The sequence below is a fragment of the Sus scrofa genome, chromosome 12 (assembly GCF_054392235.1).
Source record: "Sus scrofa isolate SSC_HxYL_T2T_F1_AM1 chromosome 12, Sscrofa_HxYL_maternal_Yorkshire_Landrace_v2.0, whole genome shotgun sequence".
Taxonomy (NCBI): domain Eukaryota; kingdom Metazoa; phylum Chordata; class Mammalia; order Artiodactyla; family Suidae; genus Sus; species Sus scrofa.
This window is the reverse complement of record NC_139394.1, coordinates 47,050,806-47,157,956: the sequence shown is the minus strand read 5'-3', so window position 1 is coordinate 47,157,956 and position 107,151 is coordinate 47,050,806. Positions and strand designations below refer to the sequence as shown.

Below are 107,151 nucleotides of genomic sequence, written 5' to 3'. Positions count from 1 at the left end.
TCTACAATTATAGTATCACACAGTTGTACTGCCTTGAAAATCCCCTATGCTCTGTGTATCCTCCACCCCAACCCCTGGCGTTCACTGATTTTTTATGATATCTCTTTAGTTTTGCCTTTTCCGGACTGTCATCATTGGAATCATAAAGGATCTAGTTTTTGCAGGTTGGCTTCTTTCACTAATCACAATTAAGGTTTGGGGCTTGATCGCTCATTTCTTTTTATTGCTGTAAAATATTCCATTGCATAGATTTACCATAGCTTATTCATTCACCTTTTGATAGACACGTTGGTTGCTTCTGTTTTATTTATTTTTTAGTTATGAATAAAACTGTTCTTTTCTTTTTGATTATAAATATAGTATTGTCCCTCAGGTCCTTAAAATTCTTACTAATGTAGTTTATAATGATTGAATATACTTTCAATTGGCTTTTAAGTTAAAATGATTGTCTATGGATGGTAGGACATTGGATGATTTAAAACATTTCTTCTGAAGTTCCCATTGTGGCACAGCAGAAATGAATCCAACTGGGAGCCATGAGGTTGTGGGTTCAATCCCTGGCCTTGCTCAGTGGGTTAAGGATCTGGCATTGCTGTGAGCTGTGGGGTAGGCTTGCAGCTGTAGCTCTGATTGGACACCTAGCCTGGGAACCTCCATATGCCACGGGTGCGGCCCTAAAAAGCAAAACAAACAGACAAACAAAATTTATTCTTTCACATTCTCTGCATTTTCTAAATTCACCTCAATGAGTGTGCCCTTTCTTTTACGGATAGAGAAAGCAACACACTTTTTTTTTTTTTAAATTTTAATTTGCTCGTGTACCTAGATAAGGGCTCCACTCCTGAGTTCCAACTGCCTGAATATTTAGGAGACGTGGACATTTAACAGCAAACCTCATTACTGGTAGTTAGCCACCTCCCTCTATAAAATAGTATGCATGTGGCTTCCAAAACACATGCCATTTTGAGGGACATTGGTGCTTCTTAGAGATGAAAAAGGTTCTGGTTCCAGTTTTCCAGGTTCCAGCATAATTTAAAAAATGTCCTCCCAAAGTTATCAAAACTCTGGTTTATTTAGAGTTGGGTGGCTCTACATCAGACCCCCTTTGGAGGTAATACAAATTCTTGGGCCCTGCCTGCCTCTGATGACTGTCACCAGGTCCTGAGCTTGTTGCCAGACTATGTTGGCCACGAAACGTCCTCCCACTCCCCCCAGGCAGCTGAGCAGATTAAGCTCTTGAATGGGTGTCGCTGAGCGTTCCCATCTGAACGTCTCTTTAAATGTGAAGGATGGCAATAAACAAACACGAAGAGCTTGCAGCTGTACTTCACTTTAAAGGCTCCAAGATCCTTCCCCATAGATCCTTCTCACTGTCGAAGAGAAGGAGGGATGGTGGCGTTCAGTTCTGAAAGGCACGATGAAGACACGGGATGAGTCAGAGGTGAGGGCGGAGCTTAAACTTTAACCAGATGCTGAAACCCACTCACCTGATGACCTGCCACACGTGCTGCCGAGTCGCTGGGCTCTCGCAGTGGTTCCTCTCTGTCTCCTCCTGTTCAAAAGGACCCCTAGGCTTCCCCTCATGCCTCACTCCCACCCCACTCCCCATTTTTGTTACTTCTTTGTCTGCTTCCTTTATCCAGTGTTGTAGCTCCCTCCATCTATAGTTGGTTCCTGAGTCCAGCTTTGTGTTCTGCTTTGTTCTATGTTTAAGGATTTTTATTTTTTCCATTAGATTTGGTTTACAGTGTTCTGTCAATTTCTCCTGTACTGCAAAGTGACCCAGTCACACATATGTATACATTCTTTTTTCTTACATCATCTTCCATCATGCTTCATCATAAGGGACTAGATATAGTTCCCTGGGCTATACAGCAGGATCTCATTGCTTATCCACACCAAAGGCAATAGTTTGCATCTATTCTGCTTTGCTCTTTTAAAGGTGGCGGCGCAGAAGAGCATCACAGAAGTTGGCCGGGAGCTGGCAGAGCTGGTGGACCAGCTTGTAGATACTGTCAGGAGCCTTCAGAGCCAGAGCTGCCTCCCAGAATCCGAACCAGACAAGGACCTGAGGACCCTGGCTTCGGTAGGCTCATCTGGGAGAAGAAAGAATGGCCCAGGGGGCGGGGCCAAGGACAGCCCGCTGGCATGGCTAGGGAGCAACAGAAATGTTTGCAGGTGAAGGACGCAGTGAGTCCCAAACGTTTGCCATGTTCTTCATGGGAACGTGGATGGTTGGGGATGTGGAATGCTTGAGGAGAGCTAGGGGAATGCCAGGAGGGCCAAGTCCCATCCTTATCTTGCCACCTTAACCAGCTCTAAGGTCTCCAGTGACCTCCATGCAAATCCCCCGGACATTCCAGCTCTTATCCTCATTGGCCTTTCAATAGACTGTGACATAGTCCACCACAGCTGCTTTCTTTAAAAAAATTTTTGTTTATGTTTTTGCGTAATTGTAAAAGGTTATACTCCATCTATAGTTATTACAAAATACTGGCTATACTCTTCATGTTGTACAAGGATGGGGAACAGCCTTTCTCACTCTCGGTGGCTTGTACCTTCCACTCCCCTCTCCCCACTGGTAACCACTAGTTCGTTCTCTATATCTGTGAGCCTGCTTCTTTTCGCAACTCCATTCTTTTCTTTATCCCCACAATTTTTTTTTTTTAGGGCCACACTCGCGGCAGATGGAAGTTCCCAGGCTAGGGGTCAAATCGGAGCTGCAGCTGCTGGCCTGCGTCACAGCCACGGCAATGCCAGATCCACGTCTGCAACCTACACCACGGCTCATGGCCACGCCAGACCCTTAACCCACTGAGCGAGGCCAGGGATTAGACCTGCAACCTCCTGGTTCCTAGTCAGATTGTTTCCACTGCACCACAACGGGCGCTCTGGGAATGCTTTTCTTTTACGCTCTTACGTAGGTAATGCCTGCTCCATATTTGGACCTCAGCTAAATTATCAATTCTTAGGAGATGCCTTCACTGATTCCTTGAACAAGTCAAATCCCCCATTAGAGGCTCTTATGTATGTGATTCCATGGACCTTTCATCTGTCACAGTTGTGACTTGATAATGAATGATTGGTGTCATAATTTATTTTATTCTTATTTTTATTTTTTGGTCTTTTTGTCTTTTAGGGCCGCACTGGTGGCATATGGAGGTTCCCAGGCTAGGGGCTGAATTGGAGCTGTAGCCGCCAGCCTACACCACAGCCACAGCAACGCCAGATCTGAGCTGCATCTTGGACCTACACCACAGTTCATGGCAACACCAGATCCTCAACCCACTGTGCGAGGCCAGCGTTTGAACCCATGTCCTCCTGGATGCTAGTCGGGTTCGTTAACCACTGAGCCATGATGGGAACTCTGGTGTCATAATTTATTAATGTCTTTCATCCTTCCTCCCTTGCATGGGACTTTAAGCTTTATGAGGGTAGAGACCTTGATGGCACTTATTTTTTCGTTCGCCCTTGTTTTCCCAAGCCCAGCACAGTGCTTGGCACATAGTAAGTGCTCAGCAAATACCCACGATATTTGAATGAGTGAATAAACGGGTCCTTAGGGATACAAGGTGTTGTGGTAGAGGTCTGAGAGTCTGACTGTCAGTTGTGACTTTGCAGCTCACTCGTGGTATGACCTTGGGCAAGTCATTTCATCTTTTTGAGTCTCAGGTTTCTTTCTTCCTCCTCCCCTCCCCTCCTTCCTCCCCTCCTTCCTCCCCTCCCTCCTCCCTCCTTTCTTTCTTTCCTTCCTTCCTTCTTTCTCACAGCATACACAAGTCCCCAGGCCAGGGACTGAACCTGTGTCACAGCAGCAACCCAAACCACAGCAGTGACAATACTGGATCCTTAGCCTGCTGAGCCACCAGGGAACTCCCAAGTCTCAGGTTTCTACCTATAAAACAAAAACAATGATCCATGGCCAGCACCTCATTAGTTTGATGCAGAGATTTTTAAAAATCTTGTTTAAAAAAGTACTTGAGCAACATGGGAATGAGGGATGATCAAATTCACTTTGGCAATTTAGTTAACTTCCATGAACTTCTTTTGTAAAGTGGAGACAGTGAACCTATCTTGGAAGGCTGTTAGGCAAATTAGAGGGGAGCAGTGGAAAATACTCAAGAGACGATGCCTATGCTTGTTATGATTGGTGAAAAGAATGGGAAACGGGGAGCTCCTGTCATGGCCCAGTAGAAACGAATCTGACTAGGAACCAAGAGGTGGCAGGTTCAATCCTTGGCCTTCCCTCAGTGGGTTGCTATGAGCTGTGATGTAGGTCGCAGACGCGGCTCAGATCTGGTATTACTGTGGCTGTGGTGTAGGCCAGCGGCTACAGCTCTGATTCGACCCCTAGCCTGGGAATCTCCTTATGCCTCAGGGAAATGGATTTTGCAAAGTTGAGAAAGAAAGTCTCATGCGCAAGGCGGGAAGGTGGTGAGCAGGTGAGGGGCTGTGCTGGGGAATCATAGAACCTGAAGTTAAAGAAAAAGCAGGGAGGAGTTCCCACTGGGGCTCAGCCGGTTAAGAACCTAACATGATGTCGGTGAGGATGTGGGTTCGATCTCCAGCTTCACTCAGTGGATTAAGTACCCAGTGTTGCTGCAAGCTGTGGTGTAAGTCACAGGTGTGGCTCAGATCCAGTGCAGCTGCGGCTGTGGCCTGGGAACTTCCATAAGCTACAGGTGTGGCCATTAAAAAAAAAAGAAAGAAAGAAAAGAAAGAAAGAAAGAAAGAAACTCAGGGAGTGCATCGTGTTGGAGGCCCCAGAGATCGGGGCCTGGTTGCAGGCAACATGTCTGTGTTGGCCCTTGGGAAGAGTTATCATATAATGACAGCAGCAGTCCAGGGAAGATTATTTTGGCCTCTGAGGCTTATCTTAGTGGCCATCTGTACTACTTATTTTGTAAAGCCCCTGTAAGACAGGTCTAGGACTTCCTTTGGGCTCAGTAGGTTGAAGATCTGGTATTGTCACTGCAGCTTGGGTCGCTGCTATGGCATGGGTTTGATTCCAGGCCATGGGTGCTACCAAACAAACAAACAAACAAAAGGATGAAAAAGTCGCACCTAAAAAGTTTAAACTTTTTTGGGATATGAATGGAGAAATTCATATCTGTTGTAGAAGATACTAGAAAATACATAGCAGTTTAAGAAAACAAATAAAAATTGTCTATAGCCCACCACCCAGAAATAGCCATTCTTTAATATCTTGGCTCCAGTATGTATTTTTCCAGGTTGTTTTTCAAGGCACGTATTTTGAGAACCTAATTAGATTTGGAAAAACCCAAACTTACTTAGGAAGTAAGTAGAAACTTAGAGATAGATGGCAGAACTGGAATATATTTGAAGCATTCCTTGGGAGGTTGTTTTCCACAGCCACAGCAACACGGAATCCGAGCCGTGTCCGTGACCTACACCACACTCACGGCAACACCGGATCCTTAACCCACTGAGCGAGGCCAGGGATCGAACCCTCGTCCTCATGGATGCTAGTCGGGATCACTAACCTCTGAGCCATGATGGAAACTCCAGTTTTGTCTTGTTTTTCATGACTCATCAATAGGCCTTGTCCGATGGCGTAGACCTTTCCTTGGCGTCTCCAAAACTGGTGACTTCCAACACACCTGAGGCAAAAATGAGAGACATTCTCCATGACCTTAAAAAGATCCAGGGAAAGTTACAAGAAAATTTCACCTGGAAAGGGGCCCTCGAAGAACAAAAGCAGGGTGAGTTGCTTTTATTTTGTGGAGAAGGCTTAACTGTGGAAGCTGAGCAAGTGTTCCAGGGCTTTATTATTTGGGGACAGGAACCCAGAGGCCAGCTGCGTCGTCCCTGTGGTGTGAGTGAGGATGGAGTGGCTGAGGTATTTTTGTGGCCAGATGTGTTTTTGGACCTGACTGGACATGAGATGTAACCCAGGCCCTTCGTAGATAGAACCTGGTTTTCTAAGACCTAAAATCCAGAACTTGGACCTGATTTTGCAGCTCACTGTGCGTCTGTGTTACCTCCTGGAGGAGTTTCAGAAATAGATGGCTTTGGAAGTTCCCGTCGTGGCTCAGCGGTTTAGGAATCTGACTAGCACCCATGAGGGTACAGGTTCCATCCCTGGCCTTGCTCAGTGGATTGCCATGAGCTGTGGTGTAGGATGTGGCATTGCTGTGGCTGTGACTCAGGCCAGCAGCTGCAGCTCCGATTGGACCCCTAGCCTGGGAACCTCCATGTGCCATGGGTGCGGCCCTAAAAAGCAAAAAAAAAAAAAAAAAAAAAAAAAAAAGCAAAAAAAAGAAAAGAAAGAGGGAAAGAAAGAAAGAAATAGATGGCTTTTAATTTTTCACTAGTAAATGTCCTTATTAACAAAGCATGAAACTTTGTAAACAGTTTTATTTATTTGGTTTTTTGTCTTTTTAGGGCTGCACCTGCAGCATACGGAGGTTCCCAGGCTAGGGGCTGAATTACGGCTGTGGCTGCTGGCCTACACCACGGCCACAGCAACATGGGATCCCAGCCGAGTCTGCTGCATACACCACAGCCCATGGTAACCCTGGATCCTAAACCCACTAAGCGAGGCCAGGGATGGAACCAGCTTCCTCATGGATATCAGTCAGGTTCGTCACTGCTGAGCCACAGTGGGAACTCCTAAGTAGGCCTTTTTTAATTTTAATTTTTTTTTTTTTTTTTTGTCTTTTTGCTATTTCTTGGGCTGCTCCCGCAGCATATGGAGGTTCCCAGGCTAGGGGTCGAATCAGAACTGTAGCCCCCGGCCTACACCAGAGCCACAGCAATGCGGGATCCGAGCCGCGTCTGCAACCTACACCACAGCTCACGGCAACGCCAGATCGTTAACCCACTGAGCAAGGGCAGGGATCGAACCCGCAACCTCATGGTTCCTAGTCGGATTCGTTAACCACTGCGCCACAACGGGAACTCCTAATTTTAATTTTTAATGGTAAAATATGTATGACAAATTCACCATCCTAACCATTTTTAAGTATGCAATTCTGCAGTGTCAAGTACACTCGTACTGATGTGCAACCAAGTTCCAGAACTTTTTCATCTTGCAGAAGGGAAACTCCAAACCCGTGAAATAGTTACTCCCCATTCCCTCCTCCCCCAGCCCCTAGCAACCACCATTCCACTTTCTGTTTCTGTGAGTCTGAGTATTCCAAATAGCTTATATAAGTGGAGTCTGCAGTATTTATCTTTTTGTGACTGGCTTATTTCACTTAGCACAATGTCCTCAAAGTTCATCCATATTGTTGCATGTGTCAGAATTCCCGTCCTTTTAAAGCTGAGTAATATTCCACTGTCCACGTGTATATATCGCATTTTGTTGATCTGGCCATCAGTGGACATTTAGGGTGCTTCTTCCCCTTGGCTATTGTCAACAGTCCTGCCCTGAACGGGTGGGTAATAAATACCCCTTTGAGACTCTGCTTTCAGTTCTTTTGTATATATGTCCTGAATTGAAATTCCTAGATCAAATCATAATTCTACTTTTAATTTTTTGAGGAATTAAGTATACATATTAAGTATTTTTAAAATTTAACTTAGGAAAGTCAAGTTTGCCTTTTTTCTTTTTTTTTTTTTTTGAGAGCCACACCCATGGCATATGGAGGTTCCCAGGCTAGGGGTTGAATCGGAGCTGTAAGCTGCTGGCCTGCACCACAGCCACAGCCACATCCACCCCAGATCTGAGCCAGGTCTATGACCTACACCACAGCTCACGGCAACGCCGCATCTTTAACCCACTGAGCGAAGCCAGGGATCAAACCTGCATCCTCATGGATGCCAGTCGGATTCGTTTTTCCTGAGCCACAGCGGGAACTTCAATTATTTTGGTTTTGATCATTTGGGCCAGTCCAGGACATTTTTAAAATATAAGAGCTAAACACATCCCTATGTCCTGAAACATCTGTCTCTGAAGTTCTCACACGTTTGCTTTACTCCCCCACTTTGTTAAGTTTTATTGACGTATAGAAGATTTACAAGGCTGAGATCATTTCTGCTGTATCACAAAGGGATTCAGTTCCACGTGTGCACAGAGCCATTCTTTTCCAGATTCTTTTCCCATGTAGATTATCACAGACTATTAGGTCGAGTCCTCTGTGCTGCTGTACAGCAGGCCCCCGTTGCAGAGACAGTAGATGAGTTGTTCTTCAAGTCAGCACTTTAACAGCTGCCGAGCAGTCTGACTACCTCATCACAGTGATTTCCTCTGACCCGTGTAAATACAGCATGAGCGGTCATGGAAATCATGCAGCCTAAATGGCATAGTGTTTCTCCAAGTGGCCCGCAGTGGCCCAGGACTAACGCTAATAAGAATGCAGAAGCCAGGGCCCTTTGCCAGACTCTTGAGTTACCATCCCCGGGAATAAGTCCCAAGCATTGGCAATTTGCAGGGGGTTTCAACGCGCAGCAAAGTTTTGATAAGCATTTTGGTGCAGTGTCCCCAGCAGAGGTGATTATTTATAATACGAATGTAATTATTGGGGAGTACCGTTCGTTGATCCTTGAATAATGTGGAGGTAGGGGCACCAACTCCTGCACTGTGCAGCCAAAAATCCGAGTATAACTTTTCTTTTTTTTTTTTTTTTGCTTTTTAGGGCCACACCATGACATATGGAAGTTCCCAGGCTACGGCTCGAATTAGAGCTGCAGCTGCTGGCCTACACCACAGCCACAGCAACGCCAGATCTGAGCCACATCTGCCTCCTATGCTGCAGCTTTTGGCCTCGATCCTTAACCCACTGAGTGAGGCCAGGGATAGAACCTGCCTTCTCACAGATTCTAGTCATGTTCTTAACCCACAACGGGAACTCTAACTGATCATAATCTTTGATTATCTCCTATTGCCCCCCCTTTTTTTCTTTTGGCGGTGCCTATGGCATGCAGAAGTTCCTGGGCCAGGTATCGAACCCATGCCACACCAGTGACCCAACCTGCTGCCGTGACAATACCAGATCCTTAACCTGCTGAGCCACCAGGGAACTCCTATTTGCCTTTTTTTTTTTTTGATGGGACTTTCCCTGTCTCTCAATTTTTTTGATTCCTTAGTTGACATCACAGAAGCTCTGTCTTCCTCCTCAAGCCTACTCCCTGACCAGAGCCACCTTGTACCCAAGAGGGCCTCCTCGTTTGCTCAATGTAAGTATGTGGTCTGCTTACAACTTGGGTTTGACCTGCTGCAGCAGGGAGCTGCAAGAGCGTCGCTGTGTCCATCTCTCTGCTGCTAGGCTTGCTCCTTGGCTGGTACCCCCAGACCTGGTCCCTCCCCATGGGGAGTGGATTACAAAGATAAAAGGGGGTTAAAGATGGCTGAATTCAGAGTTCCCATCTTGGCACAGCAGTAATGAGTCCGACTACAAGCTATCAGGTTGTGGGTTCGATCCCTGGCCTCTCTCAGTGCATCAAGGATCTGGCGTTGCCGTGAGCTGTGGTGTAGGTCGCAGACATGGCTCAGATCCCGTGTTGCTGTGGCTCTGGCGTAGGCCGGCGGCTACAGCTCTGATTAGACCCTTAGCCTGGGAACCTCCATATGCCACAGGTGCAGCCCTAAAAAAAGACCAAAAAAAAAAAAAAAAGATGCCCGTATTCTAGGCTAATCCAGACCCATGTGCACTCAGAACCTTTGGGCATCTGTGCCAGGGCCACTGCTTACAGCCAACTGCCAATTCCCTAACCTGTTTAACTACCATAATTGTCCCAGTCTGGAGTAATCCTTGAGAGTTGGGATCCTGAAGCCAGACTGCTTGGGTTTGACTTCCAGCTCCTCACTAGCTCTGTGATCCTGGACAAGTATGTAACCTCTCTGAGCCTTGGTCCCCTCATCTGTACGATGCAGATAATGATAGTACTTACTTCCCCCGTAGGATGGTCGTAAACAAAAGTGTGTAAGGGGGAGCCTAGAGAAGGAATGCTATGTGTTAGCGATTATTCACTCCCTCAGTAGGAGACAGTATGAAACAGACAAGATGAGTAAGGCATGGTCCTTCATTAGGAGGCGTATGTGTAACTGGAGAGACACACACAGCCATGGTCTTCAACCACTGTACTACAGGTAGAGGATGCTAAGAATCCCTAGAGAACAGGTAAAACACTAGGGATGTTCAGAGAAGCAAGAGGTGACTTTTGCTGGGTGGGCTTCCCTGAGGGCTTCCTGAAAGAGGGCTAATGGGTAAGTAGAAACGAAGGTGGGAAAAGGGGGTATGGTTGCTAGAATAACATCTGTACAGAAAACTGCACGTTGATATACCAGGGTTTATGTTAGTGTGAGTAAAACTTTATCACACTCGAAGATACAAAGCTGCTTTTTGCTATTTGAGGATCTCTTCGCATGAACCATCAGAGCTGGCTGGTCACATTCTTGTTTCTTTTCCCTCAGGGGCCATCAGTCCAACCTTTGACCTAGGGAGCCTCTCCTGTAGCCTGGAGGTGTCCGAGGATCACCGGAGGGTGACCGTATCTCACTACCCACAGTCCTATCCCTGGAGTCCCGAGAGGTTTGCCTCCTGCCAGGTTTTGGGTTCCCAGGGCTTCTCTTCTGGGCAGCGGTACTGGGAAGTGGACACCCAGCGTTGTAGCCACTGGGCAGTTGGGGTGGCTTCCCGGGGGATGAGGCGTGACCAGATCCTGGGAAGGACCAGCGACTCCTGGTGCGTGGAGTGGAACGGGGCTAGCCAGCTCTCTGCGTGGCACGTAGTCAAGCAAACTGTCCTTGGCTCAGACAGACCTGGTGTGGTAGGCATCTGGCTGGACTTCGAGAAGGAAAAGCTCGCCTTCTATTCCGTGGCTGATCAAGAGAAGCTTCTGTACGAGTATCCAGTCTCTGCCTCCTTTGCTCTGTACCCTGCCTTCTGGCTGTATGGCTTATATCCTGGAAACTCTCTGACTGTAAGGCAGGTAAACCTATAAACGTTCCTTGGGTGTGAAAACATGTTGGTTTCCCAGTCTCTCTGGCTTCAGGCAGGCCGGCAACTTGGCTTAAGAATCCCACTTCAGGGAATTCCTGTTGTGGCTTAGCAGTTTAAGAACCCAATTAGTATCCATGAGGATGCAGGTTCCATCTCTGGCGTCGCTCAGTGGGTTAGGGATCCGGTGTTGCTGCAAGTGGCGGCATAGGTCACAGATACAGCTTGGATCTGGTGCTGCTGTGGCTGTGGTGTAGGCCTGCAGTTGCACTTCCAGCTCGACCCCCTAGCCTGGGAACTTCCATATGCCGCAGGTGTGGCCCTGGGAAAAAAAAAAAAGATTCCCATTTCAGATGTTAAGGAATTCGAAGTAAGTGCTTAACTCAGCAGGCTTAGGTTGTTCAGATCCGCACATTCCAAAGAAAGGAGAGTCTTGACTGGGAGATAACTTCAAAGCCCTTGGAGGAGTTCCTGTCGTGGCACAGTGGTTAACGAATCTGACTAGGAACCATGAGGTTGCCAGTTTGATCCCTGGCCTTGCTCAGTGGGTTAAGGATCTGGCATTGCCGTGAGCTGTGGTGTAGGTTGCAGATGCGGCTCGGATCCCACGTTGCTGTGGCTGGTGGCTGCAGCTCCAATTAGAATGCAAAAAGACAAAAACCAAAACCAAAACCAAAAAAAAAAAAACAAAGCCCTTGTAATATCCTGCCTGATAAGGTGTCTTTCTTTACCTGAGGGTCTTGGGCCAGGCAGTATCAGCTTGACCTCTGGAGGGACTGGAAACTAAGGTCATGATGTGGGTGGTGGGTCTGCCTATGTGACCGACCCCCCAGTCAAAGCCATGGACACAAGTCTTGGCTGGGCCTCCCGGCTGGCAATATTCTGTCTGTGTTGTCACACATTGTGTTGGGAGAATTAAGCCTTATTCTCCTGACTCCACTGGGAGAGGAAATTAGGGGTCTCCTGGCCCCTGCCCTATGTGCCTTTTTCTATTCCTGTTTTGTTGTTGTTTTGTCTTTTTAGGGCCATACCCTCGGCATATGGAAGTTCCCAGGCTAGGGGTCGAATCAGAGCTATAGATGCTGGCCTACGCCACAGCCACAGCCATAGCCACATCAGATCTGAGCCTCGTCTGTGACCTACACCACAGCTCATGGCCACACCGGATCCTTAACCTTCTTTTTTTTAAATTTTTTTTATTTTTTTGTCTTTTTTTTTTGCTATTTGTTGGGCTGCTCCCGAGGCATGGAGGTTCCCAGGCTAGGGGTCTAATCGGAGCTGTAGCCACCGGCCTACGCCAGAGCCACAGCAACTCGGGATCCGAGCCACGTCTGTGACCTACACCACAGCTCATGGCAACGCCGGATCGTTAACCCACTGAGCAAGGGCAGGGACTGAACCCACAACCTCATGGTTCCTAGTCAGATTCGTTAACCACTGCGCCACGACGGGAACTCCGGATCCTTAACCTTCTGAGTGAAGCCGGGGATTGAACGTGCATCCTCATGGATGCTAGTCAGATTCATTTCTGCTGAGCCACGATGGGAACGCCCGTCCTGGCTTTTATAGTAATGGCTTCCTTGCATCTTTTGTTTTAGCACCTAAATATGTGTTCCTAGCTGCAAGCATTTAGTCTTGCCCATTAAAAAAACCTGATACATCTTTTTCGTAATAGCTTTGTTGAGATTTGATTTACATACTGTAAAATTCACTTCAAGTGTACACATCAGTTTTTTCATATATTGACAGAGTTGTGAAACCATCACCACTGTCTAATTTTAGAACATTTTCATCACCCCCAGAAAGACCCCTGATACCCATTAGCAGTTGATATGTCTTTGAAGTCTTCTGATCCGAAGCTTTCCCCTCCCTTTCTTCTTCCGATTCATCTGTAGGCTCCCAGGCTGCCTCCACACTGGTGGGAGAAGTGGAAATTCAGTTCCGTTGGACTGGGCCGGGCAGAAAGTCTGGCCACACAAACCAGCGAGGCAGCCTTTGATCGTGCATGTCACCTCTTTGCCCCTTTTCCATGTAAAAGGGCAGTGACTATTCTTTGCCCTTCCTGATCTTCCCCCAAGGGTTGCCGAGAGAATTAAATAAATAGATGAGGCCATTGGAAGAATGCCAGGGTGATTATAACCACAGCAACCACGAGGGAATATATTTTCCTATCCTACACCTGGGCCTCTAACATCTTTAGACTCTCACCTCATTTCTGCCCATATCCTCAAAAACACGTTCAAGCGGAATTCTTCCCCGCGATCTGCTCACTGGCTCTCTGAGCCTCCACCCACCCTGTGTGAAAAGTCTTAGCAGCTTTCTGTTAAGACACAGGAAGGTGGCAGGGGTTGGGGGGGGGCGGGACCAGTTTAGGGGTTTGCACAGGGTCGATCCGCAGTGCATGGCAGAGGGGGGCAGCAGACCCAGTGTTCCCACTCTCAAGGCCCTAACCTTCATCCCCTCTGAGACCAGGACTTGGCCTTCCCTGTTGATAGGAGACTAAAACCACGAGGTACGACTTCTGATTGTTGGTGGCAGTTCTCCGTGTGAGAGCCTTGGGTTATCTGAGCAGGGACCAGGCCTCGCTCTGTGCCAGATGACCAGCAAAAGGCCCTCTGTTCTCACTGTCTGCATTGTGGAGCCTTTATCTTCTCACCCAGAGTCACCTTCACATTTGTCTTTTAAAGTGGCAAGAATTTAAAGGCCAGGCTTTTAGCCTCTCGAGGTCCTTTGGTTAAATACCATCCTGTCAGGTGCTTTGGATAAATGGGGCCTCTTGTCAGTGCGGGGTTTCTTGGCTGCATGATTTCCCCAAACTGAAGCGAAAGCACAAGAATCATGAAGGTGGGGAAGGAAGGTTATCGATCTTAGCTTCCTCGCTTTATTCTGGAGATTTCTGTCAGCATAGCTCTTTCAGTACACTGTGGAAAATAGCACCCATCTCTCAAACAAAACAGAAAATCCTTGGAGTTCCCGCTGTGGTGAAATGGGATTGGTGGCATCCTGGGAGCAATGGGATGCAGGATCGATCCCCAGCCCGGCACAGTGGGTTAAGAATTTGGCATTGCTGTAGCTGCGAGCTAGGCTCAGATCTGATCCTTGGCCCGGGAACTCCACATGCTGCAGGGTGGTCAAAAAAGAAAAGAGGGAGAAAAAAAAGCAGAAAATCCTCCCAAGGAAAAAAACTGAAGCCAAAATGCTCAGCGAATGAAGGGCCTTAGCCTCGTCTGCACTGTATACGGAAAGAAGCCATCCACCTGTGGACCAAGCCAGAAAGACTCCCCGTCAGGGACCCCAGGGGGCTGCCCACCTTCCCTGGAGATGTTACTCTATGTCGTCCAGGTGGTTGTGCCCATTCTTGGGGTCCAAGCCTTTGGGTTCCTGGAAGCACCAAGGAAGCCACCCCACCTCTTAAGCTGGAGACAACCTGTCCTACAGTTGCACCTGTCTGACCCTTGCTTCTCCTCCAATATGTTACTTTTTTCTGGAACAGTTTAATTTGAAGACTTAACTTCCTAGCTGACTGCAGAAAGAAGCTACAAAATGACGAAGTGCTGGAGTTCCCCTCGTGGCTCAGTGGAAATGAATATGACTTGCATCCATGAGGACGCAGGTTCAATCTGTCTCCCGGGTCAGTGGGTTAAGGATCCAGCATTGCCCTGAGCTGTGGTGTAGATCGAAAATGGAGCATGGATCCTGCGTTGCTGTGGCTGTGGCGTAGGCCAGTGGCTACAGCTCCGATTTGACCCCTAGCCTGGGAATCTCCATATGCCTTGGATTCGGCCCTAAAAAAAGAAAAAAGAGGAGTTCCCGCCGTGGCGCAGTGGTTAACGAATCCGACTAGGAACCATGAGGTTGCGGGTTCAGTCCCTGCCCTTGCTCAGTGGGTTGACGATCCGGCGTTGCTGTGAGCTGTGGTGTAGGTTGCAGACGCGGCTCGGATCCTGCGTTGCTGTGGCTCTGGCGTAGGCCGGTGGCTACAGCTCCGATTAGACCCCTAGCCTGGGAACCTCCACATGCCGCGGAAGCGGCCCAAAGAAAATAGCAAAAAGACAAAAAAAAAAAAAAAGAAAGAAACAGTGCTGCCACTCAGGCTCTCTTGCTCTGGTTGAGGGTGTACTTGGGGCCTTTGACAGGAAAGGGAGCATTTGCCTGGGATATGCTCGGCTCTGTCACCCCCGCTCCTGCTGAGTCCTTAGCTCCCAATTCCTCATTCATAATCACTCAAAATCCTAAGCCCTGGGTCCTTCCAGATGACTGCAGTCTTTTTTAATTATACAGACTTAGATTATATCAGACGCTTTTTAAAATTTTTTATTTATTTATTTTTTGCTTTTTAGGGCCACACCTGTAGCATATGGAAGTTCCCAGGCTAGGGGTCAAATCAGAGCTGCAGCTGCCAGCCTACACCACAGCCATAGCAACATGGGATCTGAGCCATGTATTCAACCTACACCACAGCTCATGGCAACACCGGATCCCTGACTCACTGAGCGAGGCCAGGGATCGAACCCGAATCCTCACAGATACTAGTCAGATTTGTTTCCCCTGAGCCACAACAGGAACTCCTTGATTTTTGTTTTTAAATTTTTTATGGCCACCCCTGAGGCATATGGAAGTGTCTGGGCCAGGGATTGAATCCAAGCCACAGTTTTGACCTATGCCATAGCTGCAGGGAACTGAGCTGCTGCAGTTGGATTCCTAATCCATTGTACCATGGTGGTTTTTTTAAGGACAGGGTTTCCTAAGCTTCAGCCTTTCCTGTGCCATGATTCTTGTTATATGTGCATATCTCCTGTACCATTTTTTACTTCATAGTTTTCCTAAATCAACTCACTTTTCCCCCTTCATGTACATATATTTCAATAAGAAACTTTTTTTTTTAGGGCCGCACCCACAGTACATGGAAGTTCCCAGGCTAGGGGTTGAATCGGAGCTATAGCCACCAGCCTATACCACAACCTCAGCAACTTGGGATCCAAGCCGAGTGTGCAACCTATACAACAGTTCATGGCAACGCTGGATCCTTAACCCACTGAGTGAGGCCAGGGATCGAACACACAACCTCATGGTTCTTCATGGATTTGCTTCTGCTGCGCCACAACAGGAACCCCTTAAAAAGAAACTTTAAAAATTGTATATAAGTGGAAACCAGAATCATGTGTCTTAAATAGAAAGATAACTTTAAATATATGTTTTAAGGAAAACAAAACAGTCTGACTAGCTCGGTGCCATTGTCTAAGTTTCTGAACCTGAGGTGTGTATGCTTTTTCTTTTCCTCTCTCTCTTGCTCGAAAGATTAACAGGTATTAAAGACTTACTGAGGCTTCCCCTGGACTTAATCAGGATGGACAGACAATAGAAAAAGGACACTTTCAGTATACAAGAGTCATTGTTTCTGTTTTCTGGCCTTTTTTTTTTTTTTTTAGGGCTGCACCCACGGCATATGGAAGTTCCCAGGCTAGGGGTCAAATCCGAGCCACAGCCATGCCAGATTCGATCCGTGTCTTTGACCTACACCACAGCTCACAGCAACGCTGGATCCTTAACCCACGGAGGGAGGCCAGGGATGGAACCTGAATCCTCATGGATACTAGTTGGGTTTGTTTCCACTGCTCTGCAGTGGGAACTCCAGAGAGGTTCTGTGGCTTGTCCAATGTGGCACAGCTAGCAAAGCATTGAGAGGAAGTGTAGACCTCAGAGCCTGTGCTCTGCACCATGACAGAAGGGAATTCAGGCCAATGGGTGCAAGAAAGTCTGGGAGGCTTCTTAATGTCAATTATCTCTTAATTGAGGGTATGTAACTGCGAGGACCTTGAGAAAATTAAAAAGAAAACTGGATGCAGCCTCATCAACAGATGAGGCTTTTATCTGGAAAAATATCCTTTCAGTATGGTTAGTTATAATCAAATGCCTTTTAAAAGTAATTGTGCTCTGTGATGTGTCTGCTGGCCAAATCGAGCAAACAGAATCCATGGCCTTAGAGACCAATCCATCTGCCTAGGTAAAGGACATGGGTGTCTGACCAATAAGCCAGGAACAAATGCATTCAAAGGCAAGATAGAAAAAAAAAAAAAAAAGATTTACTCTGTATTAAAGCACCGGGCTTTTCTGCTCCACCAGAGCAGGTTTGGAAGGAACAAGAAGAAAGTCTTCCTGGAAGGAACAGGAGACAAAAATGAAGATGGATGCCACTCTGGCTTTAATTTGAGACCCCAAAGATAGATGAGTCTGAAGAGCAGGAACAATGCCAACCCATCGTATGTGGCCTCCTGCCCAGGACTGTGTCTAACCCACCAGTCAGAGACCAGGAGTTCTGTGGCACAGGAGGTTAAGGATCAGGCATTGTCACTGCTGAGGCTGGGGTCACTGCACTGGCAAGGGTTCGATCCCTGGCCCCGGAACTTCCACATACCATGGATGAAGCCAAAAAAAAAAAAAAAAAAAAAAAAAAATCAGAGACCAGCCTCTTATTCCACCCAATGTCATTCATTTCACATGCACTGTATCTTCTACCCAGTAGGTCTGCCCACTAGCCCCGGGCCGTTCCACTGTCCAGAGACTCAGAGAGAGGCTGTGTTGGAAGCTCCTTCTTTGATAGGAGCTCTTATCTCCTGCCACAGTTCATTGTTCAGACCTCCCAGTGTCACCTCCACAGTTGAGGGGGCATGAAGTTTGCCTGGTGAAGGTGGAGGGCCTTCCCAGCATTCTAGAGGAAAATTCCGTGAGTGCTTTGTCGATACCCATCTGTCCTCTTGGCTTTATCCAACCTACTTAATATACAGTCAACGATCTGTAGTATCCCAGCAGTAAATTCCACTGCCAACAACTCCATTCTCTGCTTCTGCCTTGCTGCAGTGCGTGTCATCGTGAGGCTCTCTCCTCAGGCTCAGGGAGGTTTCCAGAAGTCACTGCTGTCACAGTTTATTTATCCAGAATTTATAGACTGCTGACCATGTACCAGGCATGATTCTAAGCATTTTCCCACTATATTAACTTATTTATTTATTTATTTATTTGCTTTTTAGGGCCACACCTGCATGTGGAGGTTCCCAGGCTAGGGGTTGAATTATAGCTGTAGCTGCCGGCCTACACCATAGCCACAGCTATGCCAGGTCCGAACTGCATCTGGGACCCACACCACAGCTTGCGGCAACACCGGCCTTGCTGAACCTGCATCCTCTTGGATATTAGTTGGAATCTTAACCCACTGAGCCACAACGGGAACTCCTCATTTAATTTTCATAACAATCCCATGAGGTGTTATTCCCACTTGGCAGCTGAGGGTTTTATAACTTACGTAATTTGATGATGCACAGCTGAGGTTTGGACCTAGGCAGGCCAACTTGCGTCCCTGCTTTTAATCACTGAACCATGCCCTCTCCAGGAAAACTTCAGAGTGACCCCTGATGGAAGAATATAAAGCTCAAGGCAAGGTAGGAGGCCAGAGTTTCAGAAGTATAGCTGATGGGAAGCAGAGAGGGGTTGTAAAAAGAAACTTAGATTGCCTGGGACACACATTCTGGCTCATTGGGCTCCCCACCTCCCACACTAGTGAGTACTGCTCTTTTTTTTTTTTTTTTTTTGGTTGTCCTTTTAGGGCCGCACCTTCGGCATATGGAAGTTTCCAGGTTAGGGGTTGAATTGGAACTGTAGTTGCCGGCCTCTATCAGCTGGACTCTTAACCCGTGTCCTCATGGGTACTAGTTGGGTTCATTACTGCTGAGCCACAGTGGGAACTCCAGTATTGATTTTCTTTTGTACCAAACTATTAGTTATTGCTGGCTATAACTGCTTGCTAGATGACGCCTTTCTGCAGCCCTTGAGTCTGGATTTTTTTTTTTTTTTTTGTCTTTTTGCCTTTTCTTGAGCTGCTCCCACGGCATATGGAGGTTCCCAGGCTAGGGGTCTAATCGGAACTGTCACCACTGGCCTACACCAGAGCCACAGCAACACAGAATCCAAGCCACGCCTGGGACCCACACCACAGCTCATGGCAACGCCGGATCCTTAACTCACTGAGCAAGGGCAGGGATCGAACCTGCAACCTCATCGTTCTTAGTCGGATTCGTTAACCCCTGGGCCACAATGGGAAGTCCTGGATTTTTCTTTTTTAAGCAGAAATTTATTGTTTCAATGTTCTGGATATTAGAAGTCTGACGTCAAAGCGTCTGTAAGGTTGGTTCCCTCTGAGGGCTTTGAGAAGGAATCTGTTCCCTGCCTCTCTCGTGGAAGCTTCTGGTCAAAGCCTCCAGTCCCTGTGGGTCCCTGACTTGTAGATGCAGCGCTGCATCTCCACAAACTGTTCTCTCTGCGTCTTCACATGGCATTTCCTCCTAAGAACTGGTCAGACTGGGTCAGGGGCCCACTCTACTCCAGTATCACCTCATCTCAACTACTTATATCTGCAACAACTGTTTCCAAATAAAGTTACATTCTGAGGCATCTGGATTTTTAAGTAAGTTTTATTTACAAAGGAGTTTGAAGTGTTACCTCTGTAGTGTCCCCCTCCCCCAAATAAACTCTTCTTCTTAGCCCCCGCCTTCCACGCATTCCCCATGCCAAAAACTTTACCCAGCACACACGTACAATGTCCGGAAGACCTTGTATCTTCTCACATGCCTGGAGAAGGCATAGAATTAACACTACCATACATTCGCAATTTTTTTTTTGTTAAATTTTTATTTTATTTTATTTTATTTTATTTTTGGCTTTTTGCTATTTCTTTGGGCCGCTCCCGCGGCATATGGAGGTTCCCAGGCTAGGGGTCTAATCGGAGCTGTAGCCGCCAGCCTACGCCAGAGCCATAGCAACGCGGGATCCGAGCTGCATCTGCAACCTACACCACAGCTCACGGCAACGCCAGATCATTAACCCACTGAGCAAGGGCAGGGACCGAACCCGCAAGCTCATGGTTCCTAGTCGGATTCGTTAACCACTGCGCCACGACAGGAATTCCCATTGGCAATTTTTTTATCTTTTTATTTTTTTTAGGACTGTACCCGTGGCATATGGAAGTTCCCAGTCTAGGGGTCAAATTGGAGCTGCAACTGCCGGTCACAGCCACAGCCACAGCCACAGCCACGCTGGATCTTTAACCCCTGATCAGGGCCAGGGACTGAACCTGCGTCCTCATGGATACTAGCAGGATACTGCTGAGCCACAGTGGGAACTCCGCTGGCAATGGTGATCCAGGGCTCTTGGGGTCAAGATTCTCTACAAAGTCTTTTTTGGAGGAAGCAGTGCCTTAAAGAACTTGGCCCTCTGTATAGGGCTTTTGTCCTTTGTGAGCTCATATTTGTGTAACTTATTTTTTTAAGGAAAAGGTTTTTTTTTTTTTTTTTTGTCTTTTTGCCGCTCTGGTGGCATATGGAGGTTCCCAGGCTAGGGGTCGAATCGGAGCTGTAGCCACTGGCCTACGCCAGATCCACAGCAACGCGGGATCCGAGCCTCGTCTGCAACCTACACCACAGCTCACGGCAACGCCGGATCCTTAACCCACTGAGCAGGGGCAGGGACCGAACCCGAAACCTCATGGTTCCTAGTCGGATTCGTTAACCACTGCGCCACGAGGGGAACTCCGGAAAAGGTTTTTTTTTCTTTTTTTTTTTTTTTCTTTTCTTTTTTTGTCACACCCGAGGCATGTGCTAGTTCCCAGCCCAGGGACTGAACTCAAACCGCAGCAGTGACCATGCAGGATTCTTAACCCACCTAGCCACAAGGGAACTCCGAGAAAAAGCTTTCTCACATATGATACATTATTTTATGGGATCCTCCAAACTACTCCCTGAAGTAGAGGGCTAAAGAGGAAACCAGCCCTCTCTGTTTGGTAGAGAGGAAACTGAGGAAACTGTGACTTGCCTAGAGTCCCATGGTCAGGAAGGCAGAGCCCAGGCTCCGTCTCAGCTGACATTTCTTTGGCAAGTCACTGTGTCTCTCTGGACCTTGTGTGTCTTAGCTACAGAGTAATGGCATTAGAATAAGGGCTCTGTAAGGGTCCTTCCAACTTATTATTTTTTTAATGGTTGCTCTGTAAGGGTCCTTCCAACTTATTATTTTTTTAATGGTTGCTCTGTAAGGGTCCTTCCAACTTATTATTTTTTTAATGGTTGCCTGATGCATATAGACGTTCCTGGGCCAGGGATTGAATCCAAGCCTCAGCTGGAAACTTTGCCACAGCTGAAGCAACACTGGATACTTTAACCCACTGTGCTGGGCTGGGGATTGAGCCTGCACCTCCTCAGCAACCTCAGCTGCTGCAGTTGGATTCTTTTCTCTCTTTCTTTCTCTCTCTCTCTCTCTTTTTTTTTTTTTTTTAAGGGCTGCACGCACGGCATATGGAGGGTCCCAGGCTAGGGGTCCAATTACAGCTGTAGCTGTCAGCCTACTCCACAGCGATAGCAGCTCAGGATCCGAGCCCCATCTGCCACCTACACCACAGCTCACCCCAGTGTCGGATCCTTAACCCACTAGGCGAGACCAGGGATTGAACCTTCAACGTCATGGATGCTAGTCGGGTTCAGCCATGACAGGAACTCCCAACAGTCAGATTCTTAACCATTGCACCACAATGGGAACTCCTCAAACACTCTGTAATATTAACATTCTGAGGAATACTTTCCCTGAAAAGATCAGGCCATCAAGCCCTCAGTGAGCAGAGAAGTACGTCTTTCCTGTCTTCCTCCTTTCACCACAGTGAGAGCGTTTTCTGGAAGGGCTTCCACCCCTGTGCTCCTTTGGGATATCATTATAACAAAGATGGTGAAATACTGTTGTAAACATAACAAGGAATTTGCCTCAAAATTTGTGGCTTTCAGCTTTTCAGTGACCTTTAAGATAGTAAGCACAGCTATCAGTAAACCAAGTACTGAGTCTGGCACTATTCCAAATGCTTGGTGTTTATTTATTATCTTAATTATTTTTCACAACAACTTGAGTAGGTAGGTAATATGATCATTATTGCCCTGTTAGAGAAGAAGGGGCAGGCTTGAGAAGTCAAATAACCTCTCTGGATCACATAACTATTAGGTGATGGGCTCTGGAGTCAAGCCTAAGCAGTTTATCAGCAGCTCTTAACTGCTGCACCAGACGACTGGGGTTCTCCTAGCAGAAAAGGGGATTGGTACTGTGTGCATTTTATTTCCTTAAAAAAATCATTTTTCAATATTTAAGATAAAAGGCACATTATGCACAGTGAATTTCCTCATTTATTCTATATATTTCCATATGTATCTATCCATCCATCTATCCATCTATCTCCCACTGTATGCCAAGCACTGCTCAAGCATTAGAGATATGGCAACAAATTCCTCCAGACTGAGAGAGTCAGGAGGAAATTAAGGCAACATCAGAAAAATCAGTAAGGGTTTATTATCCTGTGCCACCAATGTGCCCAGTCCTGCGCTGGGCAAACCTATAACGTATGGAGAAGTATCAGAAGACCCTGTGTAAAAGTAGACCACGAAGAGGGAGGAAATCACTTAGTTTGGTTGCAAAGAAATGAATGTTTACGTAGTGCAGAAACTAATCTCATTATTTAGAATCGTATTTTATAAACATCACAGATAAAAGGCTGCTAGAGTGGTGGGCTCTGGGTAGTGGAAAGGACTCTGTCTAGGGATGTAGTCATCTTTTACGCAAACAAGCGCTTTCTGAGGGCTTTGTCCGATAAGGTGGGGAATGCTGCTGAAAACCAGGTAGACAGGTCGCCACCCGCCTGGAGTTTATATAGTTTGGCGAGAATATGCCCGCCGTGAGTCACACTGCCAAGTTCTAGTTGTGTGACCTTAGTTAGACAAGGAAATTCTCCTGCTCATATTTTGTAAAAGAAATAGGGTCAGTGGGTAACACTCTGCTACTCAAACTCCCCGTCCAAAGCCGATGTTCCCGGAGGAGGATGGGCGAGACTCCCTGGCGATGCCCTGCGGAGAGCCTGACGGCGGGGGCGCGGCTCCCGCTCCGAGAGCGTTCGCGTTCCGAAAGCGCTTGTCCCTCGCGGCTCCCCGTCGGCCCCGCCGCCGCCGCCGCCGCCGCCCGCGGAGCCGGAGGAGGCGGAGCTGGCGCTGTCCCGGCTCGCGAGCGGGGAAGCAGCCGAGGAGGCGGCGCGGCAGGCCGGGGCGGTCGAGGCTCGGGCGGGGCGGCGCCGGCAGCGCGGGGAGAGCGGCGCCGCGGGCTGGGCGCTCCCGGCGAGAGCAGTCCGCTCCATGCGTGCGGGCCGAGCTCGGCCCCTGCGAGCCGCCGACATGAAGAAAGACGTGCGGATCCTGCTGGTGGGAGAACGTGAGTCCGCGCGCTGGGGCTGGTCGCGGCCACCGCAGCCCCTGCCCCTGCCGTCCTCCCTCCGCGCCCCCAGGCCTCCCGGGCCTCCCAGCCCCTCCGGTCTTCCCTGTAGGCTGCCCGCCGGAGGCCGCCGACCTCTCACCTCATCTGGGTCCTCCTCACTCCTCCCCCCGCTATGCCCCCGTCGTCCTCCCCAGCCGTGTCTTCCCGAGCCCCTAGCCGCCCGGCCTCATCCTCCCCGAAGGTCCTGTCCTCCTTTTCCACTAGGAATCCTTTTCTCCCGGGCCTCTGCGTTTCCGAGGCCGCCTCCTTTCAGACCCGTTCGTCTTCCGTGGAGATTCCCATGTCCCTGCCAGGCAGGTGCTGGGAACAGGCAGACTGAGCACTTGGGATGGCGTGAACCGGCTCCCGGGGAAGCTCGGGGGAGGGGTGCCGAACTGTTCGACTTGTGGGCAAGGTCAGGTGTCTCCGCGTGTTTTTGCGCTCGCGGTCTGCCCTCCCTCTAGGCATTGACTGTAAAGTATGGAGCGTTTTTTCTTTAAAAAAAATTATTTTAGCGATATTTGCCCTTTGCATTGGAATAACTCCTGATACGCTCGGTATTTCCTCAAAAATTTACTCTAAACTTCAAGTTACACAGGTGCCCAATGAATGAATACTTATTTGGAGAGGGTCCTTCACTCGAGAGAATTATTGTTACCCTACAGCCTAATTTTCCCCATCTTTTAAAACATTATTCCATAACTGCTTGGTAATTAATTTAAAAATAATAACAGGCACACTCGTAGACCCAAACTGACGCCCAAACATGTGAGACCCTACCTCCTCCCTTCCACCCAGGCACTTAGATTTCACTTTTTGAAGATAATAAAGGGGACACGTCTTCCGTTCGCTGACTTGGGGACAGAACAGCAGGGACTTCTTGATGTCTTTGTGCGAGTTTCATGACTCAATTGGAAGGACTAAAATAAGAAGAGGTGGGCTGGGGAGGGCTGGATTGTTTAAGTACATTCGTTCATGCGTTTCTATTGCTGTTTGGAGGCTTTCTGTTCTAAACCCCATTCCATTCTGGAGTAGCCCCTCCAGGTCACTGTGATGCCCTCCTAAGGAAGAAAGCTAACACGTTTTTACCCTCTCCTGTAGTGTTCTTTGCTGTTCATCGAAATCTTTGATTTCCTGTTGTAGACATCTTCCTTTAGAATCAGAATTTAGAAGTACGCTTAGCCAGATACAGTTGACTTTTTGGTTTGCAATTGTGGATTATAGTTTTCATCTGTACCTACATATATATCTTAATCTGTGTTTAGTATGGACTTCCTTGACAAAGTTCAGGAAAATGATTCGTGTTGATGCATTTGGAGCTACGTAGGGAAAGTGAGTAGATGACCCGCTTCAAAAACTGACCCTTGGAGTTCTGGTCATGGCTCAGCGGTAACCAATCCGACGAGAATCCATGCAGACTCGGGTTCGATCCCTGGCCTTACTCAGTGGGTCAAGGATCTGGCGCTGCCATGAGCTGTGGTGTAGTCACACATGTGGCTTGGAGCCTACGTGGCTGTGGCTAGGCCGGCAGCTGTAGCTCCGATTCAACCCCTGACATGGGAACTTCCATACGCCCCAGGTGTGGCTCTAAAAAGGAAAGAAAGAAAAAAAACTGACCCTTCAAAGAAATTCTTTTAAAAGCAAACATTCTGTGTTTTGGTTTTAGTTTTGAATATAGGGAGCAATTACATAAAATCGTTAGTCTGTAAAACATCAAAATCGAAATGCTATACATATGTAAGATATATTGTCAGCCTTAGGATGTTTACGTTAAAATGTTAACAGTATCACTTATTTAGAAAGACATAAAGACTTAAAAATCTGTTAGAAAAATCACCACCTGGAGTTTGCTTGCGATGCAACGGGTTAAGGATCAGATGCAACCAGTTAAGGATCAGGTGTTGTCACTGCAGCGGCTTGCGTTGCTGCTGTGGCATGGGTTTGATTCCTGGCCCAGAAACTCCATATGCCCTGGGTGTGGCCAAAAAAAAAAAAGAAAGAAAAACTACAACTTATATTATGCAGAAATGAGAGCAAAAAAAATTGAATAAAAGTGTATATGTGAGAGTTTTTTGATAGGGAGAAACTTGACACAAGAGAAAGCCTTAGTGTTTTTTTGTTTGTTTCGATTTTTAGGGCCGAACCCTTGGAATATGGAGGTTTCCAAGCTAGGGGTCGAATCAGAGCTACAGCTGCCAGCCTATGCCACAGCAATGCAGGATCCGAGCTGAGTCTGTAATCTACACCACAGCTCACCACAATGCCGGATCCTTAACTCACTGAGCGAGGCCAGAGATTGAACCCAAATCCTCATGGATCTTAGTCGCGTTTGTTAACCACTGAATCATGATGGGAACTCCAAGAAGCCTTAATTTTTGAGGGAGGCCTTTTTCTTACAAGATGGCACCAGAAATTTTAGGCCAGCTACCATATATACATACTTTTTTCACATTTAAAAATATTTGAAGGAGTTATACTTATTTGAAATATAGAATTTCAATTATATCAAAGCTAATATTCTGGGAGGGGGGAGTATGAAGCATTACTTTTTGAGATTTAGTGTATCTTACAGCTGCTTAGCCTAGCCGTAGCACTTGATTGAAGGTCAACAGTAAGTGTGACCAGGGCTATTTTAACACTTATCTGATACACAGTTTTATTAGGAAAACTACTTTTTAAGGAAGAAGTGGTAATAATTCAGTTGTAGTATTAAGGTGTTTATCCAAGAGAAATGGGAAAAGAAGAAGCATCGTCTCTGGTATTGTTGTAAATATCACAGTATTGTATTACTGTATTGTATCTGTTCTTGTAAAGCCTGTTCTTTCTCCATCACTTCAGTACATTTTATTGCTGTTAGTATCTATCCCTGAACCACACAGCAGAAGCTTCATTCACTGAAGCTCCAAAATGGTTGAGTGGTTTCAGCATTCTGTTGGCTAAACCTATACTGTACTCTGGAAGTGAAGTGGCTCTTTTCTTGGTCCATCTAGAATTTGGATTCTGAGCCCTCCAGGCTTTGATGCTAACTTAACGTCTAGACTGCTTAGATCAGAAAAACTAGGCTGTCTATAAATTTTAAGGTGTTGATTTGCAGAAAAAGCCAAAGTGTAAGTATCTTTTTTCATCTTATCTTAATTATTGAACATATTGAATACTATTCAGGCCAAATTAAGTCAGTTACCAATAAACAAGAAGGTTCTACTCTATAGCACAGGGAACTCTGTTCAATATCCCATGATAAACAAATATGCATGTCCATAATGGAAAAGGGTATGAAAAAGAATATGTGTATTTATAATGGAGTCACTTTGCTATACAACAGAAATTAATACAACATTGCAAATCAACTATACTTCAATAAAATTGAAGAAAATTTACTACTGGGGGAAAAATAAAATTATGTGAAATGGAAAAAAAAAGTCAATTACCATTCTTTAAACAAAGCAGAAATTAAAGTACAACCACATGAAACTTAGTTCTTTAGTGTTTTGTTTTTTTTTTTTTTTGCATTTTAGGGCTACACCATGGCATATGGAGGTTCCCAGGCTAGGGGTCCAAAAAGAGCTGCAGCTGCTGGCCTACACCACCCACAGCCACCGCAATGCAGGATCCAAGCCACCTCTTTGACCTACACCACAGCTCAGGGCAATGCCAGATCCTTGACCCCCTGAGGGTTAAGGATCCCTTAACCAGGGATCAAACCGGAAACCTCATCGTTCCTAGTCAGATTCGTTTCCACTGCATGACGACGGGAACTCCTAGTTCTTTAGGTTTTAAGTTTTCATGGTCAGTTTCGTTGACCAGAATTTTATTTCACTGGTTTTTGCATTAGTATGCCTAATAAATGTCCTTTTTATGATAAAATTAGCATGAGCCTTATTAACCTTTTATCTAAATCATGTAGCTACATTAAAAGTATATAAGTTAGGGAGTTCCCTGGTGGCTTAGTGGTTAAGGACTTGGTGTTGTCACTGCTGTGGCTTGGGTTTGATCCCTGGTGCAGGAACTTCTGCATGCTGTGGGCATGGGGGAAAAAATAGTTTTAGTGAAGTCTTTTTTTTTTTTTTGGTCTTTTTGCTATTTCTTGGGCGGCTCCTGTGGCACATGGAGGTTCCTGGGCTAGGGGTCTAATCGGAGCTGTAGCCGCCGGTCTACGCCAGAGCCACAGCAACGCGGGATCCGAGCCGCGTCTGCGACCTACACCACGGCTTACGGCAACGCCGGATCATTAACCCACTGAGCAAGGGCAGGGACTGAACCTGCAACCTCATGGTTCCTAGTCAGATTCGTTAACCACTGCGCCATGAAAGAAACTCCTGAAGTCTTGTTTTTAAATTGAGATATATTTCTCTTCTGGTCAAATTAATTAAGAGAGCGAGACTGTTATCTTCTTTTTAAGTGAATCCAGTATCTCTTACCTGATTTGTCTGACTGCTTAGCTTATTATCGAAACCACTGCCAAACTAGCTCAAGCTTTGGCCGAAGCTTTTGTAATATCTCTTTAACTAGTGTCCCTGCTTCTAATTTTGTCCATTCTCCATGTAGCAGAGTCATCTTTAAAAAGTATCTCCAATCTCGTGACTCATTTTTAAAATTCTCTAATGATTTCTACTTTCACTTAGAATAAAGGCCATTAAACTTTTTAATGCAGGCCTACAAAGTCCTTCACAATGTGGCACTTACTTCACTCTGTACTTCTCTCTCTTATTCATGGCTTTCTCTACAAGAAAGCCCTGACCTAGGCATTATTCCTATTCCTCTGTCTGTTCACTTTTTTTGTTACTGTTACTTGGATTAGAAAGTAAGCTTCACGAGGACAGGTGATTTGTCATGTTTATTGCCATAGCCCCAGGGCCTCAGTAGGCCTGGTAGAAAATAGGCTCTAAAATAGTTGTTGAAGGAATGAGAATTCAAGCTAGTTTAGTTTATGTAGTCTTTCCTTATTTTCCAAAACACTCCTTTTATTCATAAAAATGTGATCATTTTCCTTTCTTAAAATCCAGTTAGGAGTTCCCATCGTGGTGCATCGGAAATGAATCTGACTAGGAACCACGAGGTTGCGGGTTCGACCCCTGGCCTCGCTCAGTGGGTTAAGGATCCAGCATTGCCGTGAGCTGTGGTGTAGGTCACAGACATGGCTTGGATCTGGTGTTGCCGTGGCTGCGGCGTAGACCAACAGCTGTAGCTCCAATTAGACCCCTAGCCTGGGAACCTCCATGTGTTGTGGGTGCAGCCCTACAAGGACAAAAGACAAAAGAAAAAAAAAATCCAGTTAATTGTTAGAATTTGAAGGGGCCACATTCATCACCTCTCTTGTTCCATGTCTTTACCTTTGTTTTGTCTGAGAAGTTCCTGTATTCTGGCAAAAGTAGACCAGTGACTTATAATGGCAATGCCATGTCCATTTTATGTCTTGGCTGCAAGGATTAGAGTCCTTGCTAAAAGAGGTCAGCTTCTCCTTGAAATGGCAGAAGGCATCGTAGAGGTTTGAAGGAGTTAGAGGAAGATTCTTTTTTTGTTGTTTTTTGTCTTTTTGCCGTTTCTGCTGCCTATGGAGGTTCCCAGGCTAGGGGTCTATTCGGAGCTGTAGCCGCCGGCCTACACCAGAGCCACAGCAACTCGGGATCCAAGCCGCGTCTGTGACCTACACCACAGCTCACGGCAACGCTGGATCCTTAACCCACTGAGCAAGGGCAGGGATTGAACCCGCAACCTCATGGTTCCTAGTCGGATTTGTTAACCACTGCGCCATGATGGGAACTGCTAGAGGAAGATTCTTTAAGAGTCAAAGAGCCTTCAGGAGTAAGCTAGTGTTAATTTCAGAGAAAAGCTTTCCTGGTCCTGTAAAAGACATACTTGCTCTTCAATCTGGTCTTTGTTAGAATGATATTTGGAGGTTCAGCTGCTACAGCTTCAGTTACACTCTGTTGAGTACCTGGGTGATAGGTACTCAACACAGTATGGTACCTACTGTCATCTGGCTGGTAGTACCTGGGTGATTGGCCATAAAAGTCTGTTCTACACAGTCTATTTTAGTCATATAGAGTCTTTTCTACATCATCCTTGTCTATGTACTGAGACCTGTTCTCTGCTGTCTTTTCTGCTCCTCTGGCACCGTTGGGCACCAGTGTTGATGTAGATTGAAGGAGAGGGATAGACCATAGTATTTGTCCTTCGGAAGCCCACGTCGTCTGCATATGATCAAAGAAAATTTCCTTTGGAACAAGGCTCAGCTGTTTCCCCAGATGCTAAAGTTTTCCACTTAAAAACATAACTTCATAGTCACTTTCCTCCTCCTCTGTATTCTAATTACAGTAACTTAGGAAGAGCCAGCAAGGCTTCTTAATAAAGAAGCTGATAAAAATGAGGAGCGGGTCCCTTTGCCACTTGAAGCCTGGGGTGTTTGTTATCATGAAAAATAGCCAATATGACTGGAAGGGTGGTAATTGCAACCAGAGGATGTTATTTCCACTTCACGAATATTAGGAATTTGCTGTCATTTAGAACTAGATGTTCAAAAGATGTGATGAAAAGACAAAGAAATTTTTAGCCTGGATAAATCTAGATAATTTGTCCTATAGTGATGAATTATGTTTTCCATGGATGACCTACTTAGAAGCATGGAGTTTTAGACAGAGCTGTAGTGTGTTGTGTTGAACTGAATGAGAAGGTTTTCTATCTTTGGGGATAGTTGTGGCCATGCTTTTTATTTTTAAAGATCACTTTAATATTTCTCAGACAAAATATAGGGAATAGGGACCATCAGATGGCTGGCTAACAAAGGATAATTTTTAGGTCCTCCATAGTAAATATTTACATTAAATATGTTAATATTATATATATGACTTTAATTATTACAAAATTACATCTTTATACTATAATATAGTATATACTATATATTTATAGTAAATGTAAAATTTCATTGGTGTAATGATTGGAGAAGAGCTTGATATGTTGTTCCTTTATGGAAATAATTTTTTATTTTCTGGAGCAGTTAAAAATAATGTAATGTTGGAGTTCCTGTCACGGCTCAGTGGAAATGAATCTGACTAGCATTCATGAGGATGAAGGTTCGATCCCTGACCTTGCTCAGCGGGTTAAGGATCCAGTGTGGCCGTGAGCTGTGGTGTAGGCTGGCAGCTACAGCTCCGATTTGACCCCTAGCCTGGAAACTTCCATATGCCGTGGGTGCAGCCCTAAAAAGAAAAAAAAAAAAAATCTAGTGTTTATACTCATATCTGCCGTTGTTGGAAGGGGTATTTTTGATTGTAGGCTTATTTAAATAGTTAAAAAAATTTTTTTAATGGCATACCTGTGGCATATGCAAGTTCCCGGGTTGGGCATTGAACTCCACTGCTGTCGAATTCTTAACCCGCTGCACCCAGTGAGTACTCCAATAGTTTTAAAATTTTAATGTTTTAAAATTTTTTCCTTCAAGGCATTCATTTATTTCTCAATTAAAATTAGCTTAGGGAGTTCCCATCATGGCACAGTGGTTAAGGAATCCGACTAGGAACCATGAGGATGCGGATTCTATCCCTGGCCTTGCTCAGTGGGTTAAGGATCTGGTGTTGCCGTGAGCTGTGGTGTAGGTCGCAGATGCAGCTCAGATCCCGAGTTGCTGTGGCTGTGGTGTAGGCCAGCGGCTACAGCTCTGATTAGACCCCTAGCCTGGGAACCTCCATGTGCCGCTGGTGCAGCCCTAGAAAAGAATAAAACAAAAACAAATCAAAGTTATCTTAAAAGTGGCGTGTTTTTTTATTTATTTTTGACCACACCCACAACATACCGAAGTCCCCCAGCCAGGGCTTGAATTGGAGCTGCAGCTGCGGTATATGCCACAGCCATGGCAACATGGGATCCGAGCTGCATCTGTCACATAAGCCACAGCAACGCCAGATCCTTAACGCACTGAATGAAGCCCTGGAGGGAACCAAACTTGCATCCTCACAGAAACAGTGTTGGCTCCTTAACCTGCTGAACCACAATGGGAACTCCAAAAGTGGCCTATTTTAACTGGGTTTTGTTTTTTTGTTTTTTTTGTTTTTTTTTGGTCTTTTTTTGTCTTTTTAGGAACAAAAAGGCATGTTTACTTTAACTTTAATTGTAAATATGCTGCTTCATTATTTCTTTGGTAGTCTCACTCAGGGTTAGGTGGGTAGGCCTTAAAAGAAGCAAGCACTAGTTTAGATTCACCAAAGCATTTTGAAACTAAATCACATCTGTGTAATCCTTCATTAGTTAGAGCAGCTATCATCTCACTGCTTTTCGAAAAGGAAACCCAAAATAATACTAATGAAAACACGCTTGCTCATTTTCTTTCAAATTCACTGTAATCTCTCTTGTGCTCTGATTTTGAACTTGTTTTTTTTTTTTTTTTTTTTGGTCTTTTTGTTGTTGTTGTTGTTGCTATTTCTTGGGCCGCTCCCGCGGCATATGGAGGTTCCCAGGCTAGGGGTCCAATCAGAGCTGTAGCCACAGGCCTACGCCAGAGCCACAGCAACGCGGGATCCGAGCCGCGTCTGCAACCTACACCACAGCTCACGGCAACGCCAGATCGTTAACCCACTGAGCAAGGGCAGGGACCGAACCTGCAACCTCATGGTTCCTAGTCAGATTCGTTAACCACTGCGCCACGACGGGAACTCCTGAACTTGTTTTAAAAAAGGAAATCACTCTTGTATTTTTACGTGGAAGAGATTCATTCATGTTCTTTGATTTTTTTAAAAACAGCTTTTTATTATACAATCACTTCAGAAATTGGATGGCATTTTATTGTAGTGAGTGCTAAACTGCTTCAGATTCTTTAACAGAATGAGGCACGATATGAATGAATAAATAAAAATGTCACTCTGAAAGGTAATATTGATACAAATACATAATTCCCACCCTTTGGTATCTCTGTCTGCTAAGTCTGTATGGTCAGGTATAAGTAGAGCTCTTTATTTATTTTTTTTATTTTTTTTGTCATTTCTTGGGCCGCTCCCGCGGCATATGGAGGTTCCCAGGCTAGGGGTCGAATCAGAGCCGCAGCCACTGACCTACGCCAGAGCCACAGCAACGCAGGATCCGAGCTGCGTCTGCAACCTACACCACGGCTCACGGCAACGCCGGATCCTTAACCCTCTGAGCAAGGGCAGGGACCGAACCCGCAACCTCATGGTTCCTAGTCGGATTCGTTAACCACTGCGCCACGACGGGAACTCCAAGTAGAGCTCTTTAAATGTTGCATTCTTTCCAATGCTTCCTTTCCTCTTGCTGTTTCCTGTCTCTGAGGCTGAGGCCTGCCCTGTGGGAATAGACCTGGTGGCAGGTCTGTGCTTAGGCACTGGAGTCGCTGCAGGGAGCCAGAGCTGCCGGAGGAGCGGAGCTGTGGAGAAATCTGAATTTCCTCAGAATGTTGGTCTTTCTTTTCTGAATATATCACTGGGGATACAAGAGTCCAGGGAAAAGCAGAAAGTGACTATGACCAGGAAAAGGGTTGTTCTAATGTGTTTTACAAAGAGAGAGAAGGCAGAATGGATGATGCATTTTAAGGATTCTGGTGAGGGGGGGACTTTAAAGGTCACATGGAACACCGGTTGAAGACCTGAATCTTGCTGAGGGATCCTGAGTGATGGTGATTAGGGAGAAACAAGTCCTTAGCTTTCTTGGAAACTGGTAGGTCTTTTAATGTTGTCAATTGACTTAATTTTGAACATTTTGTTTAACATTTTGAGTTGAGAATTCAGAGGTAGCTTTCTTCTGAAACTGGTGAGGGTCTTAGAGTGGTAGGTACAAATACAATTTTTTTTTTTAATTAAATTTTTTTTTTTTTTTTTTTTTTTTTTTGCTGTACCTGCAGCACTCAGAAATTCCCAGGCCAAGGATTGAACCTGCACCACAGCAATGACCCAGGTCATAGCACTGACAGCACCACATCCTTAACCTGATGAGCCCTACCAGGGATCTTCACTTTTTTTTCTTTTTTTTTATTCAAATAAAATCGTTAGAAGTAATTCTAAAAAAGGGATTGTGAGAAGTTCCCACTGTGGCTCTGCAGTAACAACCCAACTAGTATCCATGAAGTTTCAGGTTTGATCCCGGGCCTCACTCAGTGGGTTAAGGATCTGGCATTGTGGTGAGCTGTAGTGTGTGGTCGCAGATGCAGCTCAGATCCTGTGTTGCTGTGGCTCTGGTGTAGGCTGGCAGCTGCAGCTCCGATTCAACCCCTAGCCTGGGAACCTCCATATGCTGCAAGTGTGGCCCTAAAAAAAGCAAAGATCAAATAAAAATAAAAGGGATTGTGAGAAGAATCAGGGTATTCAAATAGCCAAATTTCTCAAGGACCAAAAATGGGACTTTTTTCTTTTAGTTACCAAGGAACATCTGAGTTATTTAGTATCTGATTCATTTTTCCCATTCCTAACATAGTAGATTAAGGGTAACAGTGCAGACATATACCGTTGGCTTTTGAACTTCACCAGTTTAAACTGCGTAGGTCCACTTATCTGCAGGTTTTTTCAGTGGTAAATACTTTAGTACCACACAGTCTGCAGCTGGTTGAAATTATAGGTACAGAACTGGGTGATGTAGAAGGCCAACATAAGTTATTCTAGGATTTTCACCTGTGGGGAGGGTCAGCTCTATAAGATATCCAGAGGAATGTCTTGAGAAATGGAAACGTTTCTGGGAACATCTGTGCTGTTGGTAGCTGTGGGGTTTGGGGGACACTAGGGAAAAAGCAGACATCTCCCTGGGGCCAGAAAAGCCCGGAAGGTTCAGAGTCTCAAGTATTGTACAGCATTGGATTGTCTAAAAGTTTTGTGTTACGTTTGTGAGAGTTAAGCTGATATTAAAATAAGTTACGTAAAGTACAAGGCCTGGTGAGCTTGATTGGGCTTCACAGCAGAGGCCTTCTCCTGGCTGGGGATCCGCAGAGATCGCTGCTGTGCGCCATTTGTCTGAAATCGGACATCACTCTTTGAGAGGGACGTTGTTAGGGCTCTCTCCCAAATGCATTCTTCTTGCCTTGCAGCATCTGTTGTCAAGAGTGAAAAATAGGCGGAGGTCCAAGTTCTACGTTTCCTGATCTGGAATAAGAGGATGGTGGCTTGGCTTATTTTAAGATAACTGCAGCTGACTTTTGAATGATGCAGGGGTTAGGAACACTGACCATCCGTGCACTTGAAAACCTGCGTATGATGTTTGGTCAGCCCTCTGTATACTGGGTTCCTCTGTATCCGTGATTTCACATCTCAGATAACACAGGTTGTGTAGTACTGTTGTATTTGCTCTTGTCAAAAAAAATCTGTGTCAAAGTTGATCTGCAAGCCTGTGTTCAAGGGTCAGCTGTGTTTTACCCCCACTGGACATGTTCGTGTGGAATTAAGATGGGCTACTGTGGATGCTGAGATGCTAATGTGAGCTAGCCGAAGGTCTGGAGTTGCTGGAACCCTAAACAGATTCATGATGAAAGGAGTATGTAAGGAAAAAAGTTATGACATGTGAAAAGTAAGTCAGCAAGTTCTAGAAATTCCTGGACCCCATGTTGGCTTGGTAAGTCCCACTTTGTTCTTATAGGTAGATGAATGTTTCTACCAAATCATTTACCCATACACAGTTAAAACAGATCAGAGATAGGATTTTGGGGTCTGCCAATTCTAGGGTACTATGGGGTAAGCTACCTTATGTGCATCTTTTTGTCTGTTATAGGCCTGTTTTCTAGGTGTGTGACATGAGAGTTTAGATAGTTTAGGCATTTCATGGACTATAAGCACTAATAGCATCTAGTCCGCTTTTTGAAAAAATTAGTAGGGAAATTGAGCCCCAGGAGTTACCGTCGTGGCGCAGTGGAAACGAATCCAGCTAGGAACCACGAGGTTGCGGGTTTGATCCCTGGCCTTGTTCAGTGGGTTAAGGATCCGGCGTTGCCGTGAGCTGTGGTGTAGGTTGCAGACGTGGCTTGGATCCCGCATTGCTATGGCTGTGGTGTAGGCTAGCGGCTACAGCTCTGATTAGCGCTCCTAGCCTGGGAACCTCCATATGCCGCGGGTGTGGCCCTAAAAAGCAGAAGAAACAAACAAACAAGAACTTCTTTAATTCAGACTCTTTCTCATCATCATCATCATCATAACTACTACCATTGGTGTATTTAATTTGTGCCAGTATTGTCCCAAGCATTATACATCTGTCATCCTAATTAATCCTCTTACCGTGTCTGTAAAGCTGTTCAGCACTGTATTTTACAGATGAACGAATTGAGGCTCTGTGACTTGCCTAAGGAGACACAGCTAGGAAGTGCCAAACTAAGCTTTCAGTCCAGTTCTGTCTGATTCCAAAGCCTGTATTCTTTTTTCTTTTTTTGGTGAAATAGTCATAGAAAGGTAGAAAGAATAATATAACAAATACCCCCCATCACCCAGCTTAAAGAAAGCATTACCAATCAGTTGAAGTCCCCTCCTCATTGTATTTCCCTCTCTTTCCCTCAAAGGTAACCATTCACTTTCCTGAATTTCAAATTATGTGCTCTTAACCACTAAACTCCATTTACTAAGTACATTCGCTAGGAGCTAGGGGTTCAGCAGTGAACAAGAGACATGTTCCCTGCCCTTGTGGAGTCTCCTTGTGACAGTGAGGTACTTGTTTCTTAGTCTTTCTAGAGATACTCAGTAGCTGTTGGAAAATGTCAGGTTTTTGCCAAGGAGGAGTAGGAGATCCTTCAGGAGACTGACCACTGGTGATATGCTGGAAGGTTGCCTAGATGTCTTTACTGATCATTCATTTTTTTTTTTTTCTCCTAGAGGGCAAAATATGGGTATGTTTTTTGTGCTTTTTGATTTCCTGCTATATTGAGAAAGACTTCTGAGTAAATATTCCCTTCTGTCCTTTTCTCTCTCTCTTTGCTTTTTTTTTTTTTTTTTCCTCTTTTTAGGGCTGTACCCTCAGCATATGGAAGTTCCCAGACTAGGGGTCAAGTTGGAGCTGTAGCTGCCAGTGTACCCTACAGCAACTCTGAGCCTCGTCTGCAGCCTACACCACGGCTCACAGCAGTGCTGGATCCTTAACCCACTGAGCGAGGCCAGGGATCAAACCTGTGTCCTCATGGATACTAGTTGGGTTCATTACTGCTGAGCCACAACAGGAACTCCTCCTTTTTTTTTTTTTTTTTTCTTAATATAGTAATTGAACATAGCCCTTGATCCATACCTCTTTTATGGCAATTTTATCTGTTGTTTTATACAATTTCCGTATTATCCTCACAGAGTATCTAAGACTAAGCTTTGTTCTTAGAAGACAAGTAAATACTTACCAAATGAACTAAGCAGGAGTCTGCACAAGCAAACTGGGTCATGAGAAGCATAAGTGAATGCCCTCTATATGTTCTTGTAGTGTTTTTCCTAGTTGGGACCAGACAGGGGCAACAGTTTCTGAGTAGAACCCTTGGATAGAAGTTCTGTTACACTGTTTCTCAGTTTTTTGAGCCATCACTTCTTTTTTTTTTTTTTTTTTTTTTTGTCTTTTTGCTATTTCTTTGGGCCGCTCCCGAGGCATATGGAGGTTCCCAGGCTAGGGGTTGAATCGGAGCTGTAGCCACCGGCCTACACCAGAGCCACAGCAACACGGGATCTGAGCCGCATCTGCAACCTACACCACAGCTCACGGCAACGCCGGATCGTTAACCCACTGAGCAAGGGCAGGGACCGAACCCGCAACCTCATGGTTCCTAGTCGGATTGGTTAACCACTGCGCCACACGGGAACTCCAACCATCACTTCTTTTTAGAAATACAAAACTACAGAACCGTGGTGCCCCTCTGCATTCTGACAATTTCCGGAAACTAACTGGGTGTCCTCAGTTCCATTCAATTTTGACACTGCCTACCCTGGGTTAACATCAGATCCCACGAGTTAAAGGGCAAAGTCGCCAACAAGATTACCCCTACTTTTTAGACGCCAGCTGCATGTGGGGTCCCCAGACACACCACACTTCTTCCTGGCTGACTACGCATTAGCTTGCTTCTCACAACCCCTCAGATTCAGTAATTCGCTGGAAACACTCAGAACTCCGGAAAGTGCTGTACTTACCCACATGAACAGCCACGTGAAGAGGGACCTAGGCCGAGGTCTGTAAGGGTCCTGTAGAGTCAGGGTGTGCCACCTTTCTGGTACCTCCATATGTCCACCAACCACACTCCCCTGGTTGGTCCTGGTTGCATGTCCGGAGTGTTCCTGTGGGGCTTCATGAGTGGGCACAGTTGATCAGCCGTTGGCCTGTGATGGAACTCTGTCTCTAGCATGCCTCCCTCCACTTCCCCAGAGGTTTGGGGGAGGGACTGGAAGTTCCAACCCCCTAATCACATGGTGGTTTTTTGGGCCACCAACCTCTATTCTGAAGCGGTCTAGGCCCTCCCTCCCCTTTCATGAGTCCCCTCGTTAGGATACACTGAAGTGAGATTGAAAGAGACTAACAAGGGACACTTTCACTCGGGACATTCCAAGGGATTTTGAAGCTCCGTGCCAGGAACTGGAAAGAAAGACCCCATGTATTCTTTATTGTACCACATCTTCCTTTCATACTTGAAATGTTAATTTTTTTTTTTTTTTACAAAGAACAAGTTGAATGAAGTAATTTTAGAATTTTTTTTTTAATTGCCTCAATAGTTATGTGCTATTATTCACAACTCTTCAGTCACTCTCAAGAAAAACTTTGAGGTGTTCCTGTTCTGGCTCAGTGGACATACATCTGACTAGTATCCATGAGGACACAGGTTCGATCCCTGGCCTCACTCAGTGGGTTAAGGATCTGGTGTTGCCGTGAGCTGTGGTGTAGATTGAAGATGGGGCTTGGATCTGGTGTTGCTGTGGCTGTGGGGTAGGCTGGCGGCTACAGCTCTGGTTCGACCCCTAGCCTGGGAACTTCCATATGCCTCAGGTGTGGCCCTAAAAAGCCAAAAATAAAAAGAAAGAAAAAACAAAAACAAAAAAAAGAAAAACGTTGAAAGAGTTCCAGAACCTCCAGGAGGTGGGACTAGTTTCCTAAATACCAGGGCTGAAGCTGTAGCAATACTGTTGTGCTTGGGAAACATGAAATCAAGTCGTATAGTTTGGTCCAGGTGCTGAGCCAGAAGTTCTCCTTTCATATAAAATTAGAAAATTCCACTCAAGTGTTTTCAAATACCTACATGTTGTGTTAATACAGAGTCACACATGTTAAGTATGTACTTTATATTCGTAATGGTTTTGTATGCATTATGTGGCATAGGAGTAGTTCAGAGGAGGAGGGGGAAGGCTGCAGTAGCCCTGGGGTGTCTTTAGGGATGGGGTAGAATTGAGCTGTCCCTGAGAGATGGTAAACACGTGGGAAAGTAGAGAGGGCTTCCTATGTTAGCTGGCGAAAACCCTGTGAGGGGGCAGGAGTCGTCATGGCTTGTTTGTGCTTACACAGAGCAGAATGGCCTATTTGAGGAAATCGTGTAAGTGGGGAATAGTAGGGAGGATGAGAAGAGCTAGGCTTAAATTATGTATGATTTTCGAAGGCCAGTAGAATAGTTTCATTTGATGTGGTGGGTAGTTGAGAGTCAGGGATGGTTTGGGGTTTTTTTTGGTTTGTTTTTTGGTTCTTTTGCTTTTCAGGGCTGCATGCGTGGCATACAGAAGTTCCCAGGCTAGGGGTAGAATCGGAACTACAGTTGCCAGCCTATCCCACAACCATAGCCATGTGGGATCTGAGCCTCATCTGGGACCTACAGCACAGCTCACGACAGTGCCGGATCCCTGTCCCACTGAGCATTGCTGTGGCTGTGGTGTAGGCTGGCAGCTGCAGCTCCAGTTTGACCCCTAGCCTGGGAACTTCCATATACCTCGGGTGCAGCTGTTTAAAAAAAAAAAAGAAGCATTTAACTCCTCAAACTTAAAGTAAATTTAATTTGCCATCTATAAATTAGAACATGCCAATTTTTACTACCAAAACTGACTTTTTTTTTTTTTTTTTTAAAGAGGGAAAGTTAAACCTTTATTTATTGAGAAACACTGATGGGCCAGGCACTCTACTAAGCACTTTCACATATATAATGTTGTTTAATTCTTACTGGAACCTGGAAGAGATGGTATTATTATCTCCCCCAAAGTGACTTTTAAAGTAGTACTTGTTGATCTTTTCTAGTAGCAAAAATTATACGTCTTTATTTGTAAAATCATATTGTACATGCTAATTTATACCTGCGCAAATGTCATTTTTCAAAGTAAGATGGGACTTGGAGCCTCTCAACAATGATAGTAATGGATTATAACCCATAGAATAATGTAGGAAACCATGAGACCATAGCATGAACTAGAAGGGAGTCTACATTATGGTAGAATGTAGAGTAATATAGAAGGATTGATAGCAGATCATCATCTGGCAACCACTGTAGCAGTCCTTGTTTTAGGCAAGAATCTTGAACGGCTGCTAAAACTAGTAGGCAAAAGTTTATTGAGAAACAGGAAATTTACATAGTCTCACAGTATTTCCTCATGAGATGCTTCTTAATTGGAAAGGAAAAAATAACTTTACAGTGGAGAAACCTGTCAGACACCACCTCCTCCAGTTGATGACAGTAACATCACCAGCCATGGAACAAATTGACATCATCTGCCTTCTGCTCTGATGCACTGAGGAGGACACAGTAGCCCTTCTGGTGTATTCTGCCAAAAATGCACACCCTGAAATTAATCATGGGATAACATCATACAAACCCAGTTGAGAGATTTTACAGAATAAGTGGCTTGTAGTCTCCCAAAAGGTGAAGTGCATGGAAGTATAAAGATTGAGGATTAAAGGAGACTAAGGAGACATGACAACCAAATGGGACTTTTGATCCTGGGTAGGAAAGAAAAAAAAAAGATTTTCTTTTCTATAGAGGATAATAGTGGGACAAATGGTGAGATGTGAATAAGGTCTGAGGATTACATAATTGTGTTGTTTTGGTGTTAATTTCCTTTTGACAGTGCACTGCGGTTATGTAAGAGAATGATCTTGTTTCTAGGAAATACATGCTAGAAAGGTTAAGGGTAAAGGGGCATCATATCTGCAACTTAATCTTGATTTTGAAAAATAATGTACACACACATATATATGGAGAGAGAGAGAATAATGCAAATGTGGTACACTGTTAACATGTGGGGAATTTGGTTAAAGTTAGACATGACTCCTTTGTATTAATTTGCAGTATTTCTGTTAAGTCTGAAATATTCTGAAAATAAATTTTTTAAAAATTGTGTCAGAGCTGCTGGCTTAGTCACCAGTGAATCAGTGGATATTTTATTTAACTTGACGTAGTATTGGTGTATGCGGTGTTTGCTGACTTTTGTGGTCACCATTCCTTTTCTGTATTACTAACTTGAGTTGACAATTTTGTGTGTGTGTGCTTTTTAGGGCAACCCCCGTGGCATATGGAGGTTCCCAGGCAAGGGGTCTAATCAGAGCTGCAGCTGCCAGCCTACATCACAACCACAGCAACGCCAGATCTGAGCTGCATCTTTGACCGACACCACAGCTCAATGCCAGATCCTTACCTGCTGAGCAAAGCCAGGGATCAAACCCACAACCTCATAGTTCCTAGTTGGATTTGTTTCCGCTGTGCCACGATGGGAACTCTTAACAACAACAACAACAACAAAAAATTTTTTTTTCCTTTTGTCTTTTTAGGGTCTCACCTGCGGCATATCGAGGTTCCCAGGCTAGGGGTCAAATTGGAGCCGTAGCTGCTGGCCTACACCACAGCCTCGGATCACAGGATCCGAGCCAGGTCTGTGACCTGCACCACAGCTCACAGCAACACCGGATCCTTCAACCACTCAGCGAGGCCAGGATTCGAACCCAAAACCTCATGGTTGCTTGTTGGGTTTGTTAACCACTGAGTCACAGCAGGAACTCCGGCCAGCAAAATTTTTTGAAGTGTGGCATAGAAAGAGAAAGAATACTACCCATCTGTCAGGAGATGGATTATTCCCTTAGGTCTGCTACTAATCCTTTAGTGAGATCATGAGAAAATCAGTGTGTCTGCGTCCCAGGCTCTTCACCTGACATTTTTGTGGGGAGCTGGATAAGCTGACCTCAGTAGCAGTTCTGAGATGATGGCTCTGGAGTCACGGACTCAGGGAGCTGTCGTGTTACTGTCAGCCATTTGAGGAAGGCCCAAGCCTTCCCACACGTGTACATGGAAAAGATTGAAGAAGTCAGGGCTAGAAGACACCTGGTAAGGGTTTGCCGTGCCCTGTGTCAGGAGCGCCCACTTGTCTGCAGCGTCCCCTGCAAGCTGTTTTGACCAGTCCCGTCCTTTCCAGCCAGAGACTTGACTTGTGTTTAGTCATGCTTTCTTTTGGTCATTCAGAAAAGGCATGTGAGTGTCTTTAATGTTTTCTAGTTCTTTTGTATTTAGACTTAACTTTTGAAAACTCTGATTTGCTATTATGGCAGAGATAAATAGACAGGTGGACTGTTTTCCTCTAGAATCACAAAAAGATTCAGTTGATAAGCATTTGAATATCTAACAATAGTAATTATATGATCAGAAAGTGATGGCAATGAAAGGCAAGTTTTAGAGAGAAAATGAAGAATTTAAGTTTGTGCATGAAAAAAAATGCCAAGTTAGAAACTGTAACAGGAGTGTTTCTTTTCTCTCTCTCTCTCTCTTTTCTTTTTGGGCTTTTTAGGGTTGCACCCGTGGCACATGGAAGTTCCCAGGCTAGGGGTCAAAGCCGAGCTACAGCTGCCAGCCTACACCACAGCCACAGCAACTTGGGATCCAAGCCGCGTCTGTGTACCTACTACACCTCAGCTCACAGCAACGCTGGATCCTTAACCTGCTGAGCGAGGCCAGGGATCAAACCTGCATCCTCATGGATCCTAGTTGAGATCGTTGACTGCTGAGCCATGAAGGGACCTAGGACCTCCAGGGAAGTTTCTTTACTCTTACTAACCCTTAAGTATGTTACCCTAAAAAAGAAAGGATGTAAAGATTTACAGAAATAGACACTGATCTTCTCTTGGTGAGGATGTAAATTAGTTTATTCTTTTTTTGGAGGTAATCTAACAGTGTCTGTTAAAAACAAAAAATATCGGAGTTCCTGACATGGGACAGTGGAAACGAATCTGACTAGTATCCATGAGGATGTAAGTTCCATCCCTGACCTCGCTCAGTCAGGGGTCTGGCGTTGCTGTGGCTGTGGTATAGGTTGGCAGCTGTAGCTCCAATTTGACCCCTAGCCTGGGAACTTCCATATGCCACAGGTGTGGCCTTAAAAAGGAAAAAAAAAAATGTATCATGCATGCCAACCCGAGTTCCACTTATTAGGAATTTACCCTATAGAATGCTCATTGTGGTATGAAAATTTGAATACTGTTCACTGTTAGGAGATTACATTAATAAATTATGACATGTCATACAATGAATTCTTAATACAGCCATCAAAAGATAATGTAGGAGGCTTTTTAAATGTTAGTATAAAGTACATTTATTATTGCTGTTTTTAAAATTATGATAAAATATGCAAAACAAGGGGTTTCCTGGTGGCTTAGCAGCTAAGGATCCAGCATTGCCGCTCTCTGGCGTGGGTTCGATCCCTGGTCGGGAGACTACTGCATGCCACAGGTGCACCTAAAAAAATAGGTATATTTTCAAAACAATATTTAACATTTTAGTCTTTTATGAGTGTATGTTTCAGGGGTATTAATATGCTCACAATGTTGTATAACCATTACCACTTTCTATATCTAAAACTTTTTCTTTATCTCCAGCAAAAGCTCTATATATTAAATAATAACTTTCCCTTTACATCTCCCAGGAGATTTAAAATATTGATGTGGAATACTGCCCAAATTCATGATTAAGTAATAAAGGAAGATTGAAAAATAGTACAGATACTCTCATTCTACTCTGGTAAATTATCATAATATGTTTCTCTAAGTGTAGGAAAATCTGGGAGGCTACATATATTAAACTATTAATGGAAGATACTATGATAGATTTTTACTTTTACATATTTTGATAATTTTTGGTTTTAAACAATAAGTATATGTAAGTTTTCTAAGCAGAAGAAAAGATTTAAGTATTATGCTAAGACTTGGTAATTTGGATGCTTCTAATCTTAGCTAATCAATAACAGACTTTCCTATGTGGGTTGCAAAATTTGAGCTTATGCAGACTGTAAATACTTTATTCAAGTAATCCTTTTTTGTTTTCACAGCTAGAGTTGGGAAGACGTCACTGATTATGTCTCTGGTCAGTGAAGAATTCCCAGAAGAGGTAAACATTTTGATTTCTTTCCTCTGTTTATGTGTTTCTTTCTTTTCTTTTCTTTTTTCTTTTTCTTCTTCTTTTTTTTTTTTTATTTTGTCTTTTTAGGGCTGCATCTGTGGCATATGGAACGTCCCAGGCTAGGGGATCGAATTGGAGCTGCCGGCCTACACTACAACAACTCGGGATCTGAGCCACATCTGTGACCTACATCACAGCTCATGGCAACGCCGGATCATTTCACCACTGAGTGAGGCCAGGAATCAAACCTGCGTCCTCATGGATACTGGTCGGGTTCTTACTACTGAGCCACAACAGGAACTCCCCCTTTCCTATATTTAAAATTTTTTTAATTTTATCAAAATTGAGTTAAAATAAATTCTACGATTTTTCGCATGTGTTTCTTTTCTGATAGTTACGACTTTTAAAAAGGCTCACGTTAGTTTTTACAAGACATCTCTGAAATGTAGTATAGGAGAAAGAACCTAGTTCTGAGTGGGGGGCTGAAAAGGGATATCAGCTCGTCTAAGCTGCATCATCCTCTCTTAAAAATTAAATGTTATGCATAAGTCCAGAATATAAAACATAAATATTCCTTTAGTTGAAGTAAGAGTGAAGGTCTCACTCCCCACCTGCCTGCTATCTGGCGCTCCCCAGTCTGTGAGGTGTTAGAACCATTAGGATTCTGACACACATATTTGAAAACCTCTAATATTATCCACCTGATCATTTTCCAAATTAAAAAATCTAATTCGGGAGTTCCCGTCATGGCTCAGCGGAAACGAATCTGACTAGGAACCATGAGGTTGTGGGTTCGATCCCTGGCTTCACTCGGTGGGGTAAGGATCTGGCGTTGCCATGAGCTGTCGTATAAGCCAAAGACATGGCTCAGATCTGGTGTTGCTGTGGTGGCAACAGCTCCGATTCAACCCCTAGCCTGAGAACCTCCATATGCCGTAGGTGCTGCCCTAAAAAGGCAAAAAAAAAAAAAAAAAAAAAATCTAATTTTGGAGTTCCCCTGTGGTGCAGTGGGAATTGGCGGTGTCTTGGGAGTGCTGGGACACAGGTTTGATTCCCCAGCCTGGCACAGTGGGTTAAGGATCTAGTGTTGCCACAGCTGTGGCTTAGGTCGCAACTGCAGCTCAGACCTGCTTCCTGGCCTGGGAACTCCATATGCTGCAGGCAGACCAAGAAAAAGAAAGAAAAAGAAAAAGTATATATATTTTTTTAAATGTGTTTTGAGTTCCTGTTTTGGCTTACTGGATTAGGAACCAGACATAGTATCCCATGAGGATGTGGGTTCTATCCCTGGTCTAAAGCATTGCTGCAGGCTGCCCAGTAGGTTGCAGGTGTGGCTTGGATCCGCTGTGGCTGTGGCTATGGCACAGGCCTGCAGCTGCAGCTCCAGTTTGATCTCTAACCTGGGAACTTCCTTATGCCACAGGTGTAGCCCTAAAAAGAAAAAAAAAAAAAAAAAGAAACGGAAACAAAAAAAATTAAAAAGTGTTTTATCATTATAACTTTAATATAAGTATTCATCTGTGGTAAAGCACAAAAATAAGCATTTACAAGTATAGTAAATACCTGTAAAGGTAAGTATGGGCAAAGGGGCTAATATATGGATAAATTTACATATTGCATTAGTAAGTTTGATAGTATTCAAAGATTCTTCCTTTTTTATATTTGTTTGCAAACGAAGGTTCCTCCTCGGGCAGAAGAAATCACCATCCCAGCTGATGTCACCCCTGAGAGGGTTCCGACACACATCGTAGACTACTCAGGTAGTGCATATCTTCTGTGGGTGGAGCGGTAGAGTTAATTTCACAGCCCTTAAAACGGTACTTAACTGAGCTTTAAAAGATGGTTAAGGAGGGGTGGCCCTTTTTCTCCAGCAGTAAATAATCATTCACCGTTCCTGTCTCATTTATGTCTCCCTGCCACCCCAAACCCCACATAAAGCCTCCACCATGCGGTTCTCTGCCCCTAATTCGCTAAGTTGGGTTCCGTAATAACAGAAAGAAAGGAGGGGTGAAAAATGACCAGATGAGTCGTACCATCCCTGAATACTCTGTTTACGGAGAGAAGCTTTGGGGTAATTTTGTTGTCAGGCATTCAGGTATGCTCTGATACTGTAGAAAGAGTTCTAATGTGAAAATTTGTTGAGTTTGTCAGATTTTTCCTTAAAAAAAAAAAAGGGGTTAAAATTGTTATCTGTATTGCTTTTTAGTAATGTAAAATTTTTCTACTACTACTTACTTTTTTTTTTTTTGGCTTTTTGCTATTTCTTGGGCCACTCCCGCGGCATATGGAGGTTCCCAGGCTAGGGGTCGAATTGGAGCTGTAGCCACCGGCCTACACTAGAGCCACAGCAACGCGGGATCCAAGCCGAGTCTGCAACCTACACCACAGCTCACGGCAACGCCGGATCGTGAACCCACTGAGCAAGGGCAGGGACCGAACCCGCAACCTCATGGTTCCTAGTCGGATTCGTTAACCACTGCGTCACGACGGGAACTCCATACTAGTACTTACTTTTTAATCATTATATTCTTTTGCTTTGTTCTGGGTCTTCGTTTGGGAAAAAAAAGAGTCAGTTGTTACAGATGTACCACTCTAGACGAGAAGTGTTGATAATGGGGGAAGCTATGTAAAGGCAGGAGCTATATGGGAAATCGCTGTACCTTCCACCCAGTTTTGCTTGTACCTAAAACTACTCTAGGAAATAAAGTCTATTTTTAAAAATGGGTATAACTCCATTGGTAATACTTTGTTTTGCTGAATTGGTGTTCCATATATTCTAAAAATGAAATCAGAACTGTGCAGTCTGATACATTTGACTGTTGAACACTTAAAATGTGTCTGGACTAATTTGAAATGTGCTCTAAGTATAAAATATAAGTGGATTTAGAAGAGTTAGTATGCAAAAAGGAATGTACAATATCCTCATAATTTTTTATTGATTATGTGTTGAAATTTTAGTATTTTTGATATTTTGGGTTAAAGTCATTTTAACTGTTCATTTTTACTTTGAGGTGACTACTAGAAAATTAAAAATTACGTATTTGGCTTGTATCATATTTCTCTTGGACAGCACTGTTCTAGAAGCTGGGGGAGTTGAAAGCTTTCTGCTACCCTTGGTCTTAATAATTAGCTTTATATGCGGAATTATCCCTTTTCAGGATGGGTAGCCACATACTTAGATTCTCTTCAGTATTAGAATTGAAGTCTTATAAGAAGATGTTTAAAATATGGCCAATTATTTAGCATAAACTGAAATACCATTGTACTCATTTTGATATTAGTTTGTATGACAGAAATTACATGCATTTTGGGGGGAGGAACATTTAACATGATCTAAATTAATATGTCCATGATTGCTTTGCTCTTCATTCGTTTGCTTCTCCATCCGAGCTGTATATCATGCCTGTCCCCCGCCCCTGGGGCATCATAGGCACATCCACCCATTGAGACAAGTTCTAGCTAGAGGTGTGGACTAGTGAGAAAGTTCTTGACACTTTACTGTCATGCTCTAGTTTTACTTTAGGCCTGGCTAAGATTACTCATATCTGCTATCTACATCCTAAGCTTGTGTTGCTCAGATTCTCACCTGGCTTTTTGACCCTGTGTGTATAGTCTCTTTGTCTGGTCTTCTGACTCTTCAGCACCCCACCTACTAGCTTGGGTTTCTGATTTCTTTTGCCGGACCCTTCTCAATTTGGGATCAGATGCCAGCCCAGATTGATCACACAATGCCTTCTGCTCTTCTGTGCCCGAGTTATCTTTGTGTAGACGTGTCTTTTGGTGCCAGCCCGCTTCCTTATCATAGTTCAACTCTCCCTTCTCTGGCTTGCCCTTGTCTTTGCCACATTGTCTGACACCCCATCATGTAAATGACCTGAGGCATGAGGGGTGTTTTGAGGGATGTTAGATGGGTGTTGAATGGATTTTAGGTTGGCCATTATTTATTATGAAAGTGTTTAAAATATGAAAAAAATTCTGACTGTCATTTGTAGAAGCAGAACAGAGTGATGAACAACTTCATCAAGAAATATCACAGGTGAGTTAAAAAAAATAGTTGGAGGTTTTTTTGTAGGAAAACAGTGATGGTTCTGTGAGTCTACCATTTCATTCTCTCACTTACCAGGAAAGCTTTTTCTGTTTTTTTTTTTAGGACTGTACCCAAGGCATATGGAGGTTCCCAGGGTAGGGGTCCAATCAGAACTGTAGCTGCTGGCCTGCGCCACAGCCACAGCAACGCTAGATCTGAGCTGCTTCTGCGACCTCCACCACAGCTCACGGCAATGCTGGATCCTTAACCCACTGAGGGAGGCCAAGGATTGAACCTATGTCCTCATGGAAATTGCTTGGGTTCAATACCTCTGAGCCACGATAGGACCTCCTTGTTACTGCTGACTTTGAGTTTGTATTTTTGCTCTAAATCCTTAGGAACTTTTTCCTCTTAGAGGCATGCTAAGTATTTTATTTTATTTTTGTCCTTTTTTTTTTTTTTTTGTCTTTGAGGGCCTCACCAGCGGCATATGGAGGTTCCCAGGCTAGGGGTCGAATCCGAGCTGTAGCCATTGGCCTACGCCACAGACACAGCAACTCGGGATCTGAGCTACATCGTTGACCTACACCACAGCTCATGGCAATGCCAGATCCTTAATCCACTGAGCGAGGCCAGGGATCGAGCCTATGTCCTCATGGATGCTAGTTGGGTTTGTTAACCACTGAGACATGACAGGAACTTCAGTATTTTAGTTTTAAGATTTTGTCCTTCCTTTGGCCCTGATATATTAACTAATGGGTAATTAAATGTTACTGTTTACATTTGTATTCTTTTAAAATGCCATCAGTTTGTTAATTTTTCTTATAGGCTAATGTCATCTGCATAGTTTATGCTGTTAACAACAAGCACTCTATTGATAAGGTATGAATTATGACTTTTTTCACCATATTTTGTTGAATTTCAGTAGGGGCACTTTCAAAATTGGTTCTCAGTTTAGAATTTTAGAGGTCCAAGGGTGGAACATTTTTCTTATCATGGCTTAGCTCTTGTTAATTTTCATTTTAGGTAACAAGTCGATGGATTCCCCTCATAAATGAAAGAACGGACAAAGACAGCAGGTATTTTTTTTTTTCCTCAAACTTTGTATATTGAAAAATTTCAAACCTCAAGAAAAGTTGCAAGGAATAGTACAATGAACATCTGTGAACTATTCACTTAGATCCACCAGTTGTTAACAGTTTGCTGTATTTGCTTTATCTCTAGGTCTGTCTGTTTATATACACATACCTTTTTTGGGGAGGAATTCTTTGAGGCAGCATGTATATTTAAAGCAAAGCAGAAATAAGAACACTGATGCACTGATGCTGTAACAAGCCCTCCCCCTTTTTTTTTTTTTTTTGCTTTTTAGGGCTGCACCTGCGCATATGGAGGTTCCCAGGCTAGAGGTCCAATCGGAGCTGTAGCTGCCGGCCACAGCCACAGCAGTGTGGGATCCAAGCCACATCTGCGACCTACACCACAGCTCATGGCAATGCCAGGTCCTTAACCCACTGATCGAAGCCAGGGATCGAACGCACAACCTCATGGTTCCTGGTCAGATTTGTTTCTGCTCCACCACAATGGAAACTCCCTGCCCTCCCTCTTGAAATGTCTTTTTGAGGCTTGATATTACCCTGGTTTTGGTTTTGGTTTTGGTTTTGGTTTTTATAGGGCCGCTTCCATGGCATATGGAAGTTCCCAGGGTAGGGATCAAATCCGAGCTACAGCTGCCAGCCTGCACCACAGCCACAGCAACTTGGGATTCAAGCCGCGTCTGCCACCTACACCACAGCTCACGGCAGCATCGGATCCTTAACCCACCTAGTGAGGCCAGGGATCAAACCCGAGTCCTCATGGATACTAGTCAGATTCGTTTCCACTGCCCTGCAACGGGAATTCCGACATTACCCCGTTATTGGTTGCTCGCTCTGTGGTCTATGTAAGAGCGTAGGACTTGGAGGAAAATGAGTGACCTTGGAAGTCTGACTTGGCCACTTAGGGGCTTTAGGACTTCAACTTCATTGAGCCTTAATTTCTTCATCTGTAAGAGCTGATGAGAATACTTCTTTTGGTTACGTGTGATTATTTTGGGAATCCAGTGAAATAGTGCATGTGTAAGCGCTTTATAAGTTCTCTAAAAATCTTTAGAGATGTTCACTTAGAAATTCACGTGGGAGATTTCTTTGAAATTCTTTGGGAAATATATGTGTGATGGGGAAAAGCAAGAGAACGCACATTTTTTATTCTTCTGAGCAGAATGGTGGTTCTGGGTTTAAATATTTTGAGTTTTAAATTAAAATGGAAACAAAACATTTTCTTGGAGTTCACGTTGTGGCTCAGCAGTAACAAACCTGACTAGTATCCATGAGGGTGCAGGTTTGATGCCTGGCCTTGCTCAGCCAGTTAAGGACCTGGTGTTGCCATGAGCTGGGGTGTAGGCCAGCAGCTACAGCTCCGATTTGATCCCTAGCCTGGGAGCTTCCATATGCCATGGGTGAGGCCCTAAAAAGAGAAAAAAAATTTTTTCTTGCAGTATTGCTTTAATGGAACATGGTATTTGTGAGACATTTGCATCTTCTAAAATTTTTTGAGATGTAATTGACATAAAATATTATGTTGGTTTCAGGTGGACAGCATCATGATTCAGTATTTGTATACACTGTGAAGTGACCACCACAATAAGTCTAGTTAGCACCTGTCACCATACAAAGTTAACTTGTAGGATTTACTCTCTTGGCCATTTGCAAGTATGCTCTGCAGTGTGCTTGACTGTAGTCACCATGCTGTGCTTTACATCCCTGTGGCTTCTTTATTTTATAACTGAAAGTTTGTACCTCTTGACCCCCCCTCACCTATTTCACCCACTCCCCACCATCCCCTTTTCTCTGGTAGCCGTCATTCTGTTCTCTGTTTACATGATTTTGGTTTTGTCTTTAGAGTCTACATATAAGTGAAATCATGCAGTATTTGTTTTTCTCTGTCTGACTTAACCTCCACTTAGCATAATTTGCTCAAGGTCTATCCATGTTGTTGCAAATGGCAAGATTTCATTCTTTTTTATTGCTGAATAATATTCCATTGTATACTTATACCACATCTTCTTTGTTCCTTTATCCATCAGTGCATACTTAGGTTGTTTCCATATCTTGGCTATTGTAAATAATGCTGTAATGAACATGGGGCTGCATATATCTTTTCAAATTAATGTTTTTGTTTAGATCGGTACCCACAAGTGGAATTGATGGATTATGTGGTAATTCTGTTTTTAATTTTTTGAGGAACCTCCATAGTGTTTTCCTTAGAGATTGCGCCAGTTTATGCTCCCACCAACAGTGCACAAGAGTGTTTGAGTATTCCCTTTTCTCCACATCCTCACCAGCACTTGTTATTTCTTTTTTTTTAGTTGCACCCGTGGCATGTGGAAGTTTCCAGGCCAGGGATCAAACCTGCACCATAGCATCAACCCAGGCCGCTGCAGTGGCAACACTGGATCCTTAACCTGCTGCACCACAAGGGAATTTCCATTGTGGTTTGAATTGCATTTCCCTGATGTGTGATGTTGAGCTTCTTTTTGAGTCCCTGTTGACCATCCTTAAGACTCTTTTTGAAAAAACATCTCTATTCAGATCCTCTACCCATTTTTAAATTGGATTTTGGCTCTTTTGCTATTGAGTTTTATGAGTGCTTTGTATATTTTGGATATTAACTGTTTATCCAGTGTATGATTTGCAGATAATTTCCTTGTATTCAGTACGGTTTCTTTTCATTTTGTAGATAGTGTCCTTTACTGTGTAGAAGCTTTTTGGTTTGATCTAGTCCCACTTGTTTATTTTTGCGTTTGCTGCCCGATCCAAAAATTCATCACCAAGACTGATGTCAAGTAGCTTGTGCCTGTATTTTCTTCTGTGAGTTTTATGGTTTCAGGTTTTACATTCAAATCTTTAATCCACTTTGAGTTAGTTTTTGCGGATGGTATAAGATAGTGGTCTGATTTCATTCTTGTGTATGTAGCTGTTCTTTTTCCCCAACACTATTTGTGAAAGAGACCATCCTTTATTATATGTTCCTGCCTCCTTTGTCATAAATTAATTGACCGTATTGTGTGGATTCCACTGATGTATGTATTTGGTTTACTGCCAAGACCATACTATTTTGATTACTATGGCTTTGTAATGTTTGCAATTAGGGAGTGTGGTACCTCTAGATTTTTTGTTCTTTCTCAAAATTGCTTTGGGTACTCAGGATCTTTTGTGGTTCCATTCAAATTTTAAGATTGGTCTATTTCTTTGAAAAAATGTCATTGGAATTTTGCTAAGGATTACACTGAATCTGTATATAGCTTTGGGTGATATAGATATTTTAATAATATTAATTTTTCCAATCCATGAGCATAGAATATTTTTATATTTCTTTGTGTCTTCTCAGTTTCTTTCATCAGTAACTTATAATTTTCAGTGTGCAAGTCTTTTACCTCCTTGGTTACATTTAAATGGGATTATTTTGTTGATTTCTCTTAGTCTTTCTTTTTCTTTTCTTTCTTTTCTTTTTTTTTTTTTTTTTTTCTTTTGTCTTTTTAAGGCCCCACCCAAGGCATGTGGAGGTTCCCAGGCTAGGGGTCAAATTGGAGCTGCAGTTGCTGGCCTGCACCACAGCTTGCAGAAGTGCTGGATCCTTAACTCATGAACGAGGCCAGGCATCAAACCTGCATCCTTGTGGATACTGGTCAGGTTCTTAACTTGCTGAACCACAGTGGGGTCTCCATCACTCTATCATTGTTTTAAACTTCATAGAGACTTTTTTTTTTGGCTGTGCCCATGGCATATGGAAGTTCTGGGCCCGGGACGTGACCCAAGCCGCTGCAGTGACAGTACTGATTCTTAACCCACTGCAGCACAAGAGAACTCCTGTAGTGATTTATTGACAAAGCTGGAAGGAGCTCTCTAGAGCTGTGCTGTCCAGTGCAGTAGCCTCCAGTCGGCTGTGGCAATTTAACTTTAAGTAAAATTAAATAAAACTAAACAACATCTCAGTTCCTTGGACACACTTAGCCACATTTCAAGTGATCATTAGCCCCTCATGGCTAGAGGTTACCGGGACAGACAGTACAGATAAGATCTCTTCTGTCCTCCCAGGTTATATCTGACAGGACTGTCTTGGAGGAAACAATACCTCTATGCCCCGACGCTTGCTTTTCGTGCTGATTACTTGAACTGTTTCCAGGAGAGATTCTCCAGAGAAGTCAGTTTTGCCAGGATCTGTCAAGCACCACCTTGAACAACTGAAGTTTGAAAATGGGCTCTACTCTGAGGGCTTCGTAAACTGCTCTCTAGAAACCCGCAGGCTGGTTTTGCGGCCCCTTCAGTATGCCGTCTGAAAGGGGCTTTCCGTGTGGTGATCTCACTGAGCTCTCTCAGATGTGGCTGTACTTTTTCCCCTCCCCGAATCCTGTGAGCATATTTATTTCTCTCGGTCTAGTTCTTTATTGTTGGACTTCACATTTTCCCAGTATCGTCTCTCCTGAGCCGCATACCTTATGTTTAGACATCCATCCGTCCTTCCTCCTTTTCTTCTTTTCTTTCTTTTTTGGCCATGCCTGTGGCATGTGAAAGTTCCCGGGCCAGGGATGGAACTCTGCACGCCGCAGCAGCAGCCCAAGCCTCTTCAGTGGCAATGCCAGATCTTTAACCTGCTGTGCCACCAGGGAACTCCCTGCACATACGTTCTTACTTAGGACTTCTTGGACCATTATCCCAGTGTGCCCTTTACTGTTAGGGATGCCCATTACTGTCACCAGAGGTACTTGAAAACAGTGTAGGTGCCTGTGCTCCACCCTTTGAGTCTTAGGAGGTTTGGAGTAGGGCTTGGATCTATGTATTTTTTTTTTTTTTTTTTTTTAAGATCCATATGTTATTCTGAGCACACCTTTGGTTTTAAAGCAGTACATTTTTGGAAACCCTCCTGGCTCCATTAACCTAAATTTGGGTTATGCAGTGGGCCAGGCCTTTTACACATAATAACAACACTATGTGATTAAATAAATGCTTGAAGGTGTTTCTGTCGCATGTGGAATTGCAGCAAGATGATCTGCGTTCCCTTTAAGCTCTCTTGTGGAATGTACAAATAATTCTTCTCCACTGGCCAGTTTTCTTGGGTAATCCTCATTCAGATTTCTCATAGGCCTATCAGATTTAACTTGTTTAAGGCAGAAATCCTTAATTCCCTGCCTATCCCCCCTGCCTCTCCAAAAACGTTTTTCAGTCTTTTCTGTCTCAGAAGATCTGCCTGTTTTGTCCAGCCAAAAAATCTGTTTTTTCTTGATTTCTATTTTCCTTCAGCCTCCATATCTAATCTCCCTGTTGCTTCTATCCATTCTACCTCTAAAATATATCTCACATCTGAATATCTCCTCTCCATCTTCATTGCTCCAATCCAAGATGTCACATTAAAAAAAAAATTTTTTTTTTTGGCCTCACCTGTGGCATATAGAAATTCCCGGGTCAGGTTATCAGATCTGAGCTACAGCTGTGATCTGCACTATAGCTGTGGCAGCGCTGGATCCTTAACCCACTGCACCAAGGTGGGAACTCCAGAAAAGCTTTTATTATTGTCTTTTTTTTTTTTTTTTGCCATTTCTTGGGCTACTCCCGTGGCATATGGAGGTTCCCAGGCTAGGGGTCGAATTGGAGCTGTAGCCGCTGTCCTACACCACAGCCACAGCAACTCGGGATCCAAGCCGGTCTGCGACCTATACCACAGCTCACGGCAACGCCGGATCCTTAACCCACTGAGCAAGGCCTCATGGTTCCTCGTTGAATTCGTTAAGCACTGAGCCACGACGGGAACTCCGAAAAGCTTTTATTATATTATTGGAAAAAAAAAATCAAACATATGCAAAAGTAGAGAGAACAGTAAAATGAATCCCTCTGTATCTATCATCTAGCTTCAGTAATTAACGACTCATGGCCAGTCTTGTTCCATTTTTTACCCGTCCCCTTGGGGTCATTTGAACAAATCACACGTCTTATCATACTGTAAATACTTCAGTATGTATCTCTGAAAGATGACACATGACTGCATTTTAAAATGTGATCAGATCACGTCATTCCCCTACCTGTAATCTATCCACGGCTTCCCATTGTCCACTTAAAATACACACTCTTCCTGCAGCTGCAGGTCCTGTCGTGTCTGGCCTTTGCTCCTTTCTCCAGCCCCATTTCAGGCCTCTCCCCTTTGACACCACTCTCCAGCCGCTCTGGCATTGTTCTGTTCTTTGGACTCATGGGGATGTTTTTTTTTTAGCTTTGGGGCTTTTGCATGTGCTGTCCTATCTTCCCGGCCAGCTCATTCCTGGCTCTTCACCTGACAGGTTCCATTTCATCCTTCACTCCAGGGCACAAGTGCTGCTTTGTCAGGGAGGTTTTTCCCTGAATACCGTGTTATAGTTAGCCGCCTCCCATTACTTTATCCCATATCCCCCTAGTTGTTTCCTTCATTGTGCTTAGGGAATTGGAACGTGGCTTGTTTATTTGCTTATTGTCCATTTTCTGACTTTTAATATTAGAATGCGGAGGGACTTTATCTGTCTTGTGTCTTTATTTTTTATTTTTGGTCTTTTCTAGGGCCGCACCTGCGGCATATGGAGGTTCCCAGGCTAGGCATCTAATTTACAGTTAGTAAAGCCTACACCAGAGCCATAGCAACTTGGGATTCAAGCCGCGTCTGCAACCTACACCACAGCTCACAGCAGTGCCGGATCCTTAACCCACTGAGCGAGGCCAGGGATCGAACCTGACGTTTCATGGTTCCTAGTCAGATTCATTAACCACTGAGCCACGATGGGAACTCTTGTCTTGTGTCTTTAATCGTTAGAACAGTCCCTGGCTTATAATAGAAACTCAGTAAATATTTGTTGAGGATGCATAAGCTCTTTAGGGGGCTTGAGTGGACTACAGTAGGGGGTTCATATTTGGGAGATTAAGTCTTATTGGTTAGTATAGGTTATGATGTACATTAAAATACAAATCAAATGCCTTTTGCCTTCCTTATTGTTATGACGTGCCCTGTTTCTTCCAGGCTGCCTTTGATATTGGTTGGGAACAAGTCTGATCTGGTGGAATACAGTAGCATGGAGACCATCCTTCCGATTATGAACCAGTACACCGAAATCGAAACCTGTGTGGAGGTAAACTTTCCCATTCGATTTTGAAATTTACAGCCGGTCAAGTCTCACACAACTGAGGTTCAGAATAAGAGGGGAAAAGGTGTGGGATGGACTGAGTTTCCTATTGTTTGTGAAGTCCTGTCAACCAAAGAAAGCACAGAACTTGGAGTTTGCCTCTGAGCGCTTTGTAGACAATCATATTGTGATAACCATTAAGAAAAACACATTTTTTCAGTGTCTCCCGAGATCTTAACTACCTTCCATTGATAGTTTAGAAAATGTTTTTAGCTCTCGTAATTGTTTTCAGAGTGAATAATTTTAAACTTTCTTTTCAGTGTTCAGCAAAAAACCTGAAGAACATATCAGAGCTCTTTTATTACGCACAGAAAGCTGTTCTTCATCCTACAGGGCCCCTGTACTGCCCAGAGGAAAAAGAGGTAAAACCTCCATTAGTAGGGGCTGGAATGTGCAGGCAGTAACTCTGTTGAGATAATGATTCTTAGTAACTCTTAAGTATTCATTTAAACTACCGAAATTTAGATTTATTGTTTTCTAAACTGTTGTTTTTCTTGTGCTTTTCTTCAAAGACATTTCACGTTAAATACTCAGAATAATATTTCAGGTGAAACACTGTTTCAGGAAATGCCATTTAAAACAAACAGAAGCATTGGCAATTATAACAGCAAAAGTCTGAAGACTTAACCAATCTACTTGCTTTGCTGCTATAAAATCCACAAACTTAAAAACTCATACAGGAGTTCCCGTCGTGGCGAAGTGGTTAACGAATCCGACTAGGAACCATGAGGTTGCGGGTTCGGTCCCTGCCCTTGCTCAGTGGGTTAACGATCCGGCGTTGCCGTGAGCTGTGGTGTAGGTTGCAGACGCAGCTCGGATCCCGCGTTGCTGTGGCTCTGGCGTGGGCCGGTGGCTACAGCTCCGATTTGACCCCTAGCCTGGGAACCTCCATATGCCGCGGGAGCGGCCCAAGAAATGGCAACAACAACAACAACAACAATAATGCCGAGGGAGCGGCCCAAGAAATAGCAACAACAACAACAAAAGACAAAAAAAAAAAAACAAAAAAACCTCATACAAGCGAAAACTTTGGGTGTTATTTGACAAGGGAACCACATGTAACACAATTTGAATACTCCTTTGTGTTTCTTAGCTTAGAAACGCAGTAATGCCTTAATGAAATATCTAAAATTTAATGATTTTTACCATAGACTTTTAAAATTAATTTTTAGATTGAGGTATAACTCACCATAAAATTCACCCCTTTGAACTATATAATCCATTGATTTATTTTTTTTTAGTGAATTCACAGTGTTGTACATACAGCACCAGAGCATTTCATCACCCCCAAAGACATCTTGTACTCGTTAGCGGTCCCTCCCATTCCCCCACCGCCACCTTCCTGCAGCTTTTGGCAACCACTAATCTCCTTTCCGTTTCTGTGGCTATACCTGTTCTGGACATTTCATATCAGTGGAATCATACAATATGTGGTGTTTCTTTGTCTGGCTTCTTTCTCTTGTTTTCATCTGTTGTAGCAGGGTTAGTAATTCATTCCTTTTTATGGTCAAATAATACTTCCTTGTATGGATATACCACATTTTGTTTATCCATTCATCTGTTGGTGGTTATTTGGGTGGCTTCCACTTTTTGTGAGTAGAGCGAAGAACATTTACACATAAGCTTGAACACCTGCGTTTAGCAGTGGAATTGTTATTTAGCAGTGGAATTGTTATTTAGCAGTGGAATTGCTGGGTCACATGGTAATTCGATGTTTGACTTATTGAGGATCCACTAAACTATATGGAAGTCTGAATTCCTTCACATCTTTTGCCAATGCTTGTTACCCCTTCCCCCACCTTTATTTATAGCCATTCTGGTAGATGTGAATGGTATCCTGTTAGAATTGCATTTTTGGGATGGCTGATGAGGTTGAACATCTTTTCATGTGCTTACTGGCCATTTGTGTATCTCTTTTGGAGAAATGTCTATTTAAATTTTTTACCCATTTCTTGGAGTTCCCATGGCTCAGTGGTTAGCCAATCCGATCAGGAACACTGAGGTTGTAGGTTCGATCCCTGGCCTCCCTCAGTGAGTTAAGGATCCAGTGTTGCCGTGAGCTGTGGTGTAGGTTGCAGACTCAACTCAGATCCCGAGTTGCTGTGGCTATGGCATAGGCCAGCAGCTACGGCTCCGATTAGACCCCTAGCCTAGGAACCTCCATATGCCACGGGTGTGGCCATAGAAAAGACAAAAACACAACAACAACAAAAATAAATTTTTGGGAGTTCCCGTCGTGGCACAGTGGTTAACGAATCCGACTAGGAACCATGAGGTTTCGGGTTCGGTCCCTGCCCTTGCTCAGTGGGTTAAGGATCCGGCGTTGCCTTGAGCCGTGGTGTAGGTCGCAGACGAAGCTCGGATCCCGAGTTGCTGTGGCTCTGGTGTAGGCCAGTGGCTACAGCTCCGACTCGACCCCTAGCCTGGGAATCTCCATATGCCACAGGAGCAGCCCAAGAAATAGCAAAAAGACAATAGATAGATAGATAAATAAATAAATAAATAATTTTTTTAGCCATTTCTTAATTTACTTATTTATTTTGTTGTTGTTGTTGAGTTTTTAAGAAATAAGTTTGCTGGAGGGAAAAAGTTTCTTTCTTTTTTTTTTTTTTTTTGGCTTTTAAGGCCACACCTGTGGCATATGGAGGTTCCCAGGCTAGGAGTTGAATTGGAGCTGTAGCTGCCGGGCTGGCCTACTCCAGAGCCACAGCAACACAGGATCTGAGCCACATCTGTGACCTACACCACAGCTCACGGCAATGCTAGATCCTTAACCCACTGAGTGAGGGCAGGGATTGAACCTACATCCTCATGAATGCTAGTCGGGTTCATTAACTGCTGAGCCACGACAGGATCGCCCCAGAAAAAAGTTTCTTGGGAAGATTTTTCTTCAGGAAAAGTTAATAGCATAGGTGAGTGGTTGGAGTACTGACTCACAGGCCAGATTTGGCCTGCCACCTGCTTTTATATGACCTATGAGCTATTTTACTTTTTTTTTTTTTGGTCTTTTTGCTATTTCTTGGGCCGCTCCTGCGGCATATGGAGGTTCCCAGGCTAGGGGTCCAATCGGAGCTGTAGCCACCGGCCTACACCAGAGCCACAGCAACGCGGGATCCGAGCCGCGTCTGCAACCTACACCACAGCTCACGGCAACGCCGGATCGTTAACCCACTGAGCAAGGGCAGGGACCGAACCCGCAACCTCATGGTTCCTAGTCGGATTCGTTAACCACTGCGCCACGACGGGAACTCCTATTTTACTTTTTTTAGTGATTGGGAAAAAATCAAAAGGAATAATATTTTGTGATGTGAGAAAATCATGTGACATTCAGATTTCATGGTTCATAAATAAATTTTATTGCAACACAGCCACACTTACCCTTTATGTTTGTCTGTGCTTTCTTGCTACAAAGGACAAGAGTTAAGTAGTTGCAACAGAGCCTCTATGTGGTAACTGTTACTGCTGCTGTTCAGTGCACTGCTAATTGCACTGACAGGGTTCAAACACAACAGCAGCATTTCAAGTATCATATGTACCACTGGACTGCAACATTGTATTTTTTTTAATGGGTACATATTTGCCATGCCAAAATGAGAAAAAAAAAAAAGTGGATTTCAGATGGCAAAATAGATATATTTTCTGAGCTTTAATTCTAGCTTTGGTGTTTTTGAATCTCGATGCACATGCAAAGGAAATTTCCGTATTTCCTAATCCATTTGACTCTGCAGTTGAGGAGCTTCCACCTAACTGTCAATTGGGACTGATCAAAATGCAGTGTAATGACGTGTTTATAGGCAAATATCAAGAAAATCATCTAATGTAATTCTGTAAATGTCTTCCAAGTGATGAATATGCTCAATTAAAGTTACGCGTTTATAGATATGTACCGCTACTGAAAGTGTGTATCTGTACAAAAAGACATTTTCAAAGATGAAATACGTAAAATCTCATTATAGACCTCTATTATATAGAACATTTGCAGTTGATTTTCATGATAGGAAATGCTTACTTTTTAAAAAAAAATTGAAGTATAGTTGATTTACAATATTGTGTTTTGGGTGTATAGCATAGTGGTTTGTTTTTTGTTTTGCAGATTATAGTCCATTATAGGTTATTACAAGAGAGGGAACATTAACTTTGAACCCTAAATAAACCGTATGTTATCCCTCTAAGAAGAATTTCCTCCTTCTCTTTAGTAGACCTGAATAGCAAATTTATACTGTTATTATATTTTTAATTTCGTCAATAAAAGCTTTGTGCACATTGATTATCTCTTGATACCTTTGATTTTGCCTGTTGGCCCCCAAAGCCTGAAACATTTACTCTGTGACCCTTTACCAAAAATGTGCTGACCCTGATGTAAATATTAATATGCGTTATCCCTTAATCTGACCCTGATTGACTCTTCCTTAATCCTTGTTTGCTGTTCTTTAATTGAAATGTTTTTTTTTTCTAAGTTGTTCTTAATTCTGTATTTCCCAGATTTCACCTACGAAGAGTTAGTGTACTTGTTAAAAATACAGATTGCATTCTGATTCAGCCAGTTGCTGTATTTCATGATCAAGAAAATTTGGGTATCCGTCTCCTGCTACAGAGATTTACCTCTGAGTTTAGCCTAAATCCCCTCTCTCCTTTGTTCCCAGTTCTTTAATTGCTACGTTTTTCTTAGGCTTATTATTAGTTCTGCTAATCTGCTAATCACCCCTCCCTTCCTAGTAAAACATCTACTACCATCTGTTACTCATTTCTTAGATGGACCTAAGGTAAAATCTGCAACTTTTAGAGACCGTATGTTTTGTTTTATTCAAATACAAGCCTTGATCTAAGCTTATACCAGAATCTTTTATTCCGACACCCTCAATAAACTTTGTTAACACAGCTTTGAGATAGAAATCATCAAAAAGATCATATTCTAAATCAAAGCCTGCATTAAAGCCTAAAGTGTGTTTCCAGTGATAACAGACACCCTCTGACCCGTGGAGTCCTCTGCCTTACCTAATAATGAAAAAGATCCGTGTGAAACGCTCATATGCAAAGTGACTTTATTTTATTACTATAACATTTTTTTTACAGTTCATTGAAGTATAATTTTTAATATATTTTAAAAGGTAGTCATTTTTGGTGTTATATTTTAAAGTGGTTAATATTTAAATTTCAAGCCAGTACCTTAGAGCACTTTTGCTTCTGATATATTCCAAGTTTTAATGAAAAATGCATCACTATTTATTTTTTTCAATTTTTTTTTTTTACCTTTTAGGGCCACACCCCCTGCATATGGAAGTTCCCAAGCTAGAGGTCGAATCAGAGCTACAGCTGCCGGCCTATGCCACAGCCACAGCAAGGCCAGATCCAAGCCTTGTCTGCTACCTATGCTATAGCTCACGGCAACACCAGATCCTTAACCCAGTGAGCAGGCCCCGAGACCAGACACACATCCTCATGAATACTAGTTGAATTTGTAACCAGCCGAGCCACAAAGGGAACTCCTCAAATTACTTTTTTAAATAAAGCATTTTGTGATGAGAAAAAAAAACAGTGGCAAAATAAAAAGTTATTTTTAGACTGTCTTTTGCATCATTCTAGCTATTGCTACTTTTAGAAACATTTAGATTATTATGTAACAGATTTTAAAAAGAAGAGTAAATAAAATGTGATATTTACTAACCTCGAATACCTAATATTAGCATCATATTTATAGAAGCAATTTCTTATTCTTTGCTTAAAAAAAAAATTATCCATGGGTGCCACCATAAAAAAAAAAGGCCAAAAGAAATTTTAGAAATTATCCATGATTGTGGATATGATAGGTTATATAGTCCATTTAATATTCTTTAATAAAGAAAACCCTATCCGTGCTTCCCAAATGTTTGGCTACTTTTTCTCTACTTTTCCCAATCTCTTTATATCTAAGATTTTACCTTTTTATCACTCTATCAAATTGTTCTCCTAGAGCTCCCATTTAAACCAAAAAAAAAAAGTGTGGGGGGGATTATGTATGTTGGGGAAGATAACATTACTTCCTGTTTTTATTTATTTATTTATTTATTTTTTGTCTTTTTGCCCTTTCTAGGGCCGCTTCCCACGGCATATGGAGGTTCCCAGCCTAGGGGTCTAATTGGAGTTCTAGCTCCTGGCCTACGCCAGAGCCACAGCAACGCAGTATCCGAGCCACATCTGCAACCTACACCACAGCTCATGGCAACACCGGGTCCTTAACCCACTGAGTGAGGCCAGGGATCAAACCCGCAACCTCATGGTTCCTAGTTGGATTCATTAACCACTGAGCCACGACAGAAGCACCCATTACTTCCTATTTTTAAAAGAATTTATTTTATGCATTTGAATTTGATAGTGGGATCAGAGCTCCTCATCACTGTTTGTTCTGGATAGCTGTATCACTGAAGTTCATAAGCTAACAGATACACATTTTCTCACCATGCTGTCTCATTTCTCTGATTCTAGTGTCCATGAGAGATCTCCTTCCAAGTGTACACAGTGTCTAAAATCTTCCTGAAAGTTTTATTTTCCAAAAATCGTCAACAGTGATTATCCTGTAGCAATTATACAAATTAGAAACGAGACCTTTTTTTTTCTCCCGGCGCTGCCCATGGCATGTAGAAGTTCCTGGGCCAGGGATTGAACCTGTACCACAGCAGCAGTCTGAGCCGCAGCAGTGACACCACCAGATCCTTAACCTCCCTGTGCTACAAGAGAACTTTTAGGCCTTATTTTTATTTTTTTTGTCTTTTGTCTTTTTAGGGCTGCAGCCGAGGCATATGGAGGTTCCCAGGCTAGGGGTCAAATTGGAGCTACAGCTGCCGGCCTGTGCCACAGCCGTGGCAACACTAGATCCGAGCCGAGTCTGCAGCCTACACTGCAGCTCACGGCAACGCTGGATCCTCAACCCACTGAGTGAGGCCAGGGATCGAACCTACAACCTCACTGGTTCCTCGTTGGGATTTGTTTCCTCTGCACCATGATGGGAACTCCATAGGCCTTCTTTTTAAAGTGAAATATTCTATCCCTTATAAATCCTCAAACAAGGAGTTCTTGTCGTGGTGCAGTGGTTAACGAATCCGACTAGGAACCATGAGGTTGAGGGTTTGGTCCCTGCCCTTGCTCAGTGGGTTAACGATCCGGCGTTGCCATGAGCTGTGGTGTAGGTTACAGACACGGCTCAGATCCCGCGTTGCTGTGGCTCTGGCGGCTCTGGCGTAGGCCAGTGGCCACAGCTCCGATTCGACCCCTAGCCTGGGAACCTCCATATACCATGGGAGCAGCCCAAGAAATAGCAAAAAAAAAATCCTCAAACAAAAATTAAGGAAGTTGTCAAAATACATTTCCATCAGCTTTGCTCAAAAGAGTTTTAGAGTCACAAAAGGCAAGGTTCTTTTAAAATATACTTCTCTTAGTATGGATTCCCTTGGTGACCTAGTGGGTGGGGTTTGGTGTTTTCATGCTGTGGCTTGAGTTCAATCCCTGGCCCAGGAACTTCCGAATGCTGTGGGTATGGCTGTAAATAAATAAATAAAATTATTATTATTATTTTTTGTCTTTCTAGGGCTGTACCTGTGGCATATGGAGATTCCCACGCTAGGGGTCGAATTGGAGCTATAGCTGCCAGCCTGCACTACAGCCACAGCAACACGGGATCCGAGCCGTGTCTGCGACCTACACCACTGCTCATGGCAATGCCAAATCCTTAACCCACTGAGAGAGGCCAGGGATTGAACCCACATCCTCCTGGATACTAGTTGGGTTCGTTAACCACTGAGCCAGGACCCTAACTCGTAAATAAATAAAGCTCTTATAATAGGAGGTTAGTAAAAGCCTTTTGCCCTTATCAAGGAGTGCTGTTTTGTCGCCTACTTGTAAAAGCACATTTTATGTCCCAGCTTTGAAATACACACACATACACACAAATGACAGCTCAAAACATTTAGTCTGATTCTGCTACCAGAAGGTTGATGGTGAAAAATCAGAGAAGTTGAGGGGGAGAGGGGAAGCCCTTGCTCTAGTTTTATAAGACAGCTCAAATGAGAGAGGCTATAAAAAAAAAATAAATATTTCTTCTTTATATAACGGAAAGAATGGATCCTCACTCACGATGAACTTCTCTTTTGCCCGTCTTCAGAGAGCGTGCAGTCATGAAGGGAGAGTTTAACCCTTCCACTTGGTGGCCCGAGTAAACATTGATTCATTTTCTTAAAATGGCTCGAGTGTAAAAGGAAATGGTTTGCTTTAGTTCATTTCCTGTGTTGGTTGTATCCGATATTATGTATTTGACAGTGAAAACATTCAGAATTCTTCTCAGCCTGTTGGTGAAAACCATATTTAAAAATCCCAACCTGTTATGTTAATACAGTTGTTTCCTTTCTCAATGATTTTGCAGATGAAACCAGCCTGTATAAAGGCCCTTACTCGCATATTTAAAATATCTGATCAAGACAACGACGGCACACTCAATGATGCTGAACTCAACTTCTTTCAGGTGGCTTTCATTTATTTCAGACATTTGTGTATCTTGATCTTTCTCTGCTGAGAAAAGCTGCAAAAAACTTAGTGGCTTAAACAATGGTATTTTGATAACCATGCCTCTCTTTCATATCAAAAACTTTCTATCATATCAGGCTGTGTGATCTTTAGAGGGAATAAAACTCTCTAATGCTTAGGAGTTGAGGGGTCTCTGAGAGTCATTTCATGGTGTGCAGTGGGTGTATTTGAGGATGCCTTGAAGTCTGAACTCTGAATTACTTTTCTTTCTTAGTTTTATATGACGTAGCTGTACAAAGAGCTCTGTGTTTTAGAAACCCCAGTTTAGACACTCTCCACGGGGAGAGCAGGGAAAACATGTCCTTCTACGTATGACATGTTTTACTTAATGCAAAGCAGAAGCTGTCCCCATTTAGAACTTGTCTTTCGGTAACAACTCATTCATGTTGCATTATGGATTAATATTTATATTTGTGGTTTTAGTGCTGATTTATTTATAACTTTATGGTTCTTTTTGCTAGAGAATTTGTTTCAATACTCCGTTAGCTCCTCAGGCTCTGGAAGATGTCAAGAACGTAGTCAGAAAACACATAAGTGATGGTGTGGCTGATAGTGGATTGACACTGAAAGGTAGGTGAATGATACTTTTTCACCCTTTTGAATTAACATTTTCAAAATTTGGCAGAAAGTGGAAGTCTTCATAGTATTATCTATATTTAAGGAAATGTATATATTTACTAATATACCTAAAATCTAGCCTGGATATTTAAAGAGTTGTGGCACAGTGGAAACGAATCCTACTAATATCCGTGAGGATGGGGGTTCGATCCCTGGCCTTGCTCAGTGGTTTGGGGGTCTAGCATTGCTGTGAGCTGTGGCATAGCATACAGACATAGCTCGGATCCTGTGTTGCTGTAGCTGTGGTGGAGGTTGGCAGCTGCAGCTCCTATTTGACCCCTAGCTTGGGAAATTCCATATGCCGCAGGTGCAGCCCTAAAAAAAAGCAAAAAAAAAAAGGGGGGGGGGAGTTGAAAGAGACAGGCCCTTGGTGGGGATAATTATCTTTATAGTCAGACGTACAGGTTAGAGGTAGGAAAATTGATTGGATCTTAGGAATGCAGGGGCCTGAGGGTAAGAAATTTCTAAAACAAATTTATCTTAAAATTCTTCTTACTCATAAGCATACATCAAATAGAAATTAATTTGAGAGAAGACATTTTAGGAGTTCCCATTGTGGCTTGGTGGGTTATGAACCCAACATAGTGTCCATGAGGATACGGGTTTGATCCCTGGCTCCACTCAGTGGGTTAAGGATCCAGTATTGCCGTGATCTGTGGTGTAGGTCGCAGACGCGGCTCAGACCCTGTGTTTGCTCTGCCTGTGGTGTAGGCTGGCAGCTGCAGCTTCCATTCTACCCCTAGACTGGGAACTTTGATATGCCTCAGGTGCGGCCCTTTAAAAAAAAGAGAGAGAGAGAAGGTATTTTATCGTCCAATGAAATTTACCAAGCACAGAATATTCCCTGTAAAATATATAGCCACCGTAAAATGAGGTGAATTTTCCATTATAGAAATAAAGGCAAAGATGTTTATTATGATTGCATTTGATTTTATTATATAACTTTGAAAATGTCAGTGAATCCCTTAGGATATGTCTTTGGCCCTTTCACTCAGTACCATCTCTTGCTGGCCTGGGTGTGTATGTGAAATGATTCTGAAATCAGCTCTGTTTCACTGAAATATTTCCTTTGTTTTGATTTGACCTTCAGGATGCAAAACCACTACACCTGTGTCCCTGAGTTCAGCTCTTGCCCTTATGTGTTAGATGCTTTTCTCCCGTGTGACTCTTTACCCATTTTTCACATCAACTGTACATACTAATTTATTGTATTTCAGGTTTTCTTTTTTTACACACACTTTTTATCCAGAGAGGGAGACACGAAACTACTTGGACTGTGCTTCGACGATTTGGTTATGACGACGATCTGGATTTGACTCCTGAATATTTATTTCCCTTGTATGTACCTTTGGCTTTCTGATTGATTTCACTCACCAGAATTTTAAGGTTTTATTTAGCACATAGGTAGATGGGCTTTGAGCTACTCAGGAATATCAGATTTATAGAGCTGTTTAAGCAGGGTTTCTCAACCCTGGCGTGTTTGACATTTTTGACTGGACTGGATGATTCATTGTTGTAGAGCTTGTCCTGTGCACTATAGGATGTTTATTTAACACATCCTTACAGATGCTAGTGGTACCTCTTCCCCCAAATGTGACAGCCAAAAATGTCCCCTCGGGAGTGAAAGCCACTGATGGCTCAAGCTCTCCCTCTTCTTCTAATAGAGTAAACAGGTATCTTTTGAAATTCATTTTATTGAGGAAAGAGATAAAAGGTGCTAGACAAACTTGTTTTTATTTTATTTATTTATTTATTTTAATTTTTAAATTTTTTAAAAATTTATTTTTTATTGTTATTTCCCCAAACACACTTTTTTTTTCCCCACTGTACAGCATGGGGACCCAGTTACACATTCATGTATACATAATTTTTTCTCCCATGGTTGTGCTGCGTTGTATCTAGACATAGTTCTCAGTGCTACCCAGCAGGCTCTCATTGTTAGTCCATTCCAAGAGCCATAGTTAACCTCAAGCTCCCAGTCCCCTCCCACTCCCTCCTCCTCCCCCCAGGCAACCATAAGTCTCTTCTTCAAGTCCATGATTCTCTTTTCTGTGGAAAGGTTCATTTGTGCCGTATATTAGATGCCAGATGTGAGTGATATCATACGGTATTTGTCTTTCTCTTTCTGACTTACTTCACTCAGGACGAGAGTCTCTGGTTCCATCCATGTTGCTGCAGATGGCATCATTTCATTCTTTTTTATGACTGAGTAGTATTCAAACTTGTTTTTAAAGTTAAGACATCAGATGGAGTTCCTGGTGGCACAGCAGGTTAAGCATCGTGCATTGTCACTGCTGTGGCACAGGTTCGACACCTGGCCCGGGAATTTCTTCATGCCATGGGCATGGCCAAATACATACATATACACACATACATGCATACATAAAGGACCAGAAATATATTGGTTAGCGTTTTTCTTTTCTTCAGTCCTTCTCTTCCCTAAGTTTTATAGAGTCCTCAGCTCAGGATAGAATAAGTCATTCTCTTCATGGTTATTTTCCTTTAGATACTATGTTTAAGTTCTGTGTGTTTAACAGGGAACCCAGTGTCACTCTGAAACAGGAGACTGCCTTGTGCCCGTCAGGGAAGTGGGCCTTTTAGGAGGATGACTTTCCAAGATCTGGCCTTTGAGTCTTTCAGCTTTTTTCAGTGGCACGTTATCTTCGTGTTCTTTTTAATTTTAGTATAGCACTATTAGCTATCCATGTAAGGGTTAGGGAAAAACTTAGCTGTTTTTTCCTTCCCCATCATTGAGGAAACAAAATAACTTTTTGGTTAGAGACGTGGTCTGTTAATTAGTTCTAAGTTGAAACTTCCATCATCAAAGTTACTAAATCTTGGCTCAAATAATTTCCCAGATTTTTCAGTACATGTATGTTGGATGAATGAATTTGTCCCAGGATGTTTTCATCAAGTTTTTTTGTGCCATTTATGTGGGTAGATAAATTCTACAGGAGGTTGCTTATTTCTTTCTAAAGTTTGACAGTGAGGACACTCCATCTGTTACGGCTTTGTGACTCTCACTAAGACCTCTTTTAATTTCTCTGTGCGTTCCGCCTTTAACTTTCTGCAAAGTAGCCCCTTCAGAGCCACCACTTGAGTCTTTTTTAGCCTTCTTATTAAATTCTCTGCCTCTGTCCTTCACATTGCTGCCAGGTTAATAGAGAGATAACACGGATTTGGCCGTGTCACTTTCCCTGCAAGATAGGATAAAAGCCCAAGCTTCTTATCCTGGCGTTGGAGGTCATTCATGATCTGCTCTGGGCCGGCACTCTGCCTACCTTTGTTCTAGAAGTAAATACTAAACTATTTGTAGTCCACCAATTAGGTATTGTTTCCCACTCCAGGCTTTTTCCATGATATTTTCACTCTCTTCCTCCCTCTCCCCCAACCTAATTCATGGCTGTTATCCTTCAAGTCTCAATTCAGGTGACAGTGTCTCTGGTGCTGACACCTTCCCAAATCCAGGCCAGAGATCTTCCCTTTCACATGGGCTCCCCAAGCATCCTCAGTTGACCCATACCCAGCAGTTGCTTCATTCTTGAGATAGTGAGGTCATCTTGTGGTCTGTCTCCAGCGTGGGTGTGGTTCCTTACCTGTAGGGGAGCCTGTCTCATTTTTGTGTCCCTGGTACCTCAGCACATTTGATAAATGTTTGTCAAACTGAATTTAGGGTGTGTCAAAGGTCAAATGAGGCAGAAACAACATCTCTTCGCATCATCTTCAGCTCATTACAATGTTGATATTGTATAAAGCTCGTAATTTTTACTTATAATTGGTTTACAGTTCAATCACTCTTATTTGTAAATTTTGTAAATTTTTTTAATTTAATTTTTTTTTTTCTTTTTTGGCCACCCCACAGTATATGGAGTTCCCGGGCCAGGGATCAGATCCGTGCTGCAGTCCAAAGCTGCACCCACTGGGCGAGGCTGGGGATCGAACCTGTGTCCCAGCACTCCCAAGATGCTGCCGATCCCTTTGCGCCATAGCAGGAACTCCAGTTATTTTGTAAATTTTTTAATACAAGCTACCCTTCAGATATTTAAGAGAACTATGGGGAGTTCCCGTCGTGGCGCAGTGGTTAACGAATCCGACTAGGAACCACGAGGTTGCGGGTTCGGTCCCTGCCCTTGCTCAGTGGGTTGACGATCCGGCGTTGCCGTGAGCTGTGGTGTAGGTTGCAGACGCGGCTCGGATCCTGCGTTGCTGTGGCTCTGGCGTAGGCCGGTGGCTACAGCTCCGATTCAACCCCTAGCCTGGGAACCTCCATATGCCACGGGAGCGGCCCAAGAAATAGCAACAACAACAACAACAAAGGACAAAAGACTGAAAGACAAAAAAAAAAAAAAAAAAAAAAGAGAACTATGTATGTCACCTCAGAGCAAGCACTATTGTGACTCTTCTGAGGACTGTCATACCACTCCCTTGACTTCCCTGGGAAAGTCTAAATGGCTGCAGCAAATATTTTGTAAATGATGTCATCCTACAAAAAGGCTTGTAGTTTCATATTCATTTCTTAAATTAAATTTTAATATTTGATTAATGACTTTTATTTTACCTTTTTTTTCCATCAACAGGCTAAAAATACCTCCTGATTGCACTACTGAATTAAATCACCATGCATATTTGTTTCTCCAAAGTACTTTTGACAAGCATGATTTGGTAAGCTTTTAGCTGCGGTTTTCCATGATATGTGATAAAATATTTTTCTGCGAATGATGCAACTGTGTTCCCTGAGCTACTGGGTACTTATGTCACATAGCCAGAAATTACTCAAACGCTCTTAAACTAGGAAAAATACTTTCTTTTATTATTTTACTTTATTATTTTTCCAAGGTGAAAAAATTATTTTCTGATAGACTTACATAGGTTGCCTAATATACATATAAGGAATTTTCTTGATAAAATATAAAGTTTCTTTTCATCTGTTAGTTTTTAGAAGCATAGCTTTACTAAATTAGGGGGCTCGTGTGTTTGGGAATTATTCTCTTAGATATCTAAACATTTTGTGTACTTTGTATCTTCAGGATAGAGATTGTGCTTTGTCACCTGATGAGCTTAAAGATTTGTTTAAAGTTTTCCCTTATATACCGTGGGGGCCAGATGTGAATAACACAGTTTGTACAAATGAAAGAGGCTGGATAACCTACCAGGGCTTCCTCTCCCAGTGGACGTGAGTATAGAGCTCACTTCTTTCCTCTAGAGTTACAGCTCGTTTAAAATTATGGTATGTTACATTCATCATTTTGCAAGTGTGTCAGCACTCACGAAATGCTTCATCATCACTGCCTGTGAGCAGGATTTATAGTACCGTTGCTGTCTCTAAGGTGCACTAGAGATGGTCTGTAAATTCATCAGGAAAGGATGTTTGCTCTTGGATGATTTGCAGGGAAACAGTCATATCAAAATGGAACTAAATTTTAATACTTTTTTGATTAAGGGAACTAGAAACGTCATTGTTACTGCACAGTTCTTTTATCTTTAGAAAATGAGGAGAACCTGATTTTGAGTTTTATCATTGTTATTATTATTATTATTTTGTCATTTTAGGGCCGCACCCACAGTATATGGAAGTTCCCAGGCTAGGAGTCAAATCGGAGCTGTAGCTGCCGGCCTACATCAGAGCCACAGCAACGCCAGATCCAAGCCATGTCTGCAGCCTGCACCACAACTCATGGCAACACTGGATCCTTAACCCACTGAGCAAGGCCAGGGATCGAACCTGTGTTCTCATGGATGCTAGTCAGATTCGCTTCTGCTGAGCCATGATGGAACTCCTGTTGCTGTTTGTTTTTAATGCACTCTTAGGCTTAGTGAGGATGTCTACAGTCTAGATAGAGCAGAGTTGACTTTTTATTTAGAATGCTAAGGAGATCCTCTTGTGCACAATGACATAATTTCTTTACCTTTGGTGAGATTAACTTTCTCAACACCAGGATCTATTCTTTTTTCAAATCATAAGAAAGGCCAACTAGGAGTTCCCATCGTGGCTCAGTGGTTAACGAATCCGACTAGGAACCATGAGGTTGTGGGTTCGATCCGTGGCCTTGCTCAGTGGGTTAAGGATCTGGCGTTGCCATGAGCTGTGGTGTAGGTTGCGGATGCAGCTCGGATCCCGAGTTGCTGTGGCTCTGGTGTAGACTGGTGGCTACAGCTCCAATTGGACCCCTAGCCTGGGAACCTCCATATGCCGTGGGAGCGGCCCAAGAAATGGCAAAAAGACAGAAAAAAGAAAAAATAAAGGCTAACTAATTCTTGTGCCTTTCAGTTATTTTTGTATCTTTCGCAAACTGTTTCAGATTTAATTACCATTAAGTCTTTCTTACTAGCCAGTGTTAGCCATATAATATGTAACATGGGAAACAAATAATATAAAATGTCCCACTCTAGATCTTACAGCAGCTGTGTGGCTCATCTGTGTGGCCTTGCTCTCTCTGGGCAGGTGGAATAGATACAGGATCCTTTGCCCGCATCTTGCATTCTCCTCCCTTTCTTTTCTGCCCTAAGAATGACCTTCTAGGAAAAGCCATGTTTGGGTACATGGGAAATGAAAGCATGCTGACAAAAATTATCTGGGTCTGGTGGTCAAATTATTTGAGTGGTTGTAATTTTTTTTTAATAAATACACGTTTAGAAACTTTTCACATTTTAAACTCTTCCCTTTCTTAGGCTGACGACCTATTTAGATGTGCAGCGGTGTCTGGAGTATTTGGGTTATCTAGGCTATTCAATATTGACTGAACAAGAGTCTCAAGCTTCAGCCATCACAGGTAAGTATCTGAGTACTATTCAGTTCATAATTTAAAAATGTTTTTTAAGGAGTTCCCATGTGGCACAGTGAGTTAAGAACCTGACTACAATGGCTTGTGTCACTGTGGAGGCATGAGTTCGATCCCTGGCCTGGCACAGTAGGTTAAAGGATCTGGCATTGATGTTAGATTCTTTCAGTTTATAATTTGTTATGAGAATAATTTATAACAAAAAGATGGAATGTAGTGTTGGCTATACTTACTGTAATTTTTGTTCATTTTTGCAGTATCCTTTCCTTTATGAAAAGATACTACTTATTTTATGTTGAAATAAATACCATTTGTTTGCTAGAAGTTTACTTTACAGCCAACGTTCAGAAATGTGTCTTTTTCACCACGTGAGGCCCTTCCCTATTAAATTTTGTACTTTATTTCACATACAACTTGACTGTTGTACAGCATGTTTATTGATCAAACACTTCCCAAACATGATAAATACCAATACCCTATTTTGTAGAAGGTGAAATGTATGCTTAGTGCATCTAAGTGGTACATAATTTTTTTCTTTTTTTCCTTTTTCCTTCTTCTTTTTGTTTTTTTTTTTTTTTTTTAGTAACAAGAGATAAGAAGATAGACCTTCAGAAAAAACAAACTCAAAGAAATGTGTTCAGATGTAATGTAATTGGGATGAAAAATTGTGGGAAGACTGGAGTTCTTCAGGCTCTTCTTGGAAGAAACTTAATGGTGAGAGTTCTCAAAAATAAAACTTTACCCAACACATTTTTATAGTTAGGAGTTGACGTAATTTTTGCATAACCATGAGCCTTCTTGGATGATTGGTAGAACTGGGTGACGTATGTATAACAGGAAAGTACAACTAAAGTGTAACACTAAACTGGTTGAGGTGGCTTTCTTTTTGTGTCATTGATGTTAGCTATCATTTGTCTTTTTTTTTTTTAACTAGTGTTTAGATGGGGATTAAATAAATACACATATGAAAGCCTCACACATGGTACTTGGCATGAAGTTAATGCACAGTGAATATTCTGAACCAAACGCTATTGCTGTCTAATTCTGACTGCAGCCTTGAGTAAGGAGATGGACATAATTTCCCGATGAAAGAGCAGATGAAGTGATAGTGTGATGAGAATTGCCAGCAGGTGGCTCTGGGATACACTTTCAGTAATATACTTACTTCCGTTTTAGCTACTGCTTTCCCTTTATGCAAAACAAATACATCTTTTGTTTTAGCCCTTAAGAACTAAGAAATGAAATCAATATCCCCCTTTGTACTGATAAATAATGCATAGTGTAGGGAAGAATGTCCCTTTTTTTTTGGTAACACACCCACACAGATCCACAGAGTGTGTTGATGAAAATGAGTTACTGTTGTTTCTTACTGTAAATAATGAGATTTTTTACTTTTTTCAGAGGCAAAAGAAAATTCGTGATGATCATAAATCCTATTATGCGATTAACACTGTTTATGTATACGGACAAGAGAAATACTTGTTGGTAAGTAACTTTCTGGCACATGAAGACTGTGAGTTATTGGGTCCATTTTTAAATAATTATTTGGAAGTTCCTGCCTTGGCTCTATAGGTTAAGAATCCTTCTGCAGTTGGCTCAGGTTGCTATGGAAGCCCAGGTTTGATCTCCAGCCCGTCACAGTAGGTTAAAAGGCTCCGGCTCCATACCGCTGCAGCTACAGTGTAGATCAAAGCTGCCGCTCAGATTCAATCCCTGGCCCAGGAACTTCCATATGGCACAGGTGCGGCCATAAAATTTGGGGAAAAAAATTCTTTGAAAATATAATTGAATTTAATGTATTGACTTTTGTGTGTTTTTTTTTCCCTCACTTGGTTTATTCATTGGCATTAATTTTAATTATTTTGATCTGTATGGTGATTGCATGGGTATAGTTACAAGTAGAAATTCATCTGTTTGTCTGCTTAATTGGATTTATACCACCAAAAAAAAAAAATTAAATCCTCTTTACTTCCACTTTTTAAAAATTTTTTAATTTTTATTTTTTTAATTACTCAAATGAATTTATCACATCTGTAGTTGTATATTGATCATAACAATCCACTTTCACAGGATTTCCATCCCATAACCCAAGCACATCCCCCCACCCTTTCCACTTTTATTTTTAAAAATTATGTCCTCTATTTATTGTTAACTGGAAATTAGTATGAAAACCTTAGTGCAGGTGCATGGTAGTTTATCTGCAGTCTGAATCAAGTTGTATCTATTAAGCAGGGAGGAGTAGAGTTAACAAATGTGTTAGCCTAAAAAATGAGTTAATGGTATAACTGAAAAGATAATATGAAGTAGTAGAAAGAAGTGGGATGTTCTCTTTGGATCCAGTCTGATTTTTGGTTTGAATCTTGGTTCACCACCGATTAGCTGTGTGGCCTTGGGAAAGTTGTTTATTCTTTCTGAGCCTGAGTTTCTTATTAAGTTACCTAATATGAAATCTCCAAACAAATAATAGGCACTAAATAAAGTTCATAGCCTTCCATTTTCCCTTTGGCAATAGTTTATTCTGTGTGACAGATGATTACATCAAATTTTATGCATATTTTGCTCTTTATGATAAAAGTTCTTTGTTGTTTTCTCTTAAACCTGTTTATCTCCCATCCTTCTCCTATAAGAATAATTCTACATATTGAGGATTTATTAAATCTTGCTGATTGTTGATTTTCCAGTTTTTATTCTTACAACCATTCTTTGCACATTAGTGTCTTCCATGCCTCTGACCATCCATTCTGTCATAGTGTTGGGAACATACTAAGTCACCTCTGACATTCCACTTCCCTTTTCTTCTCCTCAAAAAGATGCATGATCAGTACTGAATTTTGCTTTTGTTGGATCATTATCATATCATAAACTGATGTTTTAGAGGTTTAATAAGAAACATTGAAAAAGAGTTGAGGAGTTCCCGTCGTGGCACAGTGGTTAATGAATCTGACTAGGAACCATGGGGTTGCGGGTTCGGTCCCTGGCCTTGCTCACTGGGTTAGGGATCTGGCTTTGCCGTGAGCTGTGGTGTAGGTCACAGACGTGGCTTGGATCTGGTGTTGCTGTGGCTCTGGCGTAGGCCAGCGGCAACAGCTCCGATTCATCCCCTAGCCTGGGAACCTCCATATGCTGCGAGAGTGGCCCTAGAAAAGGCAAAAAGACCAAAAAAAAAAAAAAGAAAAGAACAGAAAGAAAGAAAAAATGAGTTGGCAGTGAAGTAGAACATCCAGTTGGCATCCAGTTCTTGGGTTTGTGTTTTTGATTGGTGGGGAGGAAGGGAGGTGTGGTAGAAAGAAAAAAGACTGGGAAATCATATCTGAGTTTCAGTTCTAGTCTGATAAGCAATTAGATGTGTTATCTGTGGTGGTGAACTTAATCTCTTTAGCCTATTTTCTTTATCTGTGTTTCTATCTTTATATAGATACAGTATCGGCTACATACTATACATACCACACATACTACAGATACTATTATCTAAAGTATGTAGAGAATTGCTTGTAGGGGGCCTGCACTTTAGTCACTCACTAAATACTAGTTTCTGTAGAACCTTAATCACTGTTTTTCATTTGCACAAATCTGAAGCTCCTTGTTTATCTGTAAGTCTTACTTCTAAAAATAGTCTGAAAATTTATGCTTAGCTAGTATTTTTTAATTAGGAAGTCAAGTTAAGCAAGTAATGAAACATCATGACTTTATACATCAGTGTTATGTTAGATTTCTCATTATCTTTTTCTTTTTACAAGTTGCATGATATCTCCGAATCAGAATTTCTAACTGAGGCCGAGATCCTTTGTGATGTTGTGTGCCTGGTATATGATGTCAGTAACCCCAAATCCTTTGAATACTGTGCCAGGATTTTTAAGGTTTGTTGCTCTTTTGGCTGGTAACTAAGTTAACTTTATAGGGAATTTAATGGAATTGTAATGTGGTGTTTTCTAACTAGGGAAATGTAAAAGAATTATTTGTGGAACTTTTTAAAAAATGCGTATATCTGTGTCCTATTCCTAAAGGTTCTGATTTCATTCTGAGGTGGTAGAGTCCCAGATATCTATATTTTTAAAAACTGTTTTTTCCATACATGACTCTGAAGTGCATTCCTGGTTAAGAACCTCTACATTAATGGAAGGTCTTGGCCATTAGGAATGCAAATTGAATATATGTTGCCAGTGATACCAAGAATAAATCCAGAACAAGAGGATAAATTTGAGGCTTGAAAAGTTAACAATTACTTTGAGATTATCAACCAGGGTTGATGCAGGGCCTGGGTCAAACCTGCATCTCCTGGATACTAATCAGGTTCATTACCACTGAGCCACAATGGGAACTCCAGAAGTATTGTGTCTGGAGTTCCCTTCGTGGCTCAGCGGTTAACGAACCGGCTAGGATCCATGAGGATGTAGGTTCTATCCTTGGCTTCGCTCAGTGGGTTAAGGATTTGGCATTGCCGTGAGCCGTAGCGTGGGTCACAGACGTGGCTCAGATCTGGCATGGCTGTGGCTGTGGCATAGACTGGCATAGACTATATCTCTGATTGGACCTCTAGCCTGGGAACCTCCATATGCCACAGGTGTGGCCCTAAAAAGCAAAGCAAAAAAAAAAAAAGTATTGTGTCTCTTTAATTAAAAAAAAAATTTTTTTTTCAAATTGTGGTGAATCTGAAGAGTTGCTACAGCTGTGTATTTTTTATCAGCTTTAGAAAAGTGGCCCTGGTCTTATGCTCCTGACCTGGACCACTGCCAGTCTTTCCCTCTTAGTTCACTTTCTCTTTGAAACAGTTGATTTTTTTGCCTATCCAGAGAAAAGTTTTAGTGCGTGTTTAATGAAGTTTAGTGGGCTTTGAACTTGTCATCAGATTTTGATTTCATTTTTGTATTCTATAGCAACACTTTATGGACAGCAGAATACCTTGCTTAATCGTAGCTGCAAAATCAGACCTGCATGAAGTTAAACAAGAATATAGTATTTCACCTGCTGATTTCTGCAGGAAACACAAAATGCCTCCACCACAAGCCTTCACTTGCAATACTGCTGATGCACCCAGTAAAGATATCTTTGTCAAACTGACAACAATGGCCATGTACCCGTAAGTACTCGCTCTGCCATCACTTTCCTGCTGCATGGTTCATGGTAACATTGCATGCTGTTTCTAGCCATGAGGGTGGAATCTTTGTCACCTAGAAGTTGTTCAGCAACAGAAAGAGACTTTGTAATGAGAAGGTACAAGTTTGAGTAAATGCGAGTTTGGTTTGGGTACAAGAATGAAATGATATAAATGGTGCTTCTGACAATATCTGAATATTTTCGAGCGGCTGTAACTATCTTAATGGGATAGTACAATAAAACTCAGCCCCTCGCCCACATTAAAATAATAGTCTTACTGCAATAAAATGGGATTGACGTCATGTGCTTTTTGCTTACAAGGTATTTCCATATGAACAAAAAGTTCATTTTTATATTTTTCTGTTGATTAGTTGACCTTGACTATGTCAAGGATTACTAAAATCTTTTATGAATTTATGTTTAAATTATGGGTATGTTTGAGTTCAGGATATAATGTCTTTTCTAAGTGCTGTAAAAGGTAGTTGTAATTGGAATTCTCTGTATATAAATGTTTTACATTAAGTGTTATGAGCCACAAATTTTATGTACATTTATTGTATATCTCTGCATACATATGCACAAGCACATAACTGTGGTCATCTCCATAGCTTACTAACTGCCTTAAAATTGCATGGTTCTTAATGGCATTCTCCTCAAGTACTGTGTTTGTATAAATTCTGTTTTGTGACAAGATAGTTTTTCAGGCAGTGCGTTTCTCAGGACTTTGTAGTTTATTCCATTTATTATTGTGTTATTCTCTAAATTATTTTTTTTCTTACGGAAACTGCAGTATAAAATAGAATCATACTCAAAAATTGCAATAAACAGAGGTTTTTCAGAACTGTGTTAATTCGTACAGATTTTTCAAATCAGAGTTAACTATTGCTATTCCATTAACTGGTATGTTTTTAAAAAGGCAGCATACCCTTGAAATTTTATTTGTATTGGAAGAGAAGTCATTCCTATTACTATAAGATAAGCAAGACCTTATACATGTTTTACCTTTGCTTTAAAACTCTCATGTATGTTATCTACAGAGAGGATCATTACAGAGACAGACTCTCCCGAGACACGGGCAACACTGATAGAATAGAGAATTTGAGAAAAGTCTGGGTCTTTCTAAAAACTGCTTTGTAAGTTACTTTTTCTTTATGGCTTCTGTGGGATTTTGTTGACATTTTCTTATAGATGACCAGCTCTCCTTTTCCACCATAATTAGCATTTAGTAATTATCTAGAAACGCACTGCTTGGTCAGGCTTACTGCCTAACTGTATATTATAGTGTCTTTTTTTTTTTTTTTTAACTATGTAAATGCATTCTCTTAATCCTGTAAATAACCTCAACTGTGTTTTTAGCTCTGCATCTTTAAAATTTTACCGCAGTGCGTGTGAGTGTGCGTGTGTGTGTGTATGTGTGTGTATATGATAAATGTACATACACGGACACTTGTTTATATGGTTAATCCGAAACGACTTCTCATGAAGCATCTCCCTGTTGCTAAGCATACTTTGCATCCCTCCCTTCCGGTGGGTGGAGCCTGTGTATGTTGGAGAGTCCGTTTATAAAATAACAGATGGATTCCAGTATGACAGCTGGCAGTGACTTAGTAGCAGTGATATGTTCATCGTCACGAGTCAAGTTTTAAAAAGGAATGTCTTGATCCTATAAGAGTCTTTTAAAAAATTAATTCTTATTTTTCTTCACGTTGGGAACTAGGCATTATTGGGATGCTGCCAATCTCCACAACCATGCCACCGTGTGCTGTGGTCTCCTCAGATCTCACAAGCTAAGCCAAGTCAGATTGGGCCAGTCCTTTGACTGAGAAGCCTCTAAAAAATGTTCAGGTGTTGCAGGAGGTGATGGCATTGATTCATCAGGTGGCGCCCTTCTGAGTGGGATCTGCGCCAGTGCCTCTTCAGGGGGGTGTGATGGTTTTGTATGTCTGAGTGGCCCTGACCACTGAGCAGTCATTAGAGACCCCCTACTTTGGTGGTTAAATGGAGGTGAAATCGGTTGCCACACGTGCCTGTACCAACCAGTGCAACTCTGCTCAACCAGAAAGGAGTCAGAAAGCCTCCCTAAATTTCGTATTTAACATCAATTGGATCCATTGTTGACTTTTACATCCTTACCCAGAGTTTCATATTCTCATACGTAGCTGCTGTGTTTTGGTAGCTGACGAAATTAACCCTCTATTTTGGGTTCATGAGAAATTTATGAAGCACTTTGATTTCTTTTGGGAACCATGGTGCTTGATGAATTTAAAGACGATGCTGTTCATATCTCCTCAGGGTCGAATAGACTTGTCTATTGACTCTTCTGTATATTCGTCACTCTTCTCCTTCCTGGTTTTCAGGCATGTGTATGTTTGCTGAGGGACGAGTAGGAGGAGGGGATGGGTATTTAAATGCTAGCCGACTTTGACCTTCTGGTGGGCGCTGTGGCTTACTCAGTTTTTCTCTTATTAATTTAGATGAGGGTGCCATCTATTGCTGTGCATATTTATTCCACTAAAACTTTTGTGATAAAAATTCCATCCCCCCTTCAAGAAAGCAAAAATGTTAGCTAATTTTCCCTAGATTTTCTATGGGGAGGGAGGAGGGAGCTATTGCCATTTATTATATTTTTGGTAAATGTGGAATTGGAATTTTGCACAACTTTAGCATGCCCCACACTGTCCTTTTTTTTTTTTTTTTTTTAGTGTTGCTTATGCCTAAATCTTTTTTTTTTTAAGTTGGCACACTCTCACCTGTGCCATATTTATAAGTAAGAACTCAACTCCTGTCCTTCTGTGTGTTTTCGCAGCCATGCCCGGTTACGCTGTATGTGCACCTGCAACAGGTGTACATTTTGCATCTGTCAGAACTTCCTCAACTCAGACTTGCTGCAATCTGTAAAGAACAAAATCTTCTCTGCAGTTCTTAACAGGTTCTTAACTTTATTTACTGGGTACCAGGCATTCTGTTAAAATACAAAAGAAAAAAGTGGATAACTATTTATCATACTCACTACAAAGACAGCAGGCCGACTGATGCCCAACTAACTTCCACTAAAATTCTCACTGTGGTGACCATGTTTAGTTCTGGAATAATGCTTAATGTTTAAGAATTAATAGGTATATTTAGGGGACTATCAAATAAGATTTTGGCTTTTTTTCATTAAGGAAGTATTTTTTATATTAGAGGATAATACATGTAGGGAAAAAAATCTCTTGACTCCGAGATATTGGAATTGATTAGGACTTTAGTAGGGAAAAGACACATTGATCCCAAATGTTACACTTTACTCAGCTTGCATTAGAGTACAACTTATTAAAACCATGCTGGTGTGTGGAGTTCCCACTGTGACACAGTGGGTCAAGAATCTCACTTCTGCTGCTCAGGTTGCTACGGAGAAGCGGGTTTGATCCCTGGCCCAATGCAGTGGGTTAGAAGGATCTGGCATTGCTGCAGCTCTGGCTTCAAGTCATTCCCTGGCCTGGGAACTTCCATGTGCCCCGCATGCGGCCATTACAAAAACAAAACCAAAGCATGCTGATGTGAAAAGTCAGCTCGAGTTTGAAAAACTTCTCTACTATTGAAATTATTTATAATCTGTTACTTTTAAGTACCTGGAACATTTATGTGAAATGAAGATAGTAACCAACTTTAAGTATTTAGAGAAATATGGAAAAGGAAAAAAGATCTACAGTACTAGCTTTTAATGTCTTTGGAATTGTGCTCAAAACATAAAGTGTTCCTAGAAAGTAACACGCTTTTTAAAAAAGAGTAACAGCCTCAAAAAAAAAAAAAAAATAGGTATATACATTCACTTAGCAATAAACTTGGAAGGTTATGTTCTTATTCTGGTCATGCTACCTTTGTTCAAATTGATTTTACGTTTTGTGAACACTTAAGAGCCTGTGTGATATTAATTTGTATCTAATGTCACATTTTTAAGTGTCTCAGGGTGAATTAGGTTTTTGAAATCATTCAGATGTCATTGGGAGCAGGGCTTGATTAAGACAGATGATCGTGCTAAGTAGATTTTGGTTGGAAATGGATTGGCTGTTTGGGTTATTACTGTTGGGCTCTCACTGAAGACTGTACCAAATGAGGATGGTTTGTGTCCACCAGCAGCAGAGTGGACGTGGCTGTGAAACAGTGAGGCTCTGTCTTAGGAGTCAGAACCTGACTTTAAAGCTGCCCTACCCGGAAAGAGTTTCACTGATGTTTTGAGCCCTAGCAGCTCTGGAATAAGAATGCAGCCCTCTCAGGTGATTGCTTTGAAGGGTTCACCACGCTCCTTTGGTGGTGGAGGTCTGCCTCCGTCTTTTGACTGGCACCTCACAGTCACACAGACAGATGTCTCTCACGGTGACTGTCTGAGAAAACGCAAGGCTAGTTCAAACCAAACAAGACGCAGGAGCTCCGGCGTCGGAAGTAGTAGAGCTGGAAGAGACCGTGGAGTTCCGCTGGCCTGACCTCCCAGGAGAGTGGCTTCCTGTGAGCCTTCCTGAGAGAGTACCATGTATCTGCTGATGGCTTTCCCCGCTGGAGGGGGGGTTTGCTTCTTATTCATTTATTTATTTATTTGGACTAAAATGATTTCCCTATAACTTTCTCTCCTTTAGTTTTAGTTCTGCCCTTAAAACAACGTACGACCATTCTCCTCCCTCTTCCACCTAGCAATCCTTCAGATTTGAAGACGGCCAGCATGTCTCCCCTAATTTTCTCTCCTCCAGGTAGAACATCCCCATTTCTTTCCGTCTTAAGTTAGGTGGTTCAGTATCATCCCTGGTTTTTCTCATCTGAAAGCCCCTTAGATTGTTGGGGGTATCTCTTAAAAAGTGCCATTGAGCATGGCACACAGTCCTCCAGGTGTGATCTGACTCGTCCCTCCCAGTGGGCAGTCACAGTCCACAGTTAGAACAGCCCCTGCCTAGTGCATGAGTTACCTTTTTAGCAGCCCCAGCCCACTGCCGATGTCTATTAACCTTGGGGTTAATTGAAATCAGATTTTTTTCCTATGAGGTACTGTTAAGGGAGTGTCCCCTCCTCTCTAATTGTGTATCTGGCATTTTTAGTTGGCTCTTCGAATGAACCTAAATGCAGATGCATATAAATCTCTATTAAATTTCATATGCTTTTTGATCCATTTGTTCTAGCCCAGTCATTTCAAACATTATTTCTGTCATTTGTCCCATTATATCTCTCTCTCAGCATTGCATTATTTGCAAATTTGGTAGCTGTGTCTTCTTTATCTTTCAAGTTATTGATAAAAAATGATGTTGAATACGCAGAGATCGGAGAGCGAGCGTGCTCCAGCAAGCAGGCAGGCAAGCCCTTTAGTGCGCCACTAGAGAACTCTTTTCCCAGTGACACAGGTTCAGAATTCTTGGGTAAAGATTATTCTGTCAATTAAAAGTATTTTATTATCCAGCCCACATTTATCTTGAAGAGATTTCACAGAGGGCTCTTTTGAAATCAGTGTAATTTCTACCACATCCCTCTGATCTACCAATTTTGTAACTGCATCTAAATAGAAGGTGACATCTCTTTGGTGTCTTATTCTTGGTGAATTCACCTTGGTCCCTAGTAATTGGTGATTACAAACCATCTGTTTTATTCTAGAAGCTCTTGATTTTCTATAATTGCAAATTGATTCTTTGCATCTTTAGCGACAGTTTTGGTTTTAGGTTGGTTTAGTCACTTCCCAGTGAAAATAAGTTGGATGTGCATTAACGGATGAGATTTCTCATAGTAAATTACTCTGTACAGAGATCCTCGAAGAGAAACCAGTAGTACATTTTCTCATATCTATTTATAAACCCAAAGTAATTTAATGGTAATATCAGCATATATCACTGACATCTGGTAATCAAGAATGGAAACCATGAAAAAAGATGAGGAAAACTAGTGTACCTTTCAAAGAACTCCCTCCTGTTGCTTGGTAGTATTTTATTTATTTTATAGAGGTAAAAAGAAGTGGGAATTTAGGAGTTCTGTATTGAAGTTTCTTCTGATTTATAAAAGGATTGCAGGTGAGGTAGGTGAGGATGGAGGCCGAGAATTTAAGTACCTGTAGGATCTGGGGATCTGGATGGATAATATAAGTGAATGAAAATGGGCAAGGAGAAGAAATGAGAGAGGTGGGGACTACAGCAGGTCCTGTCTAAACGAGGCAGCCACTTGGAGTTCCCGTTATGGCTCAGCAGATTAAGAACCTGACATTAAGTGTCCATGAGGATTCGGGTTCAGTCCCTGCCCTTGCTCACTGGGTTAAGGATCCGGTGTTGCCCCAGGCTGCGGTATAGGTCACAGATTCGGCTTAGATCTGGTGTTGCTGTGGCTATGATGTAGGCCACCAACTGTGGCTCCAATACGACATTTAGCCTGGGAACTTCATATGTCACAGGTGTGGCCCTAAAAAATAAAATCTAAAAATTCATAAATTGGAAAAAAAGAAGCAGCAACAGACACCACTCAGTTCTGGTCATTGGTTGCTGTCTAAGCCTAGTGTTGCCAGAGCTTCTGACTTTCTGAAATACTAGAAATCAGGATTTTTTTGTGAAATTTCCTAATATTTAAATAATGGCAATTACGTTTAAAATTTTAAGGTACTAATCAGATCAGAGAAAGCATGTTTATAAGCTACCGGTTTGCAATTTCAGTCTTAAGATGTAGCCTAGAGTTGTGAAAATGAGGCCAAAAAAAAGTACACCTAAGGATTAAAAATGTCTCTTAGAAACCCCCCCACATATACTTTTACTCTTTTCTCTTTAAAAATGCAAGAAGGGGATGGGGTGAGAACCTTTGGTGATTGGTTACTGTTGGTTTGCTGGGCTAGGTATATCTTCATGTTACATAAACAGAAAAAGGATTTATTAATTGAGTAGAAGTCATTGAAGAATTTCTTTTTTTTTTTTTTTTTGCCATTTCTTGGGCCGCTTCCATGGCATATGGAGGTTCCCAGGCTAGGGGTCTAATCGGAGCTGTAGCTGCCAGCCTACGCCAGAGCCACAGCAACGCAGGATCCGAGCTGAGTCTGCAATCTACACCACAGCTCACAGCAACGCCGGATCGTTAACCCACTGAGCAAGGGCAGGGATCGAACCCTCAACTTCATGGTTCCTAGTCGGATTTGTTAACCACTGCGCCACGACGGGAACTCCTCATTGAAGAATTTCTGACTGTAATTCAACAAGGAGGATTCTCACTCAACAAGAAGTCTTAAGTCTTTGGTTTTAGAAATCTGCCCTGCCTAGTGTTTTAGAAGCATAAATGGGCAGTTTTAAATTTGTTACATAAGCAAAAAGTTTGTTAAATGTCTGCAAAGACAGTTAATAAATACGGGTACATATATGTTGACCTCAAATTAGTACAGTGTTCTCGTGTGCTTGTAAAACTTTCGCTCACCAAGGTAGAAGTTTCTTCTGGAGGTAATACCTGTTGGGGCCACATTCTCACTTTTTATCATCCTCCCACCACTTTGCTTTATTCATTCAGATCCTGAAGTTTTAGATAGGATCCTGCTGTGGGCTGAGCCAGACTATCAGGATGAAGATTGAGAACTTGTATTTACATACCTTTCTAAGTATTACGTTAAAAAATTTTTTTTAAACTTTGATTATATTTTCAGTGGCCTTAGGGCCTTATGCTAACAAATTAAGTGCTCTAAACTGATCATAAGAGAATCTATGCCAAATTAATTAATTCTTACACAGTTTCAATAGTTCCAACATTTCTGATTGTCCATTTTTTCTCCTAGTTGCCTGTCTTTGACCAGAAAAGATTGTCTTTTTGTTTTTTAGTTTATTTACTGACACAATATTTTTAAATTTTTTTTTTTTTGTCTTTCTAGGGCCACACCCTCGGCTTATGGAGGTTCCCAGGCTAGGGGTCTACTCGGAGCTGTAGCCACCAGCCTATGCCACAGCCACAGCAATGCGGGATCTGAGCCGCATCTGCGACCTACACCACAGCTCATCGCAACACCAGATCCTTAACCCACTGAGCGAGGCCAGGGATCGAACCCAAAACCTCATGGTTCCTAGTCAGATTCGTTAACCACTGAGCCATGACGGGAACTCCCTGACATTATATACTTTAAGTAGAGAGAAGTAATAAAACTTTTTTCTTTCCAGTTTAATTGATTGCATATTGATTTCAACATGTGAGAAAGGTGATCACCTGCATATCTGACATGTGACTCTGTTCCTTGGTAATTAAGGTCTCAGCATTTAGATCTGGATAGATTTATGTTTTTCTTTAGAAGAATTTATGAATAGCTGGAGTTATTGGAATTGAAAATACGTTTGGAGGATGACTAACGTGTGGCCAGATGATTTTAGTCTTTGGCAGTGCTTTCATTTCACATAGTGTAAATCGTGGTATTGGAGAAAAACACCCGTTGATTATGCTTTAATTATAAATACCTCTTAAATCCGAAGGTGTTAAAATGACTGTGTAAGAGTGAGCTTGATTGTTGGTTTGAACTACCCAGAATTTTAGTTTATTGAGTTTTTGTGATTCTGACTGGAGACTGTCTGCTGCGTGCGAGGATGTGACTGTACTGTCGTGTGCTGAGAACTTTCGTTTGTCCCTTCCTTCAGGTGTTTGTTTTCATTTGTCTGGGCTGCTTAGTAATTTCCTTAATTTCTCTTGATCCCTTTCCCAGCTGGTTTTCAGTGTATAATCTTCCCACTTCTTCCCACCTGTAATTTAATCTTTTTGTTTGTTTGTTTGTTTACAATTTATTGTTTTGGTGTAGTTGTCTTTGATGAATATTTTGATGTTAGAATTTCTGTCACCGCATTTTAGTATTTGCATTAGTCATGTAAATTATTCGTTCATGTTACTTCTTAAGTTTGTTAACAGCATTTTACTTTAGCAACAAAGTGTGTAGTTCATGCTGAGTATTTACAGAGACCCAAAGGTATGACAGTCATCATACCCATTGTAGGGTGGTTTTGTGTGTATGTGTGTGTGTGTGTCTTTTTAGGGCCGCTCCTACAGCCTATGGAAGTTCCTGTGTGTGTGTGTGTGTGTGTGTGTGTGTGTGTGTGTGTGTCCTTTTAGGGCTGCTCCTGCAGCCTATGGAAGTTCCTGGGCTAGGGGTCTAATTGGAGCTGCAGCTGGATCCTATGCTGCAGCTTGTAGCAACACTGGATCCTTAACCTGCTGAACGAGGCCAGAGATCAAACCCACATCCTCATGGGTGCTAGTTGGGTTCTTAACCCTCTGAGCCACAACAGGAACTCCATTGTAGGGTTTTTATTTGGCTGTGTCTGCGACATACAGAAGTTTCTAGGCCAAGAATTGAACCTGTGCCACAGCAGCAACCAGTGCTACTGCAGTGACAATGCTGGATCCTTAACCAGCTGATCCGCAAGGGAACTCCCATTGTGGTTTTTAATCCTGTTTTATTTTTTGCTTTTTAGCGCCACTCCTGCAGCATATGGAGGTTCCCAGGCTAGGAGTCCAATTGGAGCTGCAGCTGCCAGCCTATGCCACAGCCCCAGTAATTTGAGATCCGAGCCGCATCTGTGACTTACAACCACAGCTCATGGCAATGCCAGATCCTTAACCCACTGAGCAAGGCCAGGGATTGAACCCGCAACCTCATGGTTCCTGGTCAGATTCGTTTCCAGTGTGCCATGTCAGGAACTCCTTAATACTGCTTTTAAATGTATTTTTACTCTATTTTATTTATTTATTTATTTATTTAGTCTTTTTAGGGCTGCACCTGTGGCATATGAAGGTTCCCAGGTTAGGGGTCTAATTGGAGCTACAGCTGCTGGTCTACACCACAGCCACAGCAATGCCACGTCTGCAACCTATACCACAGCTCTGCAACCTACACCACAGCTCACGGCAACACTGGATCCTCAACCCACTGAGTGAGGTCAGGGATTGAACCCTCAACCTTATAGTTCCTAGTCGTTTCCACTGTGCTACGATGGGAACTCTGTGTTTTTAAATGTATTTTTAAAAATTTGGATGTATGAGACATTTTCATTCATTCATTAATGACTGACTTCATTTGCCCATATTACTTCAATAATCACCCAAGTTTCTCCTTTACATAGTTTAAAATCTTGTTCCTTAATATAGGAGCCCTTTTTTGAAGAAAGAATTTTACTGTTATCACACCAAAATGAAATGCCTTTTCACAGGATTGCCGCATGAAGTAGTGATAGGTTTCCAAGAAATTGGAATGTTATAGAGAGTCTGCTGGGAATGTAAGAGTTCTTAGGATATTATGTTATAGTAAAATATTTTAGGGAAGTCTGTCTTTTTTTTTTTTTTTTTTTTGCTTTTTTAGGGCCACAAGTGCAGCATATGGAAGGAAGTGCCCAGCCTAGGGGTCGCATCAGAGCTCAAGCTGCCGGCCTCAGCCACAGCAGCTTGGGATCTGAGCCGCGTCTGTGACCTACGCCACAGCTCACAGCAACGCCAGCTCCTTAACCCGCTGATCGAGGTCAGGGATCAGACCTGCATCCTCAGGCATACTAGTCGGGTTCGTTTCCGCTGTGCCACAATGGGAACTCCATGTCCTGCGTTTTAATTTCATATGAAACTTCTCTGTTCATATGAAAGGTCTTTTCATGGCTTTTCTTTGAATTTGGATGCATATACATAGTCATACGTTTAAAATTATATGAGAGCTTGTGTTATAAGCAGCAGCAGCTTACTTGATGAGAATCTGTAAGTTAAATTTTTTTGCCATTTGGTTAATATATTAAGGGATAAACAGGATGAAGTTTGCCTGTTCTGACCTTTACGTATCAGTATTTAACATGTAGACATTCTGTGTTTCCCGTGTATCTGCAGTCATCTATAAAGTTTTATTCTTCTGATGCTTGGCCAAGCATTTCTTAACATTGATGCACACCTGTGTCCTTTTCCTAAGTGTGTTACTATTTAGGCATGCTCAGTTAACAGCTTTCTTACGCTTTGTATTTGCAGTTCATCTCTGTAGGACACTACATGTTGATTTCTTAACCTACTTGGAGGAATATCTAATTAAAATCTTTCAGGCTTGCTCGTTCAATGAGGAAAATTGTTGTTAACATTATGATTAGCAGCAATGACATTATTACTAGAAATAAATATTAAAAATACTTCACCAGGTAGAAACATTGAGAGGAATAAAAGCAAAGAGATCCAGAAGACTTTTCTTTAAAAAAAAGTTTAAAAACAGAAAACTTCCCTGTAGTTTTGGTGACCTTAGTACAGTTCTCCACTTGAGCTATGTAGCTGCAAATAGGAGAAAGCTGTGTCTTCTATCTAGAAGCCCTAGGAACTGTGGGTTGCATGCATTACAGTTACATAGACCATTTCAAAGGATTAACTTAGCTGTGTGGAAGGGATTATAAAGCTGGAAGTCCATTCATGTTAGTGCATTGGTACCCCTCTGAATTGTGTTTGGGCAAGACAAAATGGTGAGATGAGAAGAATGGAAAATAGGCAGTTCAGTTGACATCTGAGAAGTTGTGGGGGGGGCTGGGCACGGTGACCGGGTGGAACTGCTCTCCCCATAGCCCCCCAGCTTCACTGCTTTTGAGCATGTTCTGCGCTTTTCTTTCCTCTGCATGACAGTTTGCAGACTAGACCTTTCCGATTCTCCCCCTTCCCCAAATTCTAATTTTTGCAGACATTTGGGTCTCTGCCACACAGGCATAACCTCATTTTGTTGTGCTTCGCTTTATGGTGCTTCAAAGACATTGCGGTTTTTACAAATTGAAGGTTTGAGCTAACTGCCTTTTCAGATGATGGTTAGCATTTTTTTTAGCAGTATATATAGTATTTTCAAATTGCGGTGTGTGTTTTCTTAGACATAACGCCATCACACACTTAATAGACTACAGTGTAGTATAAACATAATTTTTCTATGTGCTGGAAAACCAAAAAATTCCTGTGACTCACTTTATTATGGTGTTCTGGAACTGAACCCATAATACCACTGAGGTATGCCTATATAGTTTTTATACCCCATATATAAAGTCTTGTGGCACATTATAAAGAATAATATTAAAAATGGCTCTTTGGAAATGGCCAGAATGGGCTTAAGTCTATTGAGGCCTTTAGAATTTGATTACTCTAGGTTTCTAAATATTATAGTTGATAACATTTCTTTTATTATTGGTTAAATACACCGAAACAATAAAGATTTTAGTTCATGTTCTTATATTTACCATAAATTGCAGGGTTAAAGCATCTTGTATGCCTTACTTCAGGGCTTCTCTGCCAAGGTACATAGGAATTTTTATCACTCTGTTATAGAACATAAGTGACCTTCACACAGACAGTTTTTATTTTTAAAATTTATTTACTCTTTTTTTTTTTTTTTTTTTTTTTTTTTTTTTTAGGGCTGCAGGCGTGACATATGGAAGTTACCAGGTGAGGGGTTGAATTGGAGCTGCACCTGCCGGCCTACACCACAGCCACAGCAACGCCCTATCCGAGCCATGTCTGTGACCTACACTGCAGCTCGAGGCAACACCAGATCCTTAACGCACTGAGCGAGGCCCAGGATCAAACCTGCGTCCTCAGGGATACTCGTCATGGTTGTCTCCACTGAGCCACAATAGGAACTCCCAGACAATTTTTAATTTAGCTCTTTATTACCTGAATTTTGAAAATATTCCTTCTTTCTGCCTTTTTAAGTAGCCTTAATAATACACAAGTCCAAACATGTTGGTTAGCTCCCACACCCTTGTCAAGAACCACTTGTCATTTGGTTGCCGTATGGACCCTCAGCACTTTCAAGACAAAGCCAGCACTACATACACAGGAGTTTTCTACCTAAGAACTCAACAAGCCTCACCTAGTGATTAAGTTTATATTTCAGCATTTAGTCATTATTTATTTTTTATTTTCTTTCTTTCTTTCTTTTTTTTTTTTTTTTTGTCTTTTGTCTTTTTAGGGCCATACCCATGGCATATGGAGGTTCCCAGGCTAGGGGTCTAATCAGAGCTGTAGCTGCTGGCCTACGCCACAGCAACGCGGGATCTGAGCCACATCTGCGATCTACACCACAGCTCGTGGCAATGCTGGTCATTATTTCTAAAAAGAGATACTGGAGTTCCTTCACGGCTCAGCAGGTTAAGGATCTCTCTCTGTTAATGCTGTGACTCTGGTTACAGCTGCAGTGTGGGTTCAGCTCCTGGCCTGAGAACTTCTGTATCCTGCAGGTGCAGCCAAAAAAGAGAGAGAGAGAGAGAGTGAGGAGGAGAGAGAAAGGAAGAGAGATACTGCTGAACCTAAGTTTTATTCCCCATACAGTAGGGAAATGTGATTTTAATATATCCATAGATTAGGAAAAAAACCTGTATCTATACACACTGCCCCCATTACACACACATTTTTAACCCTGTACTATTCTTTTGGGGGAAATCTATTTTCAGGAAACTGTTTTAAATATAGAGAAAAATCTTACATAGTAAACTAGTCATCACTTTAGTTACAGTCACCATTAAATGGAGTTAGCCACCAATAGAAGAATTTAATATACTAATGCATCTATTTAAAATGATGTTTCTGGACGTTCCCATTGTGGCTCAGTGGGTTACATACTCAACTGGTATCCATGAGGATTCAGGTTTGATCCCAGGCCTCGCGCAGTGGGTTAAGGATCCAGCATTGCCATGAGCTGTCCTCTAGGTTGCAGATGCAGCTCCAATCTGGCGTTGCTGTGGCTGTGGTGTAGGCTGTGCACTGCAACTCCAATTCGGCCCCTAGCCTGGGAAGTTCCATATGCCACAGATGCAGCCCTGAAAAGCAAAAAATAAAATAAAATGATGTTTCCATTATTTATGGAAAAGTCCTTATATAATATTTATTTTTTACTTTTTTGGCTTTTCAAGGGCCGCACCTGCAGCATATGGAGCTTCCCAGGCTAGGGGTCTAATCAGAGCTGTAGTCACCGGCCTATGCCAGAGCCACAGCAACTCGGGATCTGAACTGCATCTGCGACCTACACCACAGCTCGTGGCAACGCCGGATCCTTAACCCACTGAGCGAGGCCAGGGATTGAACCCACAGCCTCATGGTTCCTAGTTGGATTGGTTAACCACTGAGCCACGACGGGAACTCCCTTATATAATATTTCAAAGGATATAAAATTATAAATTTATAAATTATATAAATTGTGTTTGCAGCTATGTAGCAAATACATAGAAACACTCTAAAAGGAAATAACCCAAATTTTAATTATTTGCCTTAAGTGACTCTAAATAATTTTTCCCTCACTACTTTTATTTTCCACATATAATATGCTTGTATTACTTTAATAGTCAAAAAAAAACTTAAGAAAAAAGTATGCAATAAGATATTATAATTTATTCTAAGATATTTTATGTGAGTCATTTGGAAAGAATTATACTTTTGAATTGGGAAGAATTACTTTTGCTTGAGTTTAGACATTAACTAGGAAGCAGCTTTATGAAACTGTTACTCTGCTTCTGCTTGAGACCTGAAATGACAAGCATGGTTCATTTCTTAATACTTATGGAGTTTAAATAAGATGAAACTATTCTCCGTCGAGGTGTCAGGCAAGCAGTAACAAATGCGGCATCCATTATAAATGTGTTCTTTTTTATAAATAGAGCCTGGTAGTGTAGCTTTTAAATGCATATGGTAAAGGCATAAAAGAATTCTCTAAGTAGCTTTCTGTCTAAAAGTAGTTTTCCATGTCTAAAAGCACCTTAAACAACTACTATAACATTGATGCAGTTATTAAAATATATTTTATGAGTTATTGGTTGCCTTGAGTTTTAACTAGCTATATTGTGAACATGTACCTATATTATTTCTCATCTATAAATATGAACCACGGTTTTGCCTATTAAAGGCTATACTGTAGCTGGGGGAAAGTAATAATTACTGTCTTGAAATGCAAAAGCAAAGTACGCAATGCAGTCAGGCGGAATATGTTATTTCATGAGTGATAATAGTTCTCAAAAATACAACAAAGGGAGCTGTGTGAAACAGATTCCATACTTGAAGAATATTTATGAGAAATCATTCTGACTGATTGTAATATCATTATCCTAATCCCCTTTTCTCTAAATTAAAAAGTTTAAAAAAAAAATCTGCATCAGTGAAGATGCATGAAAAATCACAGACCAAAGCTGAAGCTTCTGTTCTCAGTTTAAGTTCTCTACATCTCTTCTGACTTGGAGTTGTAAACTTTGAAATAATCTGAAATGAGAAGCATCTCTAAACTTCATAACTAATAGTTGTTATCCTCATTTTGGGTCGTATTTACAGTCATCACAGATTGTTGGGTACGGAGTCTTGGTTTCAAGGGCTTCACTTAGTGTTTCAGGTATACCAAGACCAGCCTCTGGGGAATGTGAAGAGAATGTGTATAGCAGCTTTGGTTCCCTTGCCTTGTTTATGAGTGTTTTAAAAGAGTATATGTAGAGAGAAATTTTTTTTAAGTTTTGGTGATTTTCTATAGAATACATTTATTTTAAATATAGAAAGCATGAGATGCATCATAGAGGGTGGCAACTCAATTTGTGTGCAGGATGTTTAATTGAGAGAGATTATTTTCAGTCCTCTTCTTCTGTGAGCTGTGCTGTGAACTGCCAACTGTGTGCATGTGTATAAAAGGTTAAGAGCCCGGGTAGCTGAGTGGGGTGCCACGCTGTTAGCAGACGACGAAGGCAGTATTACTCACCAGGTGCACGCCGTCCACTCTGTAGAAGATTCCATCTTCATGGAGTCATCTCATGGTCCACTTTTTCTTGAAGCCAGGTAACATTTCCCACAAATCAGTGGGTTGGCCTTGTTGGAGTTTTTCCATCTGGAAAAACTAAACACTGAAGTATTTTCTTCCCTAACTTTTTTTTTTTTAATGAAGCATTGCCTGTTGGCAGAACTAACTTGCAAGGTGGAATGGACTTCTGTTATCACTTTGCTTTGTAAAATAATAATTTTGTAGAGAGTGAATTTTTTTTTTTTTTGGTAGAAACTGGGGAGGGTAAGAGGTTGGAGTGCGATGTGTTGTTTTACTCAGGAGAGAAGCATGGAGCACTCTGCTTGTACTGTGGACGTGTTTTTTAGGGATGTACGAATTGCATTTTGTGACACCTAATCTGGTTGTTGACGCTTTGACTATTGCTGAGGCAGTGTAGTTTTGTGCAGCTTATATTCTTGGCCCTTAACTCTTCTGCATATGTCAGTGTCTCGGTCTTTTAATGATGTCTGACTCTTGCTTCAAATCCTTTTTGTTTAATGTAGTTGTAAAATAACCTGAACGAGGCAGTCTCTAAGCTCTTAATTCTGTAAGTTTTCTGCATCCCCTCAATCGTATTCACTTAACTAAAACTTGAGTGGCGCTTGAATAAAACGTTCCAACCTTTGCTCTGAAGCTTTGTCCTCTTCCTGGTAAGCTGTCATACTTGAGACCCTTGAGGGTGCTTAGCAGTGTCATTAACTGAGCATGCTCACAAACTCAGTTTGTGGTACAGGCTGTCCCTGACCTTGTCATGCATAATATGGCTTCTTTTATGTCACTGACCTTTCAGTCCATCACGTTACATGATGTCCTTTAGTTGGTACCATTGTCACTGCCTGTCTGACTAATACCAGGGTTTGGTGTGTTTGTTTGTTTCTTCCTTTTTCTTTAATCAGCAGTAACCAAATTAATGCAAAGTGGTAAACCTTCCCCCTTCCCCTCTGGGGTTTTTTTGGTAAATTTTTATGGGGCTCATCGTTGCCAAAGTTGATTTTAAGCATTGCTCTTAGAAAAGTATTGTCACTTGTCACTTAACTGCTTACAAGATAGCTTTTGGTTCCTGGGAACAGGAGATGGCACATTAAGTTCCATGAAATTGAGTCTCAAAATTGTGAGTCTCAGTCTTAGCTCTCATTTTAAAGGGCCCTGGTGATATTAAAAAGTGACAGGCTGATTTGTCTAAGTTTTCCATTTCCCATGTGCAGAAAGTATTTTAGATACTGTTTACTCCCAAGTAGCAACCAGTTGTAAAGACACTTGTCTTTACTAATGTCTATAGTGTGTCTTCAGATAATGGTTATCTAAGCAACGTACCCGTGGTTTTCTTGGTAAATGTTTTTGTGACCATAACTGTACGCAATTAGCCTGACAAGTGTGCTAATACTTCCCTAAAAGTAGACTGTTCGTGTAACTGGTTTCTTTCATACTAATCATGTTTTAAACATTAATTATATTTTTTGACTACAGGCACGTGACACAAGCTGACCTCAAGAGCTCCACGTTTTGGCTTCGAGCAAGTTTTGGTGCTACTGTTTTTGCAGTTTTGGGCTTTGCTATGTACAAAGCATTGTTGAAACAGCGATGATTAAAAAAATAATAATAATACTGGCCCTACCAAAAACAAATACTTTTATGTACATTCTGAATGCTTTAAATTCCGCTAGAAATATTGAGATATTTATACATGCAGAATTCCTTTATTAATATTTGTAATTCATGCATAAGAGTATTTTAATGATAGCTATAACTGCAGTATTGACTAGCTTATGGGAGGAAACCGCTTAACAGCCAAACTAAAATGGCTAAGTTTCAAAGGCCAAAAGGGAATATTTTGTAAATAATGTACATATTCAGGCAGGATACGGGCTCCCAAACTGAGTTCTAGAAATGATGTTTCTAGGCGTTTCTACATGGTATTATTAGTGCTCAGTTAGCTCACTCTCCTAGGTTTAGGTCCGCTCAGAGATCGTATTTACTCACTGATCACTTATTTATTTCGCACTTACTCAGAATGATCTTTGGGTACTTTAAGTACACGAGGCACAATTTGCCATTTTCTCTCCGTTTTTAAAAACATAACGTTCTTTCAGTCCTGTTCCTTGGGGTAGGCCAGCCTTGAAGCCACCGTGCAGTCTGGAGACCCGTACAGCTGAGTGTGAGGCTCTCCTTTAAGGAAGGCGTAAAAGCTGCAGGCTCTCAGCACAGGCGTCACCGGTGTGATTACGTTGCTTCCTTTTATGTTGAATTTTGTAGCCCTTTCAATCAAATGAGGAAAAAGATTTGTATATTATCAATGTTTTTAGTTTAAATAAACAGTCACCATTGCTACTACTGAATTTCCTCCCAAAGTGTAAATAATTCTATAATGGCTGTGTCTCTTCTAGTGTGTGACAGTAGCTGCATGTGTCATGAAGTGTTCCGTATCTGGCTAGGATAACCTAGAAGCAGCACTTTTTTTAAATGGTGAAATAAATCTAATGACTATAAACTCTCATGATAAACCTATTTTTTTCCATCATTGACCTTTTCAAGTATTTAAATAAATAACTGCTGTGTACTGTGATCTTGAGTTCTTTTGTCTTATAAAAAGTAAATATTTCTGTGCCGACGTGAATGAAATCTTCTGGTTTCTGTCTTAGCTTGAAAACTATTTTATATACAAAAAGATAATCGGAGACACGTGTGATTTGTACATATAAGAGGAAATCTATTTTGGAGTTGCGGGGAAATCTATTCTTAGAAAAGGGCGATCGTTTTCTCCTACACACACCTAAGTGATGTGGTGTCTGCTGTGATTTACATGTTTATTTTCTCCTTTAACATGGATGTTTTTCCCCTCGGCTGTGCTGAGGGATGTTTCCTCCTCAGATCACACACCGGGAGCAGCTCCTAACAGCATAAGCCACTAGTTGTCAGCTGGGGAAGTAGCATATGCGCCCCGCTCACTCGCATCCTTCCCCATTTCCCTCCCTTCCGTTTTTATCCGGAATTTGAGGGAAAGGAAAATTAAGCAAAAAACCTGGTAACTCCTCATCTTCATTATTCTCGGAGCGTTTTTTATTTACCAACTATATTTCAGTTACACGGCTTCCAATAACGGTTCCTTCTTTCCTCCCAAGTTGCTCCCTGGTCAGACGGAAATCTCGTTTTTCGTGACGCTGCCTTGTCCAAGGTTGTGTTTGTGAGAAGCAGAGGGGAAAGGTAGTTTGCCAAGAGGTGCGCAGTAGCGTGTTCGCGTATTTAGCTTTTTCTCTCTTCATCTTTGTGTTTGAAGCTCACGTGTCTGATTCACAAGGAGGCAGACTGGCAGCCGCCCTATTTCTTCCCTGCTCTTGACAGCCTCCCTCCCTGGGGGAAGCCTGGCAGCTTCCTCTGCTCTGTTAGTCCAGGCGGGGTGGCTTTGCAGAGGGAACACACACTGGCTTCTGCTCTTGAACCTACAGGCTCATGCAAATCTTTTTCTTTCCTTCACATCCACTTTAAGGACTAGTTAATATGGGGAAGGATGTAAATACAGTAAATAGGCATCTCCTAGCTTTTCCAATGAGAACTAATGCAAGCCGAAAGAGTACTAAAGAAAAATGAGGAAATTAGAAACTTGAGCCTTGAAAGGAAATCTTTCACTCTGCCCCGCTTGCATCATCTTTTGCATGGACAGTCCCGAGGCCACTTGCCACAGTGTTTGAATCAATTTCTTTCTTTCTTTTTTTTTTTCTTTTTAGAGCTGCACCTGCAGCATTTGAAAGTTCCCAGGTTGGGGGTTGAGTTGGAGCTACAGCTGCTGGGCCTACACCACAGCCACAGCAACGTGGAATCTGAGCCTCCGCGAGAGGATTCTGCGACCTACACCATGGCCTGCAGCAACACCGGATCCTTAACCCACCAAGCGAGGCCAGAAGTCGAACCCGCATCCTCATGGATACTAGTCAGATTCATTTCCCCTGCGCCACAGTGGGAGCTCCCTAAATGACTTTCAAAGTGGTCCTGTGAAGACACATTCCTTTGAAGGTTTGTAGTGCCGTGGCATACCATAGTAGCCTTAATTAGCACATCACCGGTCTGTTGCTTCCTGCCATTCATTCATCTGTCTTTCTCTTTCGCATTGGATCCCAAGGTGGGCCACGGCCCACATCATCAGAGCTGTGAGTGCTGTCGTAGGCGTGGGCTCTGATGTTCGGAATTGGGGGAGCACATCTCCATTCTGAGATGGCCTGTGAAAGAAAAGATGGGAGGGCTGCAGATCGCTGTGCCTATCTGTGCCTCACCTGTCAGGGGAGAGCATCAAAGGAGGTCTGCAGGGGAGCCGGTCCTGAAGGAAAGACAGACACCTGGGTAGAAGACTGGCAGGGGGGCGACAGAGAGGTAAGTGCTCAAACGCCTTCCTAAACAGGCCCTCCGAACGCAGCCGGTGTCAGCGCTGATGCCCCTTATGTCTGAATTGTACTTAGTGAACATCGGTGTCAAAGTGTCTTAAAAGGTATGTGCAAATCTTAACAATGGAGAGGTGACCTCATTTTTCATTAGCACGTTTATTCATGTGGCATTATTTGGCATTATCCTTGACTTTTTCATAGTCCATGTGTTTTTAGGAAGCTGATTTGGGACGGGATACTTTTTTGAGAACTAGCTCCTACCATGATGCTAACTTTATTAATGTTTGTGGTGTGAGAATCCCCTGCGCAGGTGGCCTGGCCATGCCAAAAACTCTGATCCCCAGGGTCCCAGTCCCAATGACCCATTTATTAAAACTTCTGAGCTTGCAAGTAATTCTTGTCTTTTAAATTCTATTTATCAAAAGGCTCCTTCAGTGAGAGCGAGTGTCTGTTAACCTGTTTGGCTCTCAGCCCTGTGGAAGTCTCTGACCTGTGCGTATCACGGTTGCATATCTCAGATCACTCTAGTGAATCCCACATTCAAAAACCGTGTCCTCCCCCCTCCCGCGTGACACCATTTTCCCCAGAAATGGTGTTCTTTTTGGTTCAGAAAGCGCAGACGCCTTTCACCAAGAAAGGTGAGATTTTGACATCCTTAGGAAATACTTCCTAACTTTGTCATGCCATTCTGGCTCCTGGCTACATTTTCCATGGATCTTGTTTTGCTCTGTAGATTTTCTCTTCTCCGTTAGCATAGGCAGTGGCAGAAGTCAGACAGTGAAATTGGGAGATTGTCGTTCCTTCTGGGTTTGAAAGCTGCATGTCAGATACATACACACAAGGAGGCATTGCCAGGATCATATTCATACATTGAAAAATCCAAGTTCCCTAAGAACATTTTTCCTTTCTTGGTGTTTTCTTGTTCGTAGTTCACATTGCAGATCTTTTATGATCAAATAACCCTTAGAAGTGTTGGTTATGAGAATGAAGTGAGTATATATGCTGCGGCGTAACTTAACAATAACTAGGCGTAACTTAGTGATCGCTTTTCTAAAAGGTCAGATAGTAAATATTCGAGACTTACAGCTGCTCAACTATGTCATCAAGGAAGCAGCCAAAGACATTATGTAAACAAATGGGCATGACTACATGCCAATAGAACTTTTTGATAGGCACTGAAATTTGAATTTTATGTAATTTTCACTTGTCAGAAAAATATTGTTTTTTTTTTTTTTTTGGCCGCCCTACCAATATGGAAATTCCCTGGCCAGGGATTAAATCTGAGCTGCAGTTGCGGCGGCGCCGGATTCTTAACCCACTGAACTGGGCTGGGGATTGGACCCTCACCCCTGCAGCGACCCAAGCTGCTGCAGCAACAATGCCAATCTCACTGCACCATAGTGCGACCGCCCAGAAAAATACTTTTATTTTGATTATTTTAACCACTCAAAAATGTAGAAACTGTTCTTGGCTCACAGGCTGTAGAAAAACAGGCTGTGGGTCAGATTTGACCAACTCTTGGTATAACTGATGAAAGTACTAGTAATACATGCACGGCAGATTTTTTTAAATTATGATAAATAAAAATTACAATAAATAAAAATTAAGATTGTTATCGAATTTGAAAAGGTATAATATTAGGGAGAAAATAAAACCGTGGTAGTCGTGTTGTGCTTGTAGGGAAACCAAGGTCGGACCTGCAGGAAGTGTTTGGTTTGTTTCACCCTTGCTGGTGGTGCTGTTCGCTGGAACGTGGTCCTGTGGCCCTCAGCAGGTAAAGGGAGCATCCACTCCACTGCCTCTGAGCACTCAGGGGGAGCTGTTCTTTTGGTGCTTTATCCATGTTCGTTTTCCCTTTGTCCAGTTGTGTAACTGACATACCTGGAAGGTGAAAGAATCCCACAAGAGGAGTTCCCGTCGTGGCGCAGCGGAAACGAATCCGACTAGGAACCATGAGGTTGCGGGTTCAATCCCTGGCCTTGCTCAGTGGGTTAAGGATCCGGTGTTGCCACGAGCTGTGGTGTAGGTCGCAGATACAGCTGGGATCCCAAGTTGCTGTGGCTGTGGTGTAGGCTGGCGGCTACAGCTCTGACTGGACCCTTAGCCTGGGAACCTCCATAGACAGGTGTGACCGCCCCCCCCTCCCAAAAAAGGAATCCCCCAAGAATGTTTAGTTTGAACTCTAGTTATCTGGGGACCATCCCCTATGTGCATGACCAGGTGATAATGCTCCTTATTTCTTTAGAATTTAAAGTCAAAATTTTAGAGCTTAGATAGACCCCAAAGACCTGTTCAGGTCCATATTTTTATAGCAGAAACTGGGCACAAAGCCAGTCTGTGCCTGAGCTAGAGAGAGCGAGAAGGAAAGAAGGAAGGAAAGAAAAAACAATGAAGAGTTTTGACATTTCTATTACTAAGAAGGGTTAAAGTTGGCAAAGCACGTTTCCCGGACGCCTTTCAGTTCCTCCGAGGCATTTTGCCTTCCCTTCTGGGAGCTGTCACCAGGTAATTGATGGTGTCTATTTAGAGGAGTGCAGGCTTGGCGGTTAGGTTTATTCCAGCTATAGATAACGGGGGAGTAGGGATGTGACGACTCTTTTAAACGCACTCTTTATGAATTTTTATTTAATTGTTCCGTTAATTTTGGAAAAAAAAATACTGTTTCACTATTTATTAAATAGAAAAAATACCTTGAAACAGGGGTTTTAATAGAGAAGACTCTTAAAGGTTTGTCATTAACTGTGTCATTAACTGTTTTCATGTCTTCTCCGGTCTGACTCTGGGATTTCTGTAACTCCAGCCTCTTTTTCCCCCGCCAATTCCGTGTACCGGCTAGAAGGGCATAAGGGGCTGAGGGTGTCTTCCTAGAGCACTTACTCTTTTCACTGACTCCCTCTCAGATCTCTTGCTCCCCCCGCCCCCCCGCCCCAGATTCTCACAGTGTCGTCACAACACCTGGGAACTTGTTAGGAGTACAGCTTTCAGGTCCCACCCCAGACCTACTGAATCAGAAATTTGGAGGTTTGAGGCCCAGCAAAATCTCTGTGAACCACCCCCCCACCACCACCCCTTGATTCTTTTTTTTTTTTTTTTTTTTTTTTTTTTTTTGTCCTCAGCATGCAGAGCTTGATGTGGGATCAGTTCCCAGATCAGGGATTGAACCCACGCTGCAGTGGTGAAAGCCCTGACTCCTAAGCACAGGCTTCATTCAGAGTTAAGAGTTTGAATTCCAACGTTGCCACATTCATTGTACAATTTGCTTGACTTTTCTGGTTCTTTTTCTTCTCTCTAAAATGAAGATTAGAATCACGGTGCACGCTCTCTGAGACCCTTCCGTGGCGGTTTTTCACCTTCCTCCTCCCCCAGAACAGATCCATGTCCCCCATTTGAGCAGAGCTGAGCCATTGCATCTGGGTGAGCCGCAGAGGCATGGGTGGCAGCCAATTTTTTTTTTTTTTCTACAGGTATCTGACAAATGTCTTGTTGAAGCTATCTTGGGTATTGGGGCCAATAAAATGCCCCTCACCCCTGTTGTCTTGGCAGGCGGCACAAATAGCTGGCTTTGCTATCTTGCTGGCTCCTTGGTCTTTTGCAGTCTCTCGCTGGCTTTCAAGTGTTAGCATACCCCAAGGTTCTTCTGTCCTGAGTTTCCTTATCCTTTCTACCATCTCTAGGTGATCTCACCCAGCACCCGGATTTTATTTAACTTTTATTTTGAAACCTTTAAATATTTTTTAACTTTTATTTTGTAACTTTTAACTATTACTTTGAAGTATTTGAGGAGTTCCTATCGTGGCTTAGTGGTAACGAACCTGACTAGGATCCATGAGGACAAGCGTTCGATCCCTGGCCTCACTCCATGGGTTGGGGATCTGGCATGGCTGTGGCAGAGGCCGGCAGCTGCAGCTCCAATTTGACTCTTAGCCTAGTAACTTCTATATGCCAAGGGTGCAGCCCTAAAAAGACCCACAAAAATTTTTTTTGAAACATTTTAAAAGTTGCAGAAATAATAATAGGGTTGGCCCATTCTGGGCATTTCATATAAATAGAGTCATAATAGGTGGTCATTTGTGACTGGCTTCTTTTAGCGTATTTTCAAGGTTCATCCATGTCGCAGCATGTGTCAGTATTTCACTCCCTGTTTTTGAAAGGGGACGTCATAATATTTCATTGTTTGGCTCTATAGATATATCTTGATGATACTGGGGGTTTGCTGTCAGATCAGTGCAAAAAGCATATATTGCAATAAAGAGAGTCACTCAAACTTTTTGGTTTCCTGGTGCATGTAAAAGTTATGTTTACACTATACTGTAGTCTATTAAAGTGTGTATTAGGTTATGTCTAAAACACCAATGTGCATACCTTAATTTAAAAATAACTTTATTTCTGAAAAATGCTAACCGCCATCTGAGCCTTCAGTGAGTTGTAACGTCTCGGCTGCTGGAGGGTCTTGCCTCAAGATTGATAACTACCAATTGATTAAGGTTGGGATGGCTGTGGCTGTTTCTTAAAATAAGACAAGTTTGAAGTTTGTCTTATCCGTTGACTCTTCCTTTCACAAATGATTTCTCTATAGCTTGCAGTGCTATTTATTAGCACTTTTTTTCTGGCCGGTGCCCTCAGTCTAAGAAGTTCTGGGGCCAGGGATGGAATCCACGCCACAGCAGTGACAATGCCAGATCCTTAATCCACTGTGCCACCAAGGCAACTCCTGTTTAATAGCATTTTACCCACAGCCAAATGTCGTTCAAAATTGGAGTCAATCCTTTCAAACCCTGCCACTGCTTTATTGACTAAGCGACTAGTCTGAATCCCTTTGTCATCATTTCAACAGCATTTGCAGCATCTTCACCAGGAGTAAATTCCATCTCAAGAAACCACTTTCTGGAGTTCCCGTCGTGGCGCAGTGGTTAACAAATCCGACTAAGAACCATGAGGTTGCGGGTTCGATCCCTGGCCTCGCCACAGCCGTGACCTGTGGTGTAGGTTGCAGACACGGCTCAGGATCCCGAGTTGCTGTGGCTGTGGCGTAGGCTGGTGGCTACGGCTCTGATTGGACCCCTAGCCTGGGAATCTCCATATGCTGCGGGAGGGGCCCTCAAAAGGTAAAAAAAGACAAAGAAAAAAAAAAAAAAAAAAACCACTTACTTTGCTCAGCCATGAGAAGGAACTTCTCATCCATGAAATCATGAGATTGCAGTAATTCTCTCTTATCTTCAGGCTCCACTTCTAATTCTAGTTCTCTTGCTGTTTCCACTACATCTGCAGTTACTTCCTACACTGAAGTTTTGAATCCCTCAAAGGCATCCATGAGGATTAGAATAAACTTCTTTCAAATTCCTATTCATGTTAATATTTTGACCCTTTCCCATTATTCGCAAATGTTCTTGGTGGTACCTAGAGTGATAAATCATTTCCAGAAGGTTTCAATGTATTTGCCCAGATCCATCAGAGAAAGCTCTAGCTAGGCAGCTATGGACTTTTTTTTTTTTCCTCCTTGTCTTTTTAGGGCCACACCCTTGGCACATGGAGGTTTCCAGGCCAGGGGTCAAATCACAGCTGTAGCCACTGGCCTACACCACAGCAACGTGGGATCCGAGCCACACCTGTGACCTATACCACAGCTCATGGCACCACCGGAGCCTTAACCCAATGAGCGAGGCCAGGGATCGAACCCAAGTCCTCATGGATGCTAGTCAGGTTCGTTAACCGCTAAGCCATGACGGGAACTCCAGCTATAGACTTATTAAATGTATTTCTTAAATAATAAGACTTGAAAGTTGAAATTACTCCTTGATCCATGGGCCGCAGAGTGGGTGTTGCATTAGCAAACTTGAAAACAGCATTAATCTCCCCTATGCATCTTCATCAGAGCCCTTGGGTGACCAGGGGACATTGTCAATGAGCAGTCATGTTCCAAAAGGGATTTTTTTTTTTTTTTCTGAGCAGAGGTTCTCAATAGTAGGTTTAAGTAAACAGATAAGCTGCGGTCCAAGCTTTGTTGTTCCTTTTATAGAGCACAGGGGGAATAGAATTAGCATATTCCTAAGGGCCCTAGGGTTGTTGGAATGGTGATTGAATGGGCTTCGACTTAAAGTCACCAGCTGCATTAGCCCCTAATGAGAGTTAGCATGTCCTTTGATGCTTTGAAACCAGACATTGACTACTCAGTAGCCACGGAGGTCCTGGATGGCATCTTCTTCCAATAAAGATCGTTTCATCTGCACCGAAAATCTGTTGTTTCGTGTAGGCACCTTCATTAGTGACCTTATTAGCTAGAGCGCCTGGATAACCTGCTGCAGTTTCTGCATCAGCACTTGCTGCTTCCCCCTGCTCTTTTATGTTTGGGAGATGCCTTCTTTCCTTAAATCTCATGCACCAGCCTCTGCTAGCTTCACACTTTCCTTCTGTAGCTTTCTCATCTCTCTCAGCCTAAATAGAATTAAAGAGAAATTGGGCCTTGCTCTGGATTAGGCGGTGGCTGAAGGGCATGTTGTGGCTGGTTCCATCTTCTCCCCAGACCTTTAAAACTCTCCATACGAGCAGTAGGCTGTTTTGCTTTCTCGTCATTCATGGGCTCACTGGAGCAGCACTTGTAATCTCCTTCAGGAACCTGTCCTTCGCATTCGCAGCTGGGCGAATGGTGTGGCCAGAAGCCTAGCTTTCAGCCTACCTCGTCTTTTGACATAACCTTCCTCACTGAGTTTAATCATGTTCAGCTTGTGATTTAAAGTGAGAGATGTGTAAGTCTTCCTTTCACTTGAACACTTAGAGGCCAGAGTAGGGTTATACATTGGCCTTATCTCAGTATTATTGTGTCTCAGGGAGTAGAGAGGCCACAGGAGAGGGAGAGACGGGAGCGGCCAGTTGGTGGAGCATTCAGAACACAATGGCATATATGAATGATGTTTGCTGACTTAAATGGGTGTGGTTTGTGGTGCCCCCAAACAATTAAAAGAGTGACATCGAAGATCACTGGTCACAGATCACGATAACAAATACGATAGTGATGAAAAAGTTGAAATATTCTGAAAATTAGCAAAATGCGACACAGAGACACAGTAAACAAGTGGTGTTGGGAAAACTGGCACCGATAGACTTGCTTGATGCATGTTTGCCACAAACCTTCAATTGGATAAAAAAGAAAAACTGGGAGTTCCCATCGTGGCTCAGTGGTAACAAACCTAACTAGTGTCCATGAGGACACAGCTTCTATCCCTGGCCTCACTCAGTGGATTAAGGATCCAGCGTTGCCATGAGCTGTGGTGTAGTTATTGGGACAGGGCTCAGATCCCACATTGCTGTGCCCATGGCGTAGGCCGACAGCTGTAGCTCCAATGCAACTCCTAGCCTGGGAACCTCCATGTGCCGCGGATGCAGCACTAAAAAGACAAAAAAGGGTGAGTTTCCCAGGCTAGGGGTTGAATCGGAGCTGTAGCCACCGGCCTATGCCAGAGCCACAGCAACGTGGGATCCGAGCCGCGTCTGCAACCTACACCACAGCTCACGGCAACGCCAGATCCTTAACCCACTGAGCAAGGCCAGGGATCAAACCTGCATCCTCAGGGATACTAGTCAGGTTCGTTAAGTGCTGAGACATGAAGGGAACTCCTTATCTGTCCTTTTAAAGTTTAACCATTTGTAGTGAATGCAAAGTGGTATGTCATTGTGATTTTTTTTTTCATTGTGATTTTTGACCAGTATCTTAGTAATCTTGTCCAGAATAGTTACTACAGTGTTATTTGCCATTGTGATTTTTGACCAGTAATCTGTAGTAATCTTGCCCAGAATAGTTACTACAGTGTTATTTGCCAAATCTTCTACTTCTATCATTTCTTCTACTTTTATGTTATGTTATTTATTTTTGCCTTTTCCAGGGCTGCACCCATGACATATGGAGGTTCCCAAGCTAGGGGTCTAATTGGAGCTGAAGCCACCGGCCTGTGCCAGAGCCACAGCACTGAGGATCCAAGCCGTGTCTGTGACCTACACCACAGCTCACGGCAATGCTGGATCCTTAACTCACTGAGCAAGGCCAGGGATCGAACCCGCAACCTCATGGTTCCTAGTCAGATTCTCAGATTCGTTAACCCCTGAGCCATGAAGGGAACCCCTCTTCTACATTTATTAATTGGAATTGTTATGTCAGGAAGACCACTGCCTCTTCCCCCTTATATTTATTCTGTGATTTCTGTTTATCAGTATGGACTTGTGGATATATACTTTGTTCTTTGGGTCATAAATCCATTACTATCATTATTTATTTCGTTGCTCAGCTATTGCTCATTGTTCTTATCTTCGGTTTGGCCAATGGGAGCGCCTTCAACTTGGTTCATGTGCCGTTTCAATGTGTGCCCATTATTTTCTGAGCGCTCCTTACTTTGGGGCCCCATAAGAAGTTCCAGGCAATGTTTATACAAAATACTTCCCAGGCATCATCCTGTACATTCCCTGTCCTGATACTGACACCAACCATTTCTCCAAGGAACCCTGGTCCTTTTATTATCTTATTAGAAACCGAGGTCTTGGAATGAGCTCATTGCTACTAGCAGCCCCTGACTTTAAATTCAATCCTCCAGTGACTCACCAGTCAGTATTATCAGCATTGACCTCGTTCCAGAAACCCACACTTCTGTTTCTTGCCAGTTGTTTCCTCTAGGAAATCTGAGGCACCTTCAACCGAGCCGTTGACATCTAGCACTAACTGCCCCTTTCCCAGTTTTCCCATTTCAGCAGAGTGCCCCACCGTCTACATAGTTTCTCCAGGCAAAAATCTGGACGTTACCTTCTGCTTTCCCCACCCATGCTGTCAGTCAACAAATCCTGTTGACTCTGCTTCCGGAACATGTACCTGTCCACTTGTCTCCCTCTCCCCTGCTGCCACCCAAGTCCAGGCCACGGAGACTTCCCACCTGAACTAAATGCAAGTTGACTTGCTGACACTACTGGTTTACCACTTCCATCCTTTTCCGTCTAAAATCCATTCTCTTTATGGCAGCCGTGTTGCCCGTGACGATGCTTAAGTTCTTTCAGGGTCTTCTCCTCACACTTAAAGAAAACAGACTCCATGCCCTGCCTCATAAAGCCCACCTGAGCTGGTCCTTGCCTGCTTCGCTGACCTACACCCATAAGAGGTTTCTAAACCTATTATGTGCCTGCTTCAGAGCTTTACGCTGGCTGTTCTCTGCTTAGAGTGCTTTTCCTTCTGATTGTTGCAAAGCTGCCTCATTCTTGTTCACACCTCAGTTTATTGTATTTTTAAAATTTTTTCTCATATTCTATTTTTTTAATGATTTTTTAATTTTTTTTTCCATTCTAGCTGGTTTACAGTGTTCTGTCACTTTTTACTGTACAGCAAGGTGACCCTGTCACACACACACATATAATTCTTTTTCTCACATTATCCTCCATCATGCTCCATCATAAATGACTAGATAGAGTTCCCAGGGCTATACGGCAGGATTTCATTGCTTACCGATTCCAAAGGGCATCTCAGTTTAAATGTCACCTCCCCAGAGAGGAACCTTTCCAGACCATCTAATCTAAAGAAAAACTCATGGAAACAAAACCCTGAATTTTTAGCATCTCGCTGCCTGTGTTTCATCCTCTTTTTTTTTTTTTTTTTTTTTTTTTTTGCTATTTCTTGGGCCGCTCCCGCGGCATATGGAGGTTCCCAGGCCAGGGGTCGAATCGGAGCTGTAGCCACCGGCCTACGCCAGAGCCACAGCAACGCGGGATCCGAGCCGTGTCTGCAACCTACACCACAGCTCACGGCAACGCCGGATCGTCAACCCACTGAGCAAGGGCAGGGACCGAACCCGCAACCTCATGGTTCCTAGTCGGATTCGTTAACCACTGCGCCACGATGGGAACTCCCTCACCTTTTCTTTTTCCTCATGTGTATTTCTTCATTTGTTGGATGTCTCCTCCATGCTTGCATATAAACATTGTGAGAGTAGGGCCTTGTCTGTCTTTTTAAAACATTGATAAATGTTATGATTGACACAGAACATATTAGTTTCAGGTGCACAGCATGATTCAGTATCTGAATATATGTGAAATGACCATCACAGTAAGTCTGGTTTTGCTTTGTATTTCCTGATGATTGGTGATATTGAGCATCTTTCCAGGTACCTGTTGGCCACCTGTATGGTTTCTTTGAAAAAATGTCTATACAGATATTCTGCCCATGTTTAATCATTTTTATTTTATTTTATTTTATTTTTTTATTATTATTA

At 42.7% G+C, this 107,151-nt stretch overlaps 2 protein-coding genes and 1 long non-coding RNA gene across 20 annotated transcripts in view; all 3 read left to right on the top strand.

The window, feature by feature from the left end:
- The window catches only part of RNF135 (ring finger protein 135), a 15,177-nt gene extending 2,601 nt beyond the window's left edge, over positions 1–12,576 (top strand). The window contains exons 2-6 of one of the 6 annotated variants that reach the window (XR_014821418.1): positions 1,943–2,086; positions 5,561–5,723; positions 9,052–9,141; positions 10,379–11,380; positions 12,330–12,576. Coding sequence is in view for 4 of the 6 variants with exons in the window: in XM_084985218.1 (XP_084841344.1) it covers positions 1,418–1,441; positions 1,943–2,086; positions 5,561–5,723; positions 9,052–9,141; positions 10,379–10,908 (951 nt within the window). In the remaining 2 variants the exon portion in view is untranslated. Of the gene's footprint in view, positions 1–1,356; positions 1,442–1,942; positions 2,179–5,560; positions 5,724–9,051; positions 9,142–10,378 lie in introns of those variants that run through there. The other 5 variants (XR_014821419.1, XM_084985218.1, XM_084985219.1 and 2 more) reach the window with 5 other exon arrangements.
- Positions 12,577–22,950: 10,374 nt separating this feature from the next.
- RHOT1 (ras homolog family member T1) lies at positions 22,951–95,103 on the top strand. 13 transcript variants are annotated; one of them, XM_003131742.7, is made up of 22 exons: positions 22,951–23,183; positions 43,433–43,491; positions 45,182–45,263; positions 47,496–47,539; positions 48,359–48,412; positions 48,557–48,609; positions 55,604–55,712; positions 56,027–56,128; positions 64,159–64,257; positions 64,781–64,889; positions 66,155–66,275; positions 69,515–69,599; positions 69,965–70,110; positions 71,607–71,707; positions 72,300–72,430; positions 73,118–73,201; positions 75,454–75,573; positions 76,591–76,793; positions 77,848–77,943; positions 79,617–79,739; positions 92,414–92,557; positions 94,008–95,103. In XM_003131742.7, the coding sequence occupies exons 1-22, from the start codon at positions 23,108–23,110 to the stop codon at positions 94,123–94,125; spliced, it is 2,259 nt and encodes a 752-aa protein (XP_003131790.5). In that variant the 5' UTR covers positions 22,951–23,107; the 3' UTR covers positions 94,126–95,103. The 13 variants fall into 13 exon arrangements, 12 of the variants coding, with proteins under 12 accessions (XP_003131790.5, XP_084841325.1, XP_013845412.2 ...); XM_084985199.1 differs by lacking the exon at positions 47,496–47,539; XM_013989958.3 differs by lacking the exon at positions 77,848–77,943.
- LOC146398260 (uncharacterized) lies at positions 57,921–60,305 on the top strand. Its single transcript, XR_014821444.1, has 2 exons — positions 57,921–58,769; positions 59,036–60,305. It is a non-coding gene; the product is annotated as an uncharacterized LOC146398260 (long non-coding RNA).
- Positions 95,104–107,151: the final 12,048 nt, after the last annotated feature.

Coding starts and splice junctions, on each gene's coding strand:
- RHOT1 (XM_003131742.7), top strand. CDS start 23,108: ATGCGTGCGGGCCGAGCTCGGCCCCTGCGAGCCGCCGACATGAAGAAA. Junction 56,129..64,158: donor ACTGCCCAGAGGAAAAAGAG/GTAAAACCTCCA, acceptor ATGATTTTGCAG/ATGAAACCAGCCTGTATAAA. Junction 92,558..94,007: donor CCACTTTTTCTTGAAGCCAG/GTAACATTTCCC, acceptor TTTTGACTACAG/GCACGTGACACAAGCTGACC.